Genomic DNA, 143,311 nt, shown 5'->3' on the forward strand with positions numbered 1-143,311 from the left:
AACTGCTTTTGTGGGCAGGAGTTGAGGCAGGGAGGCTTCAGCGGTGTGCTTGGGTGGACAGACAGATGGCTGGAACATCCTGACATCCTGCTGGTGCCCAATCCAGGCCCAAAGACATCAGCAGCTACCTGCAGTTCCCTGATGGCCAAATGCCCTATGGAAATAAGCTGAGAAACTCCAGAAATGAGAGCCCAGAGAAGGTTCATCAAGAGGGGGGGGGGGGGGGGAAGGGCAAGAAAATAGGTGAAAAGAGAGAACCTGAAAGAGGGGTTTTCTCCAGAAGGAGATATTAGAGAGGAGAAAGAATCATAAACTTGCACACAGTAACAAAATGGCAATCTCAAAATAGTTGTCCTCTGTTTCTAACGGAATAGGAAGAAGCCTTTGCCTACTGGATATACTCCTAATTATGAACTGTTGAAAAGCTTTGCTTAGGGAGGCAAGACCAGAACAAACACTGGGTGTGCCTAGACCTGACGGGTCTTGCCTCAACGCAAGGATGTAGGTTAGATAATCCCTTGAGGATTTTCCAGTCCTACATTTCTATGGTTTTATTCTCATTTGTGTATACAGAGGCTTTCTTCTACAAAGCTAGCAAACAAAACTTTGTCCTGGAAAGGCATTTACAAGCCATTTTAGTGCTCATACTAATTAGTTAACTTGTCCCATGAGGTGCTGCCTCTCTTTTTTTATTATGCCCCCTGGTTTCCTCAGCCCACAAATAACTGCCACTAGTTAGCTCTGGTGCCACTACTGAAATTAGTTTCCGGTTGAAGTACTATTCCTCTTGTTTGTCTTTCAAAGCATTGTGCTCATCTCTGTGTTAATGATGCTAAGCTTGTCAAGCATCTGGACAGATGATTTAGTCTTTTGTAAATATTGGCTCTTACCGGGGCATCTGTCCATAGCCAAGAGCAGAACCTGCCCACAAGAAAAGGGTGAGCACATGTGGCATGTGTACTGCTTCTCTTGTAAATTAGCATAAATGCCTGTATTAATTTTAAATGTGGGTCTATGGTGTGGATTATCGGGTTTCATTAGTAGCTTCAGAGAGTAGGTTTTTAATATTAATAATTACTGTTTAAGCCTATAGACTTAATTAGGATGAGAAACAGCTGGATGCTCTGAAGAACCAGTCTTGCCTCTGGACCTTGTGTCTCTCAGCAGCAGGCATGCCCTGGTTGCTGATCTCTCAACTTGTGGCAGCTGAGAACAGCATGTCCTCATGGTTACTTATCAATACTGCTTTTCCTTCCTGCTTATAGGACCATTTTAAAGTCTCCTGGCTTTTAACCAAAACCAAGGAGTACCTATTGGAACAGTCCTTTGTAGTCAGGCAGTTTTTCTTCTGCGTGGGAGTAGCTGCCTTTGCTCTCCTAGGGTAAGTTTTCTTGACTTTTGCTCTTGGGGACAGAATACAAGGGTTATGTGGGCTGCCATCAACAGTTTAGTTAATTTGTTCTGGCTATCCTTAAAAAACTTCTGCTGAAGCCAAATGCAGATTTCAATCCATTCAGGTACAGGAAAGTAGGAAAAAAATACAGAAATCCAAGAAGTGAAAAATACAGCAGAACTGTTAAAGTGCTCCTCCACTTGCGGAGCTTGTAACTCCAGTGGCACAAATCCAGCACTCAATATTTGGCTTGGTAGAGTATATGAAAACTCAGCAATGGAGTTAAGCAGCTCAATTAGCAGAGTTCATAAGCTGTGCAGCTCAGTTAAGAAAGCCCTGGATGTGGGAAGCAAAGTGAATGGAAATAGATGCCTGGAGTAATAAAATATGCAGTTCAATTGGAAAATGATGCAGATAGTTAATGAAAAAGTTACATGATATGCAAAATGTGAGAATGTGGTACATGTATGTGTGTATGCAAAAAAAAAAAAAAAAAAAAGATGGGGTGTGTTTGCAGTTTGTCCATCACAGCAAAGGGAGCTGCAGAGCATCTGAAGTGCTGTCAGATGGACTTGCAGTGACATTTGTTTGTTGCCTATAAATATTTTGGAACTGGCTCCAAAACAGCAGTGGCTATATAAAAACGAGTATGCAAACTTTTCCTATTTCTGATATACTTTATCAAGGAGATGACATCTAGATGCACAGCAGATGTTGTCTTTTGAGATGCAGATGAGCCTTTTGGAGCAATGCAGCTGATAATGAGCTCTGTGTATTGTTACAGGATAGGGCTGCCAGGCAATAACCACCTACAAACCTGTCTAACAAACAGCTACAGTGCTGAGGCAGGGTCTAGCTCCTCTGAGACAATGGGTCAAATCCTATAGTTTTTAGACTTTGTTCAGAGAAAACCTCTTTTAATTTTAACAGGAGCTTTGACTTTGTCTAGTACACAGGATTTGGCCTTTAGAAATAAACAGCTATTCTGAAAGTGTCAAACAAGTTTGCTGTGCTTTGCTGGTAATGGGAGTATAAGCAATACTTAGTATATGGGGAAAAAAAAAAAGAAAAAATAGTTTTAGTAATTAATATGGAATTTGATAGAAATATTAGGTTGACATCTAACATTTTTATTTTGGCAGGACATTTTACAATCCTGAATAATCCACTTACTATATTAAACTATGCAAGTAAACTAAATATTGGGCTGCTGCCAGCCAAATCCTTGGCCCAGAAATGCTTTTTGTTACGTAGTCCATAGAGAAACCAAAGACTACTTCATAAATATCCATATCATTATCCACTTTTTTTGTCTGATGGAGCAATGGGCATAAGATAACTTCAGGAAATACCTACTGGGAGAGCACCGGGAGATTGTAATGACAGCAAGAGTGTCTCCATTATGTTCAGTGGGTTTCTGAGAGGCTCTGTTATTTCTGGAGTGAAATATTTCATCCTTAATGGAATAGAAACAGCAGGATGTGTTATCTGGAGGGAAAAAATCAAATTGGACATCTGTTATTGTGGTAGAGGAAACATAGTATCCGGTTCTATGAATTTTGGATGAAATTCCTAGTATGTACGTAAAAGACGTAGCTGTGAATTAGTGAACTATATAGTTTGTGATGGATAAAGAACTTACTTACACGGGAAACATTTTCATGGTCCTCTAGGTATTTGTATCCTTGCTGATTCCATCAGAATCAGAGGAATGTTGCCAGGTTTTAAAATATGAGTGGATTCGAGGAACATTCATCAGTGTCTTGCTTGGCAAGTTTTTGAGAGGTATGACTGGTGTACATATTGAAGGTGGTGCCCCATCAGTGACGGACCAGGACCTACAACACAGAACAGAATTTCATGACGTGAACTTGTTATTTACTGCAATGCAGACTTTAAAGGTCAAAATATATGGAAGAAATTTTTTACTCTTAGGGTGGTGAGGCACTGGAATGGGTTGCCCAGGAAAGTTGTGAATTCTCCATCCCTGGCGGTGTTCAAGGCCAGGTTGGACAGAGCCTTGGCTGACATAGTTTAGTGTGAGGTGTCCCTGCCCAGGGGGGCTGGAACTAGATGATCTTAAGGTCCTTTCCAACCCTAACTATTCTATAATTCTATGAAAATCAGATCATTATTGGTCAAACATGTAAACCATTTAGAGCTATGACCTGTGATTTCTGTACTAAACTCCTTGCTTTTCTGTAGCTGACTCTTGGTGTACAACAGATTTTTGGCATAGATACAGACTGCAGGGATGTAAACCTGTTTTTTCCATTAGTTTTTTTATTACCATTTAGTAAGTTGGGAGGGAGTTGAATTTTTATGAATACCCTAAATTAAAGAGACTCCAGCCTGACTGTGAAATTAATAGAGCTATCAAAAACCCCACTGTCATTATACAATTGTTAATTATTTACAAGCAAAATTCTGCAAGAACAGTATTGTAGCTGTCAGCATTGCTGTTATTAAAATTAAAATGCTTTGTCTGGGTGGAAGATAACATGACTTATTTAGGCTAAATGCAATGAATATGGAATACTCTGTTTCTCTTCACCCATTAGTCAGACAGAGAACAATAGCATGTCTCTTTCCTAACTAGATGTTTATTTCAAAGTGTAACAAAATAAATATTTTCAGGGCTTTGTTTAGAAAGGACATGTAACTATTACAAGTTAAAATTAAGTTGTTTTTTTTTTTTTAGAATGGGAAAAACTATTTTCATAAAGTAAATTCTCCTTTTCAGATAGTGAAATGTATGTGAAAATCTTTGCCTTATTGTCACAGTATCTTGCTTTGTCTTATTACTACAACATATTGTTTACCATGCACATAACGTGCTTTAGACTTGTGAGTAGCTCAAGTGCTCTTTGCGGTCTCTGATTTCATCTGTCTTTGAAAGCATATCCTCGTCCAGTGGTAATTTCTTGGTTCTCTGCATAGCTGATTACAGTGTTTAGAAACAGCAAGGGGAAAATCGGAGAACTTTTAAGACAACTATGCTGGGTGGCTTAAGTCAGTTTTCCTGCTATATCTTTCACATGCCGTTATACATTAACAAAGACTTCATTGTCTTAGTGACATTAATGGTTTGTAGCAATGAATCCATTGATGATAAAGCAGAAGCAAAAGAATTAAGGCATGACTAGGCCAGGGTTGTAAAGGGGGATGCCAGCATGTTGAACATCTTCAGGGAGTGTACAGATTGGAAAGGATCCAAGTTCTTAGCTTGGAAAGGGCCAAAGTCACTGTCTTTTTCCATGGTAATTCCTTATCTTCTTTTCAAAGCTTGTTTGGGTGTCTCTCGCTGATCCTTTGCTACTTTATATTCCCCAGCCTGCTGTCCCGTACAGATGATTTTGGGAGCAGAGCACATTCACCTCACAGCAAGAGGAACCCCTTTCCTGTCCACCTTGTGACATTAAGAGAGTGATTATCTGAGAAGATAGTCAACAGTGCTCCTTTCAGCATAGTTATCAGAAAAGATTTCAATGTATATCTTTCGAGGACTGTCATTAACCTTAACTGTAATTGTGTTTGAGTGAGTACAAAACCAGCTTGTGGTTCTACTTTTCCTTCCACATGAAACATTAAAAGGTTGTCAGACACTGGGGGGGAAATGTTACTTTGGTTGCTGTTAGAAGTCAAAAGTAGGCTCGCAAGGAGTGAAAGAATCAACCTCTTAATTCCTACTGTATAATGAGTACAATGTCTTCAGTAGTTATCAGATGCAGAAATAAAATCCAAGACTCATTTATACTCTTCTAGTTAGACCATGCTGCCTTTTTTTTTCTTTTTAAATCTCTTGCTTAGAAAATGATTTTCAGAGTGAGAATATTCTCCTGTCAGCTTGCAAGGTTTTTACAGTCTTGTAGAGGTAGGAGAGAAGCAAGCTGTGTTCCTGATATACCTACTAGGTTAAAAGGAAGATGTAGAGAGCACACAGTTGCATTTTATATAAAAAACAATGACTTTCTTAACATCATTGAAAGTATGTGTTCACCAAGCATTAATCTTGTAGTTGGTTGTGGAGGCCACTGTAGAATGAACAGAAGCTAAAAAGCTGTTTGGAGGATTCGCCACTCAAATTGAGGACTCATATGACTGAATGCATATTCTGTGGAGCAGATTTTTTTTTTTTTTAAACTGTATGATTTTATAAATCCTTTCCATATTGCAGAAAGATAAAAGCCCTAACAAGAATGGTACAAACATACCTCCTCATTATCTCTGGGCAAACAGTCTTTCTTTTCTTCCAGCAGCTGGCAAAGAGAGCTTGACCTTACACTTTGCTGCTCTGAGAGTTGGTTTGTTTGATATTACTTTGGCCATTACTAGAAAAATGTCAGTGCTGGGACACTCCTGGTGTGGGTTTGCTCCTATGCTCTCCCAGGAGAGGAGGACTTAGCCAGTATCAGTTCCATCAAGATCCTCTGGGTCTGTGTGTAGGATAAGCTTTAGTAATGGTTGATTCATTGCAAGCCTGGAATTTGTTTATCAAAGAGAAGTTTAGGGGGAAAGTGTAGTATGCTTAAAGTGGAAGGAAAGCATGCAGGATGCCACTGGAATGATTTAGAAATCACTTCTCTGCTATGGCTGCCAAACTTTAGAGGTGTTAGATTGGTCCTGGGCACTCATTCCACCCAGGCAGTCACACTTCTGAAAGGCTGTCTGGTGTTCTATGCTTTGTTGAGATTCAATGAGTGTCAACTGAAAGGATGCATCCCCTCCAGTTATTCTTTTGGCTAATCTTCCTCCAAAGACACTGAAAGGGTCCAGCCTTCTCACCAGCCTCTGAGAAGAGGCCCCATAAGTAATATTAACTTCTGCAATTTCCTTGTTACTCTTAAGCAAGTTATTAATTAACTGAATGTAACCACTGGCTGTTGATAAATCCTTTTAACTAATTCAAATTCCATATCAAGCTTGGAGTGTTTTCACTCAAGCTGCTGCTGAGGTTAAGCTTTGTGAAGAATTAATTCCGATCTGGTTTTGAGTGCCGAAGTTGGGGAAAATGGAGGGAAGATATTTGTTTGCTTGATTCCACATGACAACCCCAGGGTAACTGAATAGACTGTACGGTTGGTTTGACAAGGCTGCGCACCGAGCCAGCACCCTCGCATACCAGAGGCAGGGGGATGGAAAGGGGACTGACAACTGTAATGGATTTTATCAGAATTTCTCTAAAGTGCGACAATTTGACTTCAATTATTGATGTTTTTCAGACGTTTCTCTTCTGAGAGGTATGAATAACTAACTTAAATATGCATTCATGTAACATTATCAATAATGAATAAATTGCTGTATGGAAAGAAGTCGAGTAGTGGATATTAATATTAAATAATGGAAGAGGTTTTTGAGAGTGGAGGAAATGTAGTCTTTAATGGTGTGACTGTTACTGTTTTTTTTATGAAAGCAGGAGCTGTGGTTATTATAGTGATGTTTGTGAAAAACATTGTAAGTTAGCTTGAAATGCCACAGAATTAAAAAGCAGTCCCTGTATATGGTGGTGTGTGACAGCACATATGATAATTCTGCAGTGCTCTGGTCTCATCCTGGGGCTCAGTGTGTTACCCTTTCCTCTCCATGCTCAGGAGGTACTTTGTGCCCAGTGCCGTAGAATTATTGCCTTATGGTAAGGGAACTTTGAAAATGTGGCTGGGCAAGCTGTTGGCCCCATTAAAATTTGTGCTGAAGAGAAGCTGGAGTGGATTGCCAGGTACCTGGGAAGAACCTTGGGACATTCAGTGATTGTTCAGTGCCTGCTGTTCCAGGAGACTTTGAAGGACGGTGACTTTGCATTTTCTAGTCCAATCTTCACTTCCAGAATAACATTCTTAGAGACTCTATCTGGTAGTGCCTCATGCTCTGTTCCATTTAGTCTTTCACTCTCTTTAGACAGAAATGCATATTTATACATTTTGTAAAATTTTATAACAAGTTCTTTCTCTGTACATCATAAGTCTTGAAAATTTGTCACAAATATGAAAGCTCATTAAGTAGCACTTGAAAATGTCCAGCTTTTGACAGCATCCCTGTAACAATGAGTGTATTGGTATTTGTTACATGAAGCAATTTTTTCCATATTAGCCGTTATTTTAGCATAATATTTTAATGAAGATATTTAGAAATGTTTTACCGATGTTAAAAAATGTTAAGTCTTATGAAGTGCTGTATATAGCATTGGTGTGTTCTGAAATAGGAGTCAAACATAAGTCTTGTTGATTTCTTATATACTGAAAATCATAAAAAACTTTCTCTCAAGCATGTAGGTTATCAATGAGATCTGTCTATATATATACAAGTTAAGTTTCAAGCTATTTTCAAAAAATAGCACTCAGCAAGTTTGTAAGTACCTTCTTACCACTCTGCATCAGTTGGGTTCTGTATGGATTATGCAGCCAAAATTGTCTCGGAGATCTGAGAAATCTGGTTCATTTCAAGCAGCATCTGACCTATAAAACCTATAGATTAAGCCAGTTTATCACAGGGGAGAGTATTTGCATGCTGGTTTACACACCTAGAAAGAACACTGAACTTACTTCAAACCAGGGATAGTCATATAGCCCTTCAATTCTGGTAGAAGAGATGGAGTTTAAAAGAGGCCGTGTAATTCCTCTGATTATTTTTCCAGTTGTCTTCAATACAAATACCGCTTCCTTGTGTGTAAGATCTGGATGTTGAGAGCAAGTCACTTCACAGCTCCCAGCACTGCAGCAAGGCATTTCATTAGCAAAAAACTGTTTTAACACTAGCTTAATTAGTAGACTTCATAATTTATTGTTTCATCATCTGGTCCAGCTCAGCATCCGTGGGATTTCTAGACAACATGAAGTGTGGAAACCTGTCATGACAGAAAAAAAACAGAGGCTTGTAGGAAACAATGGTTGTCTTGTGGGAAGAGTTTAAATATATGCAGCTGATCCCATGGGAACTGCTCTAGTCTATTCACCCTGTGTGAAAATTATGCTCTTTCAATATAATCTTTAATCCTTTTCTTTCACTGAAAAATGTGAGAAGTTTATTTATAATTTTTGAAAGAGGGCTCTATTTTAGTGAGTAAATGTTTTTCAAACATAAAAATAAATCAAATCATTAGTGTAACACAGAGGGGAAAGGTTCTCTGAAACATCTTGCAATATTCTGTCTATAAACTGCATATGTGAATGTTCTTGGGAAAGTTTTAGGGTGAAAAAAAAACCAAAACAACAGGAAATGTATCCAGGCTTTCTTTTTCTCTTTTTCATGGATGGGCGCGTGTGGGGAAGGAAGTATCCAGCAGTCTGTGAGATATTACAAACTTCTGTAACTGTTTGAGACATACTTTTTCTAATTTCAGAAAACAGATTTTTCCTATGAGCTGGGGGAGAAGGATTCCAAGAGAAGGGAATCCCATCATACACACAGGGTAAAATTTTGCTTTGGAGATGATTCTAATCTTCCTCCTATTCATGCAAAAGTAAAACAAAACTAAACATGCAGTTGTTGGAAACATTTGTACCCACCCTCAGAGAGAATGGAAATCTAAACCTTGCTTTGTTCAATCTATGCATGTGTGAATAACTTCACAAACTCCCACAGGGTTTACTAGGGCTGCTGTCCTGTTTGTTTTTTTATGGGACCATGTCCTAAATATTAAACCCTGTTTGGAGAAATACTCAGTTGTATTCCTGGAGGTATAATGCAGCATATATTTTATAGTCTGTGCACAGAGTACTGAAAGGCAAAGAGTTACTAATGCTATTTTGCTTTTGCTTTCCTATAGCGTCTTTCATCCAAGGCATCCAAAGCACGTCATGCAGTCCAGAGTATTAAGCATGGCAACATATTTGCGAGGTAAGGAAATTGATTCCCCCACCCCCCCATTTTCCTTTTTATAGATGGAGTAGTCAAAGCACTGGGCTGTGATTTCCCAGGATCACTGTGGTAGAACAAGACCTCTGTCTGTCCATTTAAGGGAAATTCTCAGCTCACCTTCCTCTCCTGTGCAATTTGCTTGACACTTGAGTCTAAGTTACTTTTATGATCTAGCTAAAGGTTTATACCTTTTAGATTTTTTTCTTGAACATTTCAGAAAACAAATGTCATCTTTTGTTTGTCAAAGAGCTTTGGTGGCTGTGGTAGCTTGGTCTTTCAGTACAGGACAAGAAGCCCCAGCTGGAAGTGCTCCAGATGGGAGCTGTGCTAAAGAGTTTGAGGAGAACCATGCATGGTGCCCGTAGCAAACTAAATGTATAGTGGAGAATGGAGTTTGGGAAGTGCTGAACTGATCTTGGGTTCATTAGGGAGCTCTGGCTGTGTGCTGTGTTCAGAGTATCATCTGTCCTCAGTGTGGCTCCAGCAAGGGAGAGTGGTTTATGCTGGCAGCCTGTTGTCTATTGTATTCAACTGCAAATATTTAGTGGCTTCAAGAGCCTGCAGGGACTATCCCCAATGACGGTAGGTTATGGATATTGCTGCAGGGGTGAGCTAGCTCAGGACTGACTGATCAGAGAACTGGAGCACCTTTTCTATGAAGGCAGGCTAAGAGACCTGAGGTTTTTCAGCCTGGAGAAAAAAAGGCTGGGGTGAGATCTTAGAGCCCCTTTCCAGTACCTGAAGGGGCCTACAAGAAAGCTGGAGAGAAACCTTTTACAAGAGCATGTAGTGGTAGGACAAGGGGGAATGTCTTTAAGCTGGCAGAGGGAAGATTTATATTATATATTAGGAAGAAATTCTTTGCTATGAAAATGATGTGATATTGGAACAAGTTGCCCAGAGAAGTTCTGGCCGCCCCATCCCTGACAGTGTTCAAGGCCAGGTTGGACAGGGCTTTGAGCAACCTGGTCTAGTGGAAGGTGCCTCTGCCCATGGCAGGAGTTTGGAACTAGATGATCTTTAAGGTCCTTTCCAACCTGACCCAATGTGTGATTCTATGACTTAGTACTGTGCTTGCTTAATCTCCTTCTGAAATGCAGTATTACATCAGTTCACACACAAGATTGGTCAGCAGTGTAGTAAGGTTTTAATTGCCTCTTGCTTTGCAGACTAGGTGATACTATAAGGTTCACTTAACATGAACTCCAGGTTCCTTCTATTTCCTAAAATTCCTTAAATATAAAGAGGGTTTTATCGATTTATGTTGCTTAGCATGGAGCTATGTTAACAGTATTATTGCACAGTTCTACAAGGGTTTCTTTTGTTTTCAGTGGGACTGCAGCATCTGCTAAAATCAAGCAACTATATTTACATTTCAAGTCTTTTCAAAGTTAAGGAAATTATTCTGATTTCCTGTAGCATTTCCTTCAATGTATATTTATTATTTTTTTTTATCCTCTCCCCTTCTTTTTTGATTTAAAGATATTTTTTTGTTTGTTTTCCTTCTAAAGTCATTCTGAAGAATCTGTTTCTGTTAAACTGTAAGTCTCAGTCTTTTAGCTCAAAGTTCAATTGGCTTTTGGATGTCCTTAGGTCCAACTGCCCTTTTACATGGAATTTTTATTGTTAATCTCCTATTATCGGGGGAATTATTTTCAAGCAGACCAATTCAGTTGCTTCAAGCTCTGAAACCTGTCAGGCTAGCTTTTATTCTGATTGCTTTGTGATAAGGACCTTTGGTAAGAATGCTGTGCCTCCAGCAAGCTGGGAGACTCACCTTGGAGGGGAACAGATTCAAGGTCCAGTATGGCTCTTTTGGCTTGTCATGAAAAGGGAAACTAGATGTGAAAAATCAGTTTGAAAACTTTGAATTAGATGTGGCACTTCAATGCAAACAAGTGGAAATGGCCTGTGTTGGAAGCTTTTTTTTATCCCTTTGCCTCTTTTCCATTGTGTACATGTGACACAAATGTAACTCACCTGTATCAGACACTGATAACAATAATCTGTGTCGTATCTGAATGAGAACATATTGGTAGGTGTTTTGCAGTTAAGATGATGAGACATCTCAGGAACCATACACTGAAGCGATTTTGTCATCCAACCTGGCCCTCTAAAAAGAAAGTTAAAATACGGTATTTTTAGAAGACACGTGTGTTATGTTTTTCCTTTTCCTCAGTGCCAGGTACCTATTAAAAGGAAACAGTACAATCTTACAGTGAGAAAGGAGAAGCTTAGAGGACAATTTTCTTCTTTTAAGACCTATGCAAGAAAAGTATTCTAGGCACTGTTACATAATGTAAGCATTAAGAAGATTTTCTATAATTCAAAGAGCTTATAGTAAGTGAATGTCTTCCTGTATTGTCCTTAGTGTTGTCTAAAAAACTTACATTAAAAGTGTCTGTTCATCAAATGGAGAGCAGAACCTTTCTGAGAAACTCTTGTGCAGAAGCACATCGAGTAGAATATCATTTGCCAACGCCAAGAATGGGCTGCTGTGTTTCAGTGCAGCTGATCCAGGGGAGAGTTCAAATAGATCTTTGTTCCTAGAGCTATGTTAGAAATTATGTGTTCAGATTTTGTTGTGCTACATATAGTAATGTTAAAAGCCAAAGCAAAGTTCTGCCCAATTTGGTATTAATGTAAAATGCTACAGAACAGTAGCATTTATTCATTTGCATAGAAAATCTTTTCTGAGCAAGTTTGCTCACTTTTTCTTTCAAACACTGTGAGTTTAGTGAGGTGGTTTTGAATTTTTTTTACCTTCTTCCCCGGAAGGATAGCTTTCCACTAATAGAGAGAGTTCTGTTTTCTCTATTAAAAACAACTGCCTCAAGTGGAGTAAGCTTTGTCCTAGTAACAGAGCATTTCATTCAGAGATAAGGCCTCTCTGCATTTAGGCTCCTGTAGTCACCTGACAGAGCCATTGGTAACTTTTAGGCTGCTTTAGTCTGCATTCCTGAAATGCCTTACTCCTGGCACTGCAACTAACAGCTTCAGGTTCACTGCTTGCCACCCTATTCCCTGGCTTTCCACTCACTGTGCCCTCGAATGCTGCTGGCGTAGCAGGACAGCAAAGCAAATGATCAGGTTTTGTTTAAAGAGCACAAACTTTGCACCTCAAACCATCACTGAGGATGTCATAAAGGAATCATGAACAGGTAAAAAAAATCAGTTTATGTTGGTGGCTTTTTGAACTTTTATTTTTGAATTGAGGATTGCTGCATATGAGTACAATGGACCTATCTCCTCTGTTCTTATGCCATTCCCTTCAGTCTGGTGACTGGTGATCTATGCCATAGCAATTGTCAGGAGGTTGTAGCCTGTTGTGCTTCTGTGTTTGCAGTCTTATTGGCTCTTTTCTCCTTCTGTCCTGTTGCAAATAATCCAACTAAAAATCCTGTGTAATGATATTAATGGATTTGGGAAAATTAAAAAACCCTTACAATAAGGCTTTGGGCAGATCAAGTGTAAGGTGCTGCCTATGCTATTGAAAAGAGATTGCTTCATTGAATAGTTTCCAGAAGGTTCTCAGTGTTTTGCATTGGTTTTGCCCCTTATTTGAAACTTCAGGTTTGTTTTGGTTTTTGTGGGTTTTGTGTTTTTTTGGTAATTTGGTTTTTGAGGTTTTTTTTTTTGTGTTTTCTGTTTTTGTGTGTTCCCTCACCCCCCTGCCCTGAAAAATAACATAAAATAGGTTAACGGGGATTAAGGATACTCTGTATCTCAATAATTACAAGAGATTGTTTGTGACAACGTAGTATTTTGTTTATGGCCTCAAGAAAAGAACTTAGAGGAGTTGGCTGTGAATCCACATGGGCCATCTGGAAGTAGTGCTTGGTAGATCTCTTCCTGGCCCTAGAATCAGTAAATATTCTATATTAGATTAGTAACTGACGACAAAGGGAAAGTTTTAATCTATGACAGTGTTTTAATACGTGTTCTCATGTCAAGATGCATCTGGGTTTGAAACACATTCGGAGAGCTTCCTGCAGGCCGCTAGTGCTCCGGTGGGCAGGACATCTCTGCCTGCCCCACATGGCACATGCCTTCGGGGTTGCCAGTGGCTGTACACTGTTACAAAAGGTTCATCTAATGCGAGCCTGCATGGAAAATGTGGTGATGTTCTAGGCCTTTGTCACACCCAGCCTCTTCATCACTCTGTCCAGATTACAAATAGCCTATTGTTTAGAGTGAGCTTGTTGAGCTATGCAGCAGCTTCTCAGGACACAGGTTACAGCATTCTTATTTGTAACTTCTCCTTTAAGCTTACTCAGGGCCATGGCACTATGAGTATTTGTGTTCACTTCGGGTGACAGAAGCTCAGTGTGCTTATTCTAGCCAGCATGGCTGCTATGAGTGCCAGTGAATGTTCTCTGTGTGGTTCAGCCCTTTCTCAGTAGGGTCTTGAACAACAGGGGTATTCTACTTCCCCATGTCCCTCACAGGTCTCTCTGAAGTGCTAGCAGCCTCTGGAGTGCTCTGCACTTAGAGATGCTCTTTGGGGCTGAGAAATTCTGGCTTACTGGGATTCTTTGTCACTGTGAATAGTTTTGGTGGGAAAGGGTGGAAGAAGAAAGGCAGATAGAGCTGGGGTTGTTCAGCCTAGAAAAGAAAGGGCTCCAGGGAGACCTTAGAGCAACTTTCCAGTACCTAAAGAGGCCTACAAGAAAGCTGAAGAGAAGCCTTTTTCAAGAGCATGTAGTGGTAGGACAAGGGGAAATGGCTTTAAACTGACAGAGGGGAAATTTACATTAGATATTAGGAAGAAATTCTTTGCTATGAAAGTGATGAGACACTGGCACAGGTTGCCCAGAGAAGCTGTGGATACCCCATCCCTGGCAGTGTTCAAGGCTAGGTTGGACAGGGCTTTGAGCAATCTGGTCTAGTGGAAGGTGTCCCTGCCCATGGCAGGGGGGTTGGAACTAGATGATTTTTAGGGTCCTTTCCAACCCAAACCATTCTATTATTTTATGAAGTGCAGTACAGTGAGGAGCTGAGGGAGGAGGGGTGGCCCTTATAATTTTTCCTACTTGTAGGGCCATCGTGGAGACCCTTGGAAGACTCAAGGACAGACACTTTCTGTCTGCATGAATTTTACTTGCCTAGGGAAAGTTTAGGGGCGGTGTTCAAGCCCTGTGGGATTTTCTGATCTTGAAGGACCTTATGCTGTTGGCCTCTTTCTCATGTGCACTGTGAATGGCCATGAAGACTCTTCCCTCAAAGGTGTATGAGTAGAGAGAACCCATCAACGTGAGGCAAGTCCTAGCAGGTTTGGAATAACAAATAACACTTCTGAGATATGGAAAACCCAAACTTCTCATACAATTAAGGCAAACATCTCCTCTGCAGATGCTTTAAACACCAGAGTTTTCGGGCACAAATGAAGACTGTCCTCTCACAAGTGTGTGCGTGGTGCTGAGCCTGGCTCCACTTGGCCTGGCTTTTGGTAAATTCCCCAGCCAAAAAATGCATGGTTTCAGCTCAGCCAACTGTTTGTTTTACATGAGTTGAAAAGACCGCAGGCATCATTTTGGCAACAAAACTGATTTTTTCTAACAAAAATCAGTATCTTCTCAATCTTGCTAATGTATTTCTAGAGTCAAGACACAACAACCCAGAAAACAGAGGAAGCAGCTTCATCTGCCCCCTCTAGCTCTGCTACTGGAGCTAGAAACCACAGAAAGGCAGTTCAGTTCGTCTAGTCACTATCCTGCTCAGGTAATATGCATTGAAATAAAAAATACTTGGCTTTATTTACTAAAAGTTATGTATTGTTTAGCTCATTTTAAGCTATATAGTGTTTGAGGGCAAAAGGTCCTTCAACATGTAGTTTGTGATACGTGCTTAAGGATGTCCCTGGATCAGGTCATCCTGTATGCTGTGTACAGACACTATTTAAAAGGCTTTGCTAATCTGAAATATTTGTTAATTCTGCCCCTCACACCCTTTTTTCATTTTCCCTTTTAGACTGGGGCCAAGGAAGTCTTGAAATATGCTCTAAATTTATTCTTCATATTAGATTGATTGCTAGTCCACAGGATTGTTTCCATTCTGCCCTCATCTGAATCATTCATGCACATGGTGCATTCAGAGATCTAGCTGAGTGACAGTGAATGCAGCCATGCATCATCTATTTGGGCTGGTTTTGGCACAAAAAGACCTTTCACGTGCAGGGGATCTTTTCTCATTAGAAGATGCTGAAATTGAAGGAAGCCTCTCAGAAGCTCTTGAACAAATAAGAATAATTAGTTCATCTGCGGTAAGTGAAACACTCTTAATCATATTTCATGAGAATAGATGTATAAATAAAATACTAAGAGGACATGCACAATCTAAGTTTCTAGAAAAACCTAAGGAATGCCAAGCAAAGTGTAACATTTAAAAATGTGGTAACCAAATCTAGTTCCCAACAGCTGGATTTCCTTGGAAGATATCATCTTTATCATAATTTTTATTCAGTAGCTATTTAAGGCATATTGAAGAGGTTACAGGTCCACTGTATGTACACTGTGTATTCTGTTTGCAGCAGAAAGTGTTCTGAATGATGTTACAAAGACTGACTCATTCATCAGGACAGTCACTGTACACTGGCTCTTCTCTAGTCATTTCTTTGACAACAGTTACATCAGCAGACTTCAGAACATTAATCAAGTTGTTTTGGCCATTTCCTCTGCTGTGTGTGATGTACTTCAACTCACCTAACTGCAGGTTATCAGGAACTTGACACAAATTCCCCCTAATATACTTTTTGAGAGAAAATGCAGGAATTCACTACAAAATGTTTTTGCAAACGCACCGGTCTGCCCTAAGCAGCTGAAGCATCCCTCAAAGCCATCCCCTTACCTCGAGGTGCCCACCAGAGGGCTCCAGAGATCGGTGAGCCGCTCCAGCGCTGCCCCATCCCTGCAGCTTGGCTTTGACGCGTGTTTCTCCCCAAATGGAATAATTCCGCAGCAGTGTGGACAGGACTGCTCTGCTCTCCATGTCCACACACAGCCAGAGACCAGGATTCTCGCATGGGGTTCACTCTTTTGCCATCCTAGCCAGTGGCTGTTAACTTGTTCACATCTTTATCAATAGGTAACTTTATACAAAAGAAAAAGTGTGTTTTTCTTTTTTAGTAAGTGCATGGGTTTTTCATGCATGCCATGCAGAGTTTGTAGACAGCTGTCTGTGAATAAATACAGAGAATTGCTTTGAGACAGACCCAAACATCATGGCTTATGTCTGCAATACGCTGTACCACAGTGCAGTGCAGAACCCCAGGCTTAGCTCTGGAGCTGTGCTTGTAAAAGCTAGCGCTGAACTTGGTTGCAGCCCTTTAAAAATGTACATACTTCATCTGGCAAAGCCAATGAGCTTCAATACTTCAGTCTGTCTTTCATCTTTGCTGCTTTTTAGGGTGGAACAGCCTAAGTTAGCCTGAGGGACAGTGATGGCATATTCTGAGTCTTCCAGTTATGGCACAGTGCTGATATTTCATGCCCACATGGCATCTGTGTCAATAATTACAAGGGATTACAGGATTTTGTGATAAAGCCTATTTAATTAACTTTTATTCGTGTTACACTGGTACTAATTGGAACTAAGTCTGTTCATATCAGGGACCCAACATGATATGAAATATTTGAGACCCTGTATTTGGCTGTATATATTGTGGATATAGCCATTCCAGTTTCAGTTTTAAGATGGTTATGGGACAAGAGGCCTGTGTGAGTGGTTATAAGCTGTGCAGCTGCAGTCTTTGCTCAAGAAGACAATACTTCAAGATAGACTACTAAAACCCATTTGGCAATGCAATACCTCTACAGTAACAATGACTAAGAACTAAACCAGTAAATTGTCTATGGGATGAGTAATTTCTGTGTTTAAGCACACTAACCATTTGTTTTAAAGGTGGAAGTGAGAAAATGACAGTGGACAGTTAGAAAAACTTTGTATTCAAGTTAATTTTTTTGGGTCCTTGGAAAGGGTGGGCATTCATTGCCAAATCTCTTTTCACTTGGATCAGGACTACCAGAACAATGACAATGACCAGGCTGTGGTGGAAATCTGCATCACTCGCATCACCACTGCCATAAGGGAGACAGCATCCATAGAAAAGCATGGGAAAGCCCTTGTGGCTCTCTGGGAGTCATGTCTAGAGCACAACTTGAAGCCTTCTGGGAAAGATGAGGATGCACCACATGCAAAAATTGCATCCGATATCATGAGCTGTATCTTGCAGGTAAGAATTAGCTGGAAGTGTAATGCATTTGTTGGCTATTCGATTTTATCTTTTAAAATGTGGTTGTACTTCATGGTTTCTGAGAGAGCATGGGAATGGTTGCATTTGTTTAGAACCAAGAATATGACCCCAAATATTAATGTATATTATTACAATGTATATGGCATCTGTTGCAGTGAATAAAAACTTTTGACATATTCCTTATCTTCAGAAATGTCTTGAAGGTTTAGTGCCAGATTTTGTTAATTCTCTGTTAATTCTAAGTATTTGCAGTTCATGTAAATATTAATATTCTATAATTTTCTGTGGTTACAGAAAGATTAATTTGAAACCATTTAATATCAGGGAAGAGGTTATTCTTTCGAATCATTCTGGAAAGCAGCAAAATGCTGACGATATTTTAATGACATGAAATTTAGGTCAGTAGATTATCTGTCAATAAGGAGGATCTCTCAACATTTTGATTGTAAAAGCTGAGTCCAGATACAACACAGAAAACTGATTTCTGAACTAAAATCCAATTTCTACTACTCTAAGCAGAGGACTAGAAAGAAGTTGTGCTCTGGCCAAGAGTGTTGGAGTACTTTCTTACAATATTTTACGAATGTTGGAGGCAACAAGATGATCAAAAAGGTGTTTTGGTCCTTGAATGCAAGATCTTTTGGAGATAGGAATGGGCTATTCCAAGGTGTTCTAAGAAGTAAGTTGAGGGTGAAGAGACATTTGAAAGGGGAGTGTGTGGAAGCCTGATATTAAATCAGGGTGAGTTTGGCGAGGGTTTTTGCTTTTGTTTGTGGCTTGGTTTGGGTTTTTTTGTTGGTTTTTTTTTTTAGCTGGGACTGCAGGCAACATCTTTCTCTGTTGAGTGAGGAATGTAACACACTGGAGAAACCCACAGAGAAACCTATGTGTACAGTTAGCTAACTGGAAGTGAAAATCAGGGCTGTTTCTAAAGTTTCAGCTGTGGGTACAATTCATGGGGATGAGTTCCATGGCAGATGGAGAAACAGTATGATGCTTGCTTAGCTCCTTGTAGGACATAATTGTTCCATAAACTTGAGATTACTCATCTACTTTGGCTGAAAGTGTTTGAAGTCCAAAAGAAACAAGGAGTTTCAGAAAAAATAACATCAATGCTGAATTAGCTTCAATGAATTTTAGTTTTGTGCGGTCAGTTCTGTTTAATCCCAGTGCATCACTCTGAAGAGGCACAAAAAAGTGTTATTACAGTATATTAAAAGATGGAAAAAACCTGCTTTTCTGAAGCCTAGGTTTCTGTTCATTTTAATCTGGGAAGCACAGAGATTCATTCTAGCCAGACATTTGGTCAAGAGTGTGGATGAGGCTTAGCAAGATTTCTTCTGCACCACACTGGCATCCCTGAGCCACAAACCATAAGCTGCACCCCAGCACAGGGCGCAGAACCACATCCTGTGAAGGTCATCTGCATACCAGGGCTTGCCCAGTGAGCGACTGGTTTGGCAGGGACCACGCTTTCCAATAGGCAACGTGTTTCTGGAGGCATTTGTTGTGTCCCTGGAGGTGAGACAGTAACTGGCTTTGGATATCAGTAGCTACGCAGCTTAAACTTTCCAGATGAGACACTGTACATCTGCAGAGATGTACACACTGCACAACTGCACAGATGTACACACTGCACAAATGTTGTCTTTGCAGTACTTTAGCATTCTTATGAAATGTGTTTTCTAAAGTATGCCATGGCTTGTCTAATTTTGCTGTTGGCAACTGTGTGCCTAGATCAAGACAGCTTGATTTTGAGGGATTGCATTCTGTTGCAGATTACTTCGAGAAAGGGGTTCATTGAAGTGAAATGAGCAACTTCTAAAAGTACGTTTACTGCTCCCTGAAACAGAGCTATTATCAGTGAGCTCCTTTGCATTAAAAAAAAAAAAAAGGCATAAAATGAGTTTTCATATAATACGTGAGGGGTAGTTGAAGTAGTAATGAACACCTGACAGCTGGGTTGAATCTCACAGCATGTTTCTGTTGATATTACCAGCAGGGAGGTCCCCTAGGTTTACAAACATCACTATATCATATTATTGAAATCTGTTTTTCATTGTCACCTTCCCATTTTCATAAGTATGCATTCATGCCCTGATATTTATAATAGAACAAATGAAACCTTTTTCCTTCCATCTGAATTCAAGCATGTTCTTAACTAAGCATTTTATCTTTATTGTAGGGAAAAGAACTATAATAAATTGTTCTTTGGAATTTTCTTAGATCTTTTAAACCCTAGTCAGAAGCGCAAACCTTATCTTCCTACTTTTTTTGTGTGGAGTCCTAAAGTATAACTTGAGGGCAGAATTTGGCTTTATTCAATAGTGCCTCTCAGCCAAATATAATGAGGCATTATGTGGGTTTAAGCATGCTGCTGTATAAAGCGCTATTCATTTCAAGGCCTTTTCTCATTAAAAATGTGGCTCTTGATCATATAGCAGTTGCCGTGATGAGCTGTCTTGACACCTATATGTTGTTGCAGCCCCTTGTTCCTCAAGGGCCAGCAGAAAAGGGCTGTCCCAGAGCAGGTGCAGCATTCCATTGCTTGGCAGGTCTCCCTTGCAAGGAAAAACCATCATAGCCACTTAAACTTGGCTCTTTTGCATTAGTTGAGTATCATAATGCAGCCTTAATTGGGGTGAGTCCTCTCTGTGAAACTGATGGCAAAGGCAGTTACTGCTGATGGAGGCAGAACTGGCCTAGGAGGCAATGTAGCATTGTATATGGAATGACAGATTTGTTTTTTCTCAGGTCCAAATTTATTTGTTCAGTGCTGCTCCAGAATGAGCACATGTTCGGTCTGTGATGCCTTTCTTTGCACTGTTTGTTTGCTTTCTGAAACATCTGGGTTCCAGTGGCTGCCTGTGATTTCAGATGCTAATTAAAAATAATCATATTGCAGGATTATTTTCAAAAACAGTAACGTACTCCAGTTTCAAAGATACGTCCAAATCTGAGTGAAAAGCAGAGAAAAGCACTGATTAAGGAGGCTCCAGAGAGAATATAGGTCCTCAGTTACACATAAGTGTACCCTGCTAGTTTCAAGGGCAGTTATGTATGGGAATTTATGGCTAATAGATGTGTATAATCTGTGCCCACAGTTTCATGTATACAAATAGTTGTAGAAAACCTTTTATGACCTTAATGTCAAACCCCAAGTGTATGTGCAGATACCCCTGAGATTGCTGAAGCTTGGTGCCATTTTGACAACAGAAGTTAGTAGTCCTGAAAAATTTCAGTTTAGCCTGCTGTTCAGAGAAATTGGCTGGAGTTTAAAAATTTTATTACAGGAAAGGAGATGATCATAGAATCATAGAATAGTTAGGGTTGGAAAGGACCTCAAGATCATTTAGTTCCAACCCCCCTGCTGTGGGCAGGGACACCTCACACTAAACCATCTCACCCAAGGCTTCATCCAACCTGGCCTTGAACACCACCAGGGATGGAGCATTCACAGCCTCCCTGGGCAACCCATTCCAGTGCCTCACCACCCTAACAGGAAAGCATTTCCTCCTTATATCCAATCTAAACTTCCTGTTTAAATTTGAACCTGTTACCCCTTGTCCTGTCACTACAGTCCCTAATGAAGAGTCCCTCCCCAGCATCCCTATAGGCCCCCTTCAGATACTGGAAGGCTGCTATGAGGTCTCCACACAGCCTTCTCTTCTCCAGGCTGAACAGCCCAAACTTTCTCAGCCTATCTTCATACAGGAGGTGCTCCAGTCCCCTGATCATCCTCATGGCCCTCCTCTGGCCTTGTTCCAACAGTTCCATGTCCTTTTTATGTTGAGGACACCAGAACTGCACACAATACTCCAGGTGAGGTCTCACGAGAGCAGAGTAGAGGGGCAGGATCACCTCCTTCGACCTGCTGGTCACGCTTCTTTTGATGCAGCCCAGGATACGGTTGGCTTTCTGGGCTGCAAGCACACACTGAACCTGGCTCATGTTCATTTTCTCATCGACCAGCACCCCCAAATCCTTCTCTGCAGGGCTGCTCTGAATCTCTTCTCTGCCCAACCTGTAGCTGTGCCTGGGATTACTCTGACCCAGGTGTAGGACCTTGCACTTGGCATGGTTAAACTTCATGAGGTTGGCATTAGCCCACCTCACAAGTGTGTCAAGGTCCCTCTGGATGGCATTCCTTTCCTCCAGGGTATCAACCGAACCACACAGCTTGGTGTCATCAGCAAACTTGCTGAGGGCGCACTCAATCCCACTGTCCATGTCAGCGACAAAGATATTAAACAAGACCGGTCCCAACACCGATCCCTGGGGGACATCACTCACTCAATGCTAAAGCTGTTACCCTGTGAGCAAGTCTCCAAGTACACTTACCCATGCAATATTCTTTTTCCTTGTTTGACCAGTTTGCCTTTGATTTAGTCCAGTGGTTTTTCGTGAGATCCTGTTCTGGGCAGAGGGGTCCTTTCTTCATGTACTCTCTGTCAGCATAAAGATAGGCTGAAACTCAGAGTAGTAGCACACTTCAGTTTAGATAAGGTAAGCTATGACTTCCATTGAGGAAGATTTACCCATGCTTGAAATTGTTTCCCTGAGCCTTGAGCCTGCACTTGGGTCTGGACATGGGCATGGGGCAGAATGCTGCAACGCAGGAACAAAAGGCAACAATGCCTCTCCTACTGCAGGGGGCAATATTTACCAGTCACCAGCACAAGTGATTGTTCCAAGGTGTTTGCTATGCTTTGGGATGAAAATTACCTACTCTGTGTGGATGATGGATACAGCTTCTGCTGTCTTCTCTGAAAGCACCAAACACAAAATGTCTTGTTAGAAACGCTACAGCAATTAGCACTTAAGTAGTGCACTTTGTATTTTCTCTTCCTCTTGCAGAAGTCAAAAATAGGTGCGTCATTAGCATTTCCTGGTGAATTAGTTTTAAATTCCTTTACTTGCTGTTTTTTTGAACATGCCTTCAGTAGTGTTACCAAAACATAACCTTTCTTGACTTTTTCTTTTCTTGTTTTCCTTGTTGTTTTGATTTTTGTTTTTCTACTCTGTTCAGCACGAAACTTCATTTTAATAATTTTTACAGCTCCTTATTTTTCAGTGCTTTTCAATGTTTTTACAGAATTACAACCGACCTCCAGTAATGGCCTTAGCTGTTCCAGTGGCAGTGAAATTTCTTCAGAGGGGCAATAAGGAATTGTGCAGAAACATGTCAAGTTATCTGTCCTTGGCTGCAATCGCTAAAGCAGATCTGCTGGCTGATCACACAGACACCATTGTCAACAGTGTCCTTCGAGGTATGAACGCACTGAGATTTTTAGTTTTAGTCCTGCAGCATACCCACCATTAGCTTAGTTAGGCATATATACAATTTAACATGCTACATAAAAAAAGTCTATGAGGCATGTATAAGGCAGACATATGGACATATCTGCAAACATCTAAGACAATGTGAAACCAGACTGTATCATAGGAGACCTTTTGAGAATATGTGAATTTACTGAACCTTCTTGAATATGGAAGTTTCATTATAGATTGGATGACCCATAGGGCAGAAAACACATCTGTACTTCTTAGTATACTATACTAATGGACAGCAAATTATAAGCCATGATGTGAGACACTAGTTGTCAGGCTCTTATCCTTTCTTTTGGTGTCATTGACGATACCCCAAAATATAGATGGGAATGAAATTAATCCCATTCTGTGGCAAAATAGTCAGATGTAAGATATAAAAGGATTGTAGTGCTTAATTTTGCCTGCATTATTACCTTTACAAAGAATATTGTTGCTAAGCTCTGTATGCTTTACTTTTGTGGTTTAGAAAGCCAAAAATATTCATACCTCTACAAAAGGAAGTCCAGTGTATTTGAAGTAGTAAAGTTCATGGTATTTGTTACAATACAGTACTACTGTGATAGTAAAATCACTTCTTCAAGTACAGGTAGCAGCTCTTTCTTTATTCCAAGAACATTGCTGTGAACATGTTAATCACTCAAATTAAATGTGTGCATTCTGTATTTATTAAAAAAAACACCATAATCAAGCGTATTATGGAGGGACAGCTAAGCTAGAAAGTAATTTTGTCCTTATGACATTATGGTAAGAGTTTTCATGTTTCTGTCTGCTTTGTTTAGGAACAAATGTGTGACAAACATGATAAATATATATGAGCTATGTGATAATACTGATTAGGTAGAGTCCAACAACAGAATATTGCTAACAATTTTCAAAGCCACATGGATAACTCTTAAGACTCGTGATGTTAGTATTTATCTGTTAACATTGTGCGTTACCACTTGTTAACTCAGTGCTATTAATAGGGTAAAAGGTTTTTTGATATAGGTTTCGGAAAGTAATACCTACCCACAACTGAAGGTTTTATCATGACTGTGCCTGCTCAGTTTTGTGTATTAATGTTATTCTACCAGCAGATGTTGCTGTGGACATCAGGTTTGGAAATTCCTGACTGGAAGAGGGCACTATGAATAGTCAAATTGCTTTGTTTTGCATAGTGGTTTAATTGCACTGTACATTAATTTATACTTCAGGCATGAAAATTTGATTTGCAGCAGGCTAAGAGTTGCGCTTAAAGACTGAGTGTTTGCTGAAGGGAAAAGGATAGCAAGAGGATAAAGCTGCTAAAGCTGAATTTAGAAAGCAGCGTGGAGACAAAGAGTCCTGTTCTGGTGCTGCACACACATGGCTCAGCCTAATGGCACCAGTGAGACTGATAGTAGACTTTGGCCTGCTGCCTGGGAGTGTTTGAGAGCTAACTGGATTTTTTTGATTACTTGGGGCAACTGTCTGGCTGAATAATTAGTTTCTTATCTTATTAGCTAAAAAAGAGCTCTTTAGAAAGAGTGTTTACCTACTCTGTTGCAGTTAGTGTGAACTCAGCTTCTAAACATGCAAGCGTCTATGGCATGCTCTCGATGCTGACAGGCCCTGTGCTGACACCTTCCATCAGCATAAGGGATCGGGCAGATTTAGTCCCAATTCCAGTGGATAGCAGCAAACCTACCCTGCAGTTGTTGCTGTAATCTGAGACTTCCACTGCTGCTCAACCTTCCAGAGGAGTTTAGGCAAGGAATGTGGATGTTGCATTCGGAGAGGCTTGTTAGAGAGCAAAACTGGGCTCAGTAGCATATCCCAGGCATGCACGTCTTGTGCTTGCTCCTTCATTTCTATGTTTGCAGTGAAAGAGCAGGGTTGCAGTGGCTTTTTCATGTTTGGAGCCCAAACTCCCTCAAAATACTATTTTACAGGGTTTCCCAAACAGGCAAAGTAACTGTTGATGAATTAAAATATAGTTAGTCTGGGAAAAAAAGAGAGAAGCATGCCAGTGGAGATGACTTGTAGTGCTGGGCAGGACGGGGTAGACTGTGTGAAAGCTTTGCTAGTCTACAATAGTGATAAAGGAATAGCAAAACAGTTGGGATGAAGAGAGTTTTCCAGCTGAGCCAGTGAGAATGAGAGGACTGGCTTTGCATTTGGTCATTTGCCAAAGCAGAACAGAGACAGGAAAAGGTTACTTCCAAGAGAGAGCATTTCAGGTATGAAGTACAGTAAGAAAAGTAACCAAGAAGGACTTCTGGTAATCTTTTTGAGGATTTTGCTTTTTCTGCTTTGTTTCATGGACATTTGTTTTCATTTACTGGAGGGCGCTGTATGGAAAGAGGATTTGGGAGTGTCTTTGCACTTACACAAGTGTTGGGACATCAAGTGTCTTTTGTAGCTCTGGAGATCTGTTTTCTGACTGAAATGAGATGAACAAAGGTAATCTTTCATTGTTCTGTAGTTAAGGTTGTCTACAGCTACAACTTAGTAAGGGATTTTTTGTCATACTAAGCATTTATAATTTAGACACATTTTTTATTACAGGGTAATAGGAGAAATTCCATCAATTGGAGCAGTTATCTTAAAAAAACAGCATTGCCTAAACTTTGGAGCAGGTCATACAACTTTAGGTATGAAGGACAGCCCCTTTGAATGGCTTAGTAAAGTGGAAATTACCTTCTCATAGCTTTTTCTTACTACTTTTGTATAGTAGCAGAAGGATCTGGTAGCTGCATCGTATTTGGGAATAAGCGTAGCAGCAACATGTCAAGAAACTTTTCAAAGCGCATTCTTAGGACATCTGTAGAGAATGAGAAAGAGAAACGTGAATACAGCAGAAAGGTATGCTGCTTCCAGTGGGAGTGAGAATTGCTTTGAATAAGACATTCTCAACAATAAATTGTTCAGAGGCTTCAACAGGTAGTGAATAATTCTTCTTGTCATAAATGATAACATATCCAGTGAACAACTGTTCATCATTTCTACTTCTGCTCTGTTCTCTACATACAAATCACCATCAAAATCTTGGCTCGCTGCATCTGCTTCTTAGCACTGTATCCAGCCCTATGTTTTTATTGGATTTTGAATAAGCTTGTGAATGTGAGAAAAGAAACCTGCTGCCACCAAATATTCATCAATCAGCCTTGTACAAACTTCCTGTTAGCACCAAACAAGTTGGTTACTTTGGGTATCTAAATGTATATTAAAACGGAGCATGTCCTTCTCAGATGGCCAGCATTATGCAAAGGGTATCGACTCACTTTTTTTTATTTGGTCAAAACCAATCCTTTCTTCAGCCTCCAACGCACACATGCCAGTATGTCAAAGCATCTCTTCTGTACAAGTGACCATGTCCACATGGGAGAACTAGAGTGGCAGATCCTTGCACATGGCAGCGTTCACAAGAGGGATTGTTATCATGAAGGGTCTTTAAAGCTGTCTCTGGCTAATGCTTGGATTTCAGTCCTCCAGAGGTCTTTCCCTTTGTATGAGATGTTTATGTTTCTATTGGCAGCTAAAACTGCATGGTACAAAATATGGAAAAATTCCCAATTTGTACTTACTTAGTTTCAGAGTTTCAGTTCATAAGAACAATGGAAAGTTTTAGTATAATAAAGTACCTTTATTTACAGAACAACTTTACAAAAATAATTTCAATAAAATTATCAAAAAGTCAATTTACAATATAATACAGCTGCTTTTTCTCCAAATGTGGCATCAGATTAAGGTGGGGTATATCACTCTTATATGTTAGGTCAACCCGTGGCATAAATATTGTTTTAAACAATGAGCTAGATTTTTTACAGTCTACAAATTGCTAACAATGATTAATAAACACATTTTGTGGTTTATGTGGTTCTTCTGTACAATTCACATTAGTACTATAAGCCTCAGTGACTGGAGGAGCTTGGAAGGAGTTCATCCTTCTGTGAAGGCTGGTCAGCTGGATAGGTTTGCTTTGGCAGGTATGCCAGGGGCACTATTCAGCTCCGAAATGTCCACAGTGGCACTTTTATACATCAGAAAACACCGTGCTAGAGAGACAGCAGTCATCTGTGCTCGGGAACAGCTTTTTCCAATGTCATGCCTTGATGTACTGTTTTTTCAGTGTTTTGCTGAAGCAGCAAGCAGAGATAAAATCCTGTATCTACAGTACCTCCTTTCATAAACTTGCAATGCTAATCTTCCTTGGGAATTGGAGCAATGTGGGCTCCTACATGTTTACTTGCATGGACTGGTGTTCAACTATTCATAAAATACGTTTTCTGCTTCAGAAACTGCCTTGCCAGAATTTAAGAAATGTACTGGGCTCCTCCATATAGCAAAACTTCTGTGACTCCCCACCCGATAATGTTGCCCCTCATACTGCATGCATCTTCTCCGCTTTGTGCTGCTATCTCTTTTGCACTGAGCACTCTGTCCCACATGTTAAAGCCAGTTAATTTTCCAGAGAAAGCTAAAGCTTCATCAAATCCACCTCCAACACAGCAGCCATTCTTTTCTTGACCGATCTGAAAAATCCCTCCGTTTGGAATGGTATGAGCATCAGCAATGTCCAAGGCAGTGGCTGTAAGCTCTCCGTTCAGCCACAGGGATGCAGATCCATTCTCTGAGCTCCAGGTGGCACAGAGATGGATCCATTTCCCAGGAACAACTACGTTTTTGACAGCTAACTTGTGCTGGTCACCACCGACAACGAGCACTGCAGACTCCTGGCTGAGATAAAGTTGGATTTCGTATGGGTTTAACTTGGTTCCGTATGAGAAGATGATAGTTTTGTTCAAAGCCTCAGTCACCTTGATCCAGATGCAAGCAGTAAAGGAGCGAAGGGTCATTCCAGCAGTTGGGTGAACACTTCCAAATATTTTTTTTGAACGCATGGGGAATAGAATTGCTGTTTCACACCCTGAAAAGTTAGAAAGATTGTTAGGTAAATAAAAACTAGTCTATTTGTACACATGCAGTTAGGACCCTTGACATATGCCCACTTCAGGGCTTTTCGAAGGGGGCTGAGAGCTCAGCTTATCCAGCAGCATGTAGGGATCCTAAAGGATGCTTTGAAGAAACTGTCAGGTCTAACACTATAGCAATAGGTCTAGGGGTTAATCAGGCTGCAGAAACAAGGCTTAGCTCTTCCTTCATTGCAACAGTAGCGTCTTCTACATAGGTTGTGCAAAGGTTCATTTACATTTAATGCTGCCTGTCTGCCCTGGTGCTTGCGTGGGGAAGTTGTGATACCCTGAGGGTCTGTGTGAGGCAGGTGCCTTCTGCTCTGACATACCTCTTAGGAGAGCTGCTCTTTTGCTGGATCACCTAGAGAAATTAGCACTTTATATTGGGTAATTATCTTCGATAGGTCTCTCTGATTCATTTAGGTCATGGTTTAGCCTCTGTATTATTTTTTGGTACAGAGTGATAAAAACAGCATTGTAGTGTGGGGATGGGTTCAGTAGTCTATCAAACAGCAGGTTTAGTAACTGTGTCATTCCTGGGACAGCAGCGTGAAACTGCTGATGCAGCTGGAGAAGCAGGGTCAGATTTGAGAAACGGAGCACTGGGTAGTTGTGGCTTGAGCAGCAACCACAGCTGTGTCCTGTGGATGTCCCATGGTTAACTGGGCAGCAGAGGGGAAGAGGACACAGGCTACTGAAGAGCAGGCACAGGGAACATCTAGCAGGAGCATGCTGAGATGTGTGCTTATTATAATGACTCCCATTCCTGGGTCTGCCTTTAGGGCTGTTGGTTGGTGATTTTTGTATGCACTGGTTAAGCACAGGAAATGTAGGAAATGACTGATATTCTTAAAATAGTTCAGCTCTCAGCTCCAACTAATCAACATGTGGATAATAGAAATTAGTTAAAAGCACTAAGAAAAATTAATTAAACGGAAAAGTAACGGATGGTTACTAAACCCAAGCCATTTTTGGTATTCTGTGTACTATTCCCTAGCTGTATAGTCTATGCATATACAGTCTAGGTGATGGGGTGGGGGTTGAAAGCAGCCCCCTGCTACAATTAGGCTGGTCTGTTTCTTATTTAAACAAGCTAGAAGATCTAAAATGTCTAAAATGTGTGTGGAAATTTCTGCTTCAGTGAATGAAGGACTCTTTGTGTCCTTCAGGATTGTGCTGCTGTGTTATTTTGCAGACTGTTTCCTTTAAATTTTGAGCAGATTTTATGTTTCTTCATTAGTTTTTTTGAGGAGGGGCATGGTCAGTGAGCAACTGTTGGATACTCCTTAAAATGCCACTTAAGAACACCACTGTGAAAAAGCTTTTAATTAACAAGCTTTCAGGCTTTATTATCAAGGCCTAAGTAAAATTAAAACCAGCCTCACTGAAGAACAAAAAGTGTGATTAGAAAATCTCTCAAGAGTGTGGCTGGCAGTAATTCAAGATGTGAGAAATTAAAGTCAGTTGCTAAAAATTCCCTTGAAAAAAAAATTCCAGAGAGACGCTCTGGAAGTATTTAAAATATATCCTTTAAATTAAAAACTATGAACATTTGATATAAAACCATGTGGGAACCAATGAAAATAATCTGGATTTCCACTGATGAGACTGAGACTGTTAATGCTGATCAAATTTGTTACTCTCACCTAGCACTGAGTAACTGTTTGCAAGGCTGGCTGTGTTACAGGAGAGAGATAATGAGATCATGCTTTCTGGAAGGCAAGATGTGTTTGGGGAGGAAAGGAATACGGTCTAAGATCTACCCCCCAGTATTGCTGTAATGCAAACATTACTAAAGCCTTATGACAAATAAAGCAATAAAAGTAATTTACTTGTAAAGCTGATTTCATGACCTACATGAATGTACAGATTCATATTAGATTGTTAAACACATTGACGTAAACTAATGTTATGTTGAGTGTATATTGTAAGTGGCTTGTAAAAGTTGTTGCCTTTGCTTTAGCAGTTACAAGAAGCATCCTCCTTGCTCATCCATGTAGGAGCTCACGCTGGTGGTGCTGCTAAGGGTTGGTGATGAGGTTAGTGTAACCCCACCAACTTCCTATTTGCATATGCAATGTGGGATCCTGCGAGTGTGAATTTCTGTGGGGTTTTTAAGCTGCAGTAACTTACATTTGTGGAAAATACAGTCATTAAGGACATGTTAAAATTTGTCAGAGTGAGAGCTGTCTGACAGGTAGAGTCAGGTAGCAATTTTACACTCACATTTTGAATAGATGGGGACTGCTCTGCCATACCCAAGTTGCTGTAGCTGCTTTTTGGGTGTAATGTTACACTGCACAGAAAAAACAACATGAAATTTCAGATATGAGCTCATCTTTCTATGGCCGCCTTGCCTGCTGACTAATGCAAGCATTTTGGAAGAAGAAACAAAAACCAGACAATACCACAGTGTTACTAATTTTTCCATGCTTGAGGAAATGTTCTGTCCTGACAGTTGCATGCAGCAAATGTGCCCTCCCTGCTGCGGGAAGTGTGCTTAGCTGGTTGACATCAGCAGTGTGTCTTCAGATCTCACTCTGCTCTTGGGCATTTGGAGTTGGTGAGGAGATAATGTTTAGTTTAGGAAGAAGAAGGAGTGGGTACATGCATGAAGAGAACAGGAGAGCTCAATTACTACTGCATATGTGAAGGAGTTACCAGCTTGGAAGGTAAAAGGTGAAAGAATATAATTTGTATGTTTAAAATATATTTCTTGCTCTCTGGAAACCATTTTGGTCTGGAACAGCCTGCGAGAGGTGGGAGCCTTCCTTGATTAAACCCTTCTTTGATCCCACATTTGAAAATCTCAGCACCTCTTTTTAAAGAACAGATAATAGGTTTTCTCCATATGTGTGCAGACTGCCCAAAGCTGCTGTGCTGTTCGTAAGATCGCTTTGGAATCAAACGCAGAGGAAGATGTGTAAGAAGGGTGTTTATAGGATATACGTTCCAACAGGGCCACGAAAGAGAGCTCTCTGGTAAAGCATAGCACATGTGGACTTACCTCCTGGCAGTAAGTGCTGAGCTACCCATTTCTGTGATGCTTTCAGTTCAGTCCTGGTTTGCTGTAGCTCTTTCCACAGGGAGTTCAAAATGGGATCATCTCCTCTGGTAGGACTGAATTTATCCTGATGAAAAGCTGTTTCTTGAGCCTCCAGCTCACACCTCCTCAGCCAAGAGCTCTCCAGCTGGCCGAGCCTGCTGGACACATTGTGGCTGAGCAGCAGAATGTGCTCGAGAAGCTTTCCTTGCTCAGACTCATGAAGCCTCTTGGCTTCTCCAGCTGGATCACTGTTACTCACAAGCGCCTGCTCTACCTGTGACACAATGTGGGAGGTGACTTTCTCAACTGTTGTGTCCAAGGTACCCGCGAGGTTGGTGGTGAGCTGGCTTAGCTCTGTTTTCAGGGTCTGCAGGTCCACCTTCAGGATCTCATCCATCGCCTGCAGCATCATATTCTCTTTCATCTGCGAGTTCTCAAGCATGATGAAGAGCTTGTCCCATTTGGTGTGCTCTCGCTGGCAGTCACATGAAACAGCTGGAATGGGAGATACAGATGTTGTACTTACATTTTTAAACAGGAGTATTTGACAAAATCTGGCTCCATGCAAGGCTTATGTGCTTCAGACTGTCAATGTATTTCCCTCTACATCAAAACAGAAAAGTAAAGGAGCATATATTATAGCAATTCTAAAACTAAGTATCATCGGCAGTCTTTTTCAGGCAGCCTAAAAAATAAAGAATATAAAGAAAATTCCAAGACACACCATCCAAGTGCTTTAGCATTTGCTGTCCATACCAATCTACTGGTACAAGCAGATGCTTCTTCCTTTGGGGAAAAAATGTTTGTAACAATAACTGCTACAAGAGCTAGGTAACAAATAATGCAATTCTGCACTTAACACAAATTTAGTTTAGATCTACTTACTTTCCTCAGTACCAAGAACTGGACCTTCAATTTCATTATCCAAGTTCACATACATGAGATCATAATCATCATCTTCATCCAGAACAGAAACAGAAGCCCTGAAAACACAGAACAGGGTAAGCAGAGGAAGTATTTCTTGGGGCAGCATTCTCTAGCTGCTTCCTGAAAATAGCTGTGCTGTATGGAGCTCGAGTCCAAGTCAGACTTCAGCAGAGACAAGACTGCGAGTGAGATGCAGTGAGCCCCTAGCAAACGCTCCGAGCGCCTCGGCTTGAATGAATGAGCAGTGCTAGTGCCAGTGTTGTAATAAGAGCACTTCTCACTGTTGATTTTGGCTGAGAGGAAAAGGGGGCGTGCAGCTTGCTCAATTCCAGCCTTTCAGGTTTGCACTGGGGGGAGATGTACTGGCTCGCAGAGGGGAAGAAACGGGGAATGCTGCTCTTGTTAACTACCTCTTCCCCTCCGAGAACAGATTGCTGTAATGTTCAGCAATGCAAGGGTGAGTGTGGGGGGTGGAATCACTCAGAGTTTGCTGCCTACAAGCACTGGCTGCATTGGTTATGTTCTTCTGTGCTATTTGTGAAAAGGAAAGTGTTCTCCTCAAACTCGTTTTGTAGTTGGTATGCGCCAGCACTCTGGAGGAAATCTGTAAAAAAATAAACATACCTGGTGTTGTTTTGGATACACGTGTATGGTTTAACTAAATATTGTAGCTTTTTTTTTTTTGATAGTTATGTATAGAAACTTCTATTACGTACTAACAGTTTACTCTTTAAGAAGTGAAGGAGAACTCGTAAAGACAGCTTGTTAGCACTTTGCTTTTCTAGTCCTAATTACCAATAACAACATCCTAACTATGTGGATGATACATCACTACTAGTATTTGTTTGGGGTATGTGTAGATTAGCAGCTGCATGATTAGAGTTGTTTCTGTTAACTCTGACAAAAACCCCTGAAACCAAGGCACTCCTGAATTAGACATTAGTCTAGTGCTAAGCATTATTGGTACTGGTGTTAATTTGTTGTAAATTCTGGAAATCTTTTTATTTCCATGGGCCATTAATTATTTCAGAGATGCATTGCTTAGGTAAGATTAGGTGTAACATTGTACAAATTATATATGGGCTATGAAATAGAGAATAGCAAAAAAAAGTAAATAATCCCACACAATTCCATCCAACTTGCAGTCTGTGTTGCCTTTCCATTTGAGTCTCAGGGCTTGCCCTTTATCGCTGTACACACAATGTGTGAAGAGGGCCATGTGCTTCTTTTCTTGCTCATTCTGCCTGTGATATCCAGGCCACAAGCGGGTGGTATGGCTGCATGAAGCAGCAGAGATGGCGTGTGTGGCCTCAATCATTGCCCGTCCTGCAGTGGGGCCAAGAGGCGCTTTGCAGGTGTCACCTTTTGCTGAGAAGGCAGGTAGGGCCAGAGCTGCCTACTCCCCAGCCCCTCCAGGCTTGCTCCATACAGCCTGGAGCAGCACACTGCTCTGGTGGCTGCAGAAGGCTGCTGAGAGTCTGATAATGTTGTACCAGATGCCTCCTAGCACACAGCTTTGCTTCTGCAAACCTGAGCTACCCACACATTGGATGGTGAGCCACGGTACCATGCTATTCCTGCATGCCACACCATCGCAGTTTTGCCCTATGTGTGTATGGAATTTCTGCCATTGTGGTGCCTCCAGCTGGTCTCCTGCGAACACAAATAATAAATAAGAATGTCAACACAATATGTTACAAACCTCAAGTGTTTGATAAAGCAGAGGTGAATGTTTTTGAGGATGTATGTGCCCAACTTGAGTCCTTCTGGGGAAAAAAATAGTCTTCGTGCTTGGGCTTTTATCTTTGAATACTCAATTTGGAGTGAATATCAAACCACCACTGTATAGCTCCTCCTGCCCATGCTATCTGTTTGCAGAGTGGTTTTTACAAGCACTCTGTGCTGCTGGGCTGGGCAGAGCAAAGGCAGAGCTGAAGGCAACATTTGCAATTCATATGTGCAGAGGGAGTATGGCCAAAGCACACCCAGAGCACGGTCCTGGGGCAGCCGGGGGGCACTGGCACCATTGCAGCATGCAGTTGTGCTTGCTTCTGCCATATGTGCTTCCTCCCTGCCTGACTTGCAGCCATCAAATGTCCCCAACTGTACATTAGTTTCTGCCTGAATTGCATAATTCCCAGTGTGTGGTCTGCTTGGAAAGTCTGAGAAAATCTAATCTTGAAAGTACTGGGGGTGAGGAAGGAAAAGGGAAAGGAGGTAATTAAGGAGTTGACTATAATGTTTTTCCATTCTCAGACAACAAGCATACTTTTCAAGCTCTCAGTTTAGACAGATGAAGCAAGATTGGAAAAAAGTGAATTACTTGGGAACAGGCTCAATATTGTTTCTGACTGCACAAGCTCTGAGATCAAAAGGTTGGTGAGCTGCATGTGCGTAAACCCCTTAGAAACTGAAAAGGTGTGACAAACAGATGGCAAGAGGTACTGGGAGCCAACTTGAAACATGAAAATACAAGAAAATAGTGAATTGGGTTGTGCTTCCTGACCTTTCTTAAGTTATATGAAGAACAGATACAAACTGTGGTATCTGCCTGTTTACAGGTTCGTGCATTTAAATTTAAATTCAATTCAGGTTATTCAATTAAAGGCAATTCCATGTCAGTGAGGTCACTTAAATGTCACTCCAAAGTGATGGAGTTGCTTCTAAATTGCCTTTGCTGTTCATTTCTCTTGGTTAGTGAATATAAACCCAGGAATGTTTGCTGCCCCAATTTGCGTTTGTGTGGAGTATTTTTGTTCAGAGAAGTTTCATGGATGCTATCTGTCATGTTGTGTCATGTAAAATTGCATCAGTCCTCTAATACATCCAAGACTTCAAATGCTTGTTTTCTCAGATTGAATAATCAGTCTCACTTTCCAGATACCTTCTGATCTGTGACATCCCAGTTTAGGCAACAGCATGTCTCAGGTTAGTGTCTTGTTAGAGAGTCTTTTCTTGTTTAAAGCTGCTAGGGTTTGTTACTCTCGGCTGAATTCTTTTCCTCTACACTTTGTTCAGCTCAGATGAATTTTGCCTGTCCAGGAACATGGGAATTTCATCTTTTGCAATTGTTACTATTGCTAAAATTCCACTGGAGATTGAGGAGTGTGTTCCAGATGGGCAGACAATTTCCAGTGGAAACTAAACGTGTGCAAGTGCAAAGGAAGGACTTATTTCTGTACACACTAAATTAGCTGGAGAAGAAAATTTTTAGTGTATTCAGTTACATAAGCTTTCAATTTCAAACTCAGGTATGAGTCTAGAAAAGTTCAAGTAAATACATCCTCTCATCGTTGTAGTTCTAATGTTGGATGAATTGGTGCTTTACAGGATTCCCATGGTACGGTAGTGACACCTGTGAAAACGGTAACACTTTTTTATACAGATTGACTTGTAACACCAGGAAGAGATTTACACAAAGAATGTGGCTAGAAAATGGCCAGAACTGAACAGTTTGCTAATCTGTTTAGGTAATTCATCAGCAAATCTCTTTCCTTTGCAACTGGCTTTTGTGCTTTATTTGTAGAACAGAATAAGACAGAAATTCACCATGTCCATGGGACTGTAGGTGGGATCTGAACCTTGCCTTTAGTGCTGAATCAGCTGTGTGGAAGGCTCAGAGTTGCCTTCAAAGAGAAGCCAATGATTCTTCAAGCAGCAAAAATGCTTCAGGATAGAATGCAGAAATGTGGCTGCCTGAATAGTGTGGAGGCACTCCTCCGAAGCTTAAGGACCCCTTAGGGATCATTACAAGCTCTTTGACTAAAAGTTGTCTGAACCTGTAATGAATTATAAGTTAATTACTTGCCTCAGAGGTGATGGGTGATATTGCAATACCTAACAGTGTCTTGGGGTTCATTTTCTGTATCTGGTAACAGCACAATGTAGTCCAGTCTGAGCCCCTATATCTTTTTTTCTACCATCCATGAAGTGACCTGCTTATCTTCCAAAATCATAAAATTTAAATGGGAGAAAAAGCAGCAGGATCTTCCAAAATTGTAAGATTTAAATGGGAGAAAAAGCATCAGGCCAGAGAGCTAATTCCTATTGGAAACCAAATCCAAAGAGACCTTAAGGACTTTCGAAAGTTCACAGAAAAGGAGCCATACTGCATTGCAACAGGCAGATGTTTTCCATATGTTGCTCAAGTGAAACTTAAATATATGGAGGCAGGCATGTACAGCAATGTGAAGTTATATATTTCGGTATGAGCCTGGGCTTCAATTTGAGTTATGCACAGACATCTTAAGAAAATGTGTGACAGAGGGTTTTGCATATCTTTGTCTGCAGTTGACTCTCTCTGGCTCCTTTCTGTTCCTGGAAATGGCACCCTTAACTATTTACGTTCAAATTTACTGTCATGCCTATTTAGTTCTCTTAATAGCTGACTATTCTTTCCACATGCTGCTTATTTAATTTGAAAGCCCAGATCTCAACAAAGGAGAAATATGGCTTTTATGTGTTTTCTACATTCTTTTTTCTCTTTTTTTTTTTGTTAATTTAAATTGCACTTAGTTTAGTCTAGAACTCAACAGAATATCATCCAAATCTGAAAGCTCCTCAAGCAGCCTTCTCATCATATCATACTGGAGAATGGAAATTCTAATTTATAGGATTTTATTTTCTTTTCTTCTTTTTTTTTTAACACATGTTGTTACACATGCAATGATTCATTCATTTTTGGTTATTTATTGAGCTTCTTGGCCCAGTGTATGTTTTTCTACTGTGAGTTCTGTGTGTTCCTGGTTTTGTACTGATGGTTCTTTTAAAACTGGTATCTGCAGGTGTGTGCTAGTTTTCCAGGGAGCTCTTCAGGTGTAGGGAATTGACTTGCTATCAAGTCACTGGCCTCTCATTTGTTCTGTTCTCAGGGAACTCGATGCTGCTGCGTGTCCTGCCTGCTCTGTACGAGAAGCAACCGCAGCCGATAAACCTCCATCTGAGGGAGCTAGTGGCACTGATGGCTCAGCTGGGTCAAGCTGAACAACATCATCTCCTCAGGCTCCTCCAGACCGTGGCTAGGAAAAAGGAACTTGGGGTAAAGCTGTGTTTGGAATATCTTATTGCTAAACACTGCAACTCCTTTTGGAGGAGTTTGTTTCAGATGACTGGGCAAGGTCTGTCTGCTAGCTGCTCTCCAAACAGTGAGGAGTCCTATAACATGCATGATAGTGCTTTCCTACGTTAATTCTCCTTGAATTCTTTAATTCCATTCCACATTCTCCATCTAATCGTAAAGAATATAACAATGACTCTGCTGGACCAAAAAAATGTATGTGTTAAACCAGAACTGTTTTCATCTTTTTTAGCTTTTTCTCTTTCAGCTGAGCATGAATTCCCATGACTATGTTTTTGTTAGACTGTATGAACTGTATTAAATTGCATATCAAGGAAAATTAAAATGAGCTAGGAACTGATAAGAAGTAAGATGGAGAATAATTATCTAAGGCAAAATATATCGTGCTTTCAAAACTGCATGTCATTAACAGCACCCAGCGCATTAGAACAAGGCACAAAATTACCTGCTTTGTGAATTTATGAAATTCATAACAGCCTTGGAAAAGAAGAATCAATAGTAGTTAGTATCTAGATAGTCAAGGAAACTTTATTGTAATACACAGTCCCAGAGGAAATACAGCTCCTTTCAGAAGTGAGGGATTTGTCAGCTGGAGGGGTCTGGGGTGTATCTCTGACAATTGCAGGGCTCCATACTGAAGCTGACACATCTGAAGTAGTTTTGTAGTCTATTATTATCATTTATTACTACTAACAATTTATTCAGCCACCCACCTGAGGTATTTTGCCTGAGTGATAGGTATCAACTTGCTAAAACCGATCATCCTCAAAAAAATGATGGAAGAATGGGTCAGTTTATGCCCCATTTCTGTGTTGAAACATCTTTTACACGGATGAAATAGTTTCACTGAATCAGAGGAGCATGAGTGTACGTATGTGTTTAACTGAAAGATAATTATTCAATAAATAGTTGTACATACCACGTCCTGTTTGTGAGACAATTTTAAAGACTTGAAAACTGTGCTGTTACAAGGAAGGACAACTGGCCTACAGCATTTTTTGTATTCAATGAGGACCTTTCCTCAAATTTTTACCTCTGTTCCAGCTATTAACCTTGTCACGTTTAGTTTCCAGTGGAAACCAAAAATTCCAGCTAGTGCTTTAATTTTCTGTATCACTGGAGAAGGCCAAGTCTCACGTTGTTTTAATCAATAAAGTATAGGTTTGGCCCAGAGCAAGGGAAATATTTGGGGAGGTTAGGTTTTGTTTTGTTTGGCGTTTTTTTTATTTTTTTTTTTTTAGTCTTTATTAACAACGGGGTATTTCCTTACTTATATATGCATAACTGCACTATTTCAAGGCTACAGTTACCCTTATTCCATATGTTGAGCTGAACTTTGATTGACCTCAGCAATAGCTCTGTGCAAAGGTCAGCAAGGGTGGAAAACTATTTTACTAAATCAAAGTCTAGTGTTTATTTTTACCACTCTGATGTACGGTACTTCTTTTGGTTATATGTGTTCACAGCTACAAAATATGTTCACAACTTGTTTCTCTCTGATTCTTTTAATAGGTGCTGAAAGAGTGTATACCGTTTCTATTTAGACACTTGAGAGACCTTAACCATAGTGACATTATTCTAAACATACTTACAGAAATATCCAACTATGAGCCAACAGCCTTAGCCGCTTTTCTTCCGATGCTGGAAGAAATTGGTGAGAGTTTTCCATGTTTGATTGGGCAAACAGCAAAGATCTTTGGAGCTGTTGGACATATTGATGAGGTAAGGTCAAAACCAAAAGAAGTTGAGTAGTTTTGGATTGGATTGTTTGGGGTAGTTTGTGTGTGGCTTTTTGTTTGGCTGTTTTTTTCTTCTCTATCATGTGTTCTGTACATTGAAGTATTCCTTTCTTCACGAGTAACCTACCAGAACATATTCTTGATCATAAGACCATGAGTGGTTTAGACTATAGTACTATCAGTATGGCTAGGAGAGGAGGTAGCACAAAAATCTGACGTGGTATTTATTATGACTAAGACTGTCCTTCTGCCTTCTAACCAAGGAACAATCAGGTAGGGCTGATATAGGGGTAAAGGGGCTCTGCAGAAACAGGGTTTAGATTAATGGGAAGGAACAAAACTTTCTGAAGAACGTAATGAGCATGAAAAAAAAAGATTACTTAAATTCTCATAACTGTAAAGATAAGTATCTAAATTATTATTATTATTATTATTTACTGTGTATCTCTGTGCATGTGTATATTCTGTTTATATGAACTTTCTTTTTATGGAATGGTTAAACCTCCCATTTGATAAAAGCACATGATTGTCATTATTCCAGAGGCTTAGCTAAGCTAGGTTGCAGTGTTACCTACCTGTGAAATTAAAGGCAGAGAAAAGGAAAAAAGTCTTTTGCACACCCTTTGTATGATATCATATTTTAGATGCACTGAACCTTCAGAAATGTTGTAATTGTGCAGTGAAATATGAACTTCCTTGTATAGTGTAATCCAGATATTTTGGCTTTGTAGGCACAGTTAATTGGATACTTCTGACAAGCGTCTTTATAATGAAAACACTCCATGGTAATACTGGGCTTAAGGAAGGAAAATCTTGGTTTGAGATGTAACCCAGTGGGAACGTGATGCCTAAAATGGATTTATAGTGACTAACTCCTAAAGAATTATGAGAATTTCATGGCAGTGTAATGAATTTGCACTAAAGTTAGTAGCTTTGAACTTTAGTCATAGCTGTGCGTTCTGGATGCAGGAGCTATGCTCACCCAATCCAGGTGCCATGAACAGACCCAAACACACTGTGCATGCAGAAACCACCAGGCAGCTCTCAGGTCCCAGAGCTCTCTGCCCTCCCCATAATACCAGCTCTGACAAGCAGCCCAAAGAACCCTGTGTACCCAGCAGCAAGGGATGCTACTCATTGTCATGGTTTAAGCCCAGTTGGTAACTCAGAACCACACAGCCACTCGCTCACTCCCCGCCTTCTTCTACCCCTGCTCCTGAAGGGATGGGGAGGAGAATCAAAGAATGTAATTCCCACAGGTTGAGATAAGAACAGTTCAGGAACTAAGGTATAACACAAACCACTGCTGCTACTGCCAATAATAAAAATAAGGGAAATAACAAGGGAAGAGAATATAAAACTAAAAGGGGAAAAGGAAAAGAAAATAATAAACACAAGTGATGCACAATACAATTGCTCGCCATCTGCTGACTGATATGTAGCCTGACCTGAGCAGTGATCTGGGCCTTCCAGGTAACTCCCCCCAGTTTATATACTGGGCATGATGTGCTGTGGTATGGAATACCCCTTTGGCTAGTTTAGGTCAGGTGTCCTGTCTCTGCTTCCTCCTGGCTTCTTGTGCCCCTCCTCACTTTCAAAGCGTGAGACTGAAAAGTCCTTGGTTGGGGCAAACATTACTTAGCAACAACTAAAACATTGGTGTATTACCAGTGTTGTTCTCAGACTAAGAACAAAAACACAGTACTGCACAAGCTACGAAGATGGAGAAAAATGACTGTTACAGCTGAACCCAGGACACTCATGAAGATCTGATATTAGCCCTGTCCTGCTGGGACTGGGAAATGCCTTAGACCCCAACAAGACCTGTCTTATCCTCCTGCTTTCCTGAGCTCTTAAAAATACAGGCTGGAGGAGATTACCACCATGAGCTTGTAAACTGCCTGATTGCTCAAGACCTTGGGTATCCTGAGAATACTAAACTCCTTAAACTTATTTATGGCACATCATGGCCTTTAATGAGATTTTATTTTCATTCCCAGGTATGAGCTTATGTTCCTTTCACCACTGTTACTAGACATTTTCCTTCCACCTCAAATCATGGTTCTCTAAAGGCAAAAAAAAATATTCTGCTGAACTCAAAGAGTTTCTGTTAAGTAATTCAAATGTTTATGGATATGGCAAAACTCAATTATATAGCAGAAAATGAATGGTATGCAATAAATCTAACCAATTGCTGAAGTGTGGCACTGGTGCCTGCCATACAGTAACCTGGATAATTTATTTCAGCAAAGAGCTGAATCCCGCAGTTTCCATGTCCTTTCAGTGATCCTTGAGGCAAAATTTGCACTAAGTCAACTGGAGTTTGTCAGCAAAAAGGCTGTTGGTTTTGCATTTCTGAATCAGACTTTTTGGTTGTCCTTCCTTTGACTCCACTGGAGGCCAGTTTGGAGGGAGGAAGGGGGAGAAGTAGCATCATTTTGCTCTGCAGGGGAAAATCCTCCATATATTCATCTTCTGCCTTTAGGGTGACAGTTCATCTATTTACTTGTTTAGATACAGATAATAATGTGCTCTCGTCAATGACAGTGGTCATTGGAGAATCTCCAGAGAGGCTTTTGCCTCCAGAAAGTAGTTTCTTTTGGCCCCTAACCAAAGTCAGTCTCTTAAATCTTGGAGTGGATGTTATTGGAGGGGTCAAGCTCTATGCCCCTGTACAGCAGCTTGCCAGCAGCTGTCATGCATTCAGGCAACAGCTTTGCTCAATGATGAAGGATCAGTGATGCAATTTGAAGCATATTTTCGACATGCTGGAGGGAAGGGACCTTGACACGTTTGAGAGATGGACCAACACAAACCTCATGTAGTTCAACAAAGCGAAGCGCAACATCCTGCACCTGGGTTGGGGCAATCCCAGGCACAGCTACAGGTTGGGCAGAGAAGAGATTCAGAGCAGCCCTGAAGAGAAGGATCTGGGAGTGTTGGTTGATGAGAAACTGAACATGAGCCAGCTTCAGGGTGTGCTCGCAGCCGAGACAGCCAACCGTATCCTGGGCTGCATCAAAAGGAGCGTGACCAGCAGGAGGAGGTGATCCTGCCCCTCTACTCTGCTCTCATGAGATCTCACCTGGAGTATTGTGTGCAGTTCTGGTGTCCTCAACATAAAAAGGACATGGAGCTGTTGGAACAAGTCCAGAGGAGGGCCACGAGGATGATCAGGGGACTGGAGCACCTCCTGTATGAAGACAGGCTGAGGAAGTTGGGGCTGTTGAGCCTGGAGAAGAGAAGGCTGCGTGGAGACCTCATAGCAGCCTTCCAGTATCTGGAAGTTACAGTCCCTCTTCATTAGGGATTGTAGTAATAGGACAAGGGGTAACGGGTTAAAACTTAAACAGGAGAGGTTTAAGTTAGATCTAAGGAAGAAATTCCTTACTGTGAGAGTGGTGAGGCACTGGCGGATTTGCCTAAGGAAGTTGTGAATCCTCTATGCCTTGCAGTGTTCAAGCCTAGGTTGGACAGGGCTTTGACCTGTCTTTATCCTTCTAGTGGAAGGTGTCCCTGGCCATGGCAGGGGAGCCTGATGGGAGGCAAGGAGAAGCTGTGTGGGGCAAGAGCAGAGGGTTGGGGCAGCTCCTCTTCTCTCCTGTTCCCTGGCACAGATGGATGTCATGCAAGTCTTATTTCACTTCTTGCAATAGGGCAAAACCTTTCTCTGTTAGCACTTAGTTTTGAGAATATATTGGTTGGACAATGGGTGTCTGATCATTGTGGATGCAGCACAGGAAGGCACTGTACTTGCTATTTCTACTGATCTTGAGCTTTATACTCATTTAAAACAAAATTTATCTTGTAAGAATCAAACCAGATTTGGTTTGGCTTTGTAAACCTTATTTCTGTTGCAAGGGGATGGGGAGGAGAAGCCAAAATCACATTGGAGTCTGTGAGCCAAATGATGTTTGCTGTTCTCTCCTTGTTTACTTACATCACCCAAGCAAAATTTACTTTTATAAGGACTGCAGGTGACCACATTTAATTCTGCATTTACTACTTAAGAGTCAACGTCTAGAAGCTTTGCAGCTTAGAGCTATCTAATCCTCAAATGAGCACAGCTGGGATCAGAATTTAAGGATTTAATTCAGAGTCTGTATTTTAGTGTGTCGAACCAGCTCTTTCCAGGCTCTTCTCAGGACCCTCTGAGGGTCCTTTTCTGCTGTGTTTTGCTACTTCAAAGGGACTGGACTTATTTTGCTTTTGTTGTTATTGTTTTATATCAATACCAAGACTAAGCAAGGACCCAACTGGGCATGCATTCCATATATTGTGGAAATTATGGACTACAGTAATGTTTACGACGAAATTATTTGCAGAACATTTTCTCCTTATATTTTTTAATTGTCGGTTTGTGCAGATACCCACACCTACTGTTACACACGCAGCCTGGGCAAGCCTGCATTGCATAATTAATTTTCAATCTCTTGTGTAAGTGTCGAGTAACTGGCATTGTCGTGTGTCATATCTTATTTTAATAAGAAGCTGCAAGCTGCTGACATAGCATCTGACTGCATTCCAGCCTGCTCTGCTGCCACAAGCACTGCGTGTTTCTGGAGATGGCATGCTTTTCATTTGTTTATAGTAGGTTCAGTTTTAGTGACATCCAGGAGACCTTTCACTCAATATGAAAAGCAACATGTAAAGGTTGGCAGAAGCGAACTTTCCATGAATATCTCCTCTCCTTTCCATTTTGCTGAATAATTCTGAGTTATGAAAGATCTTCCCTGATTGAAATGTCTAACGATTACCAGTGCTCCAGTGGCTGGATTTTGTTTCTGCAACCACGTTTGAACTCTGTCAGTCCATGAGACTACTGACATCCGTGTCCGGCTGGCACATCTCTGTCACCGGACACAGATTACATACCCTGTGGAACATCACCACTGAACCTTCTCTGGAGGTTGTCCCCTGTTTCCTGTCCTGTCTCCTTTGTTCTGGGCAGAGGAGCCAGGATAGCAGAAAGAGGCTGTGCCTCCAGCTAGGGAGTACATTTTGGTGAGAAAACAAAGGCAAGCTTTCCAGGTGAGGAGACGCCCAAGCACAGTATACAGGAGCTTTGGGGTAGCCTGAGGAGCAGGAGGTCTCAGGCACTGCCTGCAGTCTGCGGGCGCCCCAGCACTGCCTGCGAGGAATCGGGCAGCCACTTCTGCCAGCACGACTGCTCTTTGCTGGAAGACCTGGTGTCTCCTGCCTTTCCTTGGCGGGGGAGCAGTGTGTCTGTATTGCTGGTGTTCTCCAAGGGTTTGGATGTGCTTCCTGCACTGCCACACTGCCAGTTCAGTAATTTCCTCTGACATAAATGGTACAGAAAGAACCTTAAAATATGCTTGGGTGATGGCTGGGAGTTGCATGCTGGAGCCAAGGCAAGTCACTGTTTTGGGTGCAAAAGTTATGATAGTGTTGCTGGGGGTGTGTGTTAAAGTTTCCCATTTTCTCCTTATGGAATGCTTGTGTTTCATGGGGCTTTTGCCTCTTTGTGTTGTGGGATGTGCTTTGCTGCTCCACATCACCTGAATGTTTTCACATAGCAAGTTCTCCCTTCACAGACATTATAATTGATGATCTTTCTCTCACCTTCTATTTGTGAGTTTTGTCTCTTTGCCCTAAGAATTTTTATTTCATTTTATTTTATTTAGCCCAGGAGAACTTGAGTGCTTTGTGGCCTGCAGTTTTGCGGTGGAGGGTATATGAGGAGCTATTAGTGGGATATTCATTGGTCCACAATTGCCTGAGGTTGCATCAGACCATATGTGGTGACTGAAGGGTCCTTGTGGATCTTGTGTTATTTAGTAACACAGTGGATCTCCCGTAGTCCTCCTTTTCACTTGTAAAGGTTTTGTTTGCTTTACTCTGGTGGTTCCTTGTGCAGAATTTACCCCCACCCTCTTGTGAGCCAAGAGAAGACAGGTCGTGTCTGGATGCTCCCATGCAGATCAGGCTTCTTGAAAGTAAAAAAAAAATACCATTGGATTTCTCTGATGCCGACGGCATCACTCACTGCAACACAGACAATCAACCTATGATAAAATAACCAGGAAAACAGCTGGCATCATAAAAGCTGGACAGATCTTAAAGGCTCAGTATATAACAATGATTGCACCCATGAGAAAGAAGTAAAACAGTTCTCTGATCCACAAGCGTAACTGCGAAGTTACAAGTGTTAGTGTCCCAGTATTTAGATCAGGTCCAAGTAGAATCATGCAAGCAGCAAAATGGTCCCTGTAGACTGTTGCTGATGGGGGTGTCTCACAGCCCACCGTGGCGGCAATGCCTTCCTGAAAACCTCTCGTCACTTCTCCCCCTCTTCCTTTTCCTGCACTGGAGCCATGTTATAGATATGCTGTTAGATCTTACTTAGACGTGAACCAGCATCCCCTTCCTGGCCAAGCAAAACAAGTGGGAAATGGATCGACAATGGTAGTGTTGGAATTTTGTTTACTGATATTTTGACCCTTTATGGTACAGAATGCAAATATGAGCAGAAAATCCTTTCTGCTTACTTCTAGAAACAACCTCTTATGCTTTCCCTGAGCTGCTCTTTCCACCTTGGCAGTTCAGACAGACCCCTGGAGAGATGAGAGGTTTGGCTGAAAAGAGATCCTTTTATTTAAAGGTTGCCCTCCTGTTTACACACGCCACTTCTGTTGATGTTAGTGACGGTTTCATGGGCGAAGTTGAAATCAGACCTTGTCCCTTAACCATAAATTTGTGCAAAGCAAAACACCATCTTGGGGCACAGGTCAATTGAACATTTTAATAGTTGGGTTTGGTTTTTTTTTTTTGCCATCAGTTACGTTTGAACCAACTGGAAATTGGAGTTACTTCTGAAAGCCTTGTGATCTCTTTTGTAGTCTTCTGAGCCTGATTTTAAGACAAAGCAAAAACTTTGCCACACCTCATTGCTTGTGGTTTAGACCTTCACCTGCTGGCAGATACAATGTCATAACATGCAAGGGATGCTTATAAAAAATACATGAATGCATAAAATAAGCATTGTTAAAATAACAATGGGTTATGCACAGCCAAAGAGGCTGCCTGAAATTTTTTTGGATAAAAACTGTGGCAGGGATAATGACTGCTTTCATGTTGAATTATTTTGCTGCAATTTTGTTTTGTGTAACAGTTACACATTATGTTACTCAGTAGTTTATTGTTCTTTTACTTCACTCCAGGCGAAGCATTTCAGCATGGCTGGAGTCCAGCTGGATCAAAGTGACATGAAAATGGTCAAGACTTCTCTTCCAGTTAGTCTGCTGCACAGTTTGTTTAGGAAACAAAAATGTGTTTTAAATGTTAATTGAGCCTGTGTTTATCTCTTGGAGGGAGGATCATCTTCCAAATAAACTAGTGAATATGTACCAAAAAGTCAACCTCTTAAGCCATTGAGAAAAAAAAGGCTCATTCCATCACACCACCCCAGCCCATCTGAGGATGTAGCTGTAGTTTTCCTCATATGGCTGAAGGGAAGCAATTTGTCTGATATGCTTTTCTCATTTATCTCTGTCACGCTACGGTGTAGCAGATCCTTTTTTGTTTGAAATAAGTTGACTTTCTCTTCAAAAAATGTCTGTCTTGTGATGCTCAGGCCATGTTCTGCCAAAATCCCCCATGTATTTTATAGCCCAGCTGTATTTAGAATCAAACTTTCAGCAATTTTTTCTCTCCCGTTATGAGGTCCCAGAAGAGAAAAGGCAATAATGCTATTGCCCCGCAGAGTTTGGAGTACATGTATGGCACACAACTTCCTCTCCTTTTCTGCTAATATTCTGGGAAGAAGATAATTTTTTATTTTTGTTTTTGCTTGCATTTCATCACAAGCTCTAAAAGCAAAATATTTCCCCATTTCTGTACCAAGTGGGTTTTGCTGAGCAGAGACATACCCAGTTACCCCAGTGGAAGATCTGATATGAGCTCCTAAGTTAATTGCTGCTTTCCCTGCTGCTTTTCCCACTTAGAGATTTTTAGGACTCTGGGACCTGATACACTTATAACAGAAGAATTCTAATGCATTTCTTCACCTTTGGGATTTCTGGTTTAGTTTGTGAATTTGTATACATACATACAGAAATAGTTGGAACTGGAATTGTGTGCCTTTGCCAAGCAGAGATGATAAAGTATCTATGCTAGAAAATCCTTGCATATTTAATATTATTCTATGAAATAGCCCCTTTAATCCTAATTTGTGGGGGATGCAATCTCGCTGATAAATTGGCAAGATCACATCCCCCTGAAAAACTGACTAGCAAAACTTCGGCTACAGAGGGCATATCAGACTTCAGTGCATTGGCAGTGATTGATACAACTTGCCAGACGGCACCTTATCGGATGTGATAAGATCTTAAAACAAAATCTCATTTTAAATGTGTCTTTGTTGCAGTGTTAGTCACAGGTCTAATCTGAGTGTTTCTCTTAAATGAATTGCTAAGAAAGGAGAGAAACCATGTGATTTATGAGATATTTTAACTTCTCACCACTAGCGCAAAGAGATTCCGATAGTCCCCCGGCTCTTGCCCACTGCACCTCACTCCTCTGCTGATGCTGTGCTGGAGATGTCCTGCTCGGTCTGTGCAGCACTGGTGACAACAGGCTTTTAGATGACATTGCTAAACATAGCAAATCAGCAACATCCAAGAGCTCCAGAAAGGAAGTCATGATTGGGAAATGTTTTATGGTCCGAGAAATAAATTTTCATTCCTTGCAAAATTAATTGTAACAACTAGTGGCATACGCAGAATTCACTGCAATTGTCTGATGCCCCTTGATTATTTGCAGTTATGGAGTGGACAGTAACATGGGAAAAGCAAAAACCTGAACATTAGCCCATTAATACAGGGGGGCTGTAATGAAGACACAAAACTGCAGCTGGATGTGAGTCATACAATGCCACAAACTAGCACAGACCTCAGCTGCGGGTTCCATTGAGCCTGCAGGTTTTAACGTTTGTGTCTCTGCTAATACCTGTGTAAGCTCAATGTGCAACAGGTTGGGTTCAGACACGAGCTAAAAGACCCTCAGGCAGATGATCCTGTGAACTTGAGCAGCGTGCATGAGTGTGTGCCCCCTTACAAGAGAGTTTACCTGCCACAAACAGCAAGGAATAAAGCAGAAAAAGGGCAAAGAAACTGGGTATGGGAAGGTAAAGTAGCTTGGCCAGACTCATAAGGCTTATCAAAGGAAAAAGGGGAACTAGGTCTGCTGCTGGTGCTGTGATCACTGACCCAGACTGATCGACCATGCTAGAGCAACGCAGGCGCCTTCAAAAACGCTTTATGGACTCTGACTCTAGGTCTGAAGGGGTGACAAGGTGTACTAAAGTTAGGCTGGGTTAATACCAAGAGGAATAAACGTAATGTCAATAGTACACAAAAATAAACTGTGTTTGATGCAGTTGTCTTTTTGTTATTTATCATGGGGTAGCCACTATTCCCCAGTGACGTTTTAATCAACAGCGTGCATGTAAATGTCCCTTGCGCAAGCAAACAATGAATTAGTTTGTTTAAAATTGTTCTTCTCTTCTTACATTTTCTAGGAGCGAGCCAGAATATGCCTGATGTATTTGGTGAACCAGCTGGCCAACATGGAGCACTCATTTCACCATATTCTTTTGCTGGAAATTAAGAGTCTTACTGACACTTTCTCAAGCATCTTGGGCGCCCAGAGCAGAGATATCTACCGCATGAGCAACAGTTTCACAGCCATAGCCAAGCTCCTCATCCGACAGCTAGAGAATGATAACATGTCTGGAGCCAGGTAAAGCTCATTTTTGTATGATAAAGCTACAGCCATCTCTATGGCTGTGTGAGACAACGTAAATTTATATTAAATATACTCAAGTTGCAATGAATGATCAGCAGAAAGTAACAAGTACTGCAGTTCCTGTAAGTCACTACATTGCCATTTTCATATTGATCTTGATATCCTTCTTGTATCATTCCAGTATATACTCACTTAGCCTTTGGATTGTGTTATTTATAGGGTCAGGTAAGCATGCGAAGTAGTTTACCAACACCTGATGGGCAATATCCCTAACCTGAGGAATGCATTTCAAATGCAGGCATAAGGATGATTGACACTGAAGTAGAATTCTGTAATTAAAGGGTGGCAGTAAGAGCTGTGGGTGCACTGCAGACACCAACTTTGGGCTGTCAGGCAGAATGACCGCCAAACATCATACACCAGAAATTGCGTCATTTGGCACTGAAGAATAAAGAAGCTGTTCAAGTTGTAGCGCTTAAAGGGTAGGAAGAAAGCTATGTCTCAGATAAGTAGACTAAGGCAGTCTAAAATTTTTCAGTTAAAAATAAATCGGTGAGGTCAGGCTACACAGTTATCATTGAGTTTATTCTAGAAGATAGCCACTGACGCTGATGAGAACAATGACTGGCATAGCTGCCTCATAAAGGTTTGCTAAAAAAGGTCTGAAAAAAAAATTCTCAAACTTGTATGAAAAGATGTTCTGTTCACTCAGCTTCTTTTAAACATATCTCAGCCTCTTTTAAATGTTCATCCTAAAGTTAAACCATTTGGAGTGCTGCTGCATTTGTCAGTAAAAGTGCAAGTGTTATTGAAATATATGGTAGTAGTCACTTTTAATTAAGGAAGGACTTACAATTAGCATTGTGTATACTGAAGTAGGTCAAGAGGGCACAAAGGAATAGTAATTGAAAAAATTTAACACAGATGTCAGAAAATTCATAACCATGAGGGATAGCCTTGGAGACAGACTTGTAGAGCTGGAGCCAAAACATTGAGGTCATTCAAGAAACAATTAATTGGTAGCCTGGAGAGAGTTAAAAATGAAAAAGGAGAGGAGCCCTGATATAGCTCCTCATTTTACGAGGCTGTAAGAAAACTTCACCTGGTGGCTGTAATCTCAGCTGAAATCAAGCCCTCAGCATTTGTTTATATAAAGCTTCATTGGAGATAGTGAAAAAAATGGAGATAGTAAAATGAGCATACAATGACATACATGTTTTCCAAACTAGTCAAGTTCAACTGGGACAGATGTCACTTAGTAAATGGGACCAGAAGAATGTCACGTGCTCTGGGAACCACAGTGAAGCAGGACAGGAATTGAGGCTTCAGTAATAAAGTATAATAATTTTTCACAGAACCCATTGTGGTCCCCTGATTTACAGTAGAAAAATTATTTGTTAAAATGTTATGATATTTCTATTCCTTATTATCTCATGTGCTTAACATTTATCTCTAGAGTTGATAAAATGAGTAAAAAGCAAGAAAAGCTTTAATTAAGAATGTTATTGTGTTTGCCTGTTCCTCTCTAAAATTCCCCTTTGTTAAGGATTGGCTTTACTGAGGAGTAGAAGCTTCTTTATCTGTGTGAGTGTGGTTACAGATGCAAGATACTGTTTGGCTGGACAGTCTTGCTGGGGAGAAGGGAGGTAATTATATTTTTCAGTTGATTTTTCAGAAGATATCCTTATTTTCCCTCAGGAGAAAAATTCTACTGCTTCTACTGAGCATGAAAGGAAAATGCTTTGGTTGTTTGCTTCTTTAAGTTGTACTTGCTTCCACATGGCAAGTTTGAGCACAGCCATGCATATAAGTGAGTGAAAATGTACTGCCTTCTTTGGAGTCTAAGAGTTGCCACGGGGTCCAGGGGACAGCCTCCGGAGGGTGAAAAGTAGGGGCAGACCATGAAAATGCATCCACTTTATCCCAGGGCTGCACTGAGGCTGCTTGGAGGTTATTCTGGTTTAAGGAAGGACATTCCTCCTTCCTTTTTGTTTTGATTTTATTGGGTTTTAACATTTCAGTGGATAAATTGCTGCTATTATGAAACCAGACAGTCCCTGTGATGCAGCTGTGCTTGCCACAAGGAGGCTGTGAGTGTAGCCAGAAGTGCTGGGAAGGAAAACCTGTTCCTGCTGCTCCTCTGGGTAAGGACCAGTGTCTCAGGACGTCTGCTGCAGCAGGGTCTGCCTTGCACGCAGCTGTCTCAAGCCAGTGGCAGGGCCTGGACCCTTTCAAACAAACCTTTCTGAAATGATTTCTTTTTCTCCATCTGCTGCTTGATATTTTAATTTTTTTGTTTAATTGTAATTTTATCCCCCACCAATCATCTGTGACCCTGGTTGCTTGCAGCTGCCATCATCCTGTTATCTCAGTGTGGCTCTGAGAGGTCACGGTGAAACACTGACTTTTCACAGTTACATTTTTTAGGTATTTGGTTTTATATTTCAGGCCTGTATCAAGCAAAGTATATGCTAAATCAGACAAGAACAAGTACGACAGCAAATAAGGCTAAGAGCTCTTCACTTAATCAGAGTTTATTCTGACTTGTACTAGCAAAAGTGGGATCGGTCCAGACACTGACATGGAAATACCCTCCTAGCTCCAGAGCTGCTGCAGTTACTGAGCTGCAGTGATTTTTAAAGAGCAGCAATCCAGAATATTTGTGCTGTGAAAGGAAAACAGGATTTTAAAATGTGTGGCTGGATTATAACCATTCCTTCCAGAATCATGTGTTTACATAAGAAGAAACTGATTTCTTTAGAGCGATGGCTGGCTTGGAGTTGTTTGACACAGGGAATTTTACATGCAGTTAGTGGAGAATATAATTAAAACCATGTGATGCTCTGTTGCCCCTTACTGTCACAAAATTGCACGTTATTCAGTCTCAGAGGTACTTTTTTAAGAACATGGAGTTTTAATGGACTGATTCAACCCAGAAGTATAGCATGGTCTATTGAAAGAAGGCAAGAAACAAAAGTAAGATAATTAAATGGCACTTCCAAGTCCTTAATCTGGGTAAGAACAGAGAATAACAGGCTATACCAGTGCTGCTCAATTTAGTGTCGTGATTGGATGAAATTGTCTTTTTTCCTTAAGGGAGAGGATAGGTCTAGCACATGGCATCATTTGGTATTCCTTTGCCATTCATTTGCCTTTCATTTTCTACAGTGTCCTTTAAATCAACATGTAGGAGTGAAGAGAGCTGTAATAGCATCTAAGACTTTCCTATACTGGTAAGGTGTTATGGTGTGATTTAATTCAGCAGAAGCACCAAGAAGCCTGTCTGCATGCAGCATCCCTTGCCACTTCATGTCCTGCCTGGCTCCCAGGAGCAGCTGCCCTGCACGCAGCACCTGCCACTGCCTGCTGTCTGTGTTTGTCAGCAACAGCTATTGAAATGTTCCGGCTTCTACCATCAGTATCTGTGAGTGCAGAGGCTGTGAGTGGCATTGCCTGTGAAATGACAGAGGATGCAGCCTTCAGCTCCCTGTGGAACCTCAACCTTAAATATTATCTGGCTGATAGTGTTTCCATGATAATTCCTAGCAATAATTTGGAAGCTCCTGATGGGCTTCCCAACCATGACCCAGAGGTTTTGAGATTGCCATTGCTGTCCACCACTTGTCTTCTTCAAACCTGAAGGTCCATTGTATTTGGGGAGATGATTATGCCTGTTCATTGATGAACCCCAAGGACTCACAGTTGATCCATTTGTGTTGCCTCCATCCACAGAGTTGAAGCCCTGGAAGCAATCCCATCTCACATGTATTTTTAGCAATTTCCATTTGTGTATGCTCTTTTCTCCCATTTTAAGCACCTGACTGGTGTTGTTATAATCGTGCTGGTGGTCTGGAGAAATGTTTTGCAGGACTTGCTGACCTGTATACTTAGGTCTCTTTCTGAAGAGAATTTTAAAGCAGTGAAATGGTGAGTAGCATAGTACTGTCTTTTCAAGCCAGGTCCTTATGATTTCTTTATAGGTTTGTGCATCCTTTTCCTCTCAAAAACAGCCTGAGCTTTGGTGTAATCTGATCCTGCTCCAGCAACCTCAGTAATGTACTGAATGTCTCCTGCCAAGATTTCAAACAATTGTTTATTTTACTGTTGCTGGAAGGGGAGGCCAGCAGGAAGGCCTGCCAGGCATCCCGTTGGGCACAGGGTGGAGGCTTCATTGAATGTTTCACTTGGGGTATGTGCTTTTGGCTTCCTGGGAATTGATAACATGTAAAGCAGGTACATGTGAGAGGCATGCCAGGGCTGAGTGCTCTGACTTCCTCATGTAGTGCTTGCAGTTGCTCTGAAACTGCAGGCAACAACCAGGTCAAAACCAAGGTGGTGGCTTGAGGAACACCAGGCGGCAATGAGCCTTCTATGCACTAACTTATTGCTGCTTCACAGGATTCATCAATGTGTTTCTTTAGAAGGATTTTCTTGTATTTCCTTTATAAAGCCACCAGAGTTCAACAGGAGAATGATGGACAAAAAAATGCTGTTGTAAAAGGCCATTTTTATTTCCAAACATCACCAGGGCTTGCTGGTTTGGGTCTGTCATTCGAAAACCACATCAGTCCCCTCCCTGTGGCCAGAAGGTTTTATATGTATTTACATACGTAACAAGACATTTTTCTTAGCACATAGTTCCCACAATGGAGCAGCGTTAAGAGTGATCTTGGAGTGACAGCTTTCTAACGAATTAAATCTTGTCTTCCATCTCCAGACAGATTTGTTAGTAAAGGTCAAACCGTGGTTCTTAATTACAGAAGAATATTTTTTTCAGTGTTCTGCACTGTTAATATCTTTTGAGATCTTGCCTAAATTAAAAACAAGACAAAACTTACCAACTCCTCTGAGAAATATCCTGAGCTGCCTTTATCAAAACAAAAGAAAAAGTGCATTTTGTGACGCAGGATTTGTGAGTTTGGTTTTGTTTTTTTTTTAACATGCTTTTTTGTTCCCACAATTGGTAATTTGCCTTATTTGAGAGATTTTAATAGGCTTTCCAACTGTGAGCATGACACGTTGAGACTCTGCTGCTTTGAAAGGCTGTGTTAAAACTCTTATTTGTGGCTTTCCATATCCGTATTTTACAGATTTAGCTATTCAGATGTTTCCTCATCAGGAAAAAAAACAACCGCCACCAAACAAGCAAACAAACACACACAAAGAAATGGTCAGAAGTAAAATGAGCTCTAAAGAGCTGTGGGTAGAGTTTAAAAAGTAAATACTGTCAAATACCCCTTAATTCCCTGAGATTTCTAATTGTCTTCATACTGCCTTCATGACTTTTTTGTCCAATTACTCCATAGTTGCAGGAGTAAGATGGAAACGTAGAAATCCCCAACAGAAGGCACCCCCCTGAAGAGGGGAAGGAGCAACAGTGGTTTTGCCACATGTGCTGTTGGTCCCCCAGGAAATTCAGTCCTGGTGTTGCATAAAGACCAAGCAGCATCTTCAAAGAAGAATGCAAATATCCAAGGGTTAGGTCTCTTGCAAATGGCTCAACATTTGGAGAAGCCGAGCCTCACTGTGGGCTGTGAGCTGTGTAGGATCCTACCAACAAACTCCATTTTCAGAAGCTCAGTTTTGGGGAATCCAGCAGTCAGACTGAAAACCTTAACCTAGGAAACCTGGATTTGGGCATGGAAAAGGCTGCACTTGGGATAGGGTGCAACACTGGTGTGCCTGCCCTTGCCCTGGTAAGGGGTGGTGGGTCTGTCACCCTGGGATCCTTCTGCAGAGGGTTTCTGCTGTGCCCTGTGGCTTTGGCAGTAGCGATTACTGCCCCTGCAGCACCATGGCTGGGCCTCCAGCAAAGACGGTATTTTTCACTGGTAAAAAGACATTTTAATGGCTAGAAAGCAAATTTTTAACATCACTATATCTGACAGCATATTTCTTTTTGTTCCATAAGATTAACAGCTTCCTTTAAATTTATTTTAAAGTTATGTTCAAATCATAGAATCATAGAATAGTTAGGGTTGGAAAGGACCTTAAGATCATCTAGTTCCAACCCCCCTGCCGTGGGCAGGGACACCTCACACTAAACCATGGCACCCAAGGCTCTGTCCAACCTGGCCTTGAACACTGCCAGGGATGGAGCATTCACAGCTTCCCTGGGCAACCCATTCAAGTGCCTCACCACCCTAACAGGAAAGAATTTCTTCCTTATATCCAATCTAAATTTCCCCTGTTTAAGTTTTAACCCGTTACCCCTTGTCCTATCACTACAGTCTCTAATGAAGTGTCCATCCCAGCATCCTTATAGGCTCTGAAATTGTGTATTAAAAGATTGTATTCTAAAACTAACATAACAGTCAACTTTAAAACAAAACGGCTTGTCCTGCAGTCCTACCAAGTTCATCTAAACTCACTGTTTTCTATTTCTCTTTTGCTGAACTTCAATCACATTGCTTAGAACTTTTATTGAGCCTGTTTCTGTACTTGTGCTGAGTTTTGAGAGATGTTTTCCTTACTCAGAATACAATAATTCAGGAGGAACTGCGTGCACTTTTGTCAAACTTTTTAAACCACAGACTTTTATAAACTCTACGATTAGCTTGACTTGAAATTTATTAAAATAATGTAGTAAGTTGCTGTTTAGCAAGCTACAGAGAATAGTTTAAATTCAATTGGAAAACTTTTTGCTATGGGACCACAGGGTAAAGAGTGGGGTTTTGCTTATGCAGATACAGCACATGAGGTTTCTTATCCGGTGTTGTCAGAGATGTTGAATGTTTCTGATCCATCTGACAGAGACATTGATTCAGAAGATGCTTTTAAAAATGATTAATCAACCTCTAGGAGAATCTCTGCTGAAACATAATTATTTTACCAGAAACATAATAAAGGTCACAGGCAGGAATGCAGCATCAGCATCACTATGAACACAGTGTGCCAGAGTTAAATCTCTGCTTTCTACTTCCTTAGGATGCAAAATGATACTGAAACAGAATCTCCTGCACCAGTGGATGACTTAAAATCTGTTATGAATGGAAGTGAAGAGGATGAAAAGCTTCAAGTTAAAATACAGGCTTTTGAAGAGAAAATAAATGTCAACAATGGTACTCCTGGCTCAGTGCGGAGATACAGTTTAGGCCAGGTTTCTAAAGAAGAAAGGAAGGATATGAGATTTAACAGGTATGGCTCTGTAAAACGTGTGAGTGCTTTTCATGAATATAAGTTTATAAGTTTTGCAATAAAAGTTTATGCAAACATTGAGTATTTGACCCACTTGATGCCTTTGGCCATTGTAATTCTAATTTTAACTAAGTCTCATACCCATGAATTCAAAGGCTGGTTAAAACTTTCCTAAATTATTTATTTAATCTCTTGTGCCCTACACCAGTATAAGGGATGAGAAAATATTTGCATGCAGATATTACTAGAAAGGAAAATACAGAGACTTTTCTTGAGTATTATTGCTAACAATAAGTATCAAATGTCTGAATAGAGTTTTGCCTGTGGGCTGTGAGATGAGTATGACTCTCCTGGGACCCTGGGTTAGATAGCAGCTCAGACAGCAACATGCACCCACAGTGTCTTTAAGTTGCTTGTGCACTGCAGCGTTGCAGCAGAGCTTTTCCTGCTCCAGTATTTGCCTTTTCAGCCACTTCACTTTCTACCCTTTTTACTCTTACAGTGGTTTAACTTCATCCTCAGCATATAGGTATGGGGCAATGAAGAACTGGAGGCTGAATCTTGGTTCAGTTAAATGGCACTGGATGGCATTTTTATGATGTGCTCAACAATACATATATTCCAGTCCTGGGGTTTCAAGTTTCTTGCACGTAGGCTGACAAGCTCCCTCCATGGCATGCAGATGTTGTGATATATGGATATTATTTAGTTTCATTTGCTTATTAAAGCTGTGGCTTGCATTTTGCTTTTGAAATGCATATCTACCAAAAGAGACTTGTTTCTGGCTAAGTGAGCCCCACACTCAGCTCTCTGAGCCAGCTGCACAGAGGTAACTCAGAAGAGCATGTGTCTGGGTGATTTTTGTGTCTGACCTCTACTCCAAAACCTTTGTTCTTTCCTTTATCACCTTCCAGGTCTAAAAGCCTCGCTTTGCATGCAGTCTGCATGAAGGGCATAAACTCAGAGTGTGGACAGGATGAGGACAATGGGGAGATAACTGCTGGTATCTCCTCGGAGATCTACATTAGCCAAGAAAATGACAAATTGCCTTTCAATGCTGATACTGAAGCAATGCAACTGGGAAATTCTTTGGTTTCACACCAAAGTATCGATTACATGGAATCAACAAATTTGCCAGACTCTACTAAAGAAAAGGCCCTCGAAGGAAGCACAGAGGCAGCGATGAGCCCCAAGGAATACCAGGATAAGCTCTACTTGCACTTGAAGGAAAACCTGGGTAAAGTGAAAGCATATGTCACAGAGATGGGGAGAAAAATTCCTATCCCTGATCAGTGTGTTGTTGAAGGTAAGAGCTCCAAACCTTCCCAGTTACGAGAACTGTAACACTATGCTGAAAGTCCTCTCAAGGTCCAAGCAAATGGGTAGCAAAGACTCTCTAGCACAGAGCTCATGGATGGAGAAGAGCATTAGTTTTATAAAACAGTGTCATTCCCAAACTGCAATGTTTTGAAACCTTCCAGGACTGTTGTTCTTTTCCTTCAGGGATATAGCTTTTGGCTGTCATAGGGAACAAACCCCGAGCTCTCTGGAAAAAGGCAGGAACTGTCACACTTAGCTGAAGAGATGTTGCAGTGAGGTAGGACTGGCACTGCCTCTGGGCATGTCTGTAGGGCAGAAAAGCAAGGGGAATGTGACCTGGCTCCAGGCTGTAAGTTATGGAGCTGTGTGAACAGTTGTGGAGAGTCAAGTACCACAGACTGTGTGTGCCATGGGTCGCACTTGGCCACACAGGTGTATGGATAAGCACATGCTAATATTTAAGCCTCCTTCTTGGCGTGCTGGGCTAGTGTAGAGCAGATCTGTGTCTCCTTCCTCATTATCATGATGTTATTAAATCAGGACCCTCAGGTCAACACATTCCAGTCTAAACACAAAGCTCCTTGGGGGCACAACAGAATGAGATCCCCAGTGCATCAGGTTGGATCCTATCTCACCACCTCCCTGGGGTTGTTTAATGTTTTCTGCTTTCATCAGGGGTGGCATTTGTTTTCAAGTGCGAGAAAACTGGGTTTATGAGACTGCGGGGGAGGCCGGTGATGCACTGCTTGATGGGTCTTTGATACTTCTCTTTGAAGTAAATACTTTAGGTTGGTGTGTGAGACTCTTATTTACATGAATTTGTGTGCATCTAACCACTTGCTGGTAGTTGTGAACTATTCACAGCTCAGCCCTTCAGTGGACCATGTTGATTCCAAAGAGTAGGTGACTCCATAAATCAAACTGATTTACAGCCACGTAACACCTCATCTTCTAATACTACAGAACTTCAGGCCCATCAGATATCAACTTCTGTGGATAAAATATTTGTTTGTTTACTTTTTCAGTGTTCAAGAAACTGAAAAGTAGTTTCTACCCATAAAAGGGATATAACCGTATTTTAAAAGCTATGTTTCTGAAGAGTATTCTAAATATCTTAAATTCCACATATACTACTTGAAATAGTTACTTGACACAATTAATGATAAAACTTTTGTTCTGTAAAATTGCAGTGGAAACATGAGAGTGAACAAGCTGGCTTTTCAAGTGCTGAGTGGTATGACCTTGCATTAATCAAATGCAATAAGTTCAATATTTCTAAATGCATTGCTCAGTTTCCTTTCTGAAGTACTTATTATGACATGTTCTAAGCATGTGACTATTTCTAAATTCATTCAAACTATTGTAATTTCCTGAAAATCCTCAACTAGCATTCTTAGGGAAATTCTTTGAGTGGGGACACATGTGCAGATCAGGAGATTTATGTGACTCATTCTAAATATGTTGAAGAAATCTGGCTCACTATTCAGGGGATAGTTTTGTTAATATTTTAGATATTAAATAAATCACCCCATAAAAACTTTCAGTTATTGGACTCCTGTGATTCCCGCACACTCTAAAGGCCTATTCAAATGTGCAGGGCTTACTTTTCAAATAAGATGCTTAGAAAATAGTAAAATAATTTTAGAAAATATTAATATACATAGTTGGCTAATTTTACATTGCTTATATAGTTTGTTGAACTGGAAAATTAATATGCAAACCATGGGAAATATTAAAAGATATGCACTTAAGAGCACTCTCTCATGAAACAGAGTAAAGGAAATAGTGGCAAAATGTGCTGCAAGAAAATAGCACTGCAGTGTGCTAATAACAGAGGGCACAAATTTCCCCACATACCCTTTTGTTGGTCATGCTTTTCTTGGGTTTTCAAGTGGTAGCTCACACACAGGTCAACAGACCGTTAATGTCGCTTGTAAGAATTTCTATGTAATAAATGGGTCAAATTCTGTTCACTTAAACAGAATTCAAACCCCTGCTTGCATTTCTAATGACGATGATGTCCAACCTCTGGGCAGACTGTCTGTGAATATGGGGAATGCTTTACTGCTTAAAAGTGAGACTGGATGGCATCCCCAAAAGGATGCTGTGATGACACACTGGTGAGAACAGAAGGTGCTTGCATGCCTTTGGGTACATCCGGAATTAGCGTGTACAGCCCATGCCAGATATGGGGTCACTGATACCAAGAACAGTAGGAATGAAAGCAAGAGGTTGCTGAAGGTTTTCCAAATATGGAGTCACTGCCTTGCAGAAGGACAGAGGACATTCAGTTCACTTCTCAGTAGCTGGGGGAAAAAAGCAAGAGAAGAATTATTAAGAAAATTAGATACATCAAATGACATCATTATGGCATTGTCTGCATTAAGTGGAGCCTGAATCTTGAAGGACAAATGAGACTAGTAAGCACGAGTATGAGGATACTCAGGGGCCTCCATATGAAGAATGGCCTTGGACTCCGCAGTCCAGAAAAGAGACAGCTGACGGAGATTTGCAATATCTTAAAGGACTGAGAAGATTAATTGGGAGTGGTGGCTCACTGTCTATCCTAATACGAGTTCTAGAGAACATGTAATGAAGTTGTCAGGAAGCCAATTCAAAATACACAAAACAGGCACCTCTTAACACATAATTATATACATATAATTAAATGGAAGAGCTGATTGCTACAGTACATAAGTATGTTGAAAAGGGTACCTGTTTTCAAAGGTGGTTATGTAAATTCAGGGATCAGAGCCATTCAAGAGTTATCAAAATAATATCACCCAACTCTGGAAATGCCGGAACCACGGATGGAGGTACCAGAAGGGAAGTTACTGCTGTGTGCTTGTTCTGTTCTTGCACTCCTCACTTACAGCTCTCTTACGTGCCCTTTGCAAGCTAATGCCAGGATGAGGTCCTGATGGGGCTTTCTGACTCGAATCAGAATTGCTGTTTGAACATCCCTTGAAAGGACAAAAATTGAGAAAATTTGTTTTAACCAAATTATTACAACTCACAATGTCATAGGCACTCTTGACTCTGAGTGTGGGTAAGGGGGCAGATCTGATTACCAGGTTCCCTGCATGTCTTTGGTTGCATCCTCTGCTCTGTAACACTGTCTCTGATTTGTAAACTTTCTTTTTTGCTGTTGAGTCAGACATTTGCTGTGTAGGTCTTACCCTCACAAAATGTTTTTGCTTTATGGGGTGTGCTTTTTCAGTCTTCTTGTTGCCTTATAAGATCATTTGAATTACACTGTGTGTCAAAATTTATGCATTATTAACTTAAGTGTTAGGTTTTACAGCTGTGAAGGGATTAAGAGCTGCAAGGATGGACCCATGATGTGTCTGTGACAGTCTGAAGATGTCTCCTATACACATTGAAAAATTGACATGTCCTCAGCTCTCTTATCTGACTTAGTATTTACTATTTTTGGCTTCAAGCAGAGAAGAGTTATGCACTGGGTGATGATCCTACAGCAGAAGCAGGGTTAAGGCTGGGCTGTTAGCCAAAATGTCTTTTACTAAGGAAATGTCTAAGTTGAGGGTGTTTTGAAGAACAGACAAGCTACAACAGCTTACCAGATGCGTGTGTGTAAACGCATACATGAATCTCTTGGAACTAGCACTGCAGTCATAGAGGGGATTTAAACTGGGGCAGAAAGAAGGCATTCAAAACCACAAAAATCCATTTATTTTAGTTTGTTTCAGTTTGTTGCTGATGGTTTGGTTCACTTCCTGCTTAGTTTGAACCACTTTGCCCAGATTCCCATTTCTGCCATACCTTAACAATTTGAGGCATTCTTTTATGTCATGTTCATCACTTTAATCCTCTTAATCCTGTGGATCTTTCTCTCAAAAAAATAAAAAAGAAAGCCACCATGTTTGTGAGATGCTTTAGCTTTCACAGAGCTAAGCAAACAGTTTTCATCTGCCTATATTTTTCCAAATGGTTTGTGATCTTACATCTTATCGGTACCTCCAGGATTTTACAGATAGCAGTGGCCCAGTCTTGTGCAGCTATAAATTCCTGAATACTCCTGAGTTTGATCGTTGCTTTTCAGTATACACTGGGCAGGAGTTCCGCTGTTTTTGGGTCCCAGTGGTTAAGAGCAAGAGACTGTGTTCAAGATTCCCACATTGCATTTGCAGTTTCTCCACTGGCCGCAGTACGTGCTCTCTGAAAAGTCTTTCAGCCTTTCTGCTTTTCTAGGTCTCAATGTACCATTCTGGGGAGATAGGGCTGGCAGCAGTTTGAGGAGGTTGCTTTGAAAGGCTTAGGTGAAAGATGGCATTCCTGTATTACTCATTATTGGTGTTATGACCTGCCAGAGTTGGCTTAGGGAGTGCCACAACATCCAGCTGGAACCTGAACCCATTCTCAAAAGAGTGTAACACAATTACTGCTTCATGGGGCAATTTTTAGGTCTCGTGCATGTTGGATGACTTATTCTTGTTTCCCAGATACACAGGGATGGTGGATAAAATGCATGGGTGTGTGCATTCTGCCTCTGGGAGTGGCTGATGTCAGATGGTTCCCAGACACAAGACTGTATAGCTGCTGGATTTGGTTATAATTTGAGGGCAGGTCTTTGTTTTCCACTCTAGTTCTACTTGCTCTTGGATAAATGGGATAAAACTGCCACCATTAATGCCTACAGCTCAGAGCATTGAGTGTCAAGCAAGATGCTGAAAAGAAAGCATTTTATAACTGTGTGTAGAGGATGCTGTGAAGGATTTGCACACCTCCAGCCTGCCTACCCACCTTTTTAAAAGGGTAGAGCACAGGGAGATCATTCAATCCTTAGTCACTGAAGCCACATTCAAAATGCCATGCCATCCAATGAAAAATAACCATTTTATAGTAGTGAGTCACTCCTGGCTCCTTGGTGCCCTACAGGAGGAAACAAACAGCAAACATTTTGTGGGATTAATAGTAATGCTGAAAGAGGAGGCAGTGGCAGGGGAAACAGGTTGCAGTATGCTGGCCCTAAATCTGGTTGTTGTTATGTTTTATGCTGTACTGAGAGATAATCGGTACCATATGATGGTATAGATGGAAAAGTTCATTGCTCCCCTGCTGTGCTTGCCCCTGCACCGGTCTGATAAATTCCAGCATTCCATAAGCCAAATGTTGATTTGGAACAGATGGACCTCTGGTCCTTCAGTGGGATCACAAAGTTTCATAGGTTCAGGCCAGCATTTCCAGAGATCAACTCTGCTGCTGCTCAGCCAAAAGAAAATATCAGTTGGCATTTTATTCTACAGGACTGGTATTTCAAATGCATCCCAAATGCGAGGGCAGGCAGTGAGAATGGAAGTGCTAACTCACAGGATGGCAATTGCACTCATGGTGAGCTGTGTCGTTAGACCATGGAGAAACTCCAAGTGCAACTGGGAGCGTAATAGGAACATGAACACACTCATAACTTGCTGCCTTCACGTATGTGATAATAGGAAATCATGTGTGCTTTACACCTAATCTGGAAGCATCAATTTAAACAGGCTGGTCTCCAGATGCGCTTTACCTGGTAGCTGGGAGTATGCTGGTGGGGTGGTGTAATCACTCTCTTGGGGGAAAAGCCAAGCCAGAGGACTTCGACTTCTGAGCTTCTGGGTGGGACCAGGATGGACCTAATGGTTCTTCCTGTGTCCCTCCTCACCCCGCTGTGCAGGCAAGGTGAGCCAGGCTGCGGGTGCTGGGCAGAGGCAGCTGAAGGATGCAGCTGGGACACGAGCACCAGGCATCAGCAGGACCAGGGTATTTTCTCAGGATCCCACTTTCCTGCGCACACCTTATGGGTTCTTTGCATGTCTGTATCAGTACAGGCAGCAGAAACGTAAATGCACTTTTGATTCTGAAGATGGGACAATGTGGCAGAGATACTTTCCTGTTGTATCTTCCCACATGACAAAGGATTTTCATTGCCCTAATAGTAAAGGGAAGGAAGCTAAAAGGTTTTATAAAGTTAAGCTGATGTGTACATTCTCAAATGTGGCCTTTGCCACTCAGATTTGGACTCTGTGTATTGAGTGCATTGCGGTGGCTGTCCAGAACCCATTACATTTATGCCTTCTCAATGTATTTTTTGGTAACTTAACTGTCAGACCGAGTTATGGCACGCATGCAAAGCTGGTAGTGTTAAAAAAATATAAACCAGCATTTCCTGAAGCTGGTTGCTTTAAAAATTACCCTTTTCTCCTATAAACGTATTTATTATTTGCACACTTATTTGTAATCCAAAATGAAGAGATCAGGCAAAGAAAACTGAGGAAGCCGGAAAAAGCTTAAAACTGAAATTTAAAAAGTTGCATCCATTTCTTATTCCCTGATTTCACGTTTATGGCTGGGTTTGATTCTGTTCAGGAAATTTATGAGCGTACTTTTACTCCTATTAACAGATTTTATTTAATAGTAAAGGTTTAGCAATGTAAATCAAATAATGCATTAATTGTTCCCAGAACCAGTGGCTCTGGACCTACTTGCCTATGAACCTCCAGTTTTAGCCCAGCGTATTAAGTTGGAATAAAAAACAATTAACTCTACTGATAGTCTTCTGTGTATATTTTTGTTCTTTTCCCCAGGCACAACCACTTAGTAGTGAACTTTAAAATTGCAACATATATTCTCTTGTTTCCTGTAGGAAAAACAAGTTGTTGCTGATTCTCTTGCTAGAAGTTTGACACTTGCCAGCAGATGTGATGAGAAATGTTTATTGATTGGAGGAGCCTTTCCTGGGGACCTTTGGGGCATTTGGTGACTCTGTGGTGTTTTGTGCCTTCCATTTCACACATTCTTCATCTTTTAAAATCCCTTTCTTTGTGTTACTTGGAATCTCCTTCCAAGCCAAAGCCAAGCTGAGAAAGGAGGAGAACTTATCATTCTTTATGGAGAAGGTGTGCCCAAGTTTCACCAGCCACTGCTGCCAGTGATGCAGGAAAGCAGGATGTGGGTGCAGCCAGGTACTATGCCCAGGCAGAAGCTGTGATGAGGAGCTGCTTGAGTGGAGGGATGCACAGAGCTCTAAAATGTCTTGGCTCAGGTCTGCTCTGAGGTGCTCGTCAATAGGGATGATTCATGGTAATTGGATAAAGGAAGCACTTGTTCTGTCTGTGCAGTGTGTTACACCAGATACTCGGCAGCAGCAGATACTGCTTTGCTGCTAATGAGATGAAACGAATTTATCTTTTCTCTTTTGCTGAGTTAACTGAGCAGCTGCTTAGTGTAAACAAAACTCTCATCCCATACCCAGACTTCTCACCTAATAGACCTGGTTTGCATCAGAGCTTGCTGGCCTCTCCCTGAGTAGGAGTTAGATCCAGGCTGGCCACATTTCCACCTGCGTGTGGAGTCACAGACTGAGACCCCAAGTGCTGAGAAATTGGTTTCTCTGATGTCACAAATGGGAGCACTGATGAGATGTACAAAATTTGCCATAATTGTTTCTGAGAAAGTCAAAGTGTGGCTCAGCCATCAGGCACTCATGGGTGCACAAGAATCTCATTTCTCACAGCAGTAATATAGTGGTGGCATGGCTACAGGAATGACTGGCATGCAGACCAGGGTAATGCGTGCATTTACTCAGGCCTGTCTATGCTAAGTAAGTGCCACAATAAAGACATACCTGATGTTATATTTTCTTGTCCCTCAGCTGTCCCTTTCTTCCTCGTGTTATCTTTCGATGTGTTGACATGTGCAAGGGATTTTACTGCCCCAAACAAAACAATTACATCTATCATCCAGCTCCAGGAGCCAGCACTCCTAAATACTCATAAGACAAAGTCTGTCTCATTTTGGGTTGGCTTTTTTTCTTTTTCTACAGTCAAAGCCTCTATGAGCCTGTGCAGTACAGAAGTGCTATTAGAGTTACAGATCTAGTGGCTGGAATGGTGTTTCCATAACTCCAAATTTAGGTCAGATGGGACAGGTTATTTGGTGAAACAGAAATCAGCATCAACACCCTGCTTCAAATTTGCTTTTCACATTTAGAAGAGGCAGTAGGTTTTAAAGTAAAAAAAATTGTTCTAGAGTCTGTAAATGTGTAGCTTAAATGTGACCAATGTAATAGACTTAATGTCCTCAGGGAAATCAATTAATTTTTAACTTCCTCGCTCCCTTACATACTTTTGACCAATTATTTTAAAGAGCTGCAGATCCAGCTTTGCCATAACTTGGACTTCACTTCTCTAAAGCATATCAAAGGGCCCTTTAGTCAACACTGGATTGCCAACACTCATCAAGATGTGCTGTGTACTGAGAGAGCTGTTGCAGAGTGAGTAGATTCTGTTGACAGGACTCTCCTGTGTGTTGTACCTTACTGATAATCTGAAAATTTCTTGAGGCTACATTAATCTCTCCTTACCATGTAAAGTCAGGGTGAGTGGTTGCATGTTTCCACACATGGAATTACACAGGGATTCAGGGAACTACATTGTCTCCAACCTCTTAGGCTGAGACTGGTTTCCTTTCACCTTCAAAGCTTTTTTGCTAACCCGAACCTGCAAGTGATTTACTTTTGTTCTTCCTAGCAAAAATTGGTGTATGCTCCCCTTTCCTACCTAAAGCTACAGACCCGATCCCTGCTCACCCATCAGATTTCCCTTTGTCAGCTGCTCTGCATTGCCAAGTGCAAATGCAGTAAGCTGTTTTCCATAGAAATGACTGCCTTCCAATCTCACAGTGTTAATTGGTCTTGCTTTGTTGTACTTTCTGTACTTTAACTCCTCTGAAATCCATTGGAATTAGACAAAGTTGATGCTTGTTTCACAGTATTTTATATAACTTGCAATGATGGACTGGGAAAAGTATCCAATATAGCTTACCTAACCTGATTTATGCACATGTGTTTTAGGAAAGCCCAAAATGTATCTTCTTAAACTGTGTATTGTACTGATGAATTACATCAGTAATTCATACTTCTGTATGAAATACATTTATGCAATTCATAAATACTGCAATGATTTTAAAAGCACCTTTTTTCACTCAGAGTATGTCTGAGCACAAGCACACGCATGTATGTGTCACATGCATGCTTTGTTCCTAAATGATCATGCCACACTTCTAACTTACCCGCAAGGTACAGTAAAAATGACCTACAGTGATGGACATGTTGAGGTTTCAATAATGGTTCATTGGGATCCTTTAATAGGATATTATAAAAGTGCAATATTATACTAGAAATATCAAAACCCATGGTGAATGTTACTACTCTGCTACAGTAGGATATAGTGAATAGACTGAATTGAAATTGCTCCACAAGTGGGGAAACACAAGAGTAATATTGTCATTTCTAGAAACATTCAGTGCTTAGGTTTGGCTTCTTATAGTACTGTTATGTTGGCTTGTACTTGAGTAGAATATAGTGTAACAGTGCTAGATATGTATCTGGGTCATCTTAATTTTCATCAGAATAGGTTTATTATTTAAATACCACTTTCTGCTGACCTTGGATAACTGATATTAGCTGTTCTATGTTGAAACTCATAGTTCATTGCAAACCACTGAAAAACGCATGTAGTGAACCTTGGCTTGTTACTAGATATTGCCAAATTCAGCACATCAATGCAGAAATAGTTATGAGTAATCACTCGTGCCAAAGGTTTGAAGAGTGTCTGAGTAGGAGGCATTTTTTCAGTTGGTATTGACAAATTCATGCTACTTTTTTCCTGGAACTAACTTTTTGCTCAGCCAGCATGGACTCCAGCCCTTGAAATTACATTTATTTTGGCATGTATTATCAGCCTCAGGATTCTTCTCAATGTCATCCACAATGTCTTGCTAAGCAGTTTGTTAGGGTTTTTTTGTGTCTTCATATAACCTTTGCAGTTTTTTGTTCTACAGCATTCAGAAACCTCCTTCAGAGTCCCTTTAAACACAGTCCCACCTAGCAGTGGGCATCCTTTCTCTTAACTGCTAACTGGGGGCTGGTATCCTGGGATTCTGCAGCCTTCTGCTCCCAGCTGCAATGACTTCTTTGGAAGATTGCCCAGGTGGGATTTAATCAGATTGATGTGGACCTACTGTGGACTCACTGAAGATTGCAGGAAATCTAGTTCTGGACTCTGCTGCCTTGCAGTTGCTAAATGCAATCTAATGTTTGCCTGCAGCCTTTAAACGTCTCCCGTGTTTCTTGTCAATTCATACATTTGTAACTGAAAAAATAACTGCCATCCTAACTGAAGAGGAAGGCGTTGACTGCCAGCTCCTTTTCGCAGTGGCAGTGTGTGGTTTATAGTCTCTTTTAGCTAAGAGTGATTTCCCATAATGAATTATTATACTTTTCACACACAGGAACCAAGACCACCAAGCCTCTACTTCTGGTTGAGTGTACTGAAGTTAAAGTTTTGTTATCATCTGTGATGCATAAAACAGGGGTCTTTAGTTTGGACCACGCTGTTGGAAAAGTATTCTGTCAGCAGCCTCCTTGGAGCAGCATGGAATCATGGAAGGGTTTGGGTTGGAAGGGACCTTAAAGATCATCCAGTTTCAACCCTCTTGCCAGGAGCATGAATGTCTTCCACTAGACCAGGTTGCTCAAATCCCCATCCAATCTGGCCTTAAACCCTTCCAGGGATGGGGCAGCCACAGCTTTTCTGGGCAACCTGTGCCAGTGTCTCACTACCATCATAGCAAATAATTTCTTCCTAATATCTAATCTAAATCTCCCGTCTTTCAATTATCTCAGTTTAGCAGCATTTGCATCTTTGTTGGCTTAGCTAAGCCCTGGCTTTCTACTGCTGAAAGCTAATGATCATACAGACCTTTCTAATAGTATCCCACTGTAGATTTCAAGAGTATGTTTGCGCTTAGTTGATTGATGTGATCCAAACAGAACTTTTACAATTCCAGAGGATTTAGTCAATGTGCACAATTAATGTTGTTTTCTTCAAAGAGCAGTCTACAAATGCCCAGTGCTTGGCATCAAGCCACCACTTTGTGTGGTTCTTTCCTCCTTCAAGGCAACATTCTCCTGTAACATATTCATTTTTTTCAGGCCTTCACAGGAGGAAAGAGTGCCGTATTTCCTAACACCACAGAGGGTGCCTCTCTTTTTGGTGTGTTTGATGAAGACAGCTCCTCTTTCCATCGCTGTTTCACAGGAAAAGAAACATCTTCAAAGTAGCCTTCTGCTACTCTAGAGGCACATATGGATGGTTTTCTTTTTGGCTCACCCATAGGCTAGGGGAGCTAGGACTGGTCTAGGTCCTTCCTCCTGTCTCTTTGGTGGGGAGTGATTCAGATGATGCTTGTAGTGCTGTTCAGCTCCTCATTTTGACTTGGTTCATGAACTCCCTCTCTGGGAAGAAAGCTTACTGCCTGGTCTGACCCTCTGACCTCCTAGTGCCTGTGAGTTTTCTTCTGCTTTCACTATTGCTCCTTCTGCCCCCTATTTGGCTTTTGCACCTGCCTGTGATTAAAGATTAATGAACACCCCATTAGTTTCCAGATAATCCAAGTTTCATCTGCTGTAATGTTGCTGAGCTCCTCTGAGGAAGGAGTGCTGTTGTCATCCCTTGCTTTATGGTTGCTACAATCTGGTTTGGTTCTTGTGCTCATTTCCAAATATTATGCATTGCTTTGGCTTGTGTGTGTTTCCTCACAGCACATGTAGTGACTCTACTGTTTTTTGCAAACTCCTTTAATCTTCCTGTGCCTCTACATCTCAGATTCCTTCTGTGCCTCAGTGGAGTCTGAGTGAGCTCTGCAGCCCCAGCTTGGTACTGGTGCCCTCCTTTACTCAGCAATTTCAAACAGATTTCTCAAAGGATATCAGAGTGATTTCCACTTGCCAGCTTCTGAAGTTTTTTCTCCCACCTTAACAACCGTCTGGCTACTCTACAGCATCTTCGACAGCTTCCAAACTCTCAGTTTTGAGTTTTCTGCATTTTCAGAGACAATCTGATCCATTGATACTTTCATTCCAGGGACCCAGACTTTCGTGCCTCTGGTAAACTCACTCCTCATACACTGTGGTTTATGTGAAATACTGAGTTTATTACATTTCTCTTCTATGCTTTCATGTCCTGATAGATGAAAAATGTTAAAACCGACAAGTATTTCAAGATGGTCTGTTGCTGGACAGAAGGGCCTTCTGATATCTGTCTTCCTTGTTCCTGGCTCTCATTGTCGGTAGATCCAGAAGGTCATGCTATTTAAACTCTCTCCTCCTAGTCATGTTCTCTAAAAAGTTACAACTCATTTTTCCAGTTAGGATATTTTCTTACAGCATTTTATTCCTACATCTTCAACGCACAGGGGCTCACCAGGATACCATGAGACTCTGAGTAATGCTGCCTGCGCAGCTGGCCCGTGTCAGCCTTCTCAACTGGTGATTCATTCTGTGGATGCTGCACGGTGAGATCTGGCTGTCCAATGCCTCAGGAGCCTGCACTGTGCTCTCTTCTCTTTGAAAACACTTCAGCTCGGTTCTGTAGATGCTGGCAAGCCAAGGCCTCAGGAGTAGTGAGCAACAGTGGCTTGGTGCATAGATCTAGTGGGCTCATCAGCCATTTCATGGCAGCTCATCTGTCTGTCTATCATTCCTGCCTTTAGCTAGGAAACTGGGTTAGCTGGTGGGTCAGGTTGTTCCTCTCCCCTTCCAAGTTCAACTCTCCAGCTGAGTAAAGAGGGCACAGCTCTCTCCTGTGTTTGCATCATGGTCATGAACTAAGGATCTCTGTCTCTTGTTTTCCATACCTTTTACCTTGGATAGCTGTTTGTTCCTGTTTAAAGGGGCTATAAAATACCACCACTATTTTAAGTTAATAAAAAGTCTGAATAGGTTATCCCTAGCATGCTGTTATCATTCTGAGTAGTCATCCAAAGACAGAAAATGAGGGTTCAAGGTCAATACTCTGCAAAAGTGCAATTGTGCATCTCAAGGGCTTCATTTCCAGTTAAAACCAGCATGAGAAGTTCAGAGTCAGGTAACATTATGTGACGTTATAGCTCTGTACTGAGCAGCTGATCCCAAATGTCACCTTCAGATTGCATGTAACCACTGCGGGATTTTTATCAACAGGTGACATGATCACAGGTGGCATAAATGGTCAGTATTTAACAGAGTGGTGAGAACTGGAGACGCTCTGCCTGTCTGTAGTGCCCCAGAGCTGGGACTGCAAGTCAGACTGCACTTTTGGTGAAAAACCTCTGTGTTGAGTGGGTGACACTGAGTTGCGGCTGTGAATGGACATTCAAAGGTGATTACCCACCTTTCCTGGTGTGTAACTGTGCATGCACCTGCAGCCTCCTGTCCAGTTGGACCTCAGCTCCGTGCCTTTTCTTCTCCATATGTTTTCTTCTGCAAAGTCTGTGGCTGGTGTGGCATTGTGGCCAGTGGGCTCTGGTAGTGGCTGCCCTTGCATTGGCTTGCTGATAGGAGCGTGTCACGTTGTGCCTCGCAGTACGGCAGCAGCAATGATTCGTTTGCCTCGTGGGTTTTCCCTCTCAGAATAGCTGCAAAAGCTGCCACTCCCTGGCCTAGTGTGTAAAAATTGGGTATGACCAGCAGATTTGTAGTACATATGCTTGGTAAGAAGTGGGAGTTGTAGGACCTGGACCCTTTAGAAGCCTGGCTGTAGGCAGAGCATCTCTGCATGGGCAGGTTCAGGTGGAGCTGAGCTCTGGAGCTACAGCTCCTGGGTGGATGGGGAGAGGGACTGAAGCTGGGAGTCCTCACAGTGCTGGGCAGGGGCTGGCAACTCAGCTCCCTGAGGTGACACACAGCTCAGTGAATACTCACTGATGCTCTTCTTTGAAATGGTAGTATTTTTGGTGATAAATGTATAAGATGGCCTGCACAGAGAACGTGTGACATGCACAATAGCGTTGTAAATTGACTTATGCACCTTTTTGCTCTGCGGAATCCACTGCAAATGGGAAGTACTGTAGCTTTTACCAGCGGCTGAATGATCCCATTCCTGGCTAGGAGATGCACTCCTCCATCGCTACAGATGTCAGCTTTTAGCTGCACAAAGTCTCAGTAAGGATCCCACAGATATCAGACTCCCATGTGGTTGTTTTGTAATAGGGAATGGTTCTGACAGATGTCTATTTTGGTAAGATAAATATTGGTATCAAATGCAGGAGAAAGCAATAGGAATGTAAACAGCCTGACTGTGCACTGTCTTGTACCTTTTGCATTTGGAAGTAAATGATGACTATGTAAGATTTAAAGCACAGGAGACCAAATTTCCCTAGTATTGTTCTGAAAGCTGCAGGAGTTGACCCAGACTGAGATACCCCCTTAGTGGAAATGCATGCCCTCTCACTGGTAATGGACAGTTAGGTTTTTGTCTTTTATGTAGTTAATTTTAATATTCTGTATATTTATTTCTAGATACTGTTAGAAGCTGTGTAGCAAAGCTGTTCTTCAGCTGTCCACTGAAGGGCCATTACTGCCTGTACAGTAAATCCAGTTTTACCCTCATCAGCCAGCAACCTTCACTGTGGATCCATATCATGTTCCTCTTCCAGCAGGTGTGTGCAATACAAATTCATGGCATCCCTACATTGTTCACGTTGCACTTGGAAAGAATGTTTTAACATTTTTTCTTGTTCAATACACTTCTAACCCACTGTGCTTTGTGACCCCTGTGATTTCTTCTAAAGCCATTGTAGTAGTTTGAAATGATTTTGCATTTTATAAGTTTTTATATTTCTATTAAACACAACAAATTCAAACAGTCTGGTGAGATTACAAAGTCTGGGGATAAAAAAGTGGGACTAAACCTTATTGCCCTCATTCAGGCAAAACTTCCAGTAAGTCCCAGGTGCCTTGCAAATGAATAGGAATATTGCAGTACATTTGCAGGGGAACAGAGTCAACCCTGAGGCTGCGGGTGGAGGTTTGAGGTGCAGCACCCACTGGGATCTTTTTACTGCAGACATTTTGACTGAGCAGGATTTACAAATCTGATTATTGCTATTCCCCTACCAACCCTACAGCCACTTCCCCATTTAATACTGTTCCCAAATCCAGCCCAGTATTTGGACCTATGTGGTCTTTCTTAATAGATTACAAATAGTATGACATTGTAAGAGAAATCACTACATTCACATTTCAAGATTAAGCAGGTGGGGTTTGTGTTAAAATGGTAAGCTTCAGCTTCTCAACCTATGTGGAGCTGTTTGCTGCAGTTCATAGAATCAACCAACCCTAAAGCAACCTTAGAAATACAAAGGATTTAGCTGAAATTTAAAACATTCACAGTGAGTTATGCTGTTAATTTAATTGCTTGAATCACTCTTCCTTGTGTTAGTCCCTAAATACGTACAAAAAAAAAGGTTTTTAAAAGATGCAGGTCACTGGGAGTATTTGGGTGTTTCAGTACAAGAATTGGTTTCTCTGGATCTGGAGGTGCCTGTGTAAGCTGCTTGTGGGAATGGGGGCTTTGCTGTAGATGAAGAATGGGGATGGTCAGGAGTCAAGCTGAGAGGTGGCTGGGGAAGGACAGGACAGTGACAGAGCAGAGCAAAGGAAGCAAAGAAAATAAAGGTGGTGAATTACCCTGCAAATGAAAACCTGAAGAAAGAGATTGAATTTTAACAGGACCTAGAGAGAACAAATGAATTATGTTGCAGGTGTACCTTTTATCCCTGATGAGAGGAAATCAGGTATTGGAAAGTATGAACAAAAGTACAAAACCACACAAAAATGTGAAAGGAGGAGCAGATGCAGAGGAGACAGGCGGCAGCACTGGCTTTTCTCGCTTGCCACTCTGCAGCCTCCGCTGCCCCTGCCACTGCACTTTAGCGCAACGACCTCTGCTCTTTCTGTGGTTGATGGTTTGAATCAGTCACACTGACAACATAAGCACTGATTCCACCTTTAAACCCTCATGCCTTGCCTTTTCCTGATCATTTCTTCACTAAAAAATCTCTCCCTTTAAGCCCTTCCCAGGTAATTCTGAATTTAGCCCTGCCAGTTCCATCTTTTATCAGGACTATTGAACTTCACATAGTTCCCAGCTCACAGGGGAAATACTACTTTACTTCCCCATTCCTCTGCACTGGGGTGCCCACTGCCCTCCTTCGCCATCCCCATGTGTCTCTGTTAGGTCTTGCTTCCTTCAGACACTGCCCCTACACACTGGTCCTTCCATTGCCTGCTGCTTTCCCTGCTCTGGGCTAGGTAATTGCATTTGTCCCACTGCAATGCCTCTTTCCCTGCAGTCTTGTTAGTTTGTTCCAGCTCTGCCAGTGCTACTCCTGGCCCTGGGCTCCCACACCAAGGAGCCCACAGCAGAATTACTCCATGCTGCCAGAGCCAGGCTCAAAGGATCACAGTTTAGTTTGCCTTTGCAAGCATGCTGTAAACACAGCACTTAATACTCGGGGGGGGGGGGGGGAGGAAGGGAGAGGGAGAGAAGAGGGAAGGGAACTAAACAAAGGGTTTCTCCTGTGTTGCACTTGAGTATTGAAGTCTGCTGTGCATCAGGATGGTGTTTGATGTCAGATAATTTATGATTTTCTTTTGTTTGAAATCCTGAAGCTTTTAAGTACTGGGTATATAACTATTACTAAATTAAATAAAGGGCCCTAAATTCAGCCCTGGGATGATGTTATTTAAGCCTGCGAAATTGTACAAGAGATAAATTTGACATAAAATGTATTTATAGTGTGTTATTAATAACTTAAATGAAAGGCTGGTGATAAAAATGTCGTTTTCAGCAGGTCTGTCATAGATTTACAGACAGATGGCTAATACACAGTTTCTGACTGTTTCAATGCTAGTTACCATTTTTTTTCTTTTTTTGCCAATCGCTCCATATTCTGTTTATCTTTGTGTTCTGCAAAAGTAAAAGCAAGAGAGACTTTTTCTCTCAGGTCTCCAGAACAGATCCTTAACTTCATGACCCTGTGTTCTATTTAATTTCTAAAATATTAGTGAATAGTTTTATCATGCTTCAAAATCCTTGAATGGAAGTTGTGAAATGGCAAATTATTACTGTAGGACAATAGGAAGAGAAGTATATGTCAGTGAAGACCTGAGAAATTGTCTTACAGTTAAGTGATGATTAAATGGGACAAAAATGGAGTAAGTGTTAATATTAGAGTGGTTTCAATAGGATGCTTTGGTTCACAGATTCATTCATTAAAATAATCCTCTAATGCTATACGATTAATGCATTACAATTAATGATTAAAGCAGGACAGGGTCACATCACTATGGTAGCACCAGCAAGCAAGGGGCTGTCGAACGTGTCCCTTTCTAACACCTTCTCTAGAGTTACTCATAAATTTGCCAAACACAAACTAATTGGGCTGCCATTTTCCTGTGCCAGGTGGCTGCCTGGAGCTGGCTGCTTCTCCCTTTTAATTCGAACAAAATGATCTGGCTGTTTCTGAGAGTTTAGCCGGAAAAAATGCATTGCCTCAGCCACGATAAAATTCCCAGTTGAGTCTTACTGAAACGCGTCTGTGTCAGTTGGATGCCAAACAGTGGGATTAGGATTGTTCAGTTTCTGCTTAGAAAGAGAGGGAGTAATGTCCATCCAGGAAACCTACATTAAAAGTAGGTTCATGGTTCATATTGCAAAATCAAATACTGGAAATATGGAAAATCAGATTGTCTTGTGCACTCTTAATTTGGCTCCTGCATGCAAATAGATATAGTAGACGTAGAAATGCTAAGCTGTCTCAGCCACAGTAGTGTTCTTGTAACATTGACGTTGTGTGCAGTATATACAACAAAGAACCTAATACTGTTGAAATACTAGAATAATTCGAAGCAGTATAAGGTTGTATCCTTGCTTTCGTTTCAAACAGGGAGCTTTGGCAGTGAAAGGACTCAACCCAACACAGGTTTCATCTTGTTTTGTGAATGTTCACAGGCTGAAAATTCCTGTACTCTGCCAGCAAAATCTGTGTTGAATGTGTTCTGTGGAGGGTTTTTTCTCTTGCATTTCATCCTGCTGTGTGTTCAGTGCAGTCACAATTGTTGCACTGTTACTCTTCCCCACACAAGGACCAAGAGCTGCAGTCAGGTCCAAATAAACATACACAAACCTGCAGTGCTTCTAAGCATCACTTTGCATTCACTGGTAAATGATGTGTCTTTTCCAGAAAGTTGCATGTCACTGAGATCTGCACCTGGTTCACAGAGGCCACTGCTGCTAGTGTTTTGATAGACTAGCATTTCAATACAAAAATGACATGCAAGTGGCTGCGCATAGTGGTAGTTGATAGATAATATTTGGTGAGCCGCAGACTGTAAAGACGTGTAATGTACAATAAACAAGAAAAGCCCCAGAGGAAATGAAATACTGGAGGATATATCTACTTGTGTGCATATCGATCCATCATAACTTCTCACAGAGAAATGAACTAACCCCCGGTTATCTGCATGCCTGCCTCACTGTAAGAATGAGAAGCTCTTTGTTAATGACAGATTTAAAAGTGCCTGAAATCCTGTTTTCAACATTTCCTTTAGAGCTTGTTTGCAGAACCTTTGTCCATACAGAGTAATCCTGTGCAAGTCCTTAAAGCCCTGTGGGAGAAGACACAGCTTAAGGGGACACATAGTTTTGAAACTGCCATCATTCAGTCTACATTTCCACACCAAAAGGTAAGTGGTCTTGTTTTCTTTTTTTCCTTAGGAAAAAATGTAGAACTTTGCCCTGACCTTTAGAACAGCTGAACAAAGACCCTTACAATAGCTACAGCAAGCCCTTGTTGTGCTCAAATTGTGACAAACAAAACTTCTTTCCCTGCCCCTTCCCTTTCTTTGCCTTAGTTCTGGCATCTTCCGAGCATTTCCACTTACTGACATGCCAAGTCCTCTTCTGGATGCCTGTAAGGTGCATGTCTCTGACCTCCCTTTTATAAGAAGCACTCGCCTGTGGGGAGGTTGAAAAATGTTCACCAGCCATTGTATTTACAACCTCTGCAAAGGGTCCATGGTGTTCCTTTGTACCATGCTTTGAAAGGTCTGCAGGCTAGTTCTCCACCCCCTCCTCCCTGCTTCCTGTGGATTGTTCCCAACAGGATTAAAAATGGTGATGCTACACGCGGATGTTTCCCTGTTTGCAGTTTCAGACTGTAGATTCAAATTAGCTGCCACTATGGACTGTTTGGCAGCCACTTGGAAATTCACCTAGTTAAACACAGACTTGGATTTTATGGAAATGATCATTTGCACAGGCACCATTAGTTACCCCTGATGTTACTGATGTTTAAAAGATTAATCTTTCAAAGCTGTTTACTGTCTCTGGGATTTCAGCAAATGCTATTTCAAAGCTGTTAATCAGGCTTCTTGGAAAACGACGCTGTAGGATTGTAGGACAAATATCTATTTATTCCTGAACATCTCCATCCAGCCTCATTGGATGAAATGAATTGTCAAATGTGATTTTAAAATGCTCTCTCTCAGAACAGTGTACGCATGAAGATGTCTGACTGAATAAGATTAATTTACCAAGGCTATGGATGATTTAAATAAAGGAGTTTTGTTAGGAACACCTGCTGAACCCCCAAGATAATGTTGCATTGAAGTGGGAACTCCTGCTGTAACTTCTTGTATGAGGAGTAGGGCATCCCCGCATCTGAGACCCAGCTTATGGACCAGTTTTGCTTAGACACAGTGGAGCTTGCACTAAGTATTTTAGCTGCTACTGAAATCCTAGCTAGCTCATCCAAAGGCATTAGAAGTGCTTTTCTGTTCAATACTGGTTTAACTTCAGTGTGTGCCAAGGTCTACTAGTCAAAAGTCAGAGCTGGTAGAGTATGAAGGAGTTTGGGGTGAATAAAAAGCTTAGGAAAGAACATGCCTTCATGGGTAGGATTAGATGTAGTGCATCACACACACAAAGTCTACAAAACATATCAAACACCCCAGAAAAGGGATTAGTCTCCAGAACATTGGTTGCATAATCCTACTATTGCTCTGATACTAGCATTTGCGCTACTCTGGGAACTTTCATCACTCCGTGACAGTAACAGTATCTCTGAGTTCCCAAAATATTGGAGCTGGAAAATGACATACTGATGTTCAGTGATTTAATGAATTAAGCAGTGAATTGAATTTTGGAAACCCGGGAGCTGCAGATTGTCTTAAGAGCCTTTGAAGGCTGAAGAAGGTCAGGCAGATCTAAAACACTTTTAAAGACTTCAGCATTCAGTCTTGGTCTCCACAGTATGCTGCTGGATGTACTTTCTCAGTTTTGGTTTTGCTTATTAATACAGAACCTGAGTTTGTTTCTAGTGCACTTTCCATTTGGTTTACCGAGAAAAGTGCCATTGAGTTTTCTGGGAGTGAGACCTAGGCTTGCTGTTTCCTTCAGCTTTTACATTTCCCAGAAAACCTAGTGGGAATATTTCTTCCATGACCTAGTCGATACTTTGCTTGACAGACTGAGTTTCTGTTGTAATGTGACTTTTTCATTTCATCAGTTGTTCCCATTGCTAATAGAACTTCTAATGTTGTGAATTACGTGACAAAATTATTATAGTTGTTCATATTATTCCTCTGCCAGTAGAGCAGGAAGCAAAATTATGTAGGTGGTTGTTACAATAAAGGGTAACACTTTTAATCTGAAACGTTTTGAAATCTGTTGATGTGAATACAGCCTCAATGTCATCTGTTACACTTTATATTAAGTTTCATGTGTTCTGTTATAGCAGGGTCAGAATGCTTTATCAGAATTGAGGAATTTCTGTGCTGTGAGCACACAGGGAAGGTCCAACCCCCAGTAGCCAGCAGGAACCACAGCAAAGCCAGTGCTGCAATACTGCTCTGCAATCCCTGTTTGCCCTGTGGCCAATCCAGAATAAATTAATGTAGGGTTTGGTTTGTTGGTTTTGGTTTTTTTTCCAACATGGATTCTAAAGCATTTTGCAAACCTGGGTTAAAAAAAATACACCAGTGGTTTATTCCAGGGTAAATTTGGATAAATATTTTCAGATTTACATCACTGTAAGCAATTTTCAGTTTCAGCCCAGGATGGGTGTGCAAGGGATTGCAGCAAATACCTGGCTTACAGATATTGCAGCAAATACCTGCCTGGTGTTGTGTTTCACCAGGCAGCCTCTTCATGCCACAAAAAATATTTATACAAGATGGCTTAAGATGTGCCAGAAGTAAAGCATTTCCAGATGTACATCCTTCCAGATTTCCGTTCAGTTGCTTCATAGTTCTTTATCAAAGTATATGAAGGACACATTACAAAAACTAAGCCATTTTTGAGCTTGTTTCTGAATTCTTTGTGTTGACTCATGCTGTGTCAGAAGAGTGAGATGCTGGCTACTTTATGAGCCCCATGTGATGCCTCTAAGAGAGTCTTTTGTTGAGCAGCCTTGCAAGGGAATAATTAACATTTTTAAGCCATTGTTCTGTTCTTTCCTTTCCTTCGTTTGCTATCTCTGTTTATGTAGCAGAAAGAAGTGCTATGTTTTCACAGTGGAGGCACTGAAGTTTTCAAGACAAAGGAACATGGTGATGAGATAAATCTTTTCTCTCCAATTGGGGTTTTTTCCCCTGTGCTTCCCCTCCTTGAAATAAGTGGCTTGTTGAAGATTATTTCAAGTGTACTTGAGCACAGAGTGGAAAAGAAAGATTGCTGCATTGACATTTCAGTGCTATTTCGCTTTCAGTCTAGAGCTGGCTCATTGCAGCCACTAAAAGGTTTTTTCACAGGATGGAGAAGCTCCTAGACTTTCTGTTCAACGTCATCTGTGTGCCCTTATAATGTCGTGTGCTGACCCACTGAGAGCAGTACCACTGTTATTTTGCACATCTTGAATCCTCCCACATACAGGAGGAAGATCAGGGCACATTGGGGCAGGGTGCACTGCTGGCCATGCTCCGCTCTGCCATCCCCTTCTTGAAGGGAAATCTGCCCCTCCACTGGGAGCCTGAAGTAGGGAGGAGACCATGGTGGGCTGGTGTGGTCTGTCCCTCCACCCCAGGGAGGACCTATTGGGGATCCCACACCATGCACAAAGTATCTGAAGGGAGGCAGGGACATGGACTGTTAGATCCATTGCTGACTGAGCAGCTGGAGAAACATGGAATGAAGCTGCACAGTGCTCCTGCTGCACAACACAACAGCCAGCTCAATTTCTTGATTGTATAGAATTCCTCTTTGGAGGAAAATAAGAACTTCAGCAATAAGAACACCCAACAATGTATAAAGAGCAGTTATAGAGCAAAACAACCAAGTTTTATCTGTGATTGCCAGTACAAGCCAGTTTGAGTGTGCTGGGTTAGGGCAGCCCAGCAGCTGACTGCACAGAGGTATGGATGCAGCCCTGACCCCAGCGAACATGCACAGGAGGCATAGGGAACTGCACAGCTGAGTGCTACAGCGGAGCCCACCAAGGCAGCCAGGGAGTGCAGGGGACCTCACTGCTGCAGCCCAGACTCTCATCTCCCACATGGGCTCAGATTGAAAAGCCTGGCTGTGTGAGGCTGCTACCCTGCAGCACCTTCTTGCAAACAAAGCTAATGTGTGTCCAAGACGGTTGTTGTGTGATCACTGTCTTCCTGTGTGTTATGAAGCCCATTTCTCTGCATGTTGCTTCTGGAAAGGGAAGAAAACCTTTATTGTTTGGAGTTTCTCAGATGACGTGAGCCATGCTTCACGTTCTGCCTTGCCATCCTTCCTACTGACAGCCTAAAACCCACTGGGAGATGGCCTCTGGCATACAGAGGGGGCACCTGAGAGCTCCCATTAAGCTAAAACTCAATGTTTGGCTTAGCTGAACTTGTTACCCAAGGCAATGTCCAGAGGTCTGAATTGTTCTTGGGTGTTTTGGTCCTTGTGAAAACAGCTGTTTCCTGGCTTTTTCTTGGGTTGAAAGAGGCTCTGAAGGAGAGACATCTTGCTGCCGGGTCTCCCTGAGCCAGCCAGCCTCCTGCTCCCTCTCCTTTACTAGAGCTTGCCTGAAAAGGCCCAAATCAGACAACTACATGCTTTGCACAGCCTTGCTCAGTCCTGTGAACTAACGTCCCTGGCAAGGAATTGTATTTTCCCCACTGGCTGTGTAAATCCATGTTTTCTTTGGGCTGCAGCATGCACTGTTGCAGATCTATGAAGACCCTTCACAAATAAATAGGAGTGTTTTCTGACTGGTTCTGGCTCTTTTCTTCATGTTTGCAATAACTTGGTTGCTGTTATTTAACACTAACCTTTAAGTGTGAAATCACAAACTGTTTTGAAATTAAATAATGGGATTTAGAATACACTGAATTATACAGTGTTATTAATTGCGTCAAAAGGAGTATCCTCTGGCTTTTCCCATACTTGAAGCTGCAAGTATACTTTCTGTAGGATTTGTTTATCAGACATTCCATTTTCTTGGCAGATGCATAATCCTTTCCTGGCTTCTCACTGGCAGAATAATGTCACATTTTCCTGGATGTGTTCTGGATGAGTTAAATCAGTCCTGTTGTTGCTGTGCTTTTGGAAATGCTCATATGAACATTTACATTAAACATTGGTACCAGTGCTTCTCGCAGTGGGCTGTGTTCACAGCCCCTATTCTTTCTTTAAAAAAAAAAGTGGTCCCCAACCACTAACTCTGTGGGGTCCAGTTGGACAGGAGGAAGACTGCAGGGTGTTGGCAGAGACCACTGCTTTTTGGATCATTGAAAAAATCCTGAGAGGGATGGAGGTAATAAAGATGGTTCAGCTGGTGGGAAATGCGTTGGGCAGCACTGCTAAAAAGACACAAAAAATCCCAGACTAGCCCTCTGCCTCCTGCAGACTAACAAGTAATTTATATATTAGCTACTACTGATGATAGAGATATGTCCTGCTTAGCACATTTGCCCCAGCAGGTTGGTTGTCTGCAAGAGACATATGGAAAAGGATGCTAGCTGGCATCAGCTGTGCATCCCTCCGTGATTTTGGGTTACGAGCTGTTAAGAGCGCAGTGCTTCACCTCATGAGTGGGTTTGGTTTTTCTCATTACTGGTCTAGGACCTGGACCATGTGCAGATGCACCTGGCAGAAGTGAGGTTCTTTGATTTATTCGGCTACAGCGAGGAAGCAGGAAGCTGGCAGTGTTTCATGTGCAATAACCCTGAAAAGGCAACAGGTAAGTCATCTGCCTTCATCCCTGGTGGGGTGTGTGGGGTGGTGGAGCTGTGGTGGGTGGAGGATGGAGTGAAGCTCACAGTTAGTTAATGCTGTGTCTCTGGTGGTGGTGGCAGAGGCTGGGGAAAAAGGAAAGTAAATTGTCCAGCATAGCACAGACAGCATTTGTTTCAGCTGGAATTCTCCATTAAACTCTGGTCTCAGTTTCTCTGATGAGCAAGGCAAGCACAAACTTCATTAGGTGTGTGCTTAGAGGGATAAAATCCAAAACTAATGAAAGGGCCACGAGGATGATCGGGGGACTGGAGCACCTCCCGTATGAAGATAGGCTGAGGAAGTTGGGGCTGTTCAGTCTGGAGAAGAGAAGGCTGCGTGAAGAATTCATAGCAGCCTTCAAGTATCTGAAGGGGCCCTATAGGGATGCTGGGGAGGGACTCTTCATTAGGGACTGTAGTGATAGGACAAGGGGTAACGGGTTAAAACTTAAACAGGGGAAGTTTAGATTGGATATAAGGAGGAAATTCTTTCTTGTTAGGGTGGTGAGGCACTGGAATGGGTTGCCCAGGGAGGTTGTGAATGCTCCATCCCTGGCGGTGTTCAAGACCAGGTTGGACGAGGCCTTGGGTGATATGGTTTAGTGTGAGGTGTCCCTGCCCACAGCAGGGGGGTTGGAACTAGATGATCTTAAGGTCTTTTCCAACCCTCACCATTCTATGATTCTATAAAATCCAAAATTAATGTAGACTCATAAATCTGTGTAACTACTAACTTGTGGGGCATGGGAAGGACCTGCACCCATCATCTTGCAGTGTCCAGATAAGGCAGCTGTGTCTGCTGGACCAGGTCCTCTGCAGATTAAACAGCTGCCGCATGTCAGGGGACATTGGCATAGATATGACACCTGATTCATGTCATCTTTGGTATTATTTGCTTCAGTATAACTGAATCCATAGTACACATCCTCTTAGGAGCAAGGGAGCGCTTAACAACAGCCATACTACTTCAACTATATGAAAAAACAGGCTGAGTGGAAAATAAACTTTTTCACAGATAAAAGATCCTAGTAACATTTTTTTGTCCTTTTTTGTTTTCTGATACCCGTATGTTTTGGATCAGTGCACTGAAATTCAGAAGAATGGCTTTTTTCTTAGATGTTTTTTGCCACTGTAAAAATCTGCACAATTCTGGCCAAGAATTTTGAATATTTTGGCTAAGCCTTTGAATAATGGGCTGTTTAAGCTATTTATTTTAACACCTAGCATCTCTTTATATTTCATCAACCCTGAATATAGTAAGTCTTTAGTAAGTCTTGCAAGAGTGGCACAGCCTCTGCCACAGGCCTGCAGGCACAAGCTGCCTGTGTTCATTTCATGGGACCATCTCCTTCTTCCACAGCTCTCATGGGACTCAATGACCATAAAAGAAATCATGATTTGAGCTGAAATTTCATCTCAGTGCCATGCTCTTACTGTGGTTTGTCCATCACATCAGTAACAGACACATGTCAAGCTACATGGATAATGAGGATAAAGCTACATGATAATGATTGAAGCGTGGCTATAGGGATGCTGCGGAGGAGCTATTCCTTAGGGACTGATAGGACAAGAGGTAATGGGTTCAGATTTAAACAGGGGAAGTTTAGATTGGATATAAGGAGGAAGTTCTTTGCTGTAAGTGTCGTGAGGGACTGGAATGGTTTGCCCAAGGAAGTTGTGAATGCTCCATCCCTGGCAGTGTTCAAGGCCAGGTTGGACAGAGCCTTGGGTGCCATGGTTTAGTGTGAGGTGTCCCTGCCCATGGCAGGGCGGTTGGAACTAGATGATCTTAAGGTCCTTTCCAACCCTAACTATTCTATGGTTCTATGACTCTATGAGCATCTTGCTTAAAATTTCAAAGCTTGGTAAAATAGCTTTGTCCTGAGTTTTCAAAGATATTTAACTAGTCCAAAAAGGGTAGTGTTTGTAGCAAGCTATTGATTATGCTGATAGGGCAACTGTAGTAGAGTCAACAGAGCGGATGAAGGTGAAAAAGGCAGTCCTTGGGGTGACATTGTGCACCATTCCTTGTTGGCACCTTGGGTTTTGCTAATGACACTAGTCTGGAGATACCAAAGGACAGCTGACACCTTGCTTCCCTGCTGCTCTCCTGCCAAAGTACTGCATCCTCCAAGGAGAGGTCTAAGAAGGGCTGCAAGCAGGACACGGTGCAGGGAGGTCTGTGTGGCACAGCACCATGGCTCTGCTGCCAGATGCACAAAGTTGGGTCTGGGATCCAGACCTCGCCAGTACTACCAGTATACAAATGGTGCCTTCAGACGGGTCTGAACTCAAGGCAAACGGCAATAAAAGACTCTGACAGGAGGCAGAAATTCCTGCTGACCTCTTCAATACTCTTTGGTAAGTACAAGAAGATCTTACAAAAGCATGACCGTCTCTGTACCACTGACAAGGGGCTCTTGAGTCTGTTTGCAGAGTGCTTGAGCTGATGTCTTGAGTAGTGCACACTGTATATTCTGCCTGATGGTGGTTCTCAGTGGTCCTCAGGAAGTGGGAGCATAATGCCTGCTGTGGAAAGCCTGCAGCAGGGGTTTGGCATGCCACATCTCTCACCTACTCATTCTTTCAGGCTGGTGAAAAATTACATCGCACTGTTGTAGGTTGTAGATTTGGTCTCACAGTATTCCACAGAGATAAGAGAGAAGGTCACATCTCTTCTAAGGGTTCACCATTTCCCTTAGCTGCTGTGAAAAGGCTGCAGCAAAATGCATGTGCTGTTCCCTCTTCCTTGGGTTTGTAAATACAGTTCTCCATTTATTCATTGGTGTGAACAGAAGAGTTTAATATATTCAAGGTTTTGCCCTCTAACCTGAGCAGTTCCCAAATGGCAGTGCAGCAGTGCTGTCTTTCACAAGAAGTGCCAAAATCCACTCTGCGTGGAGATGTAGGAATGTGGGAGCACGTGGCCAGCTGGGCAAGGGGCAGCTGCCCTTATCAAGCCTGACAACAGGTCCAGGTACAAATTAGACTTTCATTCCTATAAGCTGGTACTTATATAGGCCCTTGTAAATTCTAGTGCCTTTTTTAGACGTGGGAAAATGAATAATTTTCTTTAGGTTTACCTTTTTTCTACCTTGAATTTGTATGATATCAACTAAACCCTAATGGAAAAAAATGCAAATACAGCACTAAGTTTGTAAGCGAAATGATGAATTCTCAGTAGATACAATAACTTGAGACTTCGCTTTCTTTTTCTTGAGTACCACAAGTACTCAGGAGCATGGAGGATGCCTGAACATTTGGGAGGAGGTTTTCCCTCCTCAAGCACTGAAGGCACAGAGGGTGTTGCCTGGAGTTTGCAGGCCTATCACTGCCCACAGGTCTGCTTGCCTCTCCCCCATTCAGAAAGGTGCTCAGCCTGTCCTCCCTGCCCAGCCTCCAGCTGTCTCTGCTACCATAGCCCATGAGAGGTAGGAGAAGGCATTAATAGCCATCACTATCTCAAAATCATCATTTAGTCTTTGTTTTAGAGCCAGGGCTGAGAGTTCAGGCATGCCTCTGAGGATGGTCAGGAACAGGAGGAACTAAGTACAGAATATTTTTGGACTGTAACTGTCCTTTTTGTGAGCAAGTACTTTCTTTGTCTCAGTTTAAAGAAAATTCTGTAAGAATGGCACCTTGTGAATACCTTGATTTGCTTCTTAGCTCTCAAAGCCTTTAAAAGACCAAGCAAACAGAGTATTGAATGGCTCGAATGAAAGCTCAGGTGTAGGAAAGAAATGTGGAAGATAGTGCTTAATGGAATAAAAATCTGCAGGTGAATGACAAATTTGCCTTAGCATTGGTGATGTAGAGCTGCTGTAGCTGGGAAAAGCTGTACCAGAGCTGGAGACACTCCGGTCTTTTTGTGTATATAAAATCTGACACAAGAAAGAGGATTTGGAGGGCTCCTTGAATTGATAAGAAACATAAAGGCTGTAAAACATCTTTTATTTTCATTCCACAATGGCACAGACTCTTTGAAATCTCAAGTACTTTTGAAAGACAAGAAAGTCATTTCTTCCTCTCAACAATGCTGTTTAGCAACCAAATTCTTCTTAACGAAGGAATTCAGAGGCAAATTCTTTTTCTGTTATTGTCTTTTGGTTTTGTTAATGTTGGGGTTTGTTGCATTTTTTGGGTGCATGTTGCAAGATGCCATTTATCCTCCAGACTTAGAAAAGCATTATGCCTTAAAGCCTCAATCTTGCCTTAGGATGCCAGATCAATGATAGTTTTGTTTGGATGTAGCTGGGAGGATTTTTGGAGCTAAGCTACACTTGGAGGCTGAGTTTGTGGGGAAAGAAGCAGTTATGCTTAAGCAACGTGGTTGATGTACCCAAAGTAGCAATTAACACAGAGAAAGTTTGAACATTTCTCATGCATTCTTCTGATTGCAAAGCACTTCTTATACAACCACAGAAGTGCTGTTAAGTCATCCCAAATTGGGTTTTCCTGCTATACAGGAAGAGCATTCCCACAAATGCTACTCATGTGCTCAAATACACGTATGTGCCCTGACTGTGCAGCTGTCCTCAGAGCTAGTAAAACCAGGTTACACTATTATTTTATTATCTTTTTTTTAATGACGACCATTCAAGGCATTTGAAATTTTGGTAAATGTAGTGTGAGCCTCCTGTTAGGAAAAGCTGGCTTTTAAGAACCTCATTTCAACATAACCTCCTATATTGACAGTTGGCTTCACAAGCTCTTGCACAAAAAAAAAATCAGTAAAGCCTCTTGATAACTGGAGAGGGAATTGCAGTACATTCCTATTCTGGAAGCTTACAAAGAAATTGCAGTAATCCCTGTGGGCTGCAGAAGAGACATTGTGCCCATGGGCAATGATTCGGGTAAAACTGAGGAGTTTTTATGAGTTCCTCTTTAAAAAAGCAATTCACTCAGAATAGCCTACACCATATTAACTTCTGAATACATTTATCTTTTGCTAGCAGTGGTGATTATCTAGTGAACTGAAATATCCCAGCTATAATGCTTGTTTGAAAATGATAAAAAGTGGCATTCAGTAATGTGTTCTTTCCAGGTTTTCAACAAAACCAAATGTGATGATTAATGAGAGAATGAATCCATATTCCCTTAGGTTAATTGAATTTGTCTGCTTGCCACCCACACATTACATTCTTTCAAGTTAATAGGAGTTTATTATCACTGAGATCATTCATGATTGGACTGAATTTTTGTGGAAGATTTTATGTTTCATCAAATGCAAGATTTAATGCTTTGTTTTTATCTGTCTTGAGTTCATCTTGGAATAGTTTGGAGGGGTTTTTACTTTTTATTCATTACCCAAACTACTAAAAGACTGATGCATTGTAGTTCTGCAAAGAAAGCAAGATACAACTAACAGAAAATCATTTCAAAGGACACTTACATTCAGCGTTAAAATTGATTTTGGAGTTAGTGTCTCTATACTGAGACTGTGTAAGAAGCAATGAATATTTTTCATTTACATTTCAATGGAAATAATTTTCATTTTGAGTTTGGGTAATATTTTTAGCTTTATTCTCTGTTCTGCAGGAAAAAAAGGAAGTAAAGACAAATATATATTGTAAATATAACATTTTGAATCCTTTAAGTCCTTTTTTCAAGTTAAGGATCTCATCATACGTGGCAGCATACCAACACACAAAGTAATTTCAAGCCCAGAGATGATGTGATCACCTAATTTGACCTTCTAAAACACAATAGTCAAACAATATAGTCCAATAATACTTAAATAAATCTTTTATCTTTGATCTATATTACTTTTGCATATTTTTATTAAGATGTCTAAACCTAATCTTTAAAAGTCAAATGAAGGAGAATCTATGACATGCCTAATCTGTTGCTCAGGCAGTTTAACAGTATTGTTAAAATGTGGGTGTATTTCTCATCTTTCTCTAAGAACTGCATCACATTATGCCCTCTCCTGCTATGCAGAAGATCTCTATTTTATCATATCTCATTATCAGGCTTTATCATGTCGTATTTTGATATTTGCTTGGACAAATAAAGGAGAATATACTTTGTTAGTTTGCTGTGATATGAATAATCATACAAAACATCAGGTTTATATCATTCTTGTATCCCTATTCTGAAGTCTTTTAATTTTTCCTTATGCAAGGTGAAGAAATCAAAACTAGACGTAGTTTTCCAACAATTAATATGTGTAGGGGAATGTTCAAGCTCCAATTGGCATTTGATTGCATTTTTAAAAAAATCTTCTACCCATATTAGATGTGCAGATACTTCTTTCAAATAACCTCCTCTGCCATGTAAAGAAGTGAGGATCACCAGCTACTGAATTTGATTTTGGGAAGAGTACAGACAGAAGAGTAAAGCTCTGTATTTCTGAGGAAATACAGATTTACTCATTATGTCCTCTGCTCAAAGACCTCCATGCACTTACTCCTACTCTGCACACAGCAGGTATTGAATGGCTACAGTGATGACTGAGTAAAACCCCAGTAAGGATGGGGACAAGCTCCACCAAGATGTTTAGGAGCTGATGCTTTTGCCCTATTAGGAGAGGCTGAGGGACAAGGGCTGGTGCAAGTAGAGCTGGAGGAGACTTCATGGTAGTGTCTGTCCATAGCTCCAAGACAGTCATTAAGAAGACAGAGCAGGGCTCTTTTCAGTGGTGTGTGGTGGGAGGGTAAGAGACAACAGACTGTCTACAAGGGAAAACTTTCCCACCATGCATATGATTGAGCATTGGAACAGCTTGCCTAGAAATGTTCTTGAGATTTGCAAGTCCCAGATGAATAAATCCATGAGCAACCTAGTCTGACCTCATAGGTGACCTTGCTTTGAGCAGGAGGTTGGATGAGAGACCCCTTGAGCTTTCCTCCAGCTGAATTATTCTGTGATTCTGTGAAGTTAACCGCAATGAAAACAAGCAAAAGGGGCTTAGAAAAATATTGGAGAAGAGCGTCATTCTTATCTTTCATGAATATTTTCATTTTAATCAGACCCTCAGACACACTGGCATCAGATTCATTATGATGGCTTCGGAAGCTGACATCAGAGTTCCCCATGGGGTTCTTTGTGGATGTGTGCAAGAAGTGATCTGTTAGCATTGCTGATAGCCACCAGGTGCTTAAAGAGAGATCAGCATTTCTTTAGGTAAACCCTGGTTTTGAAAGATGTTGGCCATAAAAATCCACTTTAGACCAAAATGACGCATTCACTTCCTTTCTCATGTTGCACTCCTGACCGCCAACCACCTCAATGCCCTAAACTTTTTGTGCTTTACACCTTCTTATTTTGGACTAAGGCATGTTCCTACTGCATTGGAACTGGTATCAAAGCCATTCCCACAGGACCAGGAGCCAGGTAGATGCACTAGACCCAACAACTGAGCAATTGCCCTTTCATATCAAGTCCTCCTTTTGCTCTATCTAGACGTTTATACAGTTGTCATCGTGCTCTGAAAGTTACTCTGCATATTATTCTTTATAGCTGTCATGTAGGAGCAAAAAACCCTTTTTCTGTCTCTATCTTTGTCATTTTTATTAAAGTGAAGTTCTCTCCCCTTTCTTTCATGCACACTCCAGGAAAGCTTGCTACTAGGTGCTGCTGGTTTGAGTTTCTCAGATTCACAGCTTTCTGATCTCCTGTCTCTTACTGGGTAGACTTTGTCACAGCAATTCTGACACTTCATCCTGGGAGATGATAAACAGCCATGCCCTGTCATTATCACCCACATGCTACTGAGGTGGTAATATCCTGATGCCAAACTGCGTATTCTTATGGTGGCAAAACATCTTCCAATGAGAAAGTGCACAAGTGAATGGCAAATGATGGGAATGGCAGGGATATTACCCTGTACCTCATGAAGTTACAAATTTGATGAGGCATTTGCACAATAAGCAAAGTATCAGCTCAGATGCTGTTTAAAACTAATTATAAAAAATTATCTCTTTTTATCTCACAAAATATAATGCCAATTGCATAAATGGGGAACAAGGTCACCAGAAGATGAAAAGGCTGCTACAAGAGTATGAGGACCTCTACTCAGACCTGCTAGACAGTTGGTGGTCCTATGGGTCTGCCCTTTTCCTCCACTCCCAAACAGGAATGACCCTTAGGATGACCATTACGGGTATCCCAGCAAATCTCAGCTGCAGAAATGCCAGATAATACCTGATATAGCCTTAGAAAGCGGTTTAGAAAGAAAAGAACCCAACTCTTCTGTTCCCAGAATGTGTTTCGCTCAGAAAGCTGCTGTTAACAAAATTGCAATGTTACTGTAAAGCAGCACACTGTAAAATGTGGCTCCATCCTGCTGAAGAGTGTGTTGTGAAATGACTGCAGCCCCAAATTCGCTTCCTTGTGGCATTTTGCAGTGGCAAAAATTACACAGGGAGAAAGCAAGCCTGTTTACTTTGTCCCATGCCAGCCTCGGCAGTGTATCATGTTGGTGCTGGCATGAAAATGTACAGAAAAGAGCTGCTGCATCAAGTTAGGAATGAAGCAGGCTACAAGGAGCAGAGCGTGTCCAGTTCTTATCATGGAAATCACAGCTGCAGTTCCATATCGAAGCTGAAACTTGGCCACTACCCTTTTCATTCATTCCATCTCCTTCCAAAAGCTCCCTGTCTAGAGAGACAGAAATATTTATACTCTTTCATGAGGAAATTGCAATAGTACACACTGAAGACCCCCAAAGCCTGCCTCTCTGCCAGTATAAACAGTGCTGAGGAAAAAAACACATTATCTAAATCTGATGCACTGTATTTGCATTGCTTTTACTCTACCAGACATGAGGTAGTGAATAGAGGTTACGTGCCCGAAAACCTATAAAGCCTTTGAATCCCCAGGTGCTACCTTCACTGGCTGTGCTGGGCCACCCTGCTCACTTCATGTCTTCAGCATTGCACCAGCCTACTGTATTCAGGGTTCTGAAAGGTTCACGCACAGGCAATAGTGAACACTTTCAAGAATAAGTGTTACTGAGTAAACGTTTGTGCTAAGGTACTGCCAGCCATAGGATAACTGACTACCTCACAGGTGCTGGGAAGGGCTCCAAGTCAACTAACACATCAACAAACATCTGCTCTTAGACTGCTTATGCCTTGGACTGCTTTTCAGTTTATCTGATCCATTCACAGAATCATAGAATGGTTAGGGCTGGAAAGGACCTTAAGATCATCTTATTCCAGCCCTCCTGCCATGGGCAGGGCTGCCTCACACTAGACCGTGTGTCTTGTATATAGGTGTAAAAAACAGAAGGGAAAAAAGAAACCCAGACATTAGAGGATTTTTAAATTGTTTGCTCCACATGTGAAGGGTAGTGGCTTGAGGCTGCTCTGTGGATGTGGTTTATAGCCCATGGTGATCCCCTTGCTAGCTCGGCTTTTCTTGTGCTGCAATTTTCCTTTTGTGGGAATGCTCTTCCAACTCTTAGAACCTTGCACGCTTCAAGCTGAGGTGTCAGTGAATACTGATGGCAGGCAAGCACCCTGGTCACAGGGCTGGAGGTAGAGGTGGCTACAACCTTACAAACACACTGTAAAGGAAAGTGCAAGGCTTCCCAGTATGCATACACTGTTTTGAATTCTGAAAGTAATTTTAAATATAGGAATAATTTTGCAAAAAGATAACAAAGAAGGGTTTATTTCTCTTTCCTAGAGACTTTATCTGGTTTTTATTTTTAAGGGAGTTGATTGAAGAAAAATCTGTAGTGACAAATACAAGGTTTTTTCCTAAGGCAAATTGAAGACACTTTTCAGACCACTATAGAAGATGAATGGGCTGGGAATGGCTGAGCTGAAGGTAAAGTAGCTGGGTGTGCCTGTATTTCCGCTTCTATGCCAATTACAGTCATTACAGTATTGATGTACTGTACACTTACAAGTACTGAATATTGATACGGTACACCAAGTAATTTTCATTGCATTTTAGATTATTCTTGAGCAATGTGCTGCAGCACAGGTCACTGATGGGGACAGAAGTTTTTGTGTCTCTCCCTCTCCTCTGTCCTCCCATTTGACTTGGGGCAGAGTTATCCATCCCAGATTTAAAACAGGCTCTGTAAGGATTGCCACATGTGTGGCAGAAATGCTGGTTTAGCTCTTACCACCCAGGGCACAGGCCAGGCAGTGTTATTGGCAAATGATACGATAATGGTTTGTATGTAATTTTTGCCTCAAGATGATAAAAACATTGATGTCCTCAATGGGGAACATGGTGAAAAGACCTTGACTCCTCCTGAGGGAGCAGGGTGGATACCGGGCCCCTGGGGCTGAGCTGTGAGTTGCTCTTGCCTTTGCCATACAGATGTCAAAATAAATTGTGTTATTTTACAAATGTGAAAGTGATAGAAAATGTCACGTTACCAACCAGTCAGTGCTATGAGATATACAGGATGTAAGTAACTCTGAGTTTGCTGTAAGGACTGTTATTACAAAATGGATCGCTAATGTTAAATGACTTTTGAAATATCCCTGAAGAGAGAACTAGAAAAAATAACGAAGACACAACAGCGAGTGACCTCTATAGAATGCAGAGCTAGGTTATTGCTTGAACACTGTACAAGGAAGAGCTGATAACAAATATATCCCTTTCCCAAGAGAAGAAGGAGTCTTGTCTTGGAAGGGTGAGGATGGGAAGTGTCATGTCTGGGAGACAAAGCCCTTGGACTCACCAACCACTTTCTCAGCAAAAAGTCACATATCTGGGCTGGAATTACCTATGAAAGGTTGGCAATTGTCCCAGTAGGATGGTGCCTGGTCTCTCAGCCCCATGTGGACATTCTGCTTCTGGTTTTTAATTCCTTCTCCACAGGACTCCTGCTGCAATGAAGCAAGCTATTGCATACAACGGAGAGTGACATCCTCAAAATATTCCTATCCAAAATACTGCACAAATGTTGTACTGAACTCTGTAGTGGGGATTAAGACATCAGAGACAATTCAATGAAATTATAACTTATTATTGCAGGGCTGAGGAAGAACTGGGAGATGTAATGGTGGGGTTAAGTACATGATGGCTAAAGGAATAGAAAAAGTGATGGACAGAGGAGTTCGAGCTGTCAGCTCCATCTGCTAGGCCTCCCAAGCAAAACATGTCTAAAGGCTGAAATGTCTTTCTGAAGTAACAGCTGCGTGTTTGAGGTTGGGAGGAATGTGGTCTTGCAGCTGCAAAACTGCAAAAAACTTTTTCTGCATCATAGGAAAAGCCTGACTTTCGGCTGAGTGAGAGGACAGAAATAACCTCCTCTTTGTATGTTCACCTCCTCAGTTGTAAATCAGGATGGCCAGCCTCTCATCGAAGGCAAGCTTAAAGAGAAGCAAGTCCGGTGGAAGTTTATTAAAAGGTGGAAAACTCGCTACTTCACCCTGGCTGGCAACCAGCTGCTTTTTCGGAAAGGAAAATCTGTAAGTCAGAAAACCATCAATCTGATTTCTCTCTTTCCCTCCTCCCCAGCACCATTTCCCAGCAGTTTTTACCACTCAGCTTTGCCTGCGGTCTCTGTATGCTGCATGGCCAACTTCAGCCAAGGGGTTGCTCACCATCTTTAGTTACATTTTTCTCTCTGGTTCAAAAGTGCATGATTTTTGCAAGTACTCAGTCTCACACTGGCTCTGCTCTTGTTCAGCCAACAAATGCCTAGGGCTCAACATTGTGACACAGTAATTTATACCCTACTAACTGGTGACCTGTGCCTGAGCATTGTCACTCTGCCTTGAAGCATCCCAGGGTCACCTCACAGATATTGCAAAAGCTCCTGTTCCTGAAGGAATTACAGTGGGTTCAAAAATTGTTTCCACTTTTGACCAGAGAGTCTTTATTTCCTTGTATAAACACAAATCCAATAAATTCTGCTCAGGTAAATGTATTTTTTCCACTTACAAAGTGCATGGCATGGGATAGAAAGGCATGTAGCAGCCACAGCCAATGTGCTCAAAAGTGAGCTGTCATTTCTGGGTGCCCAATTTTCATGGGACCAGCAGCGCTCAGGGGCAAGAAAGTCAGGCCCTTCTGAACACCTCAGGGCAGTCTCCATAATCAAGCCACGGTTCACCTTTTTTGAAAGTCTTGCCTCCTGCTTTTGTACATTAGTATCTGCTCTTGAGATGATAGCATTATAATTGGTGTTATTTGTGCAGGAAATGTAAGCATGTGTAAAGCAAGGTGCTGCTGAAATGTTTTTCTCCCAAAGAAATGCTTTTTTCCCCTCATCTAAATTCAGAGAAATTCTGCTGAAATGCCTGTGAAATTGTATGGAAGTCATACTGACTGGACTCGGAGACAAGTGTGTCCCAGGGCATGGAAGAGCAGGTAGTTGAATCCAGTCCTCATTAGTTATTATTTCCCAATTATTAGAAAATAACTTCAGCTTTTTACAATGAAAATTATTATTAGCCTTTTTCTGACTTTCTAGTGACTTTTTCTGATGTTTTTGTTGAGATTCTGAAGACAGTTTAACTCGTACATGTACCATAACTACAGCTCAATACCAGCTAAGGCTCACTTTTGAAAGAGTGTCAGAATAATTGTCATTATTTAGCAAGTTGATTGGCTTACAGAAATGTATTTAACGGAATGGCTTTAATTAGCTCTTCAAACAAGCCAGGCATAAAGCACATCAGAATACCTTGATTACACCTGGGTGCAATTGTCCCCTTACATTTGCATTCTCAGTGCTCCACCTATTCATGCAGAGAATGTACAATGCGTCACAGGCAGGTGAAGCTGGCAGTTTAGATTGTTAAACAGCAGATTTTGCTCAACAGATTGACTTTCCCTTTTTAACCGGAAAACTCGAGGCTTCTTCACTTCTTTTTCAAGTTGAAAACAAATACCTGGACTGGTTCTTTAGAATAGCAGGCTGGCGTCCAGCCCCCCAGGGACAGCATCAGTTACTGTGCCTGAGTAATCAGTCTTTCAAGCTGGTGCATTATATCCTGTTGCTTCTACATTTTATATCCTGTTACTTCTATATTTTTGGCCTAAATTCGAGCGTCAAGTCCCGCCGTTAACCATTGCTTGGGTTGCAGCCTGAAGCAAACCTGAGCCCACTGGTTTAGGTTGCACATGTGCCCTGGGCTGACTAATGCAGACACCAAACACAAAATTTAAAGCTCTTTAAGCAGAGCTGGAGGTATGAAGCCTGGACACAGTGGTTTGGACAATAAAAGTGTGATTTTCAGACCCTGCAGGAGGTCCCCTCCTGTGCACCTCTGGCACCCAGCAGCAGGACCAGCCCCATACCTTGCCGGCTGAGCGCAGGTGCCAAAAGCATAGCAGGATGCAGGGTGCCAGTCTGTGGCCAGCTAAAGTGGTAGAGACTCCTGCCCCTCTGCATCCAGTGCCTGTTCTGGTCCTGAAAGCCAGAGGGCTCTTGCCTGGCAGAGCAGGAAAGCTTTGTCCCACCACCTCTGGCACTGTGAAGCAGGGCTGAGTGCTGTGTGGGTGTTTGGACTTTACACACTGCTTACTTAAAAGTACAAACCTAAGACAGAGGAGGTATTGTGAGGTGGCCAGCTGGCTGTGCCTACTTATTGCTGGAGCCCCACCATGAACCTTCCCTTCGTCTGTGTAACCATGCGAACAATGTTGGCTCTGTGTAAGCAATTGTATGGCCAGTGGGTAAAGGGGAGGCAGGAGAAAACCAAAGCATAAGAGGTCTGAGAAACGGCCAAATCCTAAACTCCTGGAAAATTGTGGTAAACTCCTTCCACAGAAATGTGCCTAGGGTACTGTCAATTTTCTCTAGCAACTTGAGGTCAAACACTGTGTGGTAATGAATCATAGAATCATAGGATGGTTAGGAAGGGAGTATGTAACTTTTCCTCGATAGGCTTCTAAGTGTAAGGGTCAGGTTCACAGGGTTCAAAATTTTGCTTATAAAGTCTATTGCTGCTGTTCTGGGCCCCTCACTATAAGAAAGACATTGAGTGGGTCCAGAAAAGAGCAACAAACCTGGTGAAGGTTCTGGAGCACAAGCATTATGAGGAACAGCTGATGGAACTGGGGTTGTTTAGTCTGAAGAAGAGAAATCTCAGAGGGGACCTTTTCACGCTCTACAACTACCTGAAAGGACATGGTAGTAAGGTGGGGGTCAATCTCTTCTCCCAGGTAACAAGTGACAGGACAAGAGGTAACAGCCTCAAGCTGCACCAGGGGAGGTTTAGATTACAAAAAAATTTCTTCACAGGCTTCCCAGGAAAGTAGTGGAATCAGCATCCCTGGAAGTGCTCAAAGCCTGTGTAGATGAGGCCCTTCGTGATATGGTTTAGTGGTGATTTTGGCAGTCCTTGGGTAACGGTTGGACTTGATGATCAGTGATTGTATGATTCTAATCGTAGTAGACTATCAAATCCTAGAGAGAAATCACAGCCGTTGGGCTTGGGACTTCTTTTGGAAGGTCTTTTCAGATGAGCTTTTCCTTAGAGCAGTAAATTTTTCCTAGTTCGTTCCCAGAAGGACTGAGACATTATTGCACAGGAAATCTCCCTGCCCAGTTCTGGTCATGTTTCAGACCTGAGCTGCTGGGAGAGCAAACGAATCTGGGGCAGGCAGAGCAGCTCTGGAGACTGCAGTTCCCACACCTCAGCCTGTCCAGAGTCATGCTCAGCTCCTGAAAGATACTTAACCTCTAATTCTCAGTCCAGATATTTCCAGTATGATAGCAGCAGAAAGCTTTTGGAAAATCTGCCTTACTCCTCTTAGTAAAGTAACTCCTCTTAGTACTCCTAAGTACTCTACTCTTAGTACTCCTAAGTACTCTAAGTACTCAACTTAGTACTCCTCTTAGTAAAAAGCATAAGAAGCTGAACAGCAAAAACAAATACTCTTGAAGAATCAGGGCCTTTGGCTTAAACTTCTCACCTGGAGATCCAGTTCATACATTTTTTTTATGAGCTCACAAATCTTTTCTCCTGAAGGAAACTTCCATGATTTTGTACAATTCTCTTATGCTCCCTGCATCATATTTCTTACAGTGATGATAAGATTTCCTCCACATACCTACTTTATATGTTTTCAAACAAAATTGCAAGGCAGCTGTCCTGTCCCCACTGAGAAATGCCTCACATTCCTGGGTCAGACTCAAGGTATCTGTTCTGTTTTCAGAACCAATAAAAGGAGTTGTTGCTTCCATTTTTGGGTGGAGACTGAGAAGGGGAACAACTTACATTGCTTAAGCGAAGATAGCTTTCTTCAGTCCACAAGGATTGGCTGATATTTGTACCTAGGAAGCATTAGTCATTGGCACTCATGCCTGGCACCATTAACAAAGGTGTCCATTATTAAAAGCCAGAGAAAGGAAAATCTAAGCCCGTGTTGACAGCTGAAGCTGGAACTAAAAAGTGCAGATGCTGAGGGGGAATAGCTCATGGGCATCAGTGTGGACCTTTGGCTGCTGCATACAGTAGACCATGACAGCCCATGTGGGGGAGTGTGGCACTGCATGGGAGCAGGGTTTCTAAATTCCCTAAAGCTCTTTTGGGAAGTCTCCATCAGTGCATTTGCCCACATAAGCAACATTTACAAGACCAGTTCTACAGACTTCAACTGTTTATTAAGATGATGGAATCCCTACCAAATGAACTTGGTTCTGTGTGTCTTCCCTGTGTTTCAGAAGGATGACCCTGATGACTGCCCCATTGAACTCAGCAAGGTGCAGAGCGTTAAAGTGGTGGCAAAGAAACGCAGGGACCGCAGCCTGCCCCGGGCCTTCGAGATCTTCACTGACAGCAAAACCTATGTTTTCAAGGCCAAAGATGAGAAGAATGCTGAGGAGTGGCTTCAGTGCATCAACGTTGCTGTTGCACAGGCTAGAGAGAGGGAGAGCCGAGAGGCCACCACCTATTTGTAGAGCTGCTGGCACCTCCATGGCCATGCCAGCAAACCAAAGGTGTCTGGGACCACTCAGATACTGAGCATCCCACTACCATACCCCATATCCTGGACCTCTTTTACCTCCAAAAGCCCTGGTGGCTCCTGGAGCATGGGAAACTGTGGGTAAGAGCATGTGCTAGCATGGCCAGGGAGGGCTTTGTGCAGTGAAAGGTCTGACATGACCAGGTGATGGAGTGCCACAGTGCAGGAGTGCTCCCGAGTACTGGGGTCAAAACAGCTTCCACTGCTTTGTGAAATGCAGGGTTTTTTCTTCAGCCTAATGGCCTGCAAGCCAGGAAACATGGTTAGAAACATGCCTGGGCCTCAACACCTCAGCCTCTGCTTCTGAGAGGCACATGGTCTCAGTGGCTGTAGACACTGCCAAGAGTGTTCGAGCATGTAAGGACTTTGTTTTCCTCAGTCGCTGTCTGTTTGTAAACAGGTAATTTTCCTTCTTATTTAATCTCTGTGTACCTTATCCTTTTACTGTTTATATGTATCCGTGCTGCTCCTTTCAGGTTTGATATTGAGCAATTTGAAAGATTTAATACTGATGAAAAATAATTTAAAATATTTAACTGTTTTGATTTTCCCCCTTTCTCTTCGTTTTCCTCCCCTTCCTACCTGAACGTAATTTTAAAATTTATTTTTATTCTTTTTTTAATTGTCTTCTCCATTCTGTAACTTTTCAAATTTTCTCCAAAACCAGAAAATTCCCAGTTTGCTTTTCTGTGTCACTGTCAAATGATCCAAAAGTAGAGAAAGTTCTGTAGAAAAGATTGAAACTAAAAAAGGAAAAGAGGGGGAAATACTGAATGAGAAGTCTGAGAGTGATGAAATAAACTCAGAAATCAGGCAAGGCTGAGCAGAAATAAAATCTGAATTTTTATGACCTAGAAAAATTAATTTTTTTGTAAAAAGTTATTGCCAAAAAGGTGGATTTAAGGGGGAGGGGGAAATCAGGAAAAAAAATAATGGTGTAATGCTTTTTACTGTAACTGGTAACTTCCACCCCGTAGCTGAGGGAGCACATGGCTTTTTTCACAGCTCCTTGCAGAGCACAGCAATATAACCTGCTTTCAGAAATACTCTTGTCGACTTCCCATAGCATCTTCTGGGTGAGCTTTGGTATTGGCTTGTGGCCCAGAGGGCAGCAGAGGCAAGTGAGGGTGGCAGCACTGCCTGGACGGCTGTGACAGCGAGGACGTGCCAGGTGTCATCAAAAGGGAGCAAGAGGAATGATCTGGGAAATAAATTCAGGTTAAAGTACGTTGGGTAAAGCTAGTGCTGGTGCTGCTGAGTCCAGCCTGTTCCCAGCGGTCACCACGAGATTTATGTCTCTTGGGGGGCAGCTTGAATGGGTGTGTACCTCTGAATTCACAGCCTGATTTTCCCACCATGCTAAATGTTGCCAGATCTCCTGTTTTCCCTGGGCCTGCTGCTGGTGGGTGGCTCTGAGAATGGGGCTCTGGACAGCTCAGAAATGTTATTCTGCCTGTGTTGCACTTCTCTGGCTTTGGGAAAGCAGCTGGGGCAGAGCTGGCACCTAAGGCTGGCTGCCCAGCTGCCTCCAGGAGCCCGGCCAGTAGCAGGCAATCTGCCTTGCCCTACCCTGCCCGTGGGCAGGGGCTGCAGGAAGTGTGGAGGGAACGGGATGTGAATGATTTGACTTGATGGTTTGGTGCCTCCTTCCCTTATGTGGTTGTTCAGTGGCGCTTACAGCCTGAAATGTGGAGTCTTGTAGCTTGCCATATAAATATTTATCTCTTTGGAGTTTGACAACTTGGAAGCACTGAGTGTTGCTGCTGTTTGTCTCTCTGGCCATCAGAGCTCTGTAAATTAGTACATTACAGGTAAGATGCTAATATTTGGTAATAAGCATTAACTTGAATTCGAATGAGAAAAAAATAGTTTATGGTACCATAGGAGTGCCCGAGTTCTGCTGCCAGGTCAGAGCTAAGGGCTGCCCGGTCCCTTGCAGCAGTTAGAGTTGGCGGGTCCAGAGAGGTATTTCTCTTCCTGATCCATTAAAACACCATCAAACCTTTATGGCAGAAACACCGTGAACCTTGGAGCAGCACCAGTGCAATTAATTTCCATTTACAGTGAAATGAAAATCAGGCTAAACTTTGAAAGGTTGTTTGCTATTTCTGTGCCTCACTTTTAAGTTGTTTGCTCTCGTGGGCATGTTTGTGCTTCTTTGCTTGTTTTTTTTCCCCATTATTTTTAATCATTTCCCAGACCTGATGATGATGTTTATGGAGGCTCCAGGGGACTACGATGCACTAGGGAACTGGAAGACAAATGCAGAGACCTTGTGCACTGTGGCTCTGCTGTAGCCACACATGGCAGGGTGCTGTGAGTGCAGGGTGGAAAGTAAAAGCAAACAAGCTCAGAATCGGTTTGGAGCAGGATTAATCTGCAGTGATCAGGCTCTGATGGTGACCTTCTAGTGGCAGAGATGAAGTTTGACACCTGTTTGCTGTCACCATGCTTCCCTCCCATAGCTCTGATACCACCTTTCCAAACTACCCCTTCAGCCCTGCCTGTACCACCCAGCTGTCCTCCTTCTTGGCCACTGAGCACCACCTAGACCAATCTCAAATCATGTCTTTTCCAACTCTCCATGTTTTCCCTAAATCCTCTTGGAGACAGTGAAACAAAACTGACAATTCCTTTCTTATGCTCCTTCCTGGACTTCTGCAGGGATTCGTGTACATTTGTTTTGCTTTGCTCGAGGGTGTCCAGTATTTCCTGAGACCTGGTTCCTCCCAGCACTGATAGACTGGAGTCCTCCTCCAGCCCCAGGGATCTCCTGCCGTGGGGACCTGTGCAGTATGTCTGCAGCTTGGGCTCCTAACATATGTCAAACAACGGACCTGGCATCTGAGCTCAGGGAGGTCAGCAAGCCCTGGTCTGGAAAGACAGTATTTTATTTCCAACATTCCCATGCTGACTGGAAAAGGAAGTGCCGAGCGACTGCACCACATGGCCAGCGGCTGAGAACAAAGCAGTTGCTGAAGCATTCCTGGATGATGGAAAATCAGGGAGGACTTTAAAGCTAGCCATAGATTTGTAGATCTAAAAGATAAATTTGCATTCACACTAAAGATGTCAGAGGTGAAAGAGAAGACCTCTGTCAATGGCCCATGCATCTGTCAATGGCTCCAGACCTCCTGCTGCTCTTGGCGCCCTAGAGGGATGCTGAAATATTCAAATTCCTGAAAATTCTTGTAACAACTAAAATGTGGGGATGTTAGATCATAGGATGTAGCAACGTGATCAGAACAACTTTGTTAGAGCTAAATTTAGTTACAGAAAATATTGAAAGCCCATCCAGGACCAGCCTATCCAAGCAAATCTATGGACATCTGCATAGGTTGCCTGGCTGGGCAGAGTCTGCCTCCCTGTTGCTTACATGGAATAAGGCAATGTGCGCGTTGGGCCAGTAACATAATATTACAAATACTTACAACCTCTAGAACACATGAAGTCAAATCCAAGCTTGATGATGAAGACCAAAAGTGTGGGTTTTTTTTTCAGGAAATGTACCTTTTTCATCTGTGACTATTTATTTACTGTTATCTTGGTATGGGACAGTTTGTCCAGGGTTGCTCATGCACAGAGTATGACACAGCCTTGACGCAAACATCCTGTGTGCCAGGACATCACACAGCATGTAAGGAGTGAAGAGGAAGTCTACAGTAAATTGTGTATTATGTCCATACAAACAATGCAGGTCTGCAGACTGGACTGCTGCCACCTCAGCTGCCTCTGGGTTTAAGTGAAGCAGTGGAGCCAAACCTCAATTAAAAGGCAGCAGTGCAAGGGTAAAGAAGATATATAGGATGGGAAATTTCCATGACCTCCCTGGCAGATGAGGAAAGGAGATTTCAGTCACTTAATTTGCAGCGTTAATTTACCCACAGGACACACCACTGAGTCTAACAGGAATGAAGTTAATTCATAGGTGTGGACTTGTAGATTTACATTTTGAAGTTCCAGAATTAGATCCTACACTAAACACTCAATTCCCCCACTGAGGCACGTCACTGGAGTTTGATACAGTAAGTCAGCCATTAAAAGCATTTTTTACAGACAAAATGGTTTGTATTTCTTGACATTGATGCCAAGTTTCAGTCTTCCACCTATGCATTACATTATCAGTTTAATCCACCTGCTAATCCATGTGCATGTACGTACAAACACAGGTCGTCACCTATCTGCCAGAGTAGGGGGATATGCAAATCAGGGCTTAGCATTCACTTTACCATCAAGTGATTTCCAGGTCTAAGCTAGATGAAACTCATGTATGGGGAAACACACTCCTGCTTCACCCGCTGTTCCAAGGTTTTGTCGTCAGCGCTTGGCCATCATTAGTCACTTACATGCTTCCTTTCAGTCTTAGAGTGATTGAAACAATACAGAATGCATAGCTGTGAGAGACCCTGGATTCTGTGCCAAAAAATAACTGGAGAAAATAAGAAGCTCAGCCACACTTCTCCTGTCTTAAATTAAAACCTGGAATAAAATAAAAGAGAAATTCAGCTGGCAACTTATTCTTGTCATGCTCCTAAAAGGAGAAACACAGAAATCATCAATCTTGTTACGACGAGAGCAGGGAGATTTTAAGGAAAAATAAAAATAAAAAAAGTCCCACTGTTGCAAACTCTCTCCTTGAGCAAATATAGAAATAGCTTTTATTAGTTCTTTTTAAAATAGCATGTATCGAAACACTCTAGATTTAAAGAGCAGCTGCCCTCTGAACTGGGAGCATGTTGGCAGTCACTGCTGCGCTGCATTTTCTTGGTTTGTTTGCAGGAACCATCCTGCCCTCTGCAAAGACGATGCAAGAGCTCCCCACAGCCCCGCTGAAAGGTCCCTGGGCTCACCAGTGTGTGTGGCAGTGCTCTTGGAAAAAGGGATGCAAACACTCTCCATGGCTGCAGTGCTGGGACTCTGCCGAGCATCTGATCCTCCCTGCCAGGAAACAATCTGCCTTCCATCTTGCACAACTTTTGGTACAAAAGATGTCATTGTCTCTCTGTTTGGGGGTGAGTTCACCTTTGCTGAAGAATCCTATTATTCCAGCAGTGTTTGTGGAGGGAAGGAGCCTCACTCTTATGGAGAGAGGAACAATTCCCAACCCTGGCTGTATGGACACTAAACCCTCCTGGCGTATCAGGTACCACACTCCCTCCAGCTCCTCAGGGGCCGCTGTAGTGACATTTCCTTGGGGTCTGTGAAAGCAGGCAAGCTTCGGGAGGTCCTGGCCATGATGGGGGGGCTCAGCAAGCCAGTCTCCATTATGGTGTGTCATCACCATTTTTCCTTCAAAAATGTGCTGTCATGACCATCTTTCTTCCTGTGCTCATTTTGGTTATGGCTGTTCACGTCCCTGTAAACCTGAGACGAGTCTCCCCTGGCAGACCCATGCCCCTGTGAGGCCTCCATCACTAAGACATCCATTTGATCATGAGGACTGTCCCGTGCCCTGCCTGGGTTGGAGCAGGGACACTGCAAGCACTGTGCAGTGCTCAGGGCAGATGCTGCACCCAAGATATGCAAAATGTAGGACACCTGCTGCTGTTGGCTCCCTTCTTCTTCTTCTCTCATCTCCAGAATATAGATATTAGAGATTTCTTACCTTCCCATGGCTTGCATGGTTTGACTGCCCGTGGCAGTAAGGAGAGGAGCAGTGGGGCCCTGTTTCTCCTGCCTCATCTCTGCTGCATCCAGCCACAGCAGACAGCACAGTGGGTAAAGCAAAAGCAGCTTACACTGGCACTCATATCTGCTGCACAGGCTGAGCTGTATCACAAGTAACACCCACTGGTTCCAACACCTCAGGGGAACAGAGAGAATGAGGTAGTTCCACGGTAAAAGGTTTGTGAGATAAAGATGAAGATTAATGATACTTAGTCAGGCAAATGTTATGTGATCACTGATTTCTGAAAAAAGTGAAAAATTTAACTACTTCATCTATTTTCCTGTTGCTCGCAAGCAGCTCAGTCTTTGTTTCAAATACGTTTGTCCTATTATTCCCTGAGAAATTCTTGTATTCCTTCTTGTGAAGTTTTTTGCAAATAGCTGTTTCTGATCACTTGACACCTACACTGTGCTGGTCAGTTCTTCATGCCCGAGTGGATATTTCTATGCCCAGATGGCAGGATCATACCGTCTGGAGTCAGATGACAAACAAAAGCAGTCTCCCTCAAACCTCCTTATTAAGTTGTTTCCTTCCCAGTGCTAACTGCCTGTGCTTGAAAACTCAAATTAAAATTTGGGACATTTCTGCTATGTTTACTAAGTCTCAAGTGGATCACATTCTCAAAAACAACAGAGCAACAATTTCCAAGGAAGCACTGCGGGAGCGTGCTGGTCAGGCTGTCAGCTCTCCAAGCTGCGTGCACTTCCATGGGGCCTTTAGTAGCTCTGCTCGACAATATTTCCTAGAAATACGAACCATAGGTTGTACACCAAAACTGCCTTCCCAGGGTTTGTTTATGAGAGCTGAGCCCAGTTCTGGGAAGTTTTCCAAGGAAACTTTACTCTGCAATTCCCTCCTGCCTCCCTGAACAAAGTGTTCTCCTGCGTGTTTGACAGGAACAGAATAAAACAGGCGATAAATGCTTAGGTATTGCATACAGTGAGCACATGCATTGTGGGTATAAATGGAATAAGCTAGACATTATTTTTCCAGCTTTTCCAATTCCGAGCTCAGGAGCCCATGGGAATAACCTTGCCTGCTTCTTGTTGACAGGTCATCTAATTCATCTCTGTACTGACGACTAATACTCTTCGGGTAAAATCCTTGGCCTCGCTGAGGTCAAATGCAAAACTCCTATTAACTCTAATAGGGCCAGAATTTTACTCTGATCATTGCCTGTCATAACAGTCCCTTTACAGCTACCAACAACCACTGGATTTGTCCAGCTGAAGAAACACAAGCCCCTTCCTCCCCATTGATAAAATTTTGATAAAACAGGTTTGCAGTGAGGAGTGTAGCAGTGAAAAAAGCTGCCTCTCCCTCTTCTACCATCATCCAGCATCACCCACACCTCCAGCAACATGTCACTTCTCTTGCTTTGAGGCAGTGACAGTACTCCAGCTGACTTTTCATCCTGAAATGGTAGGAGGAAACAGGAAATAAATAAATTTCACCATTTTGGTTTGGATTTGGTTTGTGTTTTTTTTTCCCCACAGAAACAATCCTGCACTGGTTAATAAGTATAGCTCACCTGTGGAAGAACTGGACATTGATTAATTAGATGTCAAATTACAGCAACACTGTGTTGGCTCAATTATACCATAAATCTCCCTGTTGTCTAATTAGGTGAAGAAAGAAGCAAAATCAGACTTGATTTATTTGACGACTTCATTGAAATCACCCGAAGCTCAGCCTGTGGAGCAGATGATCCTAAGTCAGATCAGAAAGCATGAGCAGGCAAACAGAGGGATCAGGCCCAGTCAGCTTGGGTTCACAAAGGGCAGGTCCTGCTTGCCAAATCTGATCTCACTCTACAATAAGGTGACCCTCCTGGTTGATGAGGGAAAGGCTGTGGACATTGTCTATTTGGACATAAGCAAAGCATTTGACATTGTCTCCCACAGCATTCTCCTGGAGAAACTGGCTGCTCATGGTCTGAATAGGGAGATTCTTTGCTGGGCTGGCCGGATGGCCAAGCCCAAAGCGTGATAGCAAATGGCATCACATTTAGTTGGTGACTGGTCACTAGTGGTGTCCCTCAGGGCTCGGGGTCAGGGCCAGCGTTGTTTAATATCTTCATCGATGATCTGGATGAGGGGATTGAGTGCACCCTTAGTAAACTTGCAGACGACACCAAGTTGGCTGGGAGTGTTGATCTGCTGGAGGATAGGGAGGCTCTGCAGAGGTTCTGGACAGGCTGGATCAATGAGCTGTGGCCAGTGGCAAAGTGACGGGTCCTGCACTTGCACCACAACAACCCCATGCAATGCTACAGGCTTGGGGGAGAGTGGCTGGAAAGCTGCTCGGCAGAAAAGGACCAGGGCAGTGCTGGATGATGGCCACTGAACATGAGCCAGTTTGTGCCCAGGCAGCCAAGAAGGCCAACAGCACCCTGGCCTGTATCAAAAATGGCGTGGCCAGCAGGGCCCAGGGCAGTGATCGTCCCCCTGCACTCAGCACTTTGATGCCACACCTTGAATACTGTCTTCGGTTCTGGGCCCCTCGCTGCAAGAGAGACACTGAGGTGCTGGAGCATATTCAGAGAAGGGCAGCAAAGCTGGTGAAGGGCCTGGGGAATAAGTCTGATGAGGAATGGCTGAGGAACTGGGGCTGTTTAATCTGGAGAAATCTCAGGGGGGACCTACAACTGCCTGAAATGAGGTTGCAGTGACGTAGCACTCAGTCTCTTCTCCCAAGTAACAAGCAATAGGACAAGAGGTAACAGCCTCAAGCTGCGCCAGGGCAGGTTTACATTGGACATTAGGAACAATTTCTTCACAGAGAAGGTGGTCAGGCATTGGAAAAGGCTGCTGAGGGAAGCGGTGGAATCACCGTCCCTGGAAGTGTTAGAAAACCATGTGTGACATGGTTTAGCGGTGCACTTGGCAGTGCTGGGGTAAAGGTTGGACTTGATCTTAAAGGTCTTTTCCAACCTGACTGATTCTATGATTCTACAGTTCTGTTGGGGCTGGTCATTTCAGGACCTGGATGTCCCTGGCCAGCAGCACCTGGGACTCCTGCCCCTGCCTGGGACCCCAACCCAGCTCAGGGGCTCTGTCCTGCCCCAGCAATACTGTAGGAGCTGGTCCCAGTCCCAGCCCCACCGGGGAATCCCTCCAGCCCCACAGAGCCCTGAAAGGTTTCACACAGCCTCAAGCTATCAAAAGATTAAGATTTATTTGCTTCTAAAATGTGGATACTGCCCACCTGTCCACCTTCTGTGGATATAAAGCCTTCAGAGGGTGATCCTGGTACTTAATTAACTACAACATTTAGTACACACTGAAATCACTTGGCTTTTTTAGGACAGAAATACCAACATGTTTAAGCAATAGCTATTGTTTAAGAGCCAAGTTTTTTATCTCTGCCTTTCATCCCTACCCCTCTCTTCTTCTGGCTCCTTCTCAACAGGGAAATCAACCTCAGTATGTGATTTCTGTCTGACTTGCAGGTAAAGCGTGGGGAAATTAGAATCTGAGGGGTCTTTAAAATCCAGGCAATGCTTTTGCTTGCAGTAAGCTGCAGAGAAGATGGCTCATTAAGGTTGGTGGCACTGAAGCCCATGGTCACCTCTGGATGCCTTTTCTTTAATTTCACAGTGCATCATTAAAGATCATAAAAAAAAAAAAACAAAACATAATCACAGAAGGGACGGCAATGCCTCCAGGTTAGGAGAAAAAAAACCCCTGTTTCCTAGTTACTGGCAGTTATTCATGGAAAGTATGTGTCTGTAAGAGGGTCCTTTGTTTTTACCTATTTTTTGCAAAATATGACTCTATCTTGCCACATCACACTTTTGTCAATGGCTGCAAACCTGTATTTGGTGGAATGATGCTTTATTTAAGAGTAAACAACAGTGAAAGGCCACATGTCACAAGGCCATGTGTCACAAGGTGCAAAACAGACCTGTAACCAGAGGTCTATCCCTGGTTGTGCTTTGGGGCTTCCAGCACAAGGAAAAACATTCATGGCAAGTAGTGTTGTTTTCCCTTTGAAGAACACAAGTGTGAAGATCCTTTTCTTCAGGTGCAGGTGGTGCTTAGGCAACAGCAGCATATGTTTTTCCAGCTGTCCATGACTGCACCTCAGTTCTGACACAGAGAAGCCACCACCAGGGTTTGGATGGCTCAGCGCCACACCAAGGGCAGTGCTGACTCTTGGCCATGCACTTGCACAGCCTGCCAGATTCCACTTTCCTGTTTCATGGATCCTGAATGCTTTCCTTTCCCGTCTACATGGTCTCGATTCTCTCTCTTTGTTAGACCTTAGCGCAGTACAGCCACTCTTCTCTTTTGAAAGGAAGAAGCGAATCTGAAACAGATCAGGATTTCATAAGGAAATAAAGAACAGAGTCCCTTTCATCCCAGCAGAGCTTTAGATAACTTGCTCTGGCCTCTGGTTCAATGAAGTCCTGCTGCATCCCACTGCCATGTTAGCAAGTGATCAGAACCAACACTGGCATCACAGAAATGGTGAAAGCACATTGTCCACCAATACCTACAAGGTATGTCTTTAAAAACAACAGCAACCCAAACTACAAAAAATCAGAAGTGCTTTCTCAACACATCCCATGTGTCTAAAGGACTGCGACTGCTACACTGGCTTTCTGGCGGATGTTGTACAATATCGGGCTCACTGTATTTTCACCATATGCCTTGCAGATCTGGATCCAGCAGAATATGTCCCCAGGATAATTGCGTCCAGTCTGTTTGAGATTTCCATTAGTAGGACAGACAGGACTTCAGAGGAGCTCCACAGCTCTCCTGCTCCACAGCTGGACTCGTCCAGAGACTCGTCCTCTTGGCACTGCACCAGGTAGAACACTTAGGTTAATTAAAGAGGTAAATTATGTGTCTGAAACACCAGGGGACCTCTGACAAACTTAAATTCTATCACCAAGGCTCGGGCCTTGGGTACTCTGAAAGATGTGTGTCCATAACCTAAGTGCTGTCTTAGCTGAAAATCTGCCAGTCCTGTCTTCCATACGATCAAGAATACTCTCTCAAAGCAGGGCTGAGTCCTGAGCCCCCAGCAGAGCTCACGGACACACCACCAAGGTGTCTCACTGGGTTCATGGCAAGGTTAGAGCCATCAGAGCCTTGTGATGCTTCACAGGGCAAAGGCAAAAGGTTAGGAAGCACCCTTCCTCCTGCTATGTGAGAGCAGCAAGAAGGGGCCACAGGAGCCACCCTCACCTCATTGCATCAGTCAAAGTCATTTGGATGCCACAAGCATAGGCAGAATTGCTTTGAGTCCAGTACAGGGCACCTGCACCTACCTTGAACATGTCTGGTAATTTTAGGGGACACACTACTTTACACTCGTCACTTTGCCAAACACACTACTGGCCACTTGCTGATGCTTCTGCTTCCTGACAGAACAGCTGATGCTGCTGGATAGGGTAATGAAAAAAATAAATATAGTAAATATTGGATAGGGAGAAACATTTGGCCTCTGAAAAGTTATTCCAGCCAGAATTCATCAATAGTTTGGTAAACACCTTACAGCCTTCTAGATACTCCGGTGGATAAACAAAAAAGCAGCAAATTGAATAGAAGCTGTGTATTCAAAATTATTTTTTGCAAACTGTTTCGGCTCTGTTGAATGCTTCACATCTGGCTGTATCCCAGTTCATTTAATCACTAAAGGGAATTCATGTGAAAAGCAGCCATGCTCTTCAAAAAGCTTATTTCTGCTTTTGGGCTTCCCTTTCTGCTATCTATTAACTCTGGATTCACAGCAGCTCACTGTCTCACTTGCAGCCTCCTGCTGCTCCAATTGTCTTTGACAGGGCAATGCAATGGGGGTGGGGAAGGATGAGGGAAAACATTATGATTTTATCAGCAGCCTGTTGTACATACTATTATGAAATGAGAAATAAAACCCATGTGTAAAACATCAGTACTGGTACTAAACTGTAAAACCCATAAGCCCGCTAACTGTAGGGAAGGCTGTGATGGGTGGACCAATGTCTCAGACGAAAACCAGCTGCCCAGCATCTCACCTCTGACAGCAACCAGTAGCAGATGCTTAAGGGGAACTTAGGAGAAGATAAGATCCAGTGACCCCCTTCCTGCATCATCCTCTTTGCTATCACCAGTAGACACTTCAAGGACCCCTAACACCAGCTGCTTCTTCCCAAACACTATGTTTAACAATGAAATTTTGTCCAATCCTTTTAAAAGTCATCCATACTCTTGGCCTCCACAACATTCGGTGGCTACAAGTTCCACTGTTTAATCATGTGTTATCTGATTGTTTCAATGTCCTCATCTGCAAATCTTCTAATAGCAGCATGGAGGCACTGGAAAGCACCTAAGTAATTCAGTCACCCAGCACTGAGGTTTCCTTACACGAGCCCAGCAGGCATTATGAAAGCTTTCTGGGATATTCACAGCAAGTGCTGGAGGCAAATGGGAGCTGGTATGTGAGTTCCCTGACTCACCGAAGAAGAGTCAAAGGGAAGATGACTCATGATCATTAGGCTTATCTTAAATCTGAGGCTGCATCTAAGCACTTAAATTCACCAGGATCTTCTGGACTTTTCTGTTGTTTATTTCTTCTGACCCCTTCAGTCAGAAGGAGCAGCACAGAGTTTCATACCATCCAGTGTAATGACAAACGAAACCACATGTCCATTGAAATATTAGCAAAATAGGTCTTTCCCCCAGCCCACAAAGCAGCTAATGGGCCTTCTAAGCTTTCACAGCTCCTGAAGAATTCATCATGTACACGCATCTCAGCTAAAGTATTGTCAGCTGCAAGTCCTGTAAACCTGGCCTTACCCAAAGAGCCTCAACCAGAAGAATGGCTGTGAGCAGAATTTGAGGGCTTTGTGTATGCCATATTTTGCCTCTTCCTTTCAATCTCCTTTCTATAAATCTATGGCTCTAATAATGGTATAGCAAGACCTTTCTTTCCATTTCTGTATCTATGTCAGTCACCTTCTCTAGTCCACTCCTCTTTTCATTTTTCTTTGACAAAGTTCATCTCTGTTCTTTCCATCTAAAAGATTGAATTGTGATTAATGGAGGTGATGGGAAAGTGAGCACCTGAGCACATGGGATTAAAGTGCAACGTAGTGGTCACCTACTTGTTTCAGGAAAGATGAGGCTTTGCCAGAGTAAATGTGTTGGCAGAGATGCCTACATTTATATGCAGATATAGCCTATTTATTTGGTAGGGAAGCTCCTTAGAACAGATCTTACAGAAGCCACTGCCATGTAGCTTTTCAGAAGGTACCACCAAGCACATCGATGACTGCAAGGGCACCGGCAATAATGCAGTGTGGCAGCTTTGGCAGAAGGTCTCATATGTTTATGGCATTTTTTGTGATCCACCAGCCTGCAAGGAGTTTCCAACAGAACAGTGGTTTGATTTTTCCAGCTCCTTTCTACCAACTTTACAGACTCTACGGGATGAAGTGTTGCCGTAATAGAGGTTCCCTGCTTCCCTGAGATAACCAAGTTATCTCAGGTGTCCCCCAGAACAGCACTGTGACAGGTGTGAAGCCATAGGTAGTAAGTGAGAGACAGAGAAAAGAGCAAAGGAAGAAGTTTCATGGATCTTCATGTAATTCTGAATAAGGAAACAATGAGCAAAGTCTCAAGCAGGATGTACCTAGGTGGAGCGTCTCTGTGTATGTCATAAATCATTGAGGAGGAACAGGTACTGCTAAGTTATTTACACCACAGCTGCTGGTGTAACTAACAAGTTACCTCCTGCAGAGAATGTGATCAAACACTATAGATTCACTGCATTTTCCACCAGGCCTGGCAATTCTATGAAAGGTCCAGATACATGCATATTGATTTGATCATTACATTTTGGGTTAACAAATGCAGCTTGACATGAAGTTCAAAAATGCCAGAAATACCTTTTGTCCACCAGTGTGTTTCAGCAGCTTGTTAAACGTTACAGATTGTTTAGACAGGCTAAAGTCTGGCAGGCCCCAGGATGGCCTATTGGAGACATCTTTCATTTATTTGGTCTGATGTTTGAGCTTACACAGCACACTCTCCCTTAATCATAGCTGCATCCCAAAATGTGACTTGGGAAAAATAGCATTGCAAAGCAGTCAGCTGGACTTTGCCAAAACTCTCTGCAAAGTTCCCATTAATGATTGAGCAAACAAGGTTTTCTCACCTGCTAAGAAGCAACTGAACTTGAGGTGGGGGTACAGAGGTGAGTGCCTGGGAGCTAGAAGAGAACCAGCTGCCAGTGTTTAGGTAATAAACTGCAGGTGGCAGAAAGCTATAAAATGGGTGGCTGTGGTAGCTGGGGTATGGAGAGTGTGGGCAGATTTTACTGGTTAGTGGTTGTTGATGTAAGAATGAGGTGATGGCAGCTCAGTGCCTCCTTGTTGTGTGGAATGCTGGATGATAAAATGTTGTGCAGGCTCACAGACTTGAAATGTTCAGTAGGAAAAGTCTACCCAAAAGTTTGAGGTTATCTGCTGTAGTCCATGAAGATCCTGGATTTACTAGAAGCTGGATGATTACCCAAAGAAAGCCACTGTGTGGCCTCCTTTGGTCTTGGACTCTTCAAAATTAGTCCTGCCACTGCCAGAAGAAGGATGCTGAGCAGCATAGGTGTTTTCCCTGAGTTGTTCAGCCATTCTGGAGTTATGGACATGACAGAACAGCTGACCCCATCTTCTTGCAGGGCTGTACTTCCTCAGTCATGGTAAGTGTTCTTTTGGTTGCATAAGGGAAGCAGGAGAGTTGCACTCCTAGTTTTTAATGGTGTTGTGCACTGAGCTTTGAATGCATGGGGGGTTATCTGAAAGGAGCATAATGCCTTTACACAGACCTCATTCTGCCCCAGAGTCACTATACAGAAGGAGTGAATATTTGGGGGAGCACAGCCCATGAAATATGTCCAATCTGAAATCATATATTGGTTATCCTGATGTGCTGTGGCCATGGGAGAATCACAACTGTCCAGATACATGGTGAGATTCTGATGTTTTCAGCTGACTGAATCATTTAGGTCTTCTATTAAGCTCCAGTGCAGTAAAAATGATAGTTACAGTAAACTGTGAATTTCTGTATAATTATGTATGCAACTAGGCTTAAAAAGGAACAAATTAATTATGCTGGCCACTTCTGTGGGTTACACTGCAACACCAAAACCGGTCGTTAGGCATTTTTTAAGCGTGTAGAATCAGCATAAATCTTGTTCTGCTACGAAAGGAAGTCAAAAGGTCTTTCTTATAACTCTGCTGGTAATACTTGCAGATGCAAAAAGGGCCACAAAATCAAAATTAGCATCTTTTGAATCTGACATAATAAGTTAGTACCATCCTACTTGCAACTAATGTAGGATAGATGTGGAATTTCCCTTCTAAAGATCTCGGAGCTTTTCAACTTCTCCATGTAGTTGGTTCAACACCTTCTGTCATGCTGCTTATTTTGAGGCTTATTAGTGTAGGATCCACTTGTAAATCCTGGATAAGCCTCTATCAAAGCTATTGGAGGCAGATGATGAGTGTTATTTTGGGTTTTTTTGGTTTGGTTTATTTGTTTGTTTTCTTTTCCCACTTCAATTCACTTCAAAATCTAGTTTTAACCAAGATCAAACATAAGTGTCCATAAGTTCTGCTTAGTTTTGTAGTAAACTGCTGCCTCCTGCTGGGTAAAAGATCCTATAATAAAGCCTTTCTTCAGTAATATACTGTAAAGTATTGCTTTCTCTCAAAGTGTAGGAAAGGGATTTGCAGATATTGCTCCATTTGCTATGAAATAGGATATCCATTTTGAAAACTGCCCAACACAGAAGAAACTGAACTGCCTATGGACACAAGGCCTACATAAAAAAAAACAGCCTGCTATTTCACGGCAGCATGCTTGTACCTCTGAACACAGCAGGATGCTGTCAGTATACCACCTACACACAGGTAGAGAGCCAGGCTGCTGCTTTTCTGCCTTGCCCTCATTACAACAAACAGCTATGGCTCAGGCCAAGCCTCTTTGCTTGTGCCCAGTTTGGTGTGAGTGGAAAGGTGAATCCCTTGGGAACTCTAGTTTTTCCTGCTGCAGTACGTAGTGCTGAGCTGCTTCTAAGGTGGTCACTGGAAAATGTACAAGATGTGCTCATATACTTGCTGAAAAACCTGTTGGGCTGTTTTATCAGTTTAGAGAGCTAGCAAATGACAGTCAGCCTTTCTAGAATCTAAGTAAGGCTTATAACATCTTTGAGAATCTCTTAGATCAGACTTTGATCTGTTCCAAAAATGACAGAATTAGTCAATTATATTGACTAAAGGAGAATTACACTAAACAAAAGTCTTACTCCAATATATATTATTATAGAATATGGGGGAAACTTTGCTTCTAATGGTAGAAATCCCTATTTATGTCAATCATTGAACAACATGTGCCCACCTACACTCATAAATAACCTGCTAACATGAATTTTCCAGTCTTCCCTTGTTTCTAATTAACTGATACTGAAAATATGCTGGGATACTGGCATCCCAGTCTACCTTGGCAACGTACACCCTGTCTATCCTTATATTCCAGTTTTATCTCTGCACTATGGGGACAGAGAGCTTATTGATGACAGCTATAAGTTATTACTTCAAATTACCAGTTTATTTGCAAATGTCTTGTGGTCTATCAGCGTCAATATCTGTGTATTTAATATTGCTGATGGTTATAAGAATAAGGAAAATCTTGCCCGTACATCATCAATTTAATTTCCTCTCCCTTTGCCAGTGAAGCTCTTGATATCTCAGCATCCCTTCTCTGCCTGTCCTGACGTGCCTGGTCAGGGATGATGCAAAATAACCGTTCAAACGCTTTTGTGTGAAATCGCATCAACCCACTAGATGGCAAACAACTACTTGCAAAGCCCACAGAAAGGGTTGCCTTGTATAACCAAAGCCACATCACGTTCGTCACCTAAACAACTAAAGGAATTAACTTTATGCTTCTAGTTAACACCACAGAGTATAATGAGGCTTGTCCAATAACCACTTGCAAGATGTATTATTAAAATCTCTTTCACATTGGACTGTGAGCTACAACATGAGCTTTCACATGGCTCAGATCACATGCTACAATGAACAGCAGCATATTTAGCATCACCTCCTTCTGTCAGGAGCACTAAGGGAGTCTTCCTAGTAAATTTCCACTTTATCCAGTGAGTTACTTTTGGCAATGTGATACCTAAACTCTGAGAGGCTGTGCTATTTTTCTAAGATGCCCCACTATGCCCACAAGGACAGAATTTCACACTTCACTGCAGTCAGTGGGAAATTTGCCACTGACTCAGAGCTCAGTAGAATTTTTACTTGGATGCTGTAGCAGAAATATGTTCCTGAAAGAGGAGTAGAGATGAAGAGGCAAGGACCTGATGGACTTAATTATTTCTGCTTCAAATCATTCCCTTAGGAGGAAAAAAATAGAATAAAAGACCTCTTGAGGCTAATAAGACACTTGAATATGCTTTAAAGGCAAAAAAAGCTTGCAGAACCATGAAGACATGCTTGAACAGCTCACAGGCAGTTACAGCACTTCCCATAGGTGGCCAGTTGATATGTTTAACTCACTCCCAGCACTACCACCTCTCTGCTCTGTGCCTTCCTCTGTCTGCCAATTGCTAATTTAGTACTTGAATGCTAGCAATAACAACAATTTGTTCAATATTAAAAGCAGTCTTTTGTTCTTTATATACAGAAAGGCTCCTAAGGCCACCAGAGCTGTGGAAGTTCTTGCTGCAATAAACCAGACACAGAACAGAAGAGAGCATACAGCCCCTTGGATAACCCTCACAACCTTGTCAGAGAAGTTTTGGACAGCCCAAGAGCCTTTTCTGGTAACTCTTGTGTGCAGAGAGTGCTGCTGATGCTAACCCTGCCTTATACTCATTTTGCACTGATCCACACTTCAGTAAATACAGATACACAAATAGATGAAGCGGTGAGAGATTTGTTAGACATTTACATGAGATGAAGCATTTCTGTACTGACTGCATCCATGCAGGGGAGACACCTGGTGAAACTGCTGGCTGATTGCTGTATGATCTTTTCTACACCTTTCAGCTGCTCCTGCAGTGTATCAGATAATGTTTCAAGAGATGGCCACCCCCTAGCCACAGCCCCTGCAGCAGGATGTGGTCCTGCAGGCTCACTGCTGTAGCACAGAGCCTCTCTCAGGCTCACAAATATGCTCCACAGCCTCACTGTGCCTAAGGAGCCTAGCCAGGCTGGTGGAGACACTGCAGTCGGGCTGGGAGCACCACCTCTGCCTCCTACTGTAGAGCAAGGTGGCTGTCGGACTGAAGTGTCTCACTGTGACTGGACTAGGGCTGCTAACACAATTTGGAAGGGCAGAAAATGAGGCAAGGTTCCCGATGCTCTGAGCCTATAAAGCATGACCCTGTTAGGAAGTTCCTGGGTAAAGCTGTTCAATCTCTAAATGGATTTTAATAGGAAATGCTCACCTGGGCTCAGTCTGCTAGTTAAACTGCTGTTTGTGTGGCCCCAGATGAGGACAGCATGTGTGATGCTGGGTTTGCAGGCTACAAATATAGCAACTAGTAACAATAAAATCTGATACTGTACTTGAAGCAGCCCTTGGTGACTTGTATGTGCCAACTTGCACTCCTTGGCTTCCCAGGGCTGCATGTGCATGACTCTGCTCCACATGAGTGGGGTAAGCCCTCCCCTGTCCTTTAAAGCTGTGAACTCCTGATGCAACCCTTAAAAATAATATAGGCCTCTCCCTGTAGTGACAAATATCCTGCATGAGCCAGAGCTAAATCTGTCTCTGATGTGTGCCTTTCAGGATACAGCCTGTTCTCTTTCCATTCCATCAGTGCTTGCTTCTGTTCACGCTCTGTGCTAGTGGCTCTGCTGTGACTTACTCCAGGTTAACACCCTGACCCTTGCTTCATTGTTCACGCACCTACAGCTACCAGCCTGTTCAGCTGTGATACTTTTGTGAGAACCACATCTGTGCCCAAGGAGGGTCAGCACTGGAGGACTGCATGCCAAGGACAAACTTGGGTGCTTTGCCAGTTAGGGCTTTCACTGTCACAATGACACAGGGTGCAAATGCCTCTTGCTGAAGCAAGAGGCTGTGCTGTGAGTTTGGGGAATCTGTCCTGTGCTCAACGTCATGCTCTCCCATTTGCTGTTGTCTTACCCTCAGATAGAAATACTATCAGACCCATGGTAACTTCCCCAGCATGGATCTGAGGCAAACGTTTGTATACGCATGCATGCGGAGCTTATCAGTTCTTTAAAGTGCGTGCTGACTAGCCAGTGGGGACAATATCAAGCCTGGCTGGGCTTATCTCCATGTTCCCAAAACTAGCTGGTGGTGTTACTGATCCAGGGACAAGCTGCCCCAAGGGATGGAGAGAGCAGAACTCACTGCATGCCTCTGTGGTGGCAGCTCTGCCTGAAACAGCTGACTGTAAGCTGCAGCACATCTCTGGACATGAAATCACCTGTTTTTTCATGCAATATCCCTCCATAGTTTTGGGTATTACCCAACAGTGCTAAGTAAAACACAATGTACAGCACGGGCTGCCTGCTTCTCAGAACCACTTGGCAGCAGAAATATCAGTGTCTCACTGTTGCATGTTTTGGGTAATTATCGCTATCATTGCAAAGCAATTGTTATACTTTTGCATATTTGTCTGCCTGTCTGCCTTTTACATGTAACTCCAGCTGCTTGTGAACATACAGGGCCCACGCCATAGATAAACATGACCTGTGGAAGACCTAAGCCTGTTAAACTTCTTGTACCCAGCCTCACAAGTTGCTGAAGGATGAGGTTCTAGCCTTAAGGGTCAGTCAGCATCTCCACACTTTGGGCACTGGGACTTTTAGAGACGCAGACAGGCGCGGGTTAAGGCATAAAGCTGCCATGGTTTAAGGCATCACTACTCAGTCACCTGCTGTTCCCATTCCTCTGATAGGGTTTGGCACTCAGAGTTGTACATAATGTTTTCCACTTTGAGGTGCTATTGAACAGGCTAGGGTTTGTCTGCCTCTTCCTTATGAGAATGGCAGTCTTGCCCCAGAGGGGGAAGGACTGGCCTGTACTTGTGGTGACGGCACTGCTGTTACCAGCCCTGCCCTTTCTCAGGAGTTCCATGCCATGGTTCAAAGGCCGGTGCATTAACTTCAAGTGTCAGTCGTAGCCGGACGCATACCTTGTTTTCTGTTTCTCCAGCCAATGTACTTAAGGCACATAGCTTGTGTGCAGATGAAATGGGCTGTAGTTGATCTGTGTCTGAATATATGTCTGAATTCTGCCATATCACTGTCTGACCACGATAAGGTCTGATAAATCAAATTCCACACAGTTTTTCTTTAATACCAGTGTGTCTCAATGAAAAACAGGTTTGAGGCTTAAATGCGCTGGAAAACAGGTTTGAACTAAAATTACGTTAAGCATGACGCTCAACTTGCAAATGCATCAAACCACCATTTGCAAATACGTGAGCTGGTGAACATCAGTCCGTAGGAAAAGCTTACTGATTTTAATAGATGGTGAGCATTCTTTATTTACATATTTTGCAATTGCCTTGTGCTTCTTTGATGAAAGGCTAAGCAGTTAGTCTGTATTGTCACAGGAAACCTGAAGCCCCGAGTCCATAAAGTCAAAAATGAGACACACAGGCTTCAATTGGCATCCAGATGCTGCAGAGCCTGCACTGGAGTCTTCTGCAAACTCTGTAAAACACTTTTACAGAAATGCAGCTCTATTGAGAAAGCAAAAGGTAACAAATATTGTAATTTGAGTAGAAAGTTTGAAGAACACAAATATTCCAGTTCAGCAGTGTATTTTTACATTCTAGATGACAGCATCCTTGGGGATAAAAAAAGTTTTCTTTCACACAGGAACAATGTTTTAACCTTTTCCGGATAAAGGCTTTAAGTCAGTCACCAGCTGTAGCACCACTGGAATAAACAAGTAATGAGGAACAACAGGAGGAATGCCACTGAAACCAACAGAGTGAGAGACTTAGGGAGTGGAAGGTAAAAGAATCAGTTAACATGAAATGGAGAAACACTTCTATAAAAGGCTGTATTCATAATTACACTTCTGGTTTCACACCAAGTTATTCATAGTACAAACTGCAGGATGCAACTCACGCTACTGAATTTCTCTTTTCTCTTGCAAAATCAGTGAGTAAGAGTTTAAAGAAACCACCCTCTGGGAGCAATTTCAAATAATCTTCATTGTTCCTCTGAGCTGTTAATTTAGAGTCAAAAATTGGAGCCTCTATAAATCTTTTATAAAAGTACCTAACTCATTCCCCTTCAAGTCATAATTTGTAGAGTGAAACACCATTTCTCAAGCCTGAGAAATTTCGCTGCCAAGTCTTTTGGTGCCAAGCTCCTTTATACGACTACAAACCCAGTATTCAACCTATACTGGAAGTGTACTTGCAATCAGAAATCCATATAGAGCTGATAACACCTATTTTTATCACTCAGATGGCAATAATTCTAGATTCTTGGTTAATTTATCAGATTCAGCTTGAAGAATTGAAGTTAATCTCCTAAATGATTTAATTAAAATGAAAATAAAATTAACCAACTTTCTGAAATCTCCAGGGTAAAAAATTAGTTGAATGCAATGAGCAAATCAACCGAACCATAGCCTCTGTTGTCTTATCTGGTCTACTTGGTACGACAGCAGAAACTTTCAGCTATCAGATCATGTCAAAATATTTTACTGCCTTTCCATCCCACTGTTTTCTTACATACTGACATCTGTCATTTAACAGGTTTTTACTGTCATCACAGATACTTATTTTTCCAAACAAATCCTTTCTATTCTGTTAAGGTAGTTGCTTGTTAACAATTTGCAGTTCTTTCCTAAGAACCTGTTCTTTCATTATATTTCCTGAAACATTTGCAGACAAACCTGTGAAGTCCTCCGGGGATTTTAGGCACTGAGGTGGTCTAACTGCCCACTGGAGAGGAGTTTTAGGATATCCTAAAATTCCCCTCACATGAGACTCACTCGAAAGCTGAGCTGCCTTCTTTCCAGCTCAGCCATCCTCTGCCAATGCAGTTCATTGCTCAGCTTTAGACTCTGTAACAGTAACTGGAAGCATGGAAGAACACAATAGCCTTGACACATAATGCTGCAGAAACGTGCAAAGGCTGCAAGACAAACACCACAGATTCCTAATACATGATATGCTGCTGTATCCCAGTCCCAGTGCATTTATTTGCTTGGGCGAGCTGGGGAATTGTTCCTTCCCAGAGGGCCAGCCATGGGGCTCCTGCTCCAGCAGTGCCTTTTGGCAGCCCTGTGCTGCTCTGTGTGGGAGCATCAGCAGCCATAGCTGCTATGGAAGGTGAAGAATGATTAGGGAAGGCTGGAGGCAACAGGGCACTGCTGCCAAATCTGCATGGACACCAAAACTGCAAATGTTGTATGTGACTGTAGGCTGTTTGTGTGAACATGACAACAAACACACGTATTTTAGTATCCATTTTAATGCCAGTAGTTATCTGCATACAACTGATCTAAAGAAAGAGCTTCCATGAACTGTAGAGTTCCAGAGCAAAGGGCACAAGACAATTAAGCTCATTAACGCATTCATATTGATGACTCAACCAACAATTATTGATTGCCATTGTTTTCTATCAGTGTACTGCTTCCTGGCAACAAAGCTCTGACTTAATCTGCTCCTTGGTTGACAGGTCAAAGTTGTCTATGGTGCACATCTGGGTGGACTTCTACAGCACAGGGACCACTGATGTGGGTACCACCTTCTGTGGATTGTGCTGCAAATTAAAGCATTAATTTGTGTTTGCCAGCTTGGAGACATCAGGTACCAGCCTCATCACTGGCTACTGCATGCTGTTTGCACTCTTTATTTTCAAACACATTATAGCAAAACTTTCTGACATAGCTAAGACTTCCAATTGTGTAACAGCTATGGGACAACACACTGTTCAACTTCGGTGAACTCAAAAACACATGCACAAAACCCAGCAAGAATTGGTAAGAGTGGTAGGGACAGGTTGAGCCACCTAAGGAAAGCAGATACATTTTGGGGTTTTAAAACATTGAGGTGTAACCTAGAAAACTGAAGCAAATTAAAATTAATGCATGATGGGTGTGTGCATGGAAAAAAAAAAAGGTAGGCAAATTCTACTGTGATGAGTGATACCTACTGCTTGCATGACTCTTGTTTTTCCTTCTTTCCAGCCCATCTGGCACACACTGCTAATTGCTATAAAAATGGAAAGCATTGTTTGCCTTTTGTAAGTACCACGGTACCTGGTATTTTCATCTTCAGAATAATTTGAGGATTAGAGAACTGAGTCAACCACAGCAATTTTTGCCCAGCTCCCCTTTTATTACTGTTTCCTTAATCTTGAGTATGCTCAGTGGACTGTAAATTGTTTTTGCCATGGCATGGATAATCTTAGTTATAGTGCTAGCCTTGTGGGTTCACTGGACTCTTCTTAGCTGTATTAATAAAAGAGATGACTGTTAGAGGTTTCTAAAAGGTCAGTGATGTTCTAGGTTGGTGGTGTGATTCTTTTAACCTATATAAAATTGTTTTTAAAACCTCACTGACCACAGTACGTGGCTGAAGGGAGGGAGCTTGTGAAAGGACCAGCAAAACAGGATGAGCACACTAAACCTCGCAACTAAAATCCATGCTGAGTCATGAACCTGCAAGTACAGCACCTCCCAATTAAATGCTTCACTTCTATAAAAAGCACTATTTCGGTGGTGGTTACAGACTGGCTCTCAAACCCCAACCAAGACCAGAAAGGAAAGCTAAAAAGCAAACACAGTATACTGGGACTGGTGTTCTTGCTAAAAGACTTTCTTGTAAAACTAGTAATGTTTGACTTATCATTGTAACCGTGACCCAAAATCAGGATCAGCTACTGCGTGTACCACACTGAGGAAGAGCAGAGCATGGGCACCTTGGCCTCCTTCAGCAAGGCCATTCCTCTGGAAGCCTGTCAGACTAGGTTTCTGCACCCGTTTTTCTTATCCCCGATTAAAAATCTTGGATTTGTATCTCTCTCAAAATGCTTTTATCTCAAGCTCTTTCACCGCAGCCCTGGCAGCAGTGAACTACTCTGCTTTGATTAATTATTATACTGCAGCCTGGCCTGGTTCCACGGGGTTAGGCAACCTCATGGTCACATCAGACCATGAGGTCCATCCTTGAACCAATGGAAGGAATAATCTTTCCCATGCCTGCTGCAGTGCTGCAACCTTACCCTCCCTGCGGAGCTCCTGGCCTGCCCCGCAAGGTCAAGACTGCACCGGTAAGCCTATCTGACCGGCAGGTGGCCCATGGGCATGTGTGAAATTACCACGGCTGGCTAGTAGGGAGCATGTACCCTCCAACAGATCCTGCATGCCCTGGGTTTTTCTCTTTGAGATACCCCTGCTGCAGCATGCTCACATGCTGTCTTGACCTGCAGTCCCCCAGCTTGGTGAGCTGCTGTGGGATTACGGGCAAAGCCAGCAGGCTGGCTCGTGGGATTGGGGTTACAACACACTGCTGCGAGTGTGCAGGACACCGGGCCCTTCCAGGCCGGTAGGGCAGGAGTATAAACCAGGCAGAGGAGGAGAGCGCTGAAGAACCTTCGAGGAAGCTGGTCCCTGTTCCGGCCGAGGCCGGCGCGGCCCTTCCCCAGCCAGGGGACAACAGAAGACACAGCGCCCCGCTCCCACGCACAACATGGCGGACACGCGCCGCGAGGAGGTATGCCACTCAGCTTCAAACAGCCAATCAGAATCCGAAGCTCCCCGCCGGGGCGGGATTTACCGGCCAGTTGGCGGGCAGCGCCCGTCGTGACCGTCACACCCGGGCGGGCCGCAGCCGGTGGTATCTGTGGGGCCTTGCCAGAACACTCGATAGCTTCACTTACAAATAAGAACTCGGGAGTTGGGGGCCAGGTAGTTGGGCACTATAAGATCCTGGTGCTGTATTTATGCAGCTTGCAGGACTGTAACCCAATGTTCTGTCAGAATAATCCTTTTCAGGCAGCATGTAATATCGCAGTGGAAATGCTTACTACGGTAAAGCTGCCCCGGCCCACTGAAAGTTTTCCGTTCTCAAACACTTACTGGAAATAAACCTTATGCATGGCACAGCTGTCATCAGAAATCAGTGGAGCTACTGTGCAGCCTTACATGATGTAACTCGAACATGCTAGTTTGTAAAAATAATCCATTTCTAGTAAGTAAAACTCAGCATACCAAGTATTGCTCACAGCCCAAGGAGTCCCTGATCCTGTGTGTTGTAGAGTGAGCAGCAAATAAGGGAAAAGCCACCAGAACTGGCCAGCTGTCACCCTGAACAGTGTGTTCTGCGGGCCTGGGGACTCCAACATCCTCAGGTGACATGAGACAAACACGAGGTGATGCAGTGGATGGGGAGGGTGCTTGTTCAGTGTGGGCGGCCGGTGTGGACGCGGTCCGCCATCATGGCCTCAACGGCCGCACACCCGGGCCCTCCTGCCGCCGCTGCAACAGCTGCCGCCCCGCCGGCTCCCACCGCGCCTGGCATCCTTATCGGTGACCGGCTCTACTCGGAAGTGTCGCTCACCATCGATCATTCGCTTATCCCCGAGGAGCGCCTCTCTCCTACTCCCTCGATGCAGGACGGCCTGGACTTGCAGTGTGAGACCGACCTGCGCATCCTGGGGTGCGAGCTCATCCAGGCGGCCGGCATCCTTCTCCGCCTGCCGCAGGTAGGTGTGCGCCCCGCGGCTTTCCCGGGGCAGGAGGGGAGCAAGGGCCGGCGCCGCCATTGTGGTGCGGCGGGAAGGGCGTGTGTGGCGACTGCGCGGGGGGGTGGTGGCGCCAGCTGGTGCCTGACACAAAATGGCGGCGGTTGGGCCCGGTAACTGACTCCTGCGCCTTCTCCGTTTTGCGTTCATAGGTGGCGATGGCGACGGGGCAGGTGCTGTTTCATCGGTTCTTCTATTCCAAGTCCTTCGTCAAGCACAGCTTCGAGGTGAGTGCGGCACAGACTAGCGGGGAAGTGGGGAGGGTGGGGTAAGGGAGAAGGGAAAAAGGAGGGGAGGAAGGAGGAGGAGAGCCCTGGGCCCTGTGCTGAGCGACTAGAGGATTTGGCCAGCCACACGCTGAACAGGCTGCTCTCCTCGAGCTTTCAGGCCACGGTTTTGTTTTTGTTTTTGTTGTTGTTTTTGAAGTTGTGCAGTTCTGCTCTTAATGGGATTAAACATAATTTTCTTATGAAAACTGATTTTATTTTCAGATTGTTGCCATGGCCTGCATCAATCTTGCATCCAAGATAGAAGAGGCACCTCGTCGTATAAGGGACGTGATCAATGTGTTCCATCATTTACGTCAGTTAAGAGCAAAAAGGTAAGATTAGCTTCGTTATGAATATAGCCATCTGTTGTCACTAATGTATGCTGCAATTTTCAGTTTACAGTGTCTTTCCAGGCTAAGTTCAACGACCTAAAACTGAGAAGGGAGTGCTCATTGGCTTCTGTGTAGGCAGTACAGTTCAATGCTGATGTTGTCTACTGTTAGTGTTGTTTACTAGCTAGATCCGCTTTTGTTACTTACACAGCTACAAGGCATGAGCATCGGTTCTAGGTCCGTGGTTGTAGTTTTAGGTCCTTTAGCTAACTGGTTTTTGATGCCTTGTAGTCTTGGGAAGGTAGTATTAGGTATGAGTAACCAGTTAGTGGGTTGCTGTATGTTTTCTAGACTTTTAGCTGTGTTCAGTAGTCTTAATATTTTTCTCTTGTTAGTATGTAGTCATCCGAATGTTGTCATGGTGCCAATAATGTATCAGTTCATGAAAGAGGAAAGCTTAGTTTTTCCTACTCATTACAGCATTGCTTATTAAAAAAGGAGTTTTTGGAAAGTATTAGGAAAGAAAAAAAAGGTATGGTTTGGCCTACAGTTTTTGCAGCTTTTAATGCTACTATGTCAACAGCTAGTGTGTAATTGAGTTACGGAAGTTGAAGGCATCTTTAATTGCAAAAAGTAAGATTGTGGATTTTTTTTATGGTACTGAGTGCTTGTGTCAGTGGAGTGTAAGCTTACCTGATCGGTGTGCAGATCTGGATAATTGCCTGCTGAATTGTTAGAGCTGGTCTCAGTTGTGAGTGCCTAATACTGCTTTTTTGTGTGTGTAAAGCGACGTGTTTTCATGTATGAAGCAAGTTAACATGACATATTGGCAGGAACAAGGAATGGTTAAGGCAAGGAGTTTCCTAAGTTGCTATTGAACCTGTCATGCAGCAGTATTAGAGTGTGCGATTGGAGACATCAGCTGTAATGAAGTAGCTTTCCTTTTTATGGTTGGCTGCTTAAAGCATAAGGTAATCCATGATTACACAGAGGATTTTGTTTTTAGCTATATTCTTAAATTCACTTTTATTTTTCAGCTCTGAATCACCAGGTTACAGCAGGAATGTAAACTTTAGTGTTGTGTAACCATTTCTGAGGAGCAGAGTAGAAATGTGTTAGGGAAGCCAGCTTTTTCTTGGTGTCTTTATCCTGGTTATGCTTCTGTTGAATCTAAAACTTTGCCTTGTGCTTGTTTTCCTAGTTAGTTTTAGATTAAAACAAGAATGATTTGGTGTTACGCTTTGGCATTTAGCTTTGTTCTCTCTTTTTATTTAAAGTTGTTATCCCTGATGGCCCTGTGAGAATTACGTGAAGTTATGCTGAATGTGAATTTGGTGGTATTGTTACTGCAGTTATAAGAGAGTCTGGTTATTATTGAATTATTGAAGCTGGTTCAGTGGTTTGTAACATTTTGGCCTTGATCCAGGCAGTTAAGGTTAATTAATCATATGCAGTGCTTTTCTTTGCAGTGAGAATACCAATTAGTTGTTTCTTGGTGGTGTGTGAAGGATCAGTGGAACTGAACTTAACCTGTGAACTTGAATCTTTCCAGCTAGCCTGTTCCAAATCAGAATGTCACTTGTGCATGTTACATGGTGTCTAAAATGCATCATGTCAAGAGAAATCGTGCACTTCTACCCATTATTTTCTGGAGAAATGGGTATTGCTCTGAGATTCTGAGTGAATCTGCATGAAATCAATCTTAAAAATGTTAAAGTCTGACATTCAGACTTGCTTTTTCTTTTAAACAGGATGTAAACATTTTTCTGTACTTTTTACAAGATTGCAGTTATATAATTTGTACACGTTATTAACTTCAACTCTTTTTTCCCTTGCAACCGACTATACAGCGACCAGCTACATTTACCAAAGCCTGGGTGATGTGGAGTGGTACATAAAGATGAAGCTGTCGTCATGGCAACAGTGAGTGAAGTATCGAAAATCCCCAAGGAGAAGCCAGTGCTCTGAGAATAGGTCACTGGAATCGGGGGACAAACAGGTTGGCCGCTGGTGAACCATTTGGAAGAACTCCTGTATCTTGTTATAAGCTTTTTTCTTTGCTGTCCAGGTTTTTAGAATACTAGCTTAATTTTTTTTTTTTATTTGAAGCTAACACTTAGGCTCTAGCTAGTTTCTCACACACAACCCAGAACTGAAACTATCAGTTAGGCTGCTGTACTTTTCTTTTCACTTGTAGTCTAGCTTCTCTGTTAACTGAAGCTCTTAACCTGCACATGAAGTCTGAGTAGTTTGAGTAGGCTTGTTTTCTCTCTTACAGTTTTGGGTTCTGAGTTCTACTTTCTGGCTCTGTATAATTGCAGTTTGAATTCATGCCTTCACATGGATAGAGAAGACTTGAATTTGTAAAGCCATTTTTATATAAATTGCAATGTAAGCAGTCCCTTACATGTATGTGTTTGCAGAATTGGGAATGGCATTGGAATTGTCTTTCTGTAAGACCTGTAGTGAACTGAGTTACTGCTAGGTGGTATTTCTAATGCTGAGAAGTAAGAAAAAGCTTAAAAAGTGTTTTGGACAAACATATTTCCTTCTGGATCTTTCACGAGCATATGTCATACAGTATTGCATGTAAAAATATTTTTTGTGCATGGAGAAAAGCTCGTATTATGAAAATCCTGCTTTTTAAACAATTGTGTCCTGAAACATCTGTGTTCTGAACGAAGTGCAACTGTTGTTTGACATGTAGAATGTAGTTTGAAGTTGATTTCATTTAACTTAAATGTGCCTTAAAGCTGTAGAAAGTCCCTGTGAGACTGGAACCAAATATGACTCCTGTCATTGTGTAATCTCACAAATGTTGGTTTGAGATGCTCAGTCAGCTGTTCTTCTGTTGCAGCAAACAGATTCATGCAGTTGGGTTGGAAGTAGCCTGTGTTAATCATACACACTACTTAATGGTCTTCAAATTGTTCTATAAATCTGCAGTGCTTGTATTTACAATGTTGGAGACAAATATAGAACTTGGTTTCTTCTGTGTTACTGGCTGGCGTAAGAGAGGATCTGGTCTTTGAAATGAGATGCTGCTGTTACACTGTACTTGTCAGAAGTACTCTGCATTATGAGCAAAACTACATGCAAGGCACATTTCCTCTAAAGCATTAGGCATTCCAAAGACACCAAATCTTAATATTACATCAAATGAAGCTGTAGCTTCAGAACTTAGGTCTCCTTTGTCAGGTATGTGTAATTGGTTTATTGTTGCAAACACATTATAATGTGTGTTAATCTTTTGAGTTGTTAAACAATCTCTAAATCCCAATGAAGTTTGCAACTTCAGGTGTTAGACTGACTGGCTCTGTGAGCTCTCTGTTCGAAAGTCTTGCCTGGAGCTTTAGTGCTGATCTGTAAGAACAGATTCAAAGCAAGAATATATACCACTACTTGGCTGCAAAGGGCTTGAAGCTTGTATCTTATATATAATCTTAAAAATTATTTTTCTCTGCTTTGCTACTTAGACCTAACATGATTGCTACTTGGACTGAGAACAAAGTGCAGCAAATGCAGTAGCAAAGTTCCTCTTTTTTTCTCAATATAAAATTAAGTTTTCCAATGGGAAATCTCTGAAACTTCCAACTTCTAAATGATTACGTGTGCCACCACTTTGGGAGTTTATGGCAAAAGTACTCGGTAAATCTTAATACAGTGGGGAGCCTGATTTTGCTGGTAATGAGGAGCAAAATAAAGTCTTCTGCAGATTTTTATTTTTGTGTAAGTTGATAAAAAGCTGCATTTGTTTGAAATACTGTCTATATAAACTAGTGATTTTCATGGCTTCCTTACGTCTGTAGATACTTAGAACTTGTGTGTCGTAAGTGACCAGCTAACATGGGACAACAGAGTAAAGCACACTTCTGAGTGTCATTCTTTCTTACTGCTTTGCTGTTGAACATGTCTAACCAAAGTTATGAACTGTTTGTGCAGTAAGGCTCAGTCTTTTCTGTTGCTCTTCAAGCTACCTGTGTTTTCATAATACTGACTTTCTTACATAGATTTCAGAGAATGTAAAGACACATGGAAGATACTCTGTCAGGTTATTGGATGATCCTGTGCAGTCATGTTGTCCCAGTGGTGTTGTTTTTTGGGGTTTGGTTTGTTGGTTTGGTTTTTTTCAAGACTGGAAGCCATAGCTGCCCTGTTTCATCCAAGATTTGTTGCCTTTGGTGAAGTGTTATGTTAGCAGGATAAGCTGAGCCTGGATACATAAACTTGCTCTGGATGATCCCTTGCAGATCCTGTTAATGCCAGTGGTCTCTTGGTAAAATTGTGTAAAGCAACATTGGAAGAAATGTTACTATAAAACCCAGTTAGTTGAAATCAATTGGAAGTGAATCAGAAGAACTCCAGCTTGGCTCTTCTAGTCTCCCGCTCTAGAGCTCTTGTGTTCAAACAGCACTTGTAGTGCTGGAGTGATAAGGTAAAATTAAAACTTGGTTGAGAGGCTACCATAAAGAAGCTTTAAAGATTACTCTTTGCCAGTTTATGGAAAAGATCTGCAGAAGCAAACAAACAAAAACCCCTGTATTCTGAGTGGGTTATACTTAGAGTAGCTGAAATCACAAACTTTGCAAGCTTAGCCTGATGAGCGAGAGTAACACTTAACCAAATAAGTTTTTTTCATGTAATTTAGAAAAACACTTTGGTTGGTTTTGGTTTTGTTTTGTTTTTTTTTTAGGAGACAGGAGCAGTGAGGCTTGTACTTGAATGGTAGGTTCTTCCTGGCACCAAGAAAATTCAGTAGTTCACATCAGACCCCTTGGGAAGAGGAGAGGGAGCTCACATTTCAGGTGCATGGCTATAAAACATGATGCTTTTGTTAGTGAAGTGACTAGCTTGTTATCCTTTGGCCAGTGGTAATGAGCATCCTTCCAGGTGACTGCAGGAGCCAGCATGAATTGTGGATTATTGAAGTTGGGAAGCTGTCTACCTAGGCTTGTAATAAAATGGACCCTTTCTTCCTGGGGTGGAAACCTAGGGGGCTTTGAGTGAGCTTTTTTATACTATGTGTGACCTAGCACAGGAGAGAAGTGTGATCCACTTGTGGAACTTATATTGATTCAAAAAAGACAAGTTAGTAGTGAAACACTGTGTCTGATAAAACAGATACACTGTGCTGTTTTTTTCTTAATCCATTTTGAATTTTTTTTTCCTTTTGAAGGTAATGTGAAATAAATTTGTCACCAGTGCTTGGGGTGTACTAGGTTTATCATGTAAACAAACTGTGGTTTATTAGTGTGTAACTAGTCACAAAAACATTCTTCTGCATTGGAAAATGTGTGGAATGTGAGGCATATTACAAATAGAGGGAAAAGCCAGTTTGACTCTAGGAGGAAGTGGATTAAAATGCACAGTGTGGAATGTTGAAAGGTCAAGTCTAAGCATGGACAAGGAAAAGAATACAGCATGGAGTGTGACACTTGTGTGTAAAGCATAGAATGGTTAAAATTTAAAAAAAAGGCTTTGAAGAGTTCAGGTGTTGATCTGGAAGGAAATGGGACTTAATAGTGCTACACTTTGAAATCTTTGTGAAATGAGCTCTTGGTTTGCAAAAGCAAGTAGCACAAGTGACATACCTACTGGTTAAGGGGTGCAGCATTCAGAGTCACAGGCAGATCTGCCACCATTTCAGAGGTTAAATTCCTTTCTTTACTAGGCTTCTTGTAGATCACAGAAGCAGGGCTATCTTCTCAGGAGATAGGAATAATCATCCAGTGTGTAGGGAACTGCAGTTTATAAGGCACAAGCTTGCTACTTTTAATGTCAGAAAAACAACCCAACTTGTTCTAGCTTTTGCTTCAAAGTGCTACCTAGCAAAGGTAGTTGTATCACACTCCTTTTTCACCTCTGTCATGAAGTGCAAAGGCTCTTTGAGATCTTCACTGTAAAGTTGACTTTGTTCCAACAGCTGGACCAGAACAGTTGGCATACACAATAGCCGAAGATTTTTTTTTTTTTTTTTTTATTCTTTGGCCATCTAATCTGTAGGTACTCAAAAGCAGGATCTAAACTTGGACAGCACAAGATTAATGCTTAAACTTGCTTGCAGGAGTTGAAAACAGGTTTCTGTTGCCATTAGTTGGTTGGAAGGGAAAACAGAGATGACACTGGTTTTGGATATGCAAAACAGTTTTGATTTTATTTCTTGCAAACTATAGGACTCCAAGCCCCCTGATACTTGATCAGAACTACATAAACACCAAAAATCAAGTAATCAAAGCAGAAAGAAGGGTACTGAAGGAGTTGGGATTTTGTGTTCATGTCAAGCATCCACATAAGGTGAGTTCTCAAAAATAATATAATTTTAAATATTTTTCTACTTTGATGGTCTCATTGCGAGCTGTGGAGCAAGAAATGCAGGTGTAAAAAAAATGACCTGATTTCTTCTCTTTATTTCTTAGTAGTTACGTTGAATGCTTATGCAAGAGTGCTTGGGCAAATAGTCATTGGCTTTGGTAGAATTTGTTTCCTTGGGAAATGTTGAAGGTGGCTAGTTTTGAAAATCATAAAAAAGTAGTAAGATTAAGAATTGCATGGACATGATTGGATGACATATGAGATTACAGTGTACTTCGAAAAGGAGGAGACACAGTTGTTTTGGAATACTGTTTGATTATGCTGTTGCTTTATATACTAAAACTGAGTTTTGGGTTCTTTTTTTTTCTTCCCCTTATTCCTCAGATCATTGTTATGTATTTACAAGTCTTAGAATGTGAGCGTAACCAAACCCTGGTACAGACAGCCTGGTAAGTTACTTTCCATTCTTTTCCCAGCCAGGAAAATAGTAGCAGAAAAAACAAGCCTGATGATCCATATCCAAAGCAATGATATGTAAGTTATTACACAAATCTATGCTTTTAAAATATTTTAGTGCTTGTTTCTGCTTACTATTTTCATGGCTTGATTACAACATCATAATGGAGAACTCAATTTAACTTTGTTCTTTTTTCTACTCTTTAATTAAAGGGTAGTCCATGATGGTAAGTCATAGAGCTCTGTCCTCTGCACCTCAGCCCATGACCTGGGGATGGCCTGTTTGGCTGCCCTTCTCTCCAGCCAACCCAGTGCAAGCTCTCATCCGAGATTCACTGAAGTGGTCCATATCCATCGGGCAGCATCTTCTAGTTCTGTCTGGGTGTCAAAAGGATTTGTATATTTGTTTCTAGAAGTAACTTTTAAAAATGTTTCTAAATGTTTTTATTGCCTAGCTACTGTATGCTGTAGTGTATTTAAAGGACATATCGGGTAGAATTCTGCCAGCGTTTAGTTGATTTAGCATTTGGCTAAACTTGAGTTAAAAAAGAAAATTGCAGTGCATGCAGCATGTTTACTTAGAAGCCATGCTGGGCATGGTTTTCTGTAGAGTCAGTACTTACTGACTGCTGTTCCTTTCTTTCCTGTAGCACAGTAATTTAGAAACTGATGGAGGTCTTTGCTGTTTAAATGTCTCTCTTGGCATGTATTGCTTGGTAGTGCCACCATGGTGAAAGAACAGTAGCTTAGTGAAGTGGGAAACCCATTACTAACTTGCAGGCTTTTTTTCCAACACTCAGGGAGCAAATTGGATGCTTTTCTCTGGATGAAGTTAATGTGACTTGAGGCACTTGTAGGATTGAAATGCAATGTTTTATGAACTTTATAGGTTGCATCTAGCCTTTGGAAAATGGTAGGTTAAAAATATGCCGTGCTTTCGTGCTTGCATTTGAATTTTAAACATACTGATTTTTAAATACAAGAACATTGATGTTGAAAGCAAACAGCTGGACAGATGAAAAGTACTGTATTAGATTGTTAATTCGGTGGACACTTCACAGCGTAACCTACCTAGGAAGTAGCCATGACATACTATTACTTGCATTGGGGTTTCAAAACAATGGCAGTGGTGCACAATTTGTTACAGAAGTAACAAATGTAAGCATCAAATACAATAGTTCAAAAGAAACCAAGTAACAGAAAAAATAATAAAGTCAATTGAGTCTCCAGTATTGATATCCTTGTTATCCTCTAAATGAAAAGATACAAACTGGAGATCCAACTTTCATAATTATTTTGTTTTGTTTTGTTGTAGGAATTACATGAATGACAGCCTTCGAACAAATGTGTTTGTTCGCTTTCAGCCAGAGACTATAGCATGTGCTTGTATTTATCTTGCTGCTAGAGCTCTGCAGGTGAGTCTTCACCTGTCTTTAGTTAGCATTGCCTTTGATTGCAAGTAACCTCGTTTCAGGAAAATTCATGAAAATACTGAAAACAAAAGCATGGTCTGTAATCTCTATTGTTAAGGTTTTGGTTGTGTTATTTCCAGATTCCACTACCTACCCGTCCTCACTGGTTCTTGCTCTTTGGCACCACAGAAGAGGAGATTCAGGAGATATGCTTAACAACTCTTAAGCTCTATACCAGAAAGAAGGTAACTTCAAGATGTTTGGTTTTCCTATTGAATAATCAGTGCAGCTTGGGCTTGTCTCATGGCTGTCAAAGCATGTTGGAAAGGCTGCTCCTGTAAGGGGAGTATTAGAACAAATTATGGTAGTCACATTACTGGACATATGATTAAAAGATAATTGAGTATTTTTCACAAATGAGATGGAAATATGACTTGTATTAGTTCAGCTTCTTACCACATTGTTACTTCAACAGCCCAATTATGAATTTCTGGATAAAGAAGTAGAAAAGAGAAAAATGGCGCTACAGGAAGCTAAACTAAAGGCAAAAGGTTTAAATCCAGATGGAACTCCAGCACTGTCAACACTGGGTGGCTTTTCTCCTGCGTCAAAACCATGTAAGTATATGTTTTCAACAGAAACTTGCGTAATACTATTTGGTAGGTCTTCTAAATATGCATCACAGGGTGTTCAGGGGAGAGGGGGAGGAAGGCTTGCTTCTTGAGCTGTCAAAACAATTCATGTGTTCTCACACAACAAATTATAAAACTGTTTCAGTACCTTGAAACAGCAGATAGGAGGGGAAAGGGATGTTATACTCCATTCCTCCATGGATGGGAGAGGGATATATTAATAAGCACCCTTAAGATAATTATGAAGATGTCCAGACTCAGGAGTATATTATATATTACTGTGTTGTGAAGAGACCTTCTAGATTTAATCTGTGAGGAGGGATGTCACAATAGGCTTTCTGGTTCCTTTTGCAGCATCTGTCTCTGCAAATTGCTTTCTCTGCCTTTTTTAATGTACTTGTTTAGTGTTTTAAGTGCAGTGAAAGAAGACAGCTTGTCAGGAAATAGAAAAGGGAAAGTCATGGTGCCATCTTGGTATTAGCGGGAACATGTTGTTGCAGTGTGTATCTTGAACCAGCCAATAAGTCTCAGCTCTGTTGATAAAGAACAGTTTTGCCTTGGTGCTTTTACCTCTTAAAATCCTATTGCTCTGTAAACCACCTATGAAATTTGAAGGCTGCTGTGAGCACTGGTCCAGTGATGGTGTGTAAAGTAGAAGGCACAGGCTCTTGTTTGTTTATATGGCCTTTTCAGGAGCTTATTCTGAATGTATTCTGAGAAAAAGTAGTATTTGTAGCAGTTACTTCTCCTTAAGAACAGTACACCTGAGTTTCCAGAGATCTTTAAGCTGGGAAGTACAGATTTCTCACTAGACAGTGAGAGCTTCTTATTTCTATGAAAAGGGGGCCTAGGTTAGAAAAGGTAGAATGAAAGCAGGACCTATGGTGGGATTCTAGAAGGCTTCTTGGTAGCTGACAAAGTGAGGGAAAGCTGGCAGAATTCCGCGTTTCTGTAGTTCTGTATTAAACCTCCAGTCCCTACTGAGTGAGGAAGCTGTGGTTTAAGTCCTGATGCTGCACCTCTGTCGTGCTGTCAGCAAGTATCAGTCTTGCATAGTAGCCCTTCCATTGCAAGGTTAGTCCATCTCCGGGCTTCATCAGCTGTCTGTAGAGACAGATTTACTTCTAAACCAGATAAGCTTTCTGTTTATTATATTTGTTTGACTACTATAAAAATGAAATCTGTAGTTTTGCTGTTCAGTCTAAATTCTTCCTATAGTATTGGGAATTAAGTGCCAAGATTAACAATTTCTGTATCTGTGGGCTGTAAGGACAGCTCTTCTTTGTACTACTCAGGCCCTGGTGGATGAAATCTCAGATGGGCCTGACTGCTTGGCTTGAAGATCAGTGTTCTTCCTCTCCCCACCCTCTGGCAGTTGGCTTTAAATGATGATTCTCCCTGCAAGTGCTGTATTCCAGTGTTCTCTTCAATGATGTGCTACAAATGGAAAAATGAAGTGAAATAGTGGCTCTTGTGTTCATATTTACGTTTTGTGCAAATATTGGTAAAGTCGTGTAAAGGATACGATTTGTTTATGACAAAGTCTGTGAAACAAGTACCTAATTTTGAACTTAAATTCCTTAGCTTCCCCAAGAGAAGAAAAAGCTCAAGACAAGAGTCCAGTATCTCTCAATACCAAAACCCTTAAAAAAGATCCAGAAGAGAGGCAGCAAGCTTCAAAGAGCCCTTACAATGGGTAGGTAAAAATCTCTTCCTGATTAAAAGAATACTTCTGTAAAAACTGGTTCTTCAACTGAAGTACAGTTGAAGTTGAAATAGCTCTACTTCTGAGCTATTTAATGGAAGCAATGAGTACCTCAGCAATGTAACCCTATTTAATTCCCTCCACCTCAAGCTTGAGAAAAGAAAGCAAGAGAAGTAGAAGCAGCAGAAGCGCCAGTCGATCTCGGTCAAGAACAAAGTCACGGTCTCGATCTCACACTCCTAGGCGGCAGTGAGTAGTAGTGCATTTTTGTTTGGTTGGTTGGGGTTGCAGGGAAGGGGTAGGGGGTTTGGGAGTTGGTGTCCTTTTTTTGTCATGTTTAGTTCTCTGGGACATCTCGGCAGGGCTCTTCACTTCCAAGAGGTAGGATCACTCCAGGTAGCTTGTAGATGCCTGGCACAAGTTCCTGAGTGCTGGCCAGCAAAAGTTGGGAGACTTGGGTTGGGCTTTTTAGGCTCTTGATTCTTAACATGGAACAGTTTCGTTGGTAGCTGTGCTGTTAATAGTTCAAGCTGTAAAAGCTTTGCTGTAAAATGGAAGCTTCAGGCTGTGCAAACTGCACATGAGTCTGTGGTGGAGTGAAGGTAAGGTAGTTTTACCCTGTTTTATGATCTTCACAAGGAATTTGTTATAAATTAAAACAAGTTTCTTGGAACTTGGTCCACCTTGAAGTAGTGAGAAGTGCCATAGGAGACAGTTTCATGTCTCACAGCTTTCTTCCAAATGAACCAGAGAACATGACTTCCGTCGGTGCTGCAAGATGTACTGTCTGGGCTCTTCAGTGCACTGCCTGTTTTCTGTGACTGGGGAAAGGGCAGAGTTCTGCAGTGTGATGCAGCAGTAGCTACTAGCTTTATGTAGGTACTTTTAAAGAATCTTGAGGCTGACTTCCAAACTGGAAGCTGCCAGCTTGTATCTTGAGCTGTTCCCCTAAGTATTGCTGACTGCCAGATCACTGAAGGAAAAAGGCAATAACCAGGTTCCAGTCTGGCACTGAGGGAAAATTCTTGACAAGGAGGAACGGTTGTGAAAGGTGATGCATTCTGGGTTTGGGTTTGGCTTAGGGTCTTTTGTTTTCAAAGGAACTTGATTCAAAGGCATGTTCTGAGGTGCTCACTGTCATTCATCACTTCATGATTATATTTCTCCCTGTGGGAGAAAGTAATTCTCTTCTGTGTGGAAGGCACGTTTTAACTTTGAGTGCTTTTCTCTAAGCTACAATAACAGGCGGAGCCTGTCTGGGACATACAGCTCAAGATCGAGAAGCAGGTCCCGCAGCCACAGCGGCAGCCCTCGCCGACACCACAATCACGGCTCACCGCACCTGAAGACCACCAAACACAGCAGGGAGGAGCTGAAGAGTGCAAATAGACACGGTCACAAAAGGAAAAAGTCCCGTTCGCGTTCACAGAGCAAATCCAGGGATCATTCTGACACTGCCAAGAAGCACCGGCATGAGCGGGGACACCACAGAGAGCGGCGTGAGAGATCCCGCTCCTTTGAGAGGTCCCACAAGGGCAAACACCACAGTGGCGGCCGGTCAGGACACAGCAGGCATAGGCGCTGAAGTTAGCCCCTGCACCCTCTCCTAGCTAGGCCTGTATATAATAACATAGCAGTGGACTCTGTGAGAGCAAAGGAACTGATTAGCATTTGATTAATTTAAACCCAATATCTAATTTTCTAAAACATGTAGAAGGCTCTTTTTTGGGAAAGAAACTTACCAACTTTTGCACATTAAAACCTTAGCAGTATCAAATTGGTGGAAAACAAGGATCAAGTTAAATTGTATGTACTAGAGTTGTGTATTGTTTATTGATATGAGAACTGGAGAATGGATCTGTAAAAAACATACCTTATTTTTATACAAGTCAATTGCAGACACTTATATTTAAGTATAGTTATTTGTTTAAATGATGGTGGATACTTTCTTACACTGGTTTTAGTCTGCATGTGTTAAAAGATTTTTACAAGAAATAAAATATAAAGCTTTTTTTGTACTGCCTGTTAGACATCAAATACATTGACACTAAATTCTCTTTAACTGTCATCACTTGGACCATTGTGCATGAATTGGGCATTTGGGGGGTTGATGGGCTTTCATTGCAAGTGAAAGACTTGAAAAGCTCTAGAAAATTGTGTTCTTCCCTGGGGAGGCGTTGGGAAGCCAAGTCCACTTCTGCAGCAGTTGGAATAAGAGAGCAGGGATGCCTGGAAAGTTAAACTGCTCCCTGTCTGCTGCGTCTGACCTGCTGTGGATGGGTTGCTTATGCCACAGGCAGGGACACCTTCCACTAGATCAGGTTGCTCAAAGCCCTTTCCAACTGGGCCTTGAACACTGCCAGGGATGGGGCAGCCACAGCTTCTCTGCGTGACTTGTGCCAGTGTCTCAGTGTCCTCACAGGGAGGAACTTCCTACTATCTGATGTAAATCTACCCTGTGTCAGTTTAAAACCATTCCCCCTTGTCCTCTCACTGCATGCCCTTGTGAAAAGCCTTTCTCCATAACTCATGTAGGCCCCTTTAGGCACTCTTAAGGTCTTCCCAGGTCCTTCTCTCTCTAGGCTAACAGCCCCAGCTCCCTTAGCTTGTCTCCATAGGAGAGGTGCTTGCAGCCGTGGCCCTCTAGACCTTCTCCTAACAGGTCCACATCATTCTTGTGTTTTAGGCCCCAGAACTAGATGCATTACTCGCTGCAGGTGCGATCTCATGAAAGCAGAGTAGAGGGGCAGAATCCTTTCTCTCGGCCTGCTGTCCGCACTCCTTTTGATACAGCCCAGGATGTAGTTGGCTTTCTGGGATGCAAGCGCACAGTGCAGGGTCATGTTGTGCTTCTTTGTCAAAAACCCCCAAGTCCTCCTCAGACTTCAAATGCAGCATAAAAGAAGCTTTGTTCCCCCAGAATGCTGCTCAGAATTGCACTGGTCTGTCTCAGGGTGGCCTGGCTGGGTACCTCCACCCATAGCACAGCAGAGGGCCAAGCCTGAGGGCCAAACAAGCTGGTGAGATGTACCCTGTGCTGCAGGAGAAGTACCAGTCTTTGGCCACATGTTCTGCAGGTCCTAAAAGGGAAAAAAAAAAATTGTGGTTAAGCAAAAGCTTTACTGAAACTGGTGCATTCTCATAAGCAGCTGCCCAGCATCCTGCGAGGCCCCATCTGTATCTGTTCTCTAGAAATACAAAAAGTATCTTTCTGAAAAGAGGGAAGAAAGAAATGTCTTCCTCTGAGTCTTGGTTACCTCTTGGGTTTTAAAATCTGCAATTCATTGTTTCATGTGTTTGCTGCTTTCAGGAAAATACTGTTTGTTGCCATGGAACCTTAAGTAGCTTTTTTTCCCTAGATACGAGTAATTTACACAGTCTAAGGCAGCAGTAAAAACCCACTTGCGAAGTAGCAGCGCAACTGACTCAGGCTCTGTTGAACGTCAGGAGTTTGTGCATCACAGTGAGCCATGAAGAGGACTCACTCAGCCTCTGTGTTTGTGTTTCTGCATGACTGCTAATAACCCCTCTGTGTGTCCAGCCCCCCTCACTCCAAAGCTGAAGTTAACTTCCATGTAAAGCTGGAACATCTGGTGATGGTGAATGTCTAGATGCCATCTGCTGCATCTTACCTGGTGGGCTTGCTGTTCTAACCCTTATGCTATAGGCAGGGACACCTTCCACTCGACCAGGTTGCTCAAAGCCCCGTCCAACCTGGCCTTGAACACTGCCAGGGATGAGGCAGGCACAGCTTCTCTGGGCAACCTGTGCCAGTGCCTCACCACCCTTACAGGAAAGAATTTCATCCTACTTACCTTAACTCTCCCCTCTGTCAGGTTAAAGCCGTTCTTGTCCTCTCCCTACATGCCCTTGTAAAAATTCTCTCTCCAGCTTTCTCGTCAGCCCCTTTAGGTACTGGACGGCTAATTGGAATGCAATGTCTTTCCTGGCTTGTGCTGTACCACAGTACAGTACCTGTTTCCCTTTGCCCCATCCCTGTGCTTGTTCTCTCACCAGCACTGATGAAATATCAGGATGCCAAAGAAACCAGTGGCAGATCGTGCAGATAACGTGCAATGAAAGATATTTTAGTACTTCCTCTGCATCTTCCCAGTATTTTCAGCAATGTGGTCCCTGGGGCACAGGCATCATGGCCGGCAGGAAGGTTGCTCAGGCTGCGCTGTTGAACCCAGATGGCCACAGGCAAACATTTGCTTAACGCTGACAGAGCAGACACCATCCTTGGCAGATGGCAGCTGAGGCGAAGCAGGAACAGGATCTATGGATCGCCCCAAGCCACAGCCCTGCACCTCGGATGCATCCAGAAAAACATTGCTCTAACAGCAAATGGCTGTGAAAGCCTCGAGCTGCCCAGTCTGATCGGCAACCCTAAGTGAAAGGAGACCATGGGAGGCTCCTCGGTAAGCAAAGCAGGAGCTTGGCAGGTAGGAGCTCAGGGATGGTGGTGACACCTTCCAGTGTCCAGGACCAAGCATGGCATCTTAGTGCCTGCCCTTGCTGCAGCGTGCTGCAGTGGGGACATCTTCCTGGGAAGTACAGGTACTCCTGCGTCACCTGATGCTGCAGCCACTGTTAGAAATACTGCGACAAAAATAGGTTGCTGCCACTGAACTTTGAAGATCTGAGACCACTAAAGAGGCCCACAGGAACTGGTGGGAAATATTCCAGCTGACTGGTTCTCCTGGGATGTGGGGAGTTGGGCTGGGTTGCTCAGAATTGTTTTGCCTCAAAAAATCATTTTTTTACTAATTTTTCAACAAAATTATGCAAATGAGTAAACTCCAGCTGCTGTGACTGTTCTTCACTTTCACCTGTGGCACAGACCTTGGAAGGATGTGCGTGGACCAAAAGCTTTGGATGGTTTGGGAAGAAAAACCTAGTGAACAATGAAAGCATATTCTTGATGGAAGTTGGCCCAATAAGTACCCGTCAGGGCTTCAGCCTCCCCCAAACCTACAGGTTAGTGGCAGCGGGCACGGCAGTGCGCCTTGTGCGTTGCTGTTAATGACAGCAGAAGGGACCTTTTTGAGGAAATCCTTCCATGGTCCCTGCTCCTGCTAGGAAATGTTTGTCGAATTGTGATTTCACATCAGCCGCTGTCACGAGCCACCAAGCCTACGGCTCTTCTCCCTGGGCTCCTTGTTGCTCCCCGCCTCCAAAGCACAAGCTTGCTGATGGCAAGCTCTTTGGGGCAGGAAATGAACCTGCTACAGCCGCTGCCTGCCCTGCGCTGCCCTCCCCTCTCTGCCGTGGGGCTGATGGGCGTCCGCACAGTGCTCGGGTGTTGTTGCAGAGGAGCACTGGCAGTTACGGCCCTCTTAGGAAAAAACACTTGTGTGAAGGAAACAGCTTTCCACTCCCATCTCCTGCCTGGCCGCAGCCCAGCGGGGCATTTGGAAAAGTTAAAATTAGCAGCTCTTTGCCCTGAACAAGAGCAGTTTTTATATTCCAGTGGAAGGGAAAACGTTGCACGAATTACCGTTTTGTCCCAGGGCAGAGGATTCCTCTTCCCAGGTTTGCTGGAGAGGACCAGGGTTCACACACAGCCTGCAGCATGCTCCTGCTTGGCGCTGCTCCCTAAAGCCCCCCACGGCAGCTCGGCCTCCCCCAGGCCTGTGGTGCGCCCTTCGGCTCCCAGGGCCGCTGCCGTCTGCTCCCGCTGCCGTTCTGGGTTTTATTCTGTAGGTGGAAGTATTGCAAAGCGGACACGAGTATCCCGTTGTGTGCGCACATGCACGGGTTCAGCCGGAGCCTGGCTTGAGCTGCCGTGCTGCTGAACACACCAAACCCAACCAGAGGAAGAGGAGAGGATGAGTGCCCTGACCCGGAGGCTGAGCTCTGCGGGTGGTGCAGGCAGAGCAGCCCCACCATAAAGGGTCAAACAGACAGAAGAGCACCTGACTTCAAGCTGAGCCACTGATGGTGGGCAGCCTTGGCAGAGGGCATCAAGCACCAGATGTGTCAGGTACTGCGGTATCAACCAGGCTAAAGTCAGTGTAAAAGCATCTGCTTGGCACCTGCACCCAGCTCCCTGGGGCCATGCAGGTGTCCCTGTGCAGGGGCGTATGTTATTGAGCACAGAAGGAGACTTTAAGAAACATTAGCAGGTAACTCCCAAATAATATAAATATCCACTCCCAAACAGTGTCTCCAAGCAGCTGGTCACAGCAGGACCACAGGCTTCCCAAGGGGACCAGGGGAACTTCACTGGTCACGTCGCAGTGGCATCACGATGCTATTACCAGCAAAGGTTTGTGCTGGAAATGCCAACAGCCTCAGTCAGCAGGTAAAGCAGGGAGCGAGGAGTGGGCGTTGTGTGCTCCCCCCAGTACCCAGCCAGCATGGAGTGAGCCACGTTGCCCTCTGAATGCTGGATGAGAACAGTCTAAGTTACGTTTGCCCTTATGCAACCCTGACCTGTTTGTTCTGAAAGTATCTGGCATTCATTGGGTGCATGTTGCAGAGCGCAGCTCACCTTGAATGCACATGCAGGCAGCAGATGAAGTCTGATGGGAATTACAGGTGTGCTGGGATGGGAGCCGGCATCCCCAAGGTGAGGGATTTCACATTGGCTTGACCAAATAACACCTTTGGTTTTAATGCTTATGGCAAGAACAGGGCCAAGGCCAAGTGCCTGGTCCTGCTCCTCCAGGCACTGTGCAGTCTCTTGAAGCCTCCAGAGTCCCTCGACTGTGGATGGGGCTGCACAGGGGGCTGTGCAAGGCTGTGCGTGTCTGAGCTCGCCACTACTTCTGTTTCACGATAATCAATTTGTCATCAAGTTTCAATTTGAAATCACACCGCACACATCGCTGCTTTGTTCAGGCAGCCTCCACAATCACATCACAAACACAGGCGCATAAGCAGCGACCCTTGAGGCTGATGGAGTCACTGCAGTCAGAATTAATTGTGCAAACAGAGCAATACAATGAAAGGCTGCGTGTGAGACCTGATTAATGTGTTAGTACCAAATATCAGAGGAGAACATTGGCTGCTTAAGCCAAGACACGTCCCATCGCTGCGCTCAGTTCACCCGTGCTGTGGGCCAGCCCGGGGCTCCAGCCTTCCTGCAGCTCCAGGATTTGTCCACACAGCTCCTGCTCATCCCAGCCAAAGTTTTTCCCCAGACACCCAGGTGAGACTGGGGAACCTGGGGGGGGGAAAGGGGATGAGCTGATGGCAGCAAGCCTGGAGACCTATGCAGAGCGCAAGGAGCAAGTCCCTTTGCTTTGATGTTAAAAAAAACCCAATTCACATGTGTGGGCTCTTTGCTGATTACTTGTGAAAGCAAAATACATCTGCAGGAGTGAAGGTAATTGGTGAGCAAGGGAAATGGTCTGAACTCATTAGCTAATGGGAAGATAAAATTTATACCCATTTGAACAGTGTGCAGCCTGTGAGGGCTCTGCCTGCTTTATGGGCTGTGCCACTTCAGATATGCCTGGCTTTAAGACTACTGGGTTTTTTTAATTTGCAGGGTAAAAACATATACAACTGCAATTTCAGCCTTTTCCCCTCAGGTCAAAATTGTTCACTCAGCCAGCTAAACAGTCGGGCTTGGAGGGAGCCAAATAACCTAAGTGCACTTGCACAGAGGGAGGTGAGGGTACAGGGACAGCGGCCTGGCAGGGATGCCAACCTGAGCATCCTGCTTCAAACAGCAGCGTGAAATGCTCCGAAGTGCTGTAAGTGAGTATCGATCAAAGAAACCATATTTACCCACCAAATATTGCACAGCCACTGTGTAAATATCAGAAGGGATTGACCAAGGCAGAATTATTAGACCGATACCAGTGTTCCTTCTGACAGCAGCGATATCCAAGTGAGAAACAATCATGTAATAATTAAATTCTCCTGTCTCCTGTGCTTTTTTGTGCTCTTACAAATCCTGATGCTGAAGGGTTTCTTTGCTGCAGCACCTGTCTGCGTAAATGGAGCAAAGGCTGCGCCCATTTGCCAAGCCAGAGAGTTGATTCTGTTGAGGTAGTGCATGCAGCCAAATGGCACATTGGTTAAGGAACCAAAAGGGGAAATCAATGGCAAAAGGATCTTAAACCAAGTGAAACTACTTAAGGGCTTACACAGATTCCAATACACCCGTTCAGTGAAGTGGTGCATCCTTCTAAAATACCTACGTGGCCCCGGAACCTCAGGTCTTCATTGATATAACCAGGAGGTAGGTACCCAAATGCCTTTCACAGCCAGTCTTAGGTCCCATCTTAAAATGATTTAGAGGCTGAGAAGCTGAATTGTTGCTCAAAGCCCACAGGCTTTTATATGCCACAATACCTCCAAAAAATCCAAACCCTTACACATCTTACGCCAATTGGCGATGTTTCAACATTTACCCTTCTCATGCTGAGAAGACACCTGGCCTGACAGCACACGTGAGGCTGTATATAACTGAAGGAGAATAAAGGGGCGGGGGAAGGACTCGAGCTATCACAGGAGTCCCTTTCAAGAGAATAAAATACCTGCTCCCCGGGCAAAGAGCATCCTCCTGCCTCCCTCTGCTTCCCTATGGGCACCTCTCTGGGAGCTCTGAGCCTGGGGGAAAAGCCCAGCCCCAAAAAGCACTCACAGTATTTCTTATTTTCATCTGTAGTGATTTCATAAATGAGTTGGACACTGCAGGATTATAGCACAGTAGTTTGCCACAAGTAGAAACCACAAGCAGCAACAAACAGAGATGTTATCTCTAACATATGGTTCTTATTTGAGGAAATATGTCTGGTTACATTAATTGACACAACACGGCTCTGGGCTGTTTTTTGTTTTATAACTCCTTGTGGGTTCCCCTAGCAACAGCAAAGCCAGCAACACGGATACCAGTGCTGAAAACACAACGGCAGGACCCAAACCCTTTCCCTCTGCCCCGTGCATGTCTTCAACAGCCAAGGAAAGTGCTGGCAGCAGATGCTGGCAGGCATTGAGGAGCTGTGCTAGGCACCAGGACAGACTCGGAGTAAGATCTCGGAGGCCACAGTCCCCCCTTGCTCGTGTGCAGGGAGTACAGGTGACCAGTGTCCTGTTTTCAAGAGAATGGAAGAAGCTGCTGGGATGTTGAAAGCTTTTCAAAACAAGGGTTGGATACTGAAATGCAGAGAGGCGGCTGGAGGGACTGCAGCTGCCTGGGAGTGTTCCCAGCTGGACATGAGTAACTTGAGTCCTCCTTGATGCCAAGCACTGGATGTTTCCAGCAGCCTCAAAATGTGCCAGTCTGCAGCTCTTGGTACTTGGTGAGCACCTCTGGCGTTGTAGTGTTTCAGGAAGAGGAGGACACCAAAATACCTTTCAGGATCTGGGCTGAAAGCGATGAATTCCTTTGCATGTAAGTCCTGGTGGCTGGTAAGGGTGAGAGTTCAGCTCCTACATGGATGCCCTCCTTCACAGGTGACTTCACAAGCATCACGGCTACCTTTCAGTAGCATGACATTCCCCAGCATCCCATCTTCCGAGACCAAAAGTCTGCAGACTATGGCAGGGATGCTCAGTGCTGTGCCAGCTGGGTTACTAACAGGTTGTGTCTTGAGATCAGCTGTAGCCTTAAAATATCCCAGAGCAATTAGTCATATTTGGATACAGGCCTGTAGCACTTCAGTATCTGAAGAGAAAGTGGGAGTTCTGCTCACCACGAATTGGGCAGACCTTTCAGCTTGGCTGGCTGCAGTTGAGGCTTCTTAATCCATGTTTACATACCAAAATAAAGTGACTTGATTTCCCCCAAAGCCAAGCAGTTATAGCTTCCACGGATTTCATTGAGCTCTGTAGTGAATACAGTTCCGAAAACCAGTGACTTCCATGTAGGTACCTAAACAAGGATCTGGGAGTGTAACTTAAACAGTTTTAGTTCATGTGTTGCAAGGCAGGGTGGGTTACTAATAAATACTCTGATATTAAGGGAATAATTTCTCACCTGAACCCCTACCCTCTGCTGCAAGCAGAGATGGGCATAGGAGGTTGGAATACCCTTCTTGATAACGAGGTTATGCCAGGAGAGGACAGGGTGACACAGC

General features: G+C 42.6%; 3 protein-coding genes across 11 annotated transcripts; 2 read left to right on the top strand and 1 right to left on the bottom strand.

The window, feature by feature from the left end:
* The first annotated feature begins 1,275 nt into the window (after positions 1-1,275).
* VEPH1 (ventricular zone expressed PH domain containing 1) lies at positions 1,276-97,585 on the top strand. 9 transcript variants are annotated; one of them, XM_057421635.1, is made up of 16 exons: positions 6,292-6,633; positions 6,931-7,025; positions 9,156-9,226; positions 15,218-15,509; positions 17,262-17,477; positions 22,594-22,768; positions 36,608-36,774; positions 38,326-38,535; positions 48,091-48,311; positions 55,245-55,454; positions 56,369-56,760; positions 71,113-71,252; positions 75,208-75,342; positions 80,696-80,813; positions 92,092-92,228; positions 96,437-97,585. In XM_057421635.1, exons 4-16 carry the CDS (start codon positions 15,372-15,374, stop codon positions 96,671-96,673), a joined length of 2,496 nt encoding a protein of 831 aa, XP_057277618.1. In that variant the 5' UTR covers positions 6,292-6,633; positions 6,931-7,025; positions 9,156-9,226; positions 15,218-15,371; the 3' UTR covers positions 96,674-97,585. The 9 variants fall into 9 exon arrangements, 5 of the variants coding, with proteins under 5 accessions (XP_057277619.1, XP_057277622.1, XP_057277618.1 ...); XM_057421636.1 differs by lacking the exons at positions 6,292-6,633; positions 6,931-7,025 and adding an exon at positions 1,276-1,381; XR_008973807.1 differs by lacking the exons at positions 6,931-7,025; positions 96,437-97,585 and adding an exon at positions 84,069-84,278 and having other exon boundaries at positions 6,291-6,633; positions 92,092-92,212.
* Positions 26,415-32,140, bottom strand: PTX3 (pentraxin 3). The gene is made up of 3 exons (XM_057421640.1): positions 31,695-32,140; positions 30,771-31,304; positions 26,415-27,717 (listed from the first exon to the last, which is right to left on the bottom strand). The coding sequence occupies exons 1-3, from the start codon at positions 31,840-31,842 to the stop codon at positions 27,104-27,106; spliced, it is 1,296 nt and encodes a 431-aa protein (XP_057277623.1). The 5' UTR covers positions 31,843-32,140; the 3' UTR covers positions 26,415-27,103.
* Positions 97,586-121,822: 24,237 nt separating the features above from the next.
* Positions 121,823-134,926, top strand: CCNL1 (cyclin L1). Its single transcript, XM_057421712.1, has 11 exons — positions 121,823-122,117; positions 122,309-122,383; positions 122,648-122,757; positions 128,931-129,051; positions 129,454-129,518; positions 130,841-130,940; positions 131,078-131,182; positions 131,413-131,554; positions 133,154-133,265; positions 133,425-133,523; positions 134,508-134,926. Exons 1-11 carry the CDS (start codon positions 121,851-121,853, stop codon positions 134,857-134,859), a joined length of 1,548 nt encoding a protein of 515 aa, XP_057277695.1. The 5' UTR covers positions 121,823-121,850; the 3' UTR covers positions 134,860-134,926.
* The last annotated feature ends 8,385 nt before the right edge of the window (positions 134,927-143,311 follow it).

This window comes from Pezoporus wallicus, unplaced genomic scaffold (genome assembly GCF_028554395.1).
Source record: "Pezoporus wallicus isolate ANWC-B61680 ecotype Strahan unplaced genomic scaffold, APGP_CSIRO_Pwel_v1 scaffold_7402, whole genome shotgun sequence".
Taxonomy (NCBI): domain Eukaryota; kingdom Metazoa; phylum Chordata; class Aves; order Psittaciformes; family Psittacidae; genus Pezoporus; species Pezoporus wallicus.

Bases quoted from the DNA above. Each gene is read 5' to 3' on its own strand.
- CCNL1 (XM_057421712.1), top strand. From the start codon at position 121,851: ATGGCCTCAACGGCCGCACACCCGGGCCCTCCTGCCGCCGCTGCAACA. The intron at 122,118-122,308 runs GTAGGTGTGCGC...TTGCGTTCATAG, and splicing joins TCCTTCTCCGCCTGCCGCAG to GTGGCGATGGCGACGGGGCA. The intron at 133,524-134,507 runs GTGAGTAGTAGT...CTTTTCTCTAAG, and splicing joins TCTCACACTCCTAGGCGGCA to CTACAATAACAGGCGGAGCC.
- PTX3 (XM_057421640.1), bottom strand. From the start codon at position 31,842: ATGCTGCCCCAAGAAATACTTCCTCTGCTTACCCTGTTCTGTGTTTTC. The intron at 31,305-31,694 runs GTAAGTAGATCT...CTCCCATTCCAG, and splicing joins AGTTCTTGGTACTGAGGAAA to CTGTTTCATGTGACTGCCAG. The intron at 27,718-30,770 runs GTAAGTCCACAT...CTAACTTTTCAG, and splicing joins TCAGCACTTACTGCCAGGAG to GGTGTGAAACAGCAATTCTA.
- VEPH1 (XM_057421636.1), top strand. From the start codon at position 15,372: ATGCATCATCTATTTGGGCTGGTTTTGGCACAAAAAGACCTTTCACGT. The intron at 38,536-48,090 runs GTAAGGTCAAAA...TACATTTTCTAG, and splicing joins CTGTTGGACATATTGATGAG to GAGCGAGCCAGAATATGCCT. The intron at 56,761-71,112 runs GTAAGAGCTCCA...ATTTATTTCTAG, and splicing joins TGATCAGTGTGTTGTTGAAG to ATACTGTTAGAAGCTGTGTA.